The sequence below is a fragment of the Cupressus sempervirens genome, chromosome 11, assembly GCF_028749045.1.
Source record: "Cupressus sempervirens isolate cs-2001-9-10 chromosome 11, ASM2874904v1, whole genome shotgun sequence".
NCBI classification, from domain to species: Eukaryota; Viridiplantae; Streptophyta; class Pinopsida; order Cupressales; family Cupressaceae; genus Cupressus; species Cupressus sempervirens.
In genome coordinates, this window is record NC_143128.1 from 99486098 (window position 1) to 99630276 (window position 144179).

Genomic DNA, 144179 nt, shown 5'->3' on the forward strand with positions numbered 1-144179 from the left:
ATTTATAACAAATAAATTTTTTGTGTTCAAGTATTTGTCCTTTTGTGTTTAATATAAAAGTTATGCATGCGTCCATAAGATTATGCAAGCACTTAAAACTTGTAAGTTACTGTCAAATCAACTTGCAAAAATATAAACATGAAACATAACATATTCATCAATACACTTGACATAATGATTTATGTGAAAACCCAATTTGGGAAAAACCACCAGTAACATGCTACTCTTTTTCACTCTTTTGAAGTGATGCTTTGTGAAAAGCCAACCCTATTAAAGGTTACAATACACACTATTAAATGTGACCCTATTAAAGGATCCTTGTTAGAGGATTTTAGACCATTCACTTGGAATGCCACCTAGTTAAAGGATTTACAAATGACTGATAGGTCAACCTTAATCCAAAGGATTTACCCTAGACTAAAACAATTATTAGAGAATAACAGTGAGGCTTGATTTGATAACAACTTACAACTCTATTTGCAGATTACAGCTCTCTGTCCCAGTCCTCCATTTTGCTTGGCCTTGACACATTTCAACTTTGATAGCTTGTTCACCCTTCAAGCATTCATACCCTTAAGCTTTCTTGCTTAACATGCCAATGCCGACTTTTCTCTTAGGTCACTTGATGAAACAAAACCCTTGACTCCTTGTCTTCCTTAGATTCTCACACATGAAAACCTTTGCTTCTAACCAACCATTCCTATAAATAGGAAATTAAGATCTTTTTCCACTCATTCTCCATTGTCCAATTTAGGGTTAGGACAGATAAGGTAGGATACAATGAATCGACCACTCATTTCATATCTCTTATAGAAATTTCTCCTTAAATTTCTTTTTGAATTCACCTAAAAATGATTCACCTTGAATTCTGTGCTTCCAGCTCATCAACCTTATCTTCCACCTAGTTCACACATTCTAAGAAAATAAACTTGTTGACTTATATTGATCGAATTCATGATCTTTTAAATAATACAACCACTTAGCAGTATCTAGCTTCTGATGCTCAGCACATACTGCATTGCTCGACATCCTCTATAAAATCACTCGGCACAAACTAAAGTTTACTGGTACTCAACATCAACTAAACTTTACTTGGTATCCACTATTTTGCTCGGCATACACTAAAATAAACTTTTACTCTTCTCCAACTAATTTTCTGCTTGGCTTGAGCTGACTTTTCTTGGCACCTACCATCCACTCAGTCAAGCTTGGCAGACAAACTTTGTGTAACTTATTCTTCTAAACTTTCTTAGTGTAACCAACCTTTGCAACCTTAAGTAGATTATCAATGCATCATGTTATCACTGTTTTAACTAATTCTTGTACTCCTTTACATAATCATATCTCAACCTTTCCTCTAAGTGTTATTATTACATCATTTGATCAAATCCTCTTCATCAATCAAATAGGTGATAATACTTAAATCATATAAGTAGTTGTCTTACCAGCAAATGGTAGTTTTGACATCAGTGACAAAACAATGATGGAAACATATTGATCATACTCGTATCAATATGCTCTCAAAAATATCTCTTTAATAGTCTTCTTCAATCTATTTAAAAAAATCTCCCTCTTTGACATTGATGAAAAATCAAACTAATCAACCAAATAGTAAGACAATACCAAAAAGGAAATAATTTCTTGTATTGAAATCTCTCCCTCTATCAGCAACTTCCATCATTTGAGTAGGTTACAAAATTCTTGCTTATAACTCTCTTTAAATTTATTCTTATTATATCTTTCTCTTACTAGGTAGATGTTAGGATTTCTCCCTTCTTTGGTGAATTTTCAATCTCTTGTATATCTATCTCTCTTTCTTTTATTTGACTATCTCCTTCATCATACTTGTACTTTGCTTTGATCACCAATTATCTCCCTTAGCAATTACTTCCTTGATCATTCTCTTGATCAATAACTATCTACCTTTTTGACAACAATGCCAAAGACTTGTCATCTAACATGCAGATATGAACTTCTTCAGTTTCTCCCTTTGTCATCTTGCTTGTGACTGATTTGGAGTGTCAGTTCTTTGATTACTTTAGGTAGCTCCTAAAGTAAGATCCACTGTATCAATGTGTAAAATATAAAAATCAGTTTGTTTGATGTAGGTCACTCCTTTTTTACTTAGATAGCCTTTGATAGGGGTATCACCCCTAATTTACCTCTTAGATACTTATAAGCATCCTTAGGTAATGCTTTTGTGAAGATATCAACAATTTTTTCTTTTGTGTTGACATATTCCATCTTCACCTCTTTATCTTGAACTAATTCTCTCAAGTAGTAATACTTGATTGTAGTGTGCTTAGTCTTTGTGTGTATCGTAGGATTCTTTGATATATTGATAGCACTTATATTATCACAATAAAGTATTATTGATTTTGTAATCTCTTCCTTCATACCTTTGAATAACTGTTTGATCCATACAATGTTTGTACAATTTATAGTAGTAGCAACATATTCAACTTTAGTAGTAGATTGTGAGTTGCAATTTTGTTTCTTGCTAGTTCATGTAACCAGTATTTTGCCTAAGAAAAATGCTTTGTGCTCTTTCTATCATCAATGTTTCCAGCCCAATCAACATTAGTCTAGGCTATTAATTCAATTTTTTTATTTTTCTTATAGTATAGACCATACTCCTCTGTTCCTTTCTGATATCTCATTATTATCTTTATAGTCATCAAATGATTCTCCCTATGATTAACATAGAACCTTGCAACTATCCCTACAAATAATGCAATGTCAGGTCTGCTATGCACTACATATTGTAATTTACCAATCATAGACTTATACAATATTTGATTCACCTCAGCTGAATCATCATTATTTGACAACTTGCGCCCTGTCACCATAGGTGTACTTATTGATTTGGAATCCTCCAATCCAAAAGTTTTCAATATTTCCTTGACATAATTTGATTGAGTGATATATATACCATATTTCATCTGAGGTACTTGCAAACCCACAAAGAATTTGATCTCTCCAAACATAGACATTTTGAATTCTTGCTTTATTTGATTTGCAAAAGCTTTACATAAAGCATCTTGACCTCCAAATATGATATCATCAACAAAAAATTTAGATAACAAAATACCTTTACCTTGCTCTATCTTTATGTATAGATTGTTGTTATCATTAGTCCTTTCAAATCCAATCTTCAAAAGATATTTATGAAGTCTCTCATACCATGCTCTTGGTGTTTGTTTCAAACCACATAGAGCTTTGTGTAATCTACATACCATGTTCTTATTGTTAACATCAAATTTTTTTGTCTAACTATTCTATGTCATTAGTCCTTTCAAATCCAATCTTCAAAAGATATTTATGAAGTCTCTCATACCATGCTCTTGGTGTTTGTTTCAAACCACATAGAGCTTTGTGTAATCTACATACCATGTTCTTATTGTTAACATAAATTTTTTTTTTTCTAACTATTCTATGTAAACTTCTTCCTCTAATATGTCATTCAAAAATGTAGATTTAACATTTATTTGATAAACTTTGAAACCTTTGTATGCAAAATAAGCAAGTAATGTTCTTACTCCTTCCAATCTAGCAACATGGGAAAATGTTTGTCCATATTCAATTCCTTCTTCTTGTGCATAGCTTTTGCAAACTAATCTTGCCCTATTCCTTATGACTTCACCATTTTCATCTAGCTTATTTCTAAATATCCACTTGGTGTCAATCATATTTTTGTCTTCTAGTCTAGGAACTAGAGTCCATGTTTTGTTTTTCTCAATTTGTTCAATCTCTTATTCCATGGCTTTACTCCATTCCACATCTTCTAATGCATATCTCACTAATTCAGGTTCTTTCATTCTCAACAAACATGTATCATTTCTCAATATGTTTCTTGTAATTGGTCTAACATATTTATCTCCAATAATTTGTGTAGCGGGATAATGTCTTTTGACATATTTGGACAATCTTGGTTTAGCTCTAGTTTCTTCAATTTGTTAGGTAGCTCAACATCTCCACTAATCTCTGAATCTAAATGTGTTTCATCTTCATTCTATAACTCGACGTTTGAGTGTAACTTGGTTCTTGAATGCCACTTAGTTCCTAAATTCAACTCGACATTCATAGTGTGTGACTCAGTAGTCATTGAAACTTGCTATTGGTTTGTAGCTTGATTTGCAACATCTTCTTTAGAAGACATACCTTCATAAGAGTATACAAATGATTTGTATTCTTTTGGTTCTTTCATAGGTTCAGCCTCATGTACTTTTGTATATTCATCAAAGTTTACATTTGCACTTTTCACAAATTTGTTAGTGTTAGTATTTAAACACTTATAAGCTTTACTTCTTGTGAAATATCTTAGGAATATACCTTCTTCAATTTTTGCATCTAGTTTACCATTCCTAAGGTCTTCAAGAATGTAACATTTGCTTCCAAATACTTTAAAGTATTTTACATTGGGTGAGTATCCATACCATAGTTCAAAAGGTGTTGAATGAGTACCTTTCTTGACTTGTACACGGTTCAAGGTATAGACAACTGTACTTACAGCTTCTCTCCAATATTTTAAAGCAACATTTTTCTCCATCATGAGTGTTCTAATACAGTCCATTATAGATATGTTCCTTCTTTCAGAAATTCCATTTTGTGGAGGGGTTCTAGGGGCAGATATATGTCTTTTGATTCCTTTATCACTATAGAACATCTCAAACTCATTTGATGTGAATTCTCCTCCTCTAACAGATCTCAAACACTTTAGACTTTTACCTATTTCCTTCTCAACTCTTGCTAAGTACCACTTAAACATTTGGAAAGTATTAGATTTCTATTTTAGAAACATAACTGTCATCATTTTAGAATAATCATCAACAAACAACATAATATACTTATCTCCTTTGTAGCTTTGCACTTCAATTGGTCCACACAAGTCAATATGAACAATCTCTAGTATACTTTTAGAGGTATGAGTTTTACTTGTAAAACTTGACTTTGTCATTTTGCCTAATTGACATTGTTTGCACATTGTATTATCAAACTTCTTTAACTTAGACAAGCCTCTAACTTTTCTCATGTTACTGATATTGAATAGGTTATCAAAATTGACATGACATAACCTTTTGTACTATAGCCACACATCGTCAAATTTTACAACTAGACAAGTAACATCCTCTATATCAAGATAGAATAGATTACTCCTAGTTTGATCACCCTTTCCAATTAGTTTTCCATTTGTGTCATATATCTTAGCAGCCTTGTTTTCAAACTCAACCTTACATCCCAAATTATTCGTTATGATACACTTAAGATATTGTAGTTAAGTCCTTCAACATAGTAAGTATTGTCACATAAAATCTTATCTATGAGTTTGATAGAACCTTTTCCTTTTATCAAACATAGTGAATCATTACCAAATCTTATACTATTTCCATCATAACAATTCAGGGTAATGAACTTACTTTTACCTCTAGTCATGTGATGTGAACACCCACTATCAATAACCCATCTATTATTCTTGTTCACACAAGTCACAAGTGCAATTGCCTTTTCTTCATCAGATTTGCCCTTCAGTACAACATACACCACTTCATCATCATGTTCATCAGATTCATCTTTTGTTTCCTCTTCAGCAATGTAGCATGACTTTTTTTCTTTGTCTTTGTCGTCCTTGTTGTCTTCATCTCTCCTACTTTTGTACTTGTCACCACCTCTGTAGTTCTTCTTCTCTGGACATCTAGTAGCAATATGACCAACCTCATTGCAATTGAAACAAATGATAGATAATTTACCTTTGAACTTGCCTTTACCTTTGTGGAATCTTCTTGTCAGTAATATTTCAAATTGTTCTACATCCTCCTCATTTGTATCACTGTCACTAGATACGTACTTTGTCTTTTTCTTCTTCTTCTTCTTCTCATCAGGCTCCTTCAATGACACCTTACCTTTGAAAGTATATTCAATATTATCAAGTTTTTAATTATCAAAGTTAGATAGCTCTAAAATAGTGAATCTACCTACTAGACCTTCAAGTGATAGAGTATTTTCCTGTTATGCATCTTAGTTCTTGAATCGCAAAAAGTCTAATAGCATATATGGGCAATAGTGTTCTTAAAACTTTGCTTAGTATAGTACCATCATCTATTTTACCATTAGCTCCTCTTATTGCATTGACAATTTCTTTTATCCTTGCAACATATTAAGCAATATTTTCACCTTCTTCCATTCTCATATCATCAAACTTACCTCTGGGAATTTTAGCTTGGGCTCTTAGGACATCCCACACTTTCTTTGCACTGTCAAGACCTTTGATATCATCAAATTTGGCATAACTTAGGGTAGAGGCAATCTCCAACATTGTCTGGTTATGTTCTTTCTTCTTTTTCATATCCTCAGTTGTTGGGGCTTCAATAGGATCAACATGCTTAGTGGTAACATGATAAATTGTGCATGATCTCCAAGTCCTCCAAGGTGTAGCTTTATTAAACTTTTTCATGTAGGAAAGTTATCTCTATTAATCTTGGGTACTTCTCATTTTGACATCTTGATCTTTGTGCTTCTAGTACCTTCAAACTAGTCTTCTTAAGAAGATGGCTCTAATACCAATTGTTAGAATATTTTTAGAATAACTTTTGGGGGGGAGGGGTGGGGAGAGGGCGTGGGGGGTGAATTAGTTATCCAAGGTCCAGATGTATAAATAAAAATTTTCATAGCTTAGTGAACCCATAAAACATTTATCTTCATGCATGCATCCATAAGATTATGCAATCACTTAAAACTTGTAGGTTAATGTCGAATCAACTTATAGAAATGTAAACATGAAACAACAGATTCATCAACACACTTCACACAATGATTTATGTAGAAACCTAATTTGAAAAAAAACCACCAATAACATGCTACTCTTTTTCACTCTTTTGAAGTGATTCTTGTGAAAGGTTACAATACACACTGTTAAATGTGACCCTGTTAAAGGATTTCAATCGCCATGTTAGGAGTGAGCCTTGTTAGAGGACTTTAGACCATTCACTTGGAATGTCACTGGGTTAAAGGATTTACAAATGAATGTTAGGTCAACCTTAATTCAAAAGATTTACCCTAGACTAATACAATTATTAGAGAGTAACTGTAAGACTTGATCTGATAACAACTTACAACTCCATTTGCAGATTACAGATCTATGTTCCAATCCTCCATCTGCTTGGCCTTCACACATTTTAGCTCTGATAGCTTGTTCACCCTTCAAGCATCCATACCCTTAAGCCTTCTTGCTTAACATGCCAATGCAGAGTCTTCTCTTAGGTCACTTGATGAAGCAAAACCCTTGACTCGTTGTCTTCCTTAAGTTCTTGCACATGACAACTTTGCTTCTGACCATCCATTCCTATAAATAGGAAATTAATATCTTTTGCCACTCATTCTTCATCGTCTAATTTATGGTTAGGATAGATTAGGTAGGATACAATGAATCTACCCCTCATTTCATAACTTTTCTAGAAACTTCTCCTTGAATTCTCTTTGAATTTTTCTAAAAATGGTTTACGTTGAATTTTGTGCCACCAACTCATTAACCTTATCTTCCACCTGGTTCACACATTCCAAGAAAACAAATTTATTGGTTAAGATTCATCAAATTCACGATCTCTTAAATAATGTAGCCACTCGACATTATCTAGCTTCTGATGCTCAACACATACTATGTTGCTCGACATCCTCTATAAAATCACTCAGCACAAACTAAAGTTTACTGGTGCTCGGCATTAAGTAAACTTTACTCGACATCCACTGTTTTTCTCGACATACACTAGAATAAACTTTTACTCAGCTCCAACTAATTTTCTGCTCGGCTTGCACTGACTTTGCTTGGCACCTACTATCCACTCGGTTAAGCTTGGCAGACAAACTTTGTGTAACTTGTTCTTCTAAACTTTCTTAGTGTAACCAACCTTCGTAACTTTAAGTAGATTATCAATGCATCATGTTATCACTATCTTAACTGATTATTGTACTCCTTTACATAATCGTATCTCAACCTTTCCTCTAGGTGCTATTGTTACATCTTTTCATCAAATCCTCTTCATCAATCAAATAAGTGATAGTACTTAAAGCATATAAGGAGTTGTCTTACCAGCAAATAGTAGGTTTGACATTAGTGAAAAAACAATGATTGAAGCATATTGATCATACTTGTATAAATCTGTTCTCAACAATCTCCCTCTTTAATAGTCTTCTTCAAGCTATTTTCAATAGGTCCATTTAAGTTGCATATATGTTATATTTCATATAATTATACAATATTCTATTAACAAGTGATATTTTTAAATTCAATTAGCAGTGATTTTTAGATGAAGTTTTGGTCAAATGTTTTAAAAGTTATTTTTTGGACTCATTTCATTAGTTGCGCTATATTAACTATGATGAGTCACACCTTCAAACCTTATTCATAAGTAGTTGAATGTCCATTCTAAATTTCTCTAAAAAATGGTGGTCTTACTACATGTTAATGAAGTTAGCCTCACACTTCTAATTGATAGACGGTCCACAAGACTAAACATAGCCTATAAGACTAATCCTCCTAGACTATCTCATTAAATTTTTTTTTGGTGTAATCCTGTTTACCATAAATTTTCTAATTATAAATAGGTATACTAGTATATCTTCAATTGATTGCATCCAATACACGATACCGTACAATATTTTGACGTGAAATTTGTGAAGCTCTAGAAATGAGAAGTCGTGTTCAAGCACTGTTCAAACGGCTATATTTGTCCATAATGCTTGTTTCAAGGTTTGCACAGGATTACATAATGGTAGCACATACAAAAGCTCCCAAAAGCTGAGGACAAACACCTTGCTAACAATGAGGTTAATGCATTAAAAATTAAATCCTGTTATCCATACAAAATCCGTACTTTGTTCGGTCTAATGTATACAAGAATCGCTCGCCTGCAGAAATAATTTAAAAATATGAATCGGAAATTTGAATATGTTGCCTTGAATTGGTAGCAGAACAAACAAAGCATAAAATGAAAATTTTAATGGCGCAACCGGCGATGGAAAAAATTGTAATATATCCGTAGGGAAAAGTAGGTGAATTTTGTGTATACTGGATGTCAATCCGCAGCAGATGAAAGGTAGAAAATTGCGGAGATATTGATGTAAAGATTTCTAAAATATTAATAATTGGTCGGTAAAACGGTAAAAATAGCACTGTTTATATAATGCAATATCAAGGTGCAGGGGTGGTCTTGAAACTGGGTCTTTGCAAAGGATCTCTCTGAACACAAATATGTGACAAACAAAAACAGAAGCAAAAATTGTTTTGTGAACAAAGTAAAATAAAATCGTGAAAAGATCACGTCAGGGAGTTCAACTCCGGAAAATAATTCTCCTTAGTCCTGGCTAGTCATCCAATTACATTGTTACACCGAGTCTTCGAGACATTCTTCAGATTGGCAGTGATTAATGCTTCTGATTGTACAGGTGAATGATTTTTATGGAGTTGTAATCTTTTAACTCAATTGTTTATCCATTTTTTCTGAAGCAAAGGAGTAGTGATACATTCCTCTATACTGCTCTAAAGATGGTGCTGTAAAGCTCAAATGTCTAACATAAACTTGAAACACACGTGTGTGAATTTTGGAAAAAATAACGGAAGAAAAATATTTATGTATGTAAATTATGTGTAAATTTGTCCTTGGATTTGAACAGATTTCAATGCAAAATGTAGCAACTGTCTGAACGAAGTGAACAGATGGTTAAAATCTCAGCTTTGAAAGCGGAACCTTAGAAGAAATGACATTCACATTTGCTCTACAAGCAAAAACCTACAAGTAGAAATATAACATTAATTAAGAGACTCCAGCAGCTAAATTTTCAAAAATTGAATTAATATGCCGCTGTAAAGATTTATTCTCTAGATGAATTGTTAAAATGGGCACAGGTTCATTCTACTAGCTGTATCATACAAAAACCGTTATATTAGCATAATTAGACAGACATTGAAGCCAGAAATTGTTATCTCAAGAAACGAAAACAAATGAGAAAAGGGGCCTGGAAGCATAATTTCACGTTCACAAGAAAAAAACAATGTATACCCTGCAAACAACAAACCTGCAAAGAGTAGTGAAAAGCTCAAAAATTAGTGAAAGTTTGGTTTAAGTAATTAAATATGTTAACGGACATTGTAGGGAAAACAAAGATACAATAATCCAGACGTAGGACTAAAAAAGAAGCGACTGTAAACCATCAAATAGTTTATATAGAGAAAAACATTTTGGTTGTAAAATTTGTAATAGTGTAAAACTTTGTGTACAGAGCTGATCTGGAGCAGGATTCTGTAAGGAAACATTCACGAGCTCTTACAAACTGAAGATAAACATTCTCTGACCAAGGTGAAATAAATAATGACGCAAAAGATCATCTCATACAGCAGATATTTACAAGATTAAAGCTTCAGGTATGCTCTGCTTGCAAAGACATACAGATAGTAGTGTAAAGCAAACCATTTGATGAAAGACTCTTCATACTAAATATTATAAAGATTAAGAAAATCTTCTTCAATAACCAAAAGAAAATGTTTATGACGCCTTGGCTGCTCCATACTGAGGGAAAACATGACAATAGTAAAAACTTTGAATTATTTTTGTTATCCTATGTTGTTTTTTTGTCCGTTACCTGACTGTAATGAGTTATATGTACAATGCTTGTTTTATTCTGCAGAAAGGAGGAGAGATGCTGAAATAACGAATTTATTGGCTTCATTTGAAATGCCGAGATAAGTCAACCAGAGCCAAGGAAGAGCCTAGATTTTTTCAGAACATTTGGATCGAAATCTGGCATTCAGACATTTATTCTTCAAAATTCAAATCATCGCATACATTGTAGCTAAAATATTGTGCATTAGAGCTGCCTGGAATTTCAGACCCTAGCCAGAACTAAGTGTAGATTATTTGTAGTTGAAATTAGAGGTTGTCAAGTATGCCCCAGAATACAAGAAACAAAAGAAAACTCAATTGGAGCAAGCTATATTCTTTCAAAAATTGTTTAAAAATTCCAAAAGAATCCTATCCTCCTCAACTTCCAGAAGGTCCTGGCTTCTCCCGTGTTGTTTACTGCAATCATCCGGAACTACATAGAAAACAGCCTCTCAAGTACCCTTCAAACTATGTCTCTACCACTAGATATACAGTCATTTCCTTCTTGCCAAAAGCTCTCTTTGAACAGTTTCGGAGAGTTGCAAACCTTTATTTTCTTTTTGTTGGTGTACTGTCAGTCACAAAATTGAGTCCAGTTTCACCTATGAGTACAATTGCTCCTCTGGCATTTGTGGTTGGATTGAGTATGATAAAGGAGGGCATTGAAGACTTGCGCAGGTTTCTACAGGTAATTTAGATTAATAATATTAGCGGATGAATAATGATAGTTTGCAAATACCATGTTTTTTCTTCAAAAATGGGTATTGATTGTTTTGCTACGGCTTGCAGTGATGGTTTATGATGGCTTATAGAGAAGATTTGACATAAATGTTACAAAATTTATGGCTAAGCATGATAGAGCCAGAATAGCCTTTTGATGGGTGACTCCTGAAAGTCATGGTGCGTCAACCCATAAACATCACCTAGATACACTAAAAAAATAAATCCACAAATGATTTGATACAATGTGGTAATTCCATTCCTATGAAAAATACTTATAGAAATGATTTATCATATAAGTTGCGGAGATTATCTTTAAATTCTATTCTATGTCTTATAGATCCTACGAGATCTTCAAAGGAATCATATAGAAAGTTTATATTCCACAAGTCTGTGGGATGCTTATATATCAATATGAAACACTTAGATCAGTTTTTATCCATTCAATTTCCATTTCAGCAGTTTGATTTCCAAACCATCTCTTTGATGCATGCTAATGTCCTTCTCTAGCAATTATTTTTCTATACCAAAATGGACATTTAAAAAAAATTTCTTTGGAAAAAGTTTCTATGCATTCCATAAACATATTCCTCCGACAACCTGTCATTCCGTTGTTCAGTTTGATTCCAATACCCTTTCTCATAATACTAATTTCCAAACTATCCTCTCCTCTTGCATGCTAGGATTTAAGTTTTCTATTTTGAAAAACTAATCCTTTATTCTATAGTTGTGTAGCTCGAGTTCCTTCCACAAACATGCATTAATCGTGTAACTTCATTCCCTACTCTCTTAAACGGACCCAAACTTCGAACCACAATTGATCCCCTACAGGGTCTCACACCATGAGATGCAGGGCGAACTACTGATAGAACCCACCCCTATCCACCGGAAGTGGTTGTCGTGGTTCCTTAGATTTTGCCATTCCTTTCTTTCTTTGGTCCTCCTTCCGATCCAGCAGATTAACCCTCCATCTCTGCTCGGGGAGAGTTGGATAATTATTTACATACGCCTAGGTGCAGGTCACATATTTTTACTGCTCATTTTATTATTGGTTTTATAAATCCTGTATTTCAGAGATGTTTCCCAGATATTTATTTAAGCTTTTTCTTTTGAACACCAAATTTTTATTTTCCAACTTAGTGCCCTATCTAAGAGGACATAACTTTTTACAAACACCAAACAAGTCAGAATTTTACAGTTTGATGGTTTGCATCATTTCTTTTTCGACTGATTGTAATCCCCAAGTTGTTAAGACCACCTCGGACAACATAAATATCCCTTGTAGGAGATTTAATCTGCAATCAAACTTTTGGCTTCTAAGTAGCAGGAGTTAGAATTTAGCCACTCAAAATAAACATAAAAACTAGATTAAAGCATTTGAATTTGAAAATTTTTTTATCCAAAAAATTCCTTTTTTTTTTAATAAAGGGTTGTAAGAGACCCACCATTTAACAATGAGAAAAGCAATACCAACAAAGTAGCCACCCTTGCTACAACTTATCATGAACTTATGGTCTAAAGAAAAATCTTGCAGCAAGTCAATGACATATCAGCAATGTAACAAACTAGCAAGAAGCACTGAAACTAAGAGGAATTAAGGCTGATTGCTACTTGAGATTCTTCTTTATACACAAATTTCATGGCTTTCTCATTAAACACATAACACTAGTTGTCTTTTGGCTGCAAGTCCTGGAACTATGGTCCTCTTGAGTATGACTGTTGTGTTTCCTCAATATAGCATGAAGCGTGCAGATGCTTTGAGCACAACTTTGGATGGTAGTTCTACTAACATTAACTTTTTTCAGATTCTCCTTGATGGCTTTTGTTTACTACTATACCTAGTAAATTACATGCATGAAATAATATTACAGATGGCATTGCGTACCAGATATGTTAATTCCGTAACTTTCAATTATGCTGATCTGATTACTGATCGTACTGATCTGATCTTGCATTAAATTGGTCTGAAGTTGTTGTCTTATCCTCTTAATAGAAATCGGCGCCTATCTTGAAGTACTAGTTTAAGGAGTAACTAATCTCATTGGTTAGTTTAGGTACAAAACTAATTGTTGCATGGAAAGTCGCTGATTTTGAGAGATGAGTCAAAGCAGACTTTGGAAGGGACATGTCCTTTGTAAGGACATGCCCCTTGATCTCTATATTTAATAAGGGTGTGGTTGAAATTTAAGGACACACAAGAAACAAGAACTCTGCTCCCTAGTCAATACTGCCCTAAGACGACTTGCAGAAGTTAAAAGCATTTCCAAAATTATATCTCTCCATTCATTCAAGACTGTATATTGAAAATTATCTACAACAAGCATAAAGAAGGTACAATCTAAGTCTGATTCATAACAAAATTTTGCAGAAACTTTACATGGTATCAGAGCTTTGGTAGCCGAATCTAGGCTCTGCAAATTAAATAAAGAGACTTGATATATATCTAGCATCATTCTCCTATCTTCAATGGTATACACAATCAAACCCGAGGACAAGTTTGATGGGAAAGAGCACTTTGATACTCGAAAATTCAGAATCATGATGGTTCTCAAAGAAAATGATGTAAAACAATTTGTTGATTCAACATCTAGACAAACTACTGTTAAACCTCATAAAACTATCTAGAATAAAGGAAACAAGAAAGCCATACAAATCATATTAGATGGAGTGAAAAATGATATACCCATGCTAACAAAACATCAAACAACATTTGATATGATGAATGCATTACTAAATGCATATGAGGTGAACAATGCAATTGGAGTTCTCGTACTAAAAAGACAACTAAATCATATACAAATAAAGAAGGGAGAATCAATGTATTCTTACTTCCTAAGGGTTGCCAGTCTAAGAGATGAACTTGCAAGTATAGGAGCCATCATTAATGACACGAAACTAATGCTGATGGCTACAAATGGATTACCAAATTTATGGGAAACATTCATACAAGGAGTAAGTGTCAGAGATAATCTTCTTGACTTCAATAGACTTAAGGAAGATTGTCTTTAGGAAGAATCCAAGAAACTTAAGAAAGGGGGAAAATTGAAAACTGAAGACGAAGAACTTCATGTTCTTAATACAAATTCCTATAAAAGGAAGAAGAAGCACTTCAAGAAGAAAAAGGGTAATCAAAAGAATGACAAACTTAAGAAAGATCTATCCAAAATAAAATGCTTTAGATGCCAAAAGTTTGGACACTACAGATCTAATTGTCCTGAGAATTCTAAACAACAAGTGAATTGTACAACCATTACTAGGGAAGAAGATAACTATGATCCTGAGAATCTTGTATTGTATTCAACACTATAAAGTGAAGTCTCAAGTAAGGCATGGGTGATTGATAGTGGATCATCTCGACATATTACAGGATACAAAGAAGCACTAGACACTATATCATAAAAGGTTAATGGTGAAGTCACCATTGGTGATTTCCAACACATTCCATCAAAAGAATTGGAAATTGCACCTTGAAACTAAAGTTGAGTAGTTCTCTTCTTTTCAAAGGAGTACTCTATGTACCAGGAATAAAAAGGAATCTAATCTCGATTACAGTATTTGAAGATGATGGACATAATGTTGTATTCATGGATGGCAAAGTCATAACCTAGGCTAAGAACTCCTCATTTAAAAAAAAAAATCAATTGGTCAAAGAAAAGGGTATTTGTGTGAATTAAATTCAGAACCTTGTCCACCTATTCAAGCCTCAATTCATGAAGTTGCTAATATAAATGAAATATGGCACAAAAGGTTAGGACATCTAAATTTCAAAACCTTATCAACTATGGAGAATGTGGTTACTAGTTTACCTAAACTGAATAAAGATCACTCAAGCATATGCAAAGGATGCACTTTGGGTAAGAACACCAAAAGTCCATTTCATGATAGCACTAGAAAAACTAACAATGTTTTGGAATTAATCCACTCAGATTTATGTGGACCTATGTCTGTTCCTTCTCTTGAAGGATTTTGGTACTATATACTTTTTATAGATGACTTCTCTATGAAAACTTGGATTTACTTCTTAAAATGCAAAAAATCAAAAGAAATCTTGAAGAGATTTAAAGAATTTAAAACCTTAACTGAAAACTTATCAGGACATAAAATTAAAACACTTAGGACTCATAATGGAGGGGAATATACCTTAGATTTGTTTAAAGAGTTTTGTAAAGAAACAAGAATTAAAAAGGAGTATATGGTTCCTTATAACCCAAAACAAAACGGGGTAGCAGAAAGGAAGAATAGAACAATTATAGAAGCTGTAAGAGCTATGATATTTGATCAAAATATAGAATATTGTCTTCAGGCAAAAGCCTCTTGTACTGCTGTTTATATTCAAAAGAAAAGTCCTCACTCCTACCTTAGAGATAAAACTCTTGAAGAAGTCTTTACTAAGGTTAAACCCGATATAAGTCATCTTGGGTGCCCAATATATATACATGTTCCAAAAAAAAATAGAACTAAGTTAGAACCCTCCTGAAGGAAAGGTATTTTTGTAGGGTATAGTGAAACATCTAAAGAATATAGGATTTTCATACCTGGTCAGAAAAATATTGAACTTAGTAGGGATGTAATTTTTAAAAAAGATTTAGCATTCAAAAGAGCCCTAAGTTTTGAAGATCCCTCTCCCTTACCCAGTTATGAAAGAAACACAGTATCTGAGTCTCAAAAGGAGAACATTGAAAAAATTGAAGATAAAATTCAAAATCTCAATCTTGAAGAAACTCAAAATTCTAACAAAATACCACTTTGGGCCATTATGACAGTAGAGGAAGCACAAGACTTCGCTGCACCACCTGGAACAATTAGAGAAAGCAAAAGACCCAAAAGATTTTCTAGTCATACAACAAACATGAATGATTTGTCTAAATCAAAACCAACCAATGTTTCAAATGTTATTAAACATATAGCTTGGAAGGGTGCTATGATGGAAGAATACCAATCCATTATGAAGAATGATGTTTGGAAAATTGTTCCTAGACCTGAAGAAAGATCTATTGTTTCTTCCAAGTGGATATTTAAAATAAAGCATGCTGCTAACAGTAGCATTGAAAATAATAAACCCAAATTTGTAGCCAATAGATTCTCTTAGAAAGAAGGGATTGATTATGAAGAAACCTTTCCTCCTATTGCCAGATACACCTCTCTAAGAGTACTCCTAGCTATTACAACATCGAAGGGATGGAAAGTACATCAGATGGATGTAAAAACAATATTTCTAAATGGAAAGATTACAAAAGAGGTATATTTGGAGCAACCTGAAGGATTTGAAACTCATGATCCTAAAGTTTTTGTTTGCAGGCTTAAGAAAGCTCTCTATGGGCTTAAATAGGCTCCAAGGGCTTGGTATGAAAAAATTGATAAGTATTTCACCGACTTAGGATTCTCCAAAAATGAAGCTGATCCAAATCTATATTGTAAAAGGGATAAGGATGATATGGTAATTTTGATACTGTATGTTGATGATTTACTAATAATAGGTGATGATCATCTCATAGATCAATGTAAGAAATATCTAATCAGAGAATTCGAGATGAAAAATTTGGTATTCCCTCATTACTTCCTAGGACTGGATGTATGACAGAATTCTGACAACATTATACTTAATCAAGGGAAGTATACATTAGATATCTTGAAGAGATTTGGAATGTGGAATTGCAAGTCTATGTCTTCTCCAATGGAGACTAATCTACATAAACTTAAAGAAGCAGCAACAGAATCACCTTCCATAGATTCTACTCTCTACAAACAGATGCTTAGGTCCCTTATGTACTTGGTAAATACAAGACTTAGTATTTGCTATGCTGTTAACGACTTAAGTCAGTTTATGTGTAAGCCAAAGGAGATTCACCTAGTTGTAGTCAAACACATTATGAGATACTTACAAGGCACTCTTAACCTTGGGCTCAAATATGAGAAATTTGACTTGGATTTACATGGACTCACAGACTTAGATTGGGGGGGAAGTGTTAAGAATAGAAAAAGTACTTTAGGACATTTCAGTTTAGGATCAGCAATGATATCATGGATATCCAAAAAATAGTCTTCAGTAGCACAAAGTTCCACAGAAGCTGAATACATTGCAACAACAATGGCCTCTCGGGAAGAAATTTGACTTAGAAATTTACTTGTGGGATTATTTGGTCAAGCCATGAATCCTACGATTATTCATTGTGATGATCAGAGTTCCATCAAGCTTTCTGTGAATCCAATTTTCCATGACATGTCCAAGCATATCAAAATTCCTTACCATTATGTAAGAGATATGGTAGACAAGAATACTGTTAAATTAGAATACATTTGCACTGCAGATCAAAATACAGATATTCTCACCAAACCTCTCTCTCTCTCTCGAGTGAAGATAGATCACTTCAGGAAAGGACTTGGTATGGTTGAATTGTAATTTATTTGTATTCTTTAAATTATTAATAAAATAATTTTACTGTCAGGCTACTGACTGTTATGGGCTCCACCATTGATATTCATTGTTTTAGAGGTGACAATCTCTGAGATAATGAACACTTGTATGAACGACATTATGAGATGATGATCTCTTAGATAATGTGCTAACAATAGAGTTCTACTGTGAGATCTAGATGAGTTAAATATCACATTGTGATGTAGACATTGCTATGCCTATAAATTACAATTTGGATAAAGGAAGAATTTTATTATTCTCTAGAGTTTATCCTGTGTTCTGGTAGATCTTAACTTAGGATCATGTTGTGATATAGGAATACCAGTACCTATGAGTCACAACTTGGATAAATGAAGAATTTAATTATTCTCTAGATTTATCTTGTATATTGTATTCTTTGCAATACTATTATCACTAGTATCAGTGATATGTCATATCATAGATTTAGTAATATGACATTGTATCATGTTTTCAATGATACCACATGCTAAGAAGATTCAGATAGATATAGAGTATTAATCCTTGCTTGTTCATCTTAATTGATGTTGCTAGATATGATATCTCTCAATATGATTATCAAGTTAAGAGGGAGTGTTAATTCCGTCACTTTCAATCATGCTAATCTGATTATAGATCGTACTGATTGGATCTTGCATTAAATTGGTTTGAAGTCATTGTCTTATCCTCCTAATAGATATCAGCACCTATCTTGAAGTACTAGGTTAAGGACTAACTAATCACCTTGGTTAGTTTAGGTAGTAAACTAATTATTGCATGGAAAGTCACTGATTTTGAGAGATGAGTCAAAGCAGACTTTGGAAGGGACATGTCCTTTGTAAGGACATGCCCCTTTATCTCTATATTTAATAAGGGTGTGATTGAAGTTTAAGGACACACAAGAAACAACAAGTTTGCTCCTTAATCAATGCTGCCCTAAGATGACTCGCAAAAGTTAAAAGCATTTCCAAAATTATATCTCTCCATTCATTCAAGACTGTATATTGAAGAGTATCTACAACAAGCATAAAGAAGGTACAATCTAAGTCTGATTCATAATAGAATTTTGGAGAAACCTTACAAGATACAGGACTGAAACATATCTTTATTAGCTCATGAAATTATTACAAAGAAGACGACCAGAGATGGTCAACAAAGGATTACAATTCATCCAACTAAGCAATCCTCCCTTTCTTGGAGGTACACAACATATTTGAATGGCCCAACAATTGCCAAGAGAATCACAACTCTCAACCAATCGACACAACTACTTGAGAGTGAGAACCAACAGACAATTAATGCATTGAAGAGTAACCAATACTATCAAACATAGACAATAGGCATTGTATGCAAACTGCAACTCACTAGATTTTTTATTCTTTAATCCTTCAACTTTTCTTTAAGTCTGTAGATGTCTTTTAGAATGCTCCACTACTCCTTGACTAGATTGTCATTCACATTTGGTTGACAAGTATCACCACTTAAGCTTTGGTCAAGCCAAGATATCTTAAGGTTAAGCATGTTATTCTCCATAAAGAACCATTTGATACTACTATGGTGGGCCAATGTTTCCTTTCCCATCTCACTTATTTGCCAGTTGCTCAAGAAGAGAAGCCAACATTTCGAGGTGGGAGAAATCATACCTAGAGCCATAGTTCAAAATATCATAGATATATCTGCAATAAGTCAACTCATCGTGATATTTTTTGGCTACTAAGAAGTAACATCAAGTTATCACAGAGAACTTGGTAAAATATCACCAATATTTCTTTGTTTTATTGCAATAAATATCGAACTTATCGCCTGCAGGACTGTTATAGGAAAGCATGGCCCAAAAAAGGGTGAAACACATTTTTTATTATTGAAAAAACAGATTTGGAGAGCATAGAAAGAGCAAAGAGGAGAAATCAGATTCCATGAGGATTGGAAAAACAGATTTTAAGTTCCCAAGAAGTTTCCGACTTATCTCCAATATTTCAGATTTCTTGATATCTATTTTTTTGCCCTTGGCAATAAGTTGCCGATGGTGATATTTTGGACTATACCTAGAATATTTGGGAGGAATAGGGTAGATACCAAGGGGAACACCATTACCATCAACAATTCCAACATTCAACAATTCCAACATTCTCAACAATATCCTCCTTTGAAATCAACTTTTCTTTACCCTTCGCATATATACCATTCTCCTCATAATTGACCCACTTAGAAGTCAGTGACCTATTATTGTTAGACACCTTCCTCTTATCATCCAAAACTTCTTCCTCACAACATCCTTACACATGAGATACAACCTCTTTTTCTCTTCTTAGCTTATTCAACCGACTTGGAGGGACCCTAGACCTCCATATTGGGAGTATCAATAACCTTTCAACCCCTAAACATTGAATGGGTTCGGGAAGCATTGCCTATCTCCCTATGATGGGGTCTTAACACTTGCTCAAAATCCATCTCCTCCTCTCTTGTAGTAGGACTTGGGTGGATGGAGGATAGAGATTTTGAGCCTAAAATGTTAGTAAAAAAATGAGGGATTGCTATTGTTGGATTCCAAAATGTTATTCAACTTCCTAGAATAGTCTTAAAAGGTTAGTGTTGTTATTATGTAGGTGAAATTAATTCATCAACAGACTATGGATGAATGGTTGAAGGCCAAATCTACAACAGTGGTTTATATGTCCTACAGTTCAAGTTCAGCTTAGACTTAAGGGGGTGTTCCTAGTAGTATAGCTTAACAAGTATTAAATTCAAACAATATGGATGATTACAAATTATTGACAACCAAACCCAACTTGTTGTCTTGGCCCTAAGGATTGTCACTAAACCAAAAACAATCGGATACCTCGATAACCCCTATATAGTTGATACAACCATAAAAGGATGATCTACATTAAATTTATCTACCAAATGGATGGTTACAAATTATTGACAAGATTCTCCTGCACCACAAGCTCAATGCCCAACCTCAATGGCTTTGTATTCTTTTGTTGGCAGTCGATTATTTTTGCTGGCACATCTTTCAAAGCCCAACTTGGCACAAGATGAATTTTAATGGTTTTTGGTGGCTCAATGGTGCATCGCATCCAGCTGCTCCAGCAACTCGTAGTAATGGTGCCTTTCACCCAGCTACAAGAAATGAATAATAAGGGCCTCCATCAATCTAGAACATCCATTTAGAGTCGAATTTCATCTTCAACCATGGATTTGAATGTGTTAAAGTGCATTAATTTGGGTTAGTGCCCTCGGATGTATGTTTTTCTTTGGGTCTTATTATGAGGAAGTTGATCACAATATAATTTTGTAGATGCTTGTGTGGTTGCCAAAGCTTTCTAGGGCATAGAAATGCAAGTCTATACTATTTTGAGTAGATTTTGTGTTATTCAAGGGCAGATACAAATGTTCTACATGACATGTATGTTAATGTCTCCATGTACAACTAGAGAGAGGGGGACATAGGTTAAAATTACAAATGTTGTATGATGTCGACAAATTTGTCAAAATGCAAATTAAGTTGCAAGTGTGGACAAATTGAGAGTATGAAGAGTCATTAGTTGCTCAAGAGTTGGTTAAGGTAGTAGAAGAGGTTGAGGAAGTTAAAAAGATTTTAAATAAGTCATTTCCCATGTTGTAAAGGCATATTGATGAGCTTGAGAAAGTATTGAATAAAGAGATGCATTATTTTATTTGTTTTTCCAAGTTTATCAGTCATTTATTTGACTTGGTATAATACTGTATGAACCCAAAGCCTATCTCTTTCTTATTTTATTTGAAAGGTGTTTAATCAAGAAAATATTGTAATTGGTTTGAGTTTATTTTCATCAAATATTAACAAAGTTGCAACTGTTTCTGTGACAACAGCCTGCTCAGAAATTGTTTTCCATAGTTTGCACTCGCAGTCAAAGAATATAGTGGTATAAACATATACTGTCTCATACGACCCTATAACTTTGTGACTAATGAGATATTCGTGTTATGAACAAACTTTATTCTTTCCAGAAACATTCAATTCCCAAAAATTGTCCTGCTTTTCCTTTTGTGAGATCCTATCACTGCTGAGACAGGAAGATTGCAGAAGTTTGTTATATGTTTGGTTTGCATTCTTGGTGACCATGTATGGTCTTGTCATGTTTCAATAATCATTTCAGTGATTTTCCATGTGTCTATTGGCAGGGGTTGAGGTATTGATTCATGTTTGTTGTATCAAGATACATTTGCAGTCTTTGTGTGAAGGTTATGGTTGCCTTGTAATATAGGTAAATTCCATTTGAATTGTTATCTAATTATCAGATTGTAGGTTTTGTAATTGGGAAGAGTATGTAATCTTGTCATAAGCCTCTTGAATTAGATATAAGGTTCCTAAATTGGATTTGGGTCAGTGGTACCCTTGAGGTTTTAAGGTTTGTGGTAGACGTTCCACATCAGCTTGTAGCATACCACATGCCAATTGGACATGGAATACAAGTAGAAAAAATCACAAACCACAATTAACTGTTTCACCATTAGGCTTTAGGAATCAAACCTATCATCAGACATTGTGCATTAGGTCTAACTCAATATGCACATTGAGATGGTAGAAGGGGAGAGGGAATTGAGAAAGTTCACCCATTGAAGGACATTGGCACTTTTAACTTCTCTTTATTGGTGATTAGGAACCAAATAGGAACTAGAAACTTGAGTAGAGGTTTTGAAAGAGACTAGAAGCTCTAAAGCCTTATTGCAACCTTCTGATGCAGGAGCATCTTGGATTTACTTGGTGACTACTTTGGAGTTCATGGGAGGAGGCTCAGTAGTTGCTTTAGAGGGTGTTTGGACTGGTACTCGGTCAAAGAAGGATTGGAGCTCAACATGGTCTAGGGAGCTCGGCATGGTCTATGGAGCTCGGCATGGTCTAGGGAGCTTGGCATGGTCTTGAGAGCTCGACATGGTCTATGCAGCTCGGCATGGTCTAGGGAGCTTGGCATGGTCTATGAAGCTCGGCATGGTCTTTGGTTGCTCGGCATGGTTTGAGAATTTGGTGTCTATTTCAGGCTGTATAACTAATTTTCCACAATGAATTAAAGGATGAAACTTTCAGAGATTGAAGAGAGCCTAGACTTCTACCTACGGTTTGAAGCTCGAGTTCTAATTCATTAGGAGCTAGGAGATATCGCAATTTTACTAAGACATCGATTTTGGGAATTTAATTGTTGTAGGAGGCCAACTTTGGCATTTAATTTATGTATTTGCATTTAATTTGTGTTTTGGGCCGACTTGTGGCTTAGATTGGTATAAGTAGGGGTTGTGGGGAAGTCTTTAGTCATTATTCATTCACTCAGAAGAGGAGTGGGTGTGGGAAGTAGCTGAAGAGTGAGTTTTCCTGAGTCTGTGAACAGAGTACCGAATGTGAGGCAGTTTACAGTAGGATTGTGATGGAGTTGTGAAGGTGTGAACAGAGCGCCGAATGTGAGGCAGTTTACAGTAGGATTGTGATGGAGTTGTGAAGGTGTGAATAGAGCGCCGAATGTGAGGCAGTTTACACTTGGATGAAGTTGGAGTAGAGCTAGTAGCTGTGGCTTGGAAAATAAGGAGATAGCTCGGTGGGCTTGCGAGCACAAGTTGAGATCTCCCTTGTGGGTTTCTACCAGAGTGTGGATCTGGACTAGCTAGGGCTTGGGTTTGGATCTTGAGGGATCTTGTAGAACTATTACTTGCTTTGTATTTGGCTGTAACTGAGAAGGTCTTACAGCCCGGCACATTGCATGTGATCTTTTATATTTTATGAATATATTATTGTGATTTGGTATCAACTCTTGTGTTATTACTTCTTGTTATTGTGTTTCCGCTGGGTAGTTTTATAGTAGGGGGCTAGGACATCTCCTTTAGGGATGCTCTTGCCTTGCACTGCATCAGGTGGTATCAGAGCGAAGGTTTTTCCTGAGTGTGTAGACAAATCGCCGAAGTTGAGGCAGTTTACATCAGGACCTTGGGAGGACATGCAAATTGATTGATGGATGTGAAGATGGAAGTTTGATCTTGTTGAGGCATGATCGTAGAGAGTTTTTGGATTACGAGATTTGTGGTCCTAGACTTGTGATGTGGTTCCTAATTGTTCATGCAAGGTGGTAGGTTGCGATCTGACTTGCAAACAATTCAAGGTTGTCACAAGGAGCGTGGGAAGGATTTGTTGCAGAGGGTTTTTGAAGATCTTAGGAGATGGCTCTGAGAGGATTGGACCTTGAGATGCTTGCAAATCTCCGTGATGTGGTGGAGAGGAGGTTTTCTGAGATGACTGCTCGATTTGAAGCCAGCTTGGCTGATCGTGTTAAGGACAGGGTAAGGAAGGAATTCGGTAGCTATTTGTGGAGTTGGAGTCTACTGATCCGAAAGAGAGTCGTTTGGCCAGTTAAGAGACTTTTTTGTGAGAGAAGATGGCATAACAAGGTCGAGGTGGAAGAGTTTGGTTTTGTTGATCAGTTTGTGGAGTCTGATACAGAACCTGCAGAACAGCTAGAAGTTGTTGCTGAAGATATTCCTAACCTTGTTGATGCTAGGATAGAGGTTAGTTTTCATGATCAGTTGGTTGAGTCTAACATGGAAATTACAAAGTGCTTGGTCATGGATGATCTGGTTGTTGTTGGTGGTGAGTTGTGTGTTGCAGAGCATCATGTTGTGAGCAATGAGATGGTTGGTGTTGAGAGTTTGGCATGTGTTGATAGAGATCTTCATATTGTCACTGATGTGGAGTTGGTTGTTGCTGGTATGGATTCACTAGTTGTTGATATGGATGGGGGTTTGTTGATGAAGCATTATGTTCAATTTGTTCCTAGGAGTGAGCATGATGATTGGTTGGATGAGATTCTGGTGTTTGATAGAATGATGTGGATGTGGATGATGTGCAGATTGGTTTTCTTATCCCTGTTGGAGTGGAAGCCTTTGGTGAAGATGAAGTTGGTTGTTGCTCTTTCTTTGGGCATCAAAGTGTGGGACACACTTTTCTATTTACCTGGGGAGTTTGATGCAGGAGCATCTTGGATTTACTTGGTGACTACTTTGGAGTTCATGGGAGGAGGCTCGATAGTTGCTTTGAAGGGTATTTGGACTGGTACTCGGTCAAAGAAGGATTGGAGCTCGACATGGTCTAGGGAGCTCGGCATGGTCTATGGAGCTCGGCATGGTCTAAGAATTTGGTATCTGTTTCAGGCTGTATAACTAATTTTTCACAATAAGTTAAAGGATGAAACTTTCAGAGATTGAAGAGGGCCTAGACTTCTACCTACGGTTTGAAGCTCGAGTTCTAATTCATTCGGAGCTAGGAGATATCGCAATTTTAGTAAGACATCGATTTTGGAAATTTAATTGTTGTAGGAGGCCGACTTTGGCATTTAATTTATGTATTTGCATTTAATTTGTGTTTTGGGCCGACTTGTGGCTTAGATTGGTATAAGTAGGGGTTGTGGGAAAGTCTTTAGTCATTATTCATTCACTCAGAAGAGGAGTGGGTGTGGGAAGTAGCTGAAGAGCGAGTTTTCCTGAGTCTGTGAATAGAGCGCCAAATGTGAGGCAATTTATAGCAGGATTGTGATGGAGTTGTGAAGGTGTGAATAGAGCGCCGAATGTGAGGCAGTTTACACTTGGATGAAGTTGGAGCAGAGCTACTAGTTGTGGCTTGGAAAATAAGGAGATAGCTATGTGGGCTTGCGAGCACAAGTTGAGATCTCCCTTGTGGGTTTCTACCAGAGTGTGGATCTGGACTAGCTAGGGCTTGGATTTGGATCTTGAGGGATCTTGCAGAACTATTACTTGCTTTGTATTTGGCCGTAACTGGGAAGGCCTTACAGCCCGGCACATTGCATGTAATCAGTTATATTTTATGAATATATTATTGTGATTTGGTATCAGATCTTGTGTTATTGCTTCCTGTTATTGTGTTTCCACTGTGTGGTTTCATAGTATGGGGCTAGGACATCTCCTTTGTGGATGCTCTTGCCTTGCACTGCGTCACCTTCCTTGGCCACATTTATCGTCATGTTTCTTCACTCTATTAGGACTCAGACTAGAACATTGGGAACGTTGGAGGTTCCCATGGTTTTGAAGCTCCAACATTTCCTTACCTTCATTACCTTTCTAAATTTAGTCAACAACTGTGGTGCAGGAACACCAAGGGCCCTTTGAGGTCACCAACACCATTTTGGTCAAATCTTTGTTATGAGGCCATTTAGTTCCTTTAAAGGTAAAATGAGGTATATTTAAACCATCTTATATATAATAAGGTCCTAGATGACTATTAAATATCTAGTTTGGGTAAAAGAAATTAATGTTGAGTCATTTTGCAAACATTGTAAAAAGCTACAAAAATATGGAATATGAAGAGTAGGGAAAGTTGAATCATTGGAAGTTAAAGTTAGTATCATTCGAAGTGGTGGTGGTAAAAAGATTGGAAAAGAATAAGATTATGTCGTAAACACGAGTCCATGGGTTGGAGAGGGTTGGAGAAAGTTGCAAAATGAAATAATAAGAAGAAGCCCGTAGTTTGTGTATTTTTCTGGATTCTTCAATGTTGCAGACTGTTCATTTGGTTTATACGGATTTAATATTTCATATAATGATCTGAAATGGTTTAAGAAAGTTAAATATTTGAATCTACTATTAGTTCCAATCAGTCTCATCAGTTTTTATTAAGTTTTGTGGAAGTTGTGGCATCTTCTGTACAGGCTTGTCTCAAATGACTGGCTTTTCCTGTAACTGTCTGAAAGAAATGAATGGTACAGATTCGTACAGTATAATATTGGTCTGAAAATAATTGTAAATGATGGATAAATTAGTCTAGTTTCATTTCCATTTTTGTTTGTCCAATTTCATTACATTTTGAATAAGTTATGCCCACTTTTGTAAGGCCATCTTATTCAGATTTTGATTTCTCAAATCTGCAGTTTAAAGAATATATTGTTACAGATATATATGGTTGACTAAGGACCTGAAAATTGGTGTGTCGTTAGTTTGCTATTTTTTGAGCAACTTTCCATCTTTCCAGAAAAATCCATTTCGTGATTTGAGGGGTCAAACAAATCAATCTCTAACAACTGTTATGTCTATGCGATTTCCTGTCACTATTGCTACAGGAAGGTGGTAGAACTCTATTATATAATAATTTGTGTTCTTGGTAACCATGTATGGTCTTTTCATGTAAAATTTATCATTCATAATGTGTCTTAGGTGTTTTCTCATAGATTTTGAAGATTCAAATCAAGTTTGGGTTTGAAGCCATTAGTTGGGAAAAATGCCATTTGGCATTAAAATGTTTTCAAATTTTCTGTGAACCTTTTCCTCTGCATCAAATTGGAGGTCCACTAGGAACCAAGAATCAAACATCAGTTCCTACGGTTCCTGGAACTACCAAAACTTTTGATTTCATATTACTTATCCAATTTTTTCCCATGACTCCACCAAACTGAAACTACTTGCTTACTTTGCCCTTATCAGTGGTTCTAACCTCACTAGGAGCTAAATTGGTGCCAAAGGAGGTTTTAAAACTAGGAGAAAGTCTAGAAGCCAAGACTTAATCTTCACAGCATTGGTGCTCTTATAGGGAACAAGAATAGAAACTATTAACAATTTTAGTGGTTCTAGGAACTAAGAAAAATCTACACAAGATTTGTACAAAGTTGGCTAAGCACAAAGAAAATCACTAGTTAGTGGGGGACAAGAAGCATGAAACCAATTGGGGATTCCAACAGTTCCAAGAATCTGATTGGGGCCCAACATGTTTCTCAATAAAACAATAGCTATGATCGGCTATAATTTCACCAGTTTAACTTCATATTTCCCCAAATTTAAAAGGGAGATACCCATTTGGGTCTTCCACTAGTTGAAAGATTCAAACAAATCCCATACTACTGAAATTTTTGTATCTTTGAGTTTTGAGTAATTGATTAAGCATGTTGGGGATGGGGGTGGACGCAACCAAAAACACATTCCAACATGATGACACTTGGAATATCTTAGATTAATTATTATTGAAGGATTGGGCTTCACAAGCAAACACAAAAGAGGGGGGCTAAAGAAAAGGACAATGCAAATTTGAGTCCTAATGGATGTGAAGGGCATGTATTCTTTAAAAGAAGAATTCACATTGGATAGCGTCATTCAGAAAAGAAAAAAAGGAAAGTTGACCAATTTTGTAGTCTAACATGATTAAGGGTAAATTAGAAAGAGAAGATGAGGTGAAATTCTTTAGCTTGTACACTTTAAGGTCAACAAACGTGTTTGAAAATGTTTCACTTCTTCATTGATCAAATTGTCATTCACATTTGTCTAAGAAGTATCATCACTAATCATTTGTTGGAACATAGATATCTTAAGGTTAAGCCTTGTATTATCCATGGAGAACCATTTAGAAATATTGTAGTCAACCAAATTTTTTCTGTCTCATTCAAGCTATTTTAAAATTTCTACAGAATAGAGAGTTAATTCTTCAAGATCAAAGACCGCTTGCTTGGACCATTCCAAAGGAATAATGGATGTACCAGGGAGAAAATTGTGATATTGCTATCAAGACTCATCTTTGTAGTTTTGAGTCAAGCTCATTGACCCATGTTTCATGACTAGTGCTTTATAAGAACTCAATCTCTCATGAGAATGAAAGGAACACTTAGCACTCGTTGGATCTCATAGGGGTTAAGCATCAAGCCTTCCTGGGAACTCACCCATCCCAATTTAGCTCCAACTCAAATGTGCTTAACCATGTAGTGTCCACCAAGATTAAACCCACTTAGATTCCTACTTCATTTTACTAATCTTGGAGGAAACTCCATGGTTAAGCATGCTTGAGTTGGAGCAATATTGGCATGGGTCACCATCAAAGATGAGGCTTCACCCCTAAGAGCATGACCTAAATGCAATAATAGTGAAGTGTTCCATTCATTCTCACTAGGAACTCACCCATCCCAATTTAGCTCCAACTCAAATGTGCTTAACCATGTAGTGTCCACCAAAATTAAACCCACTTAGATTCCTACTTCATTTTACTAATCTTGGAGGAAACTCCATGGTTAAGCACACTTGAGTTGGAGCAATATTGGCATGGGTGACCATCAAAGATGAGGCTTCACCCCTAAGAGCATGACCTAAATGCAATAATAGTGAAGTGTTCCATTCATTCTCATGAGAGATATGTTCTTGTATGCCACTACTCATGGAAAATGGATCAATAAGTTTGACCCAAAACTACACGATTGAATCTGATAGTAATATCACAATTTGACTTGGTATGGAGAATGTCTCCTACTTATTAGGAAGAAAGTTCTTACCTTAGTGAGTCCAAAGTTCTCAACAATATCCTACTCTTCAATCACCTTATCTAACCCCTTGTACAAATCAATCTCCTCATCAATGGATCTTTAAGGCAAGTGACATCTTACACTTAGGTGTTGGGAAAAATATTTTGTTGGAGTTCATGTGTGTGTAAGGTAAAGTGAGTTAAAGTAATAAATCACGTAATATTTATGAGGGTTGGGAATATAGAATTATTATTTGGTTCACAGATTGTTAATTTTTTTAAAATATTAGTGGTACATATATTAAGTTGCGAAAACAACACAATATATTAGGAAAGTTGTTTATGTTGTTTCCTTAAAAATAGGATCTAAGAAAGCCTATATATATGTAACAAATATTGAATGGAGAATGGTGAAGCACGATATTTACTTGTTTTTTATTTTTGTTGCTTCTATTTTGCCTCAAATCTCTATTATGGTATCAGAGAAAGGCAACAAAGGAGGCCACAAAAATAAAGGTTACAAGATTTAAAGATTTGCATTGGACATTATTCGGTCCATGGTAGGCATCTACATGTCAGTGCCTATTTTTATTGTAATTGACATATTCAATACTGTGCTTTTATTTCATAATGCATCCACCCTTTCATGGAGGATTTCTTGTAGCTCCTATCAGATGAGGTTCTCCCCTCTGGCCAGCAATGTATTGTGCATGCACCTTTATCTCTCTTGACTTGATCAATTGAAATTGTACCAAGCTATAATAAGCATATGTGGTCAAGTCCATTAAAAATTGGGCACCTTGCAATCATTGGATAGCACATTTACTCTTTAGACAAGGATCAAAATATGTAATGCTAGAGTTTGTATTTGAAGGCATCATCCATTCTCTTCATTGGCCAAGAGGCTTGTTGCATTTTATTTTGTTTTTCTCATTAGCCCGTGTCTTATCAATTTAGCTAGCCTAATAAGACAAAAACCAAGAAATGCCTGACAGATGCTAGGGGTATTTGTATCTTGTTGAAACTTCAGTTGTGATAGTAGGATTTGGTGCTGCATTTCTATCTAGTTTGATCTCCATTGGTTAAGGCCTATGATTATTGGAGCATTGCTTTGTTTTCTCACAGCTATATGGCCAGATATGTGTAGTGATTGGGTCAATAGTATGTTTGAATACAATGGATGGCAATTTTTATATTAGCAGTTCCCTATCTTATCATCGGCTCTCACTCCAGTCAATGCTGAATGGAAAGGAATAACAACACAATAATCCTATTCATTGTGATCGAGCCTAACAATTTGTAGGCTGACAACTTTGTGGTAGAGATTGATCCTTGCTTGGCTTTGGCTCAATTTGCTTTGGTCCTTCGCATGTGGTCTGTGAGACTTTTCCTATTCTTGGCAAGACTTTTAGGTAAGCTTTATTCCGGTGTTGTGCAGTTTTATTTTTAACAAGGGACTTAATTTTTATGAAGATTAATTTTTACTATTGGTGAGACATTTGGTAGATCTTTTAACTGTTGTTATAATTTTTTAGTGGGATTGTTGTTGGAAAATCACTTGTCTTGTGTCCTATAGTCAAGGTACATTACAGTTGATCCTGACACCTCTGATTAAAAGGGCAATCATGGAAAAATTAGCTTTCATTGAGAAATTTGAAGGAAGAGACTTTCATACTTCGCAAATACAGATGTAGTTACACTTATCGAAAAAGAACTTTAGGATGTTGTCAAACCAAATTCAGTCATACCAATTAATGCAAATGAACTTCTAAAATGGAATATTAAAGATCAGAAAGCCTTGGAGACTATTGGCCTCATATTATCGAAAGCATATTTACACTATGTGGATTTTGCAAAACCAACATAAGAGATTTGAGTCACTAAACAAGCTCTTTGGATCTGAAGCAAAAAATGCAAAGACAACATTGAAGCAAAGATTTTATGGATTGAAGATAGAAAAACGTAAAAAATGGTGGGATCATATCAGCAAGTTTCACTCTCCCTTAAATAATCTAGGTGGAATTAATGAGAAAGTAAAAGATGATGTCAAAGCAATTTTATTGAATAGTTTTCCTAAAAGTATGTCAGGGATGGTATTTACACTAAGTAAGGTAACCGTTATCTTGAAGGAGTAATATCTACTCTACTTGATCATAATGAAGAATCAAATTCTAAATAGGTCTTATTTGTACGAAACAAAGCAAGAAAAGGAAAGTACAAATCTTAGACTGTTCCTGCCAAAAGGAAAAATTAAAAGTTTCCATTACAGTGAAATGGGACATGTAATCGTGAATTGCAAGAAGAGAGCATAAGATCTATTAGATGATAAACTAGATCATCATGTTTCCTTAGCTGAAGAAATTGACTGGGAAATCCATGCAGAGGATGAAGAGTTATAATGTCCTAGTGATGAAGAATATGCGCTTTAGATAACTTCAAAATTGGAGGATGGAAGCACTAGAGGTTGGAGGTTAATCAATGACCTCTCGTCAGTCACCAACGACTGGGCTGCTCATTAGCTTTCGTGGTATTTTATTTATTAGTTTGCAACTTGATATGTTTTGTTTTCCAATGTTGGAGATGGTGTGAATAAGTGAAAATTTCACATTGTGGAGGGGAATAATGCACAATGTTTCATTCCCACATTGTGATATGAATGTTGATTCCTATATAATTTCCCTAGTGTAAAATTGTGTAATGAGCAAAAACACTAATGTAATGCAACTCATGGAACTTGAAAGGATTTGTGGGAGAATCTAGAAAACTACATGAGGTGGACAATTGGTGGGTTTCCGTTCATGTCCAAGTTTTGGTAAGCCTATGTGAAAACCATGAAAGGTTGATGGGAGATGTCTTTCATTTTGAATTAAGATCATGAGACACAAGAGTTCAGCATGCTGTAATTGTAGGGTGCGAGTTCTTTATATGTTCACACTAAGGTGGGAAATGTTGGGAAAAATATTATATTAGTGTTCACGTGTGTGTGAGGTAAAGTGAGTTAAAGTAATAACTCACATAATATTTATGAGGGTTAGGAATATAGTACTATTATTAGATTTAGAGTTTGTTAAATGAGATAAACTATCAGTGGTACATATATTGAGCTGTGAAAACAACTCAATGTACTAGGAAAGTTGTTTATGTTGTTTCCTTAAAAATAGAATCTGAGAAATCCTATATAAATGTAATTTGATGAAGCATATTATTTACTTATTTTTTATTTTTGCTGCTTCTATTTTTCCTCGTCTCTGTTATTAGGCACCTTCTCCTTTCACTCACAACTTCTTCCTTACAACATCCTTCCATATAATAGGAAGCCTCTCTTTATCTTTTTAACCTACCAAATCAACTTGGAGGGGCCTTAAACCTCCATACTGGGAGTATTTCAAATTTAAAAGCCCCAACCCTTGAACACGTCTAACCTATTGAGTTTTCACAATCACTACAAATGTACTAAGCACTGCCATAATATTTGGTATGTATGTTCCAAATGGCAGCGACCCTTTATTTATAATGGGAAAAGAATAAGAAGAGAGATGTCCCTTCATGGGACATGTCTATTCCTTAATTTGATAATTATTATAATAAACATTTAATCATTGTCAGTTATATATATATATATATATATAAATTTCTCTCATATAATAATAAAGTTATATATAAAAATTACAATGTAACACTAGTACTGGGGTAGGTTGGGACGAGGGGACGTCGGGATGGGAGGAAAATGGTCCTCATTTTTGGGATGGCGGGGGGACGGCAAGGGGATGACACCAAAGGGAGGAAGGAGCAGGGAGAAGTGTTGTATAGTATACATATAGACCTTGAAATGCTTGTTACGAAATGATGTTTTAGTAGTACATACCAAATTAAAATACTTTAACATAGCAAAATTGCAATATGAACTAGAACTATTAAACATTTAACATAGTAACATATTGAATACCAAATAGTAACATTCAAAAATCAAAATTCAAATAGAAATCCAAGTCCTCATTCTAGCGGTAACATGGTTGCGAAATGGCGGAGGTGGGGGTACTTGTGTATGCGAGTACTTGGTGCGGGGACGTCTTAGGGATGGGTACTCTGAGGTTTGGGAGGGGGCTGCGAGTCCCCATTTAACACTGATAAATTATATCTCACCTATAATTATATACAGGTTTATCCAACAGAAGCTACTAAACATCAACACTCCCTCTTAGCTAGGGAGCTTCGACACATGTATTACTTCAAAGTAATATCAAGTTAGCAAGATTAAGGATATCTTTGATCATAAGATATCCATCATTTTGATATCACATTTGATATCAAGAGCATTGGTCTCCCATAATATCAACATATGATATTCACCAAATACTCAATAAGGTTTGATATCACATCTGATATCATGAGTATTGGCCTCCTAGAATACATGATATTCACCAATTACTCAAAAGTGTTTGATATCACATCTAATATCATGAGTATTGGCCTCCCAGAATATCAATGATATTCACCAAATACTCTTTGAGTAATGGCCTTCTAGAACGTTGAGATGTAAGATATTCACCAAATACTATCGGTAATGGCCTTCTAGAACATCAAGTTGCGTGATATTTGCCAAGTATTCTATGAGTAATGGCCTTCCAAAACATCAAGACTTGTGATATTCACCAAGTACTCTGTGTAATGGCCTTCCAGAATATCAATATGCATAACATTCACCATGTACTTATAAAATGTTTATAAGGTATGTGCACACACATTCTCATAATGCTTACCATATAAACATCCACCATGCAAAGTATAATCTATTATGATCTGCCTAGACATCGTAAGATGTCCATCATAATAGAAAATTAAGTTATTGTAAGATCGTCACCTTTCAATAACTTCTGCAAATACAAATGACATCATTTGGAAGTTGTCACTTCCTCATGATGTACATAGGGGGGTAGGCCCATTACAATCACATAGTCGAGGTATATTTATGAATCATGGTCCTCTTGACTGCTATAATTTATTGATCACTAGAGAATCCATCTCAACATGGTTTACTCCCTCTGAATCAATATGACCGAGGTCGCTGAAGGTTGACTAAGTCACATCCTCTATTTGCTCCCTCTCTTTCAAGGTTGCCTCTAATGAAATGTCAGGCTCCCTTTGAATCTCAATCTCCCTCTTCCTATAATAACATTCTCAGAGGAAAATATCAAGGCATATAGCTTGTATAGTATGTATAGAAATACAAATAATGAGTAAATAAATGCAATACTCAATAATAATAACTACTTATCTCATAAATGTCTCCATATGGTCAAATGCCTAATACTTATCTTATGAGCCCTATTGCCCATTACCTTAGTCTTCACCATATAAATGTAGGTTATGTAGCCCACTGATCCCGTATTCATTAGCATGAACATTTCTTTCCTTGTACCAAGAATTATATCTTCTGCCTGTCTCTCTTACATAGCCAACGGTTGATATCACATTATTAGTATAATATGACCCCTCTTTTTTTTAATACATGTTAGCGGTCCCTTCATTTACATGTTGCTAACTTTGGATAGCAATGGTGGTGATTATTTGGAAGGAGGAATATTCCTATTCGATCTCCCTTTTAAATTATCTTTCTACACGACTGATTGAGTGAGTATTCTTTGAGGATAAATTTATCCCTTATATCTCCCATGTCAATGGCATCCATGGGGCATAGTTTAGCCAGGTTAAGGCAAATACTTTTCTAACACCTTTGCCATATTTAAGGGCCATATGGTTTACATATTCCCATTGTACTTCCATAATCGTCGATTAAAGGGTTGAGCCAGTAAGGGTCGCCCTCTTTTTTTTGTCCTTTTAAAAGTAATTATCATCCTACGATGACATTTTACCATATAAACTGCCATTGATCTATGCGTTTGTCTATAAAAGTTTGCTGTAAATTGCTTCATTATATATAGTTTATAAATTGCAGGATTTCATATCAGTAATGAAGATATGCTCAATTTAAATGATATTCCTTGGTGTTTGGACTTAGATGTTGCGCTTAGCATCGATGGTATATCCTCTGCTCATTAACCAGTGCATATTTTTAATTGCTCCTTAATCACTAAGAATTTGGCTTCAACTTGGAGAGTGTGAACTGATTTACAATAAGGTCAATGTCTTTATTGTTGGTTAACCAAAATAACTTTTTCTTTCAATACTCAAGTTCATGATGCTTTCTCCTCATTGCTGCTAACTCCTCTCTATGATAGGAATGGGTGTTGACCATTTGTTTCTCTTATTCATTGATTCTCTTCCCTGTAACTTGGATGGTACTCTGCTAGGTCAACTATTTTTCTGAGTTCAATCAAATTATTCTTATTGAATTTTTGTGTCCCAAGAAATCGACAATGAACTCCTGACATTGAAAACCATCCTGTGCCTTGCGTCCCTAAATTAATATTTCGGTTTCATGTATAAATCATTTGATCATTATCGTCACTGGCTCACTCAAGGGATTGTATCGAGGCTCTTCCATGTCTATTCCACATCACACTCTTTGGAACAATTCATATATGCATGGGATTGCATTTTTCTATGGATTGCTCCTAGCTGATAATTCTTCCTCTACATTTCTCCTATTATATCTTGCTCCTTAATCTCCATTTCACACTATATGAATTCTCTTAATAATAAACAATAGAATATAGGAAGCCTCAACTGATCAATGTGTCCAGCTACTTCTGTCTACCATATGCATAGGATTGGTTAGTAGGATTCATTATGCAATACTAAGATTTTCGTTCTTGATCAAAACAATATTGCGGCATATATCCTTGTTAGACATCTTCCTTTGTTTCCTACTTGATCCAGACTGATATCCTCTATTGTTTGAAACAAGTAGAAAGGAGAAATTTGATACCATGGCTTTGATACCATGTTGAGTTTCCAGGATCATTGCAAATGTACTAAGCACTGACATAAAATTTGGTATGTATGTTCCAAATGACAGCGACCCTTTATTTATAATGAGAAAAGAATAAGAAGAGACACATCCCTTCATGGGACATGTCTATTCCTTAATTTGATAATTAATATAATAAACATTTAATCATTGTTATATATATATATATATATATATATATATATATATATATATATATATATATATATATATATATATATATATATATATATATATATATATATATATATATATATATATATATATATATATATATATATATATATATATATATATATAATATAAATTTGTCTCATATAATAATAAACTTATATATATATATATATATATATATCTCATATATAATTTTATATAGGTTTATTCGACAGAAGCTACCAAACATCAACATAACCAACATTACCAAATCTTCATATCATGGGGCCTTAACACCTATCTAGAAACCATATCTTCCTTGTGATAGGATTTGGGGTGGGTGGGACCTTATATTTTGAGCATGCATAATCAATAAGAAAATGAGGGATTGGCATTATAAGGGGCATGGAGCCTTTTCAAGAATAACTTCCATTATATAAAGTATTCCAAGGACATCATTAAGAAATTTGTTAACCAATTTTTTTGTCTAAAATGGTTGAGGCTAAAGTAGAGGCACTTGATTCTCCCCTTGGTAGTGACACACCTTATAATCCAAAGAGACACTTCATCTTGAGGTGCAAGGAGGGACTCCCTATATAACTTGCTTGCTACCCCATTAGTTCCTCGCATTTTAGGAAACCATTGGCAATTTCCTCTTTATCTATTCTATTGTTGAAAATCTTTGCTCCCTCCATGGACAACTTTAATATTTGAAATTCTTTTCTCCCTCCCTCTATTGTTGAAATTCTTTAACGCTTTCCTTGAATTAAACCCCTTGGTGAATTTTTTTGAGAAATTAGGTTCATGTCCCTTGATTATCTCAAAAAAATGTTAAACCTTGTCTTTTAATGATCACCACATCATGGAAACCTTTTTAACATCCTCATAGGTCACTAGTTTGGTTTTGATTCTATCTCCTCGCATTAACATTTCATTTGTTGCCTATTCTTTAACAAGACCTCTCTTCTCTAAAAGAATCTCTACTTTCTTGTATTTACCTCAACTAAGCCAAATAATAGGGGAGATAAAATTAAAAATCACATCTTTCTTGAAACCAAAAAAAACCCTTTGAAGTACTTGTTGGAGATAGCTCCTTGCTTGTTACTTATGAACTTGACTACACTCGTTATCAAATCCAAACCCTAAAAATGGAAGTGAGTGGAAAATAATATAAATATAAGAAAATGGGTTATCACCAGTAAGGAGTTTGATTACACTTTTAGACAATTGGTTCAAAACTATCCATTTAATATGTCTTTCCATAGAAAACCCCTAATTAGGCAAACAATGTGCCATGTTGTTCTATTCTTTACAGATTTTTCAATTTAGCTTTCTTGAGGGAATTGATCAAACTTAAAGCGTCTCTGAAAAATATTCTTGATCATCCAAAAAGAAGAGAACTATTTTAATAAGCACTTAATGATGTTAGGAGAATCGGTCTTAATAGCCAGCATAGGAATCTCTGGCTCCTTAATTACATATATCAGCTAGTAATTAGTTGGAGACAATAATTAATGATTCATTTAGAAACCTAGTTTTTAAAAATAGTCATAGAAAAGGTCATTATTGTATTTTTTGACATCCAACATGCTTAATTGGAGTTCCCCTTTGAGGCTATATCAAAGTTCAATTTGAATCATTAAGAGGGGCCAAGACCATTTAATGATACTCGACACTTGTAACCTATTTCTTCTTTTCATGAATATCCTCAATACTAATAGTGATGTTCTAGCTATCAGCCACCTGCTCTTTTTCAAAATGGATGCATTCCTCTTGTGAATAACTTTCCTTGGCTTTGAATCCTTGAAATCTTCCTTGTTAGCCAAAAAGTCAAGGTTGTTGGGAGATAGGGAGACTTGGAGGTCTATGTATTGGTACTGGTACCCGTATGGCTATTTTCAAAAATAGTAGACGGGGGTACTTGGAGATGGCAATTATTTTTTAGTAGTTTATAGTGCCTATTACCAAATACAAAATAGTAAAACTATAAAACTAAAAGACCAAAGTAAATACTAATTTTCGTAGGGTTTTCAGCTTGATGAGATACTATAGGATCCTTTTGAAGTGGTGGCCCAAACAAGATCATCTTCTTTATGTACTTGGTACACATGGAAGCCTTTTAGTAGGCCAAACAAGCCATTGACCTACTATAGGATCTCAACATTGGCAAGCATATGTGTCATATCTCTCCAAACTTTGTCCAATCTCCTACAATAAAAACTACTTGTCTACCTACTCATTCATGGCTCCTTTAAGGGTCTCACATAAGGGGTGAAGGAAAATCCAAGGAGGCAAGAGGGCAGTCCAAAGGCCAAGTGACATACAACAATATCACCTTTTTACCATTACCTATGATCCATTTATTGTCTTTCTACAGTAGCTTTCTTCCCTTGCAAAAGCCATTCCAACAATTAAAACCATGAGGTAAGGTGTCTTGTGTGTGCGTGTGTGTCAGAGAGAGAGAGAGAGAGAGTCATTCTTAGCCAAGTATTTAGCCTTCAAAATGATGATCCATTGAGTCTCTTCCTTGAGATATCTCCATCCAACCTCAGCTAGGAGAGCTAGATTATAAAATCTTAGCTTCCTAAGACACAACACCTTCCAACTTCTTAGGTTGGTACAATTGATACCAAGAAACCAGACTCGTAATTTTCTTCTCTTCTACTCCAAAACAGAAATTTCCTTTGACTTTTCTTAAGCTTCTTGGCTATCATGTTTGGTAAATTGACAATATACATGTGAAAAGCAGTAAGACTTTACAAAGTTGACCTCAATAATTGAAGCTTTCTTGCCTATCTTAGCAAACACTCTTTACATCTTGCTAGTTTCCTTTGAAACCTTAGCAAAATAGAGTTTCATAAATACTTTGACGTCCTGCTTGTGGATCATGGAAGGCCTTAATTTGTGGAAGGGAGTTCTTTATGATAGCACTAAAAGTGTGTACGCAAACTTTCTGTCTCACCAAAAACACATTCAGAAATAATATGCAACTTCTATCAATATTAACCTTTTGCCTAGAGGCCATTTCATACTTAACCAACAAACCTTCTATCTACATTTCCACTACAGAATCCTTAACCAATATTATGTTCATTTACAATAACTTTGCAATTTTTTCAGGTATCCTATCTACATAGTGCCAATTTGTGCTTTCTAGATTTAATAAGCAGTTTTATGATAGAAATTTGTTCCTTTTTGCTGTTAATTTAATTCCTCTCACCTAAATTGATGTATTTTAGTCAAAGTAATTTAGCTTTCTGTATATTTCGGACTTCCCTTCAAAATGATCTCTTCTCTGATATTTAGTTATGTGTTTTGTTTAACAAAGTGTTGTGATGTATTTTCTTTACTGTTTAATTTTTTAAATTTCTGCCAACTAATAATCCTGAGTGGCTCCATGGGATCATTAACCTTGCAGGACAAAAAGGTTAACTCTAGAAAAGTGGAGGTGAGGAAAGAGAATGGATCCTTTGGTTATAAACCATGGGAAAAGGTTCAAGTTGGAGAAGTGGTGAAGATCGAGAAAGATGAATTCTTTCCAGCTGATTTACTGTTGTTGTCGTCTAGCTATGCTGATGGAATCTGTTATGTTGAGACTATGAATCTAGATGGAGAAACAAATTTGAAGGTCAAGCGATGTTTGGAATTGACTCTTGGCCTAAACGAAAAGACTGGATTTGACAGCTTCAATGCAGTTATAAAATGTGAAGATCCTAACCCAAGTCTCTACACTTTTGTGGGAAATTTAGAATTCCAAGATCAGGTTTATGCCCTTGGCCCTGAACAGGTGCTTCTTCGAGATTCAAAACTCAGGAACACTGAATATGTCTATGGTGTTGTGCTTTTCAGTGGTTTTGACACCAAAGTGATGAAAAATTCTACAAAGTCTCCCTCCAAGAGAAGTCACATTGAGCATAAAACTGATCGTATAATATATATCCTCTTCACAGTGCTTCTCTTAATCTCTTTGATCACTGCATTAGGTTTTTCTTTGAAAACAAAATTTAAAATGCTTGATTGGGAGTATCTAGAACCAAAAAATACAACTTCTTTCTTTGATCCAAAGAACTCCATAAGGTCTGGTCTTCTTATGCTGATAAGTTCTCTTATACTTTATGGATATCTTATCCCTATATCACTGTATGTTTCCCTAGAAATTGTAAAAGTGCTGCAGGCAGTGTTCATCAATCAAGACATTCAAATGTATGATGAAGGAACATGCAGCACAGCACAAGCTCGAACGTCAAATTTGAATGATGAGCTTGGTCAAATAGATACTATTCTTTCAGATAAAACAGGAACACTTACCTGTAATCAAATGGATTTCCTCAAATGTTCTATAGCTGGAACTTCATATGGTGATGGAGCTACTGACATTGAAATCGCTGCAGTAAAGCGGATAGCAAGCAAGAGAGAGAAACCTTCAGATATACCAGATTCATCAGGGATTGACCTGAATATTCCAAGTTCTGAGTCAAAGAGTTTCTCAAATGGCACCCCAGACTTTAAATATCCAGATCTTAATGCAACAAGCATAGAAATATCTCAGATCAATGTTAACAGAAAAAGTCCAGATGCTTCTGACTTTAAATATCCAGATCTTAATACAACAGGTATAGAAATATCTCAGATCAATGTTAACAGCAAAAGTTCAGATGCTTCTGACTTTGGAGTGCTGACTGGTGGTACAGACTGGCCCCAAAAGGACAAGCAACATGTTATCAAAGGCTTCAACTTCAACGACCAACATCTCATGAATGGACAATGGATGGATGGGCTTCATGAGGATATAAAATTAATGTTCTTTCGCATGTTAGCAGTATGTCATACAGTTGTTCCAGAGAAAGATGAAGAAAGTGGTCATATCAAATATGAAGCAGAGTCTCCTGATGAGGCAGCTTTTGTGATAGCTGCTAGGGAATTTGGATTTGAATTCTTTCAACGAACACAGTCCACAGTATCTGTAATGGAGTTGGATCCTACTGGAAGAAAGGTGGAAAGGTGAGAAATCAAATCTCTCATTGAGTCATTAATTATGCTTTCTAGTTCATCTATCTTTTAGATTTAGAAATATATTCAATTCAAACCCGGGGAATGGAATGATCTGTAGGGGATACAAATTACTCAATCTTCTGGAATTCAATAGCACTCGTAAACGAATGTCTGTCATAGTTAGTGACGAGGAAGGGCAGATATTTCTTCTGTGCAAAGGTGCAGACAGGTTTGAAATCTACCTTATCATTGTTAGACATGTTGCATTCTGCTATAGTTAAATGTTGCTAAAAAAACAATAGTTAAGACCTTTTGTTCACTAAACAAATTTGTCGTTTCACTAGCCTGCAAAGCTTTTCTTGAGCACCTATAATTAATTTTTAAGTTCTATGCATGAAACTGAAATTTATGTGGGCTCTTGTGTTGGATCACTGCTACTTTATCATTTAAAGTTCACAGTCTTCTTTGGGATGAATCTTGATCTTCTGGCATGTCTTCTTTTGAAATGGGAGATAATATTATGAATGTTGAGCCATTATCCATTAGCTCACTGACAATTAGGTAAGGTGAGTCTTCTTGCAAGCTACCTAAAGGTGGGACTATTTGGTTTTCAATGTTCATAATGCTAGGTTGGTTCCTCCTACAGTGCAGTGTGAGATTACCAGGCAATCTGAATCAGACACCTACTTCTGATGACATTGCATATACCTTTTTGGATAAAGTATCCATGGTTGATGTTAGTAATCTTAAGACCCATGGGCTAGAATCAGAGTCCTGAACCCCAGCAACATCAAAATTTGAACAATGTTAACTAGATGACTCTTTTCCTTATTAACAAGCATATGTTAGTCGTTCTTGACAACACTTATGATCTAATAATATCATTCCTTTTTGGATTCTTGTAGTGTAATCTTTGATCGGTTAGGGGAGAATGGTAGACAGTATGAAAATGCCACTAGAACTCATCTTGCCAAATATGCTGAAGAAGGATTGCGAACACTTGCATTTGCATACCGAAAACTTGAAGCAACTGAATATTTAGAATGGAATACTGTATTTACAAAGGCTAAAACAACAGTTGGGGCTGAAAGAGAGGCCTTATTGGACAGTGCATCTAATTTAATAGAGAAAGATTTGGTTCTTATTGGTGCTACAGCAGTTGAAGACAAGTTGCAGAAAGGGGTGAGGTGTTTCCCTCATTTTGTTTTTTATTCTACTCAATATCAGCTCTAATAGACTAAAGACGTCGCATATTCTAAAGATTGTTCTTAAAATTCAAGGTTCCGGACTGCATAGATAAACTTGCACAAGCAGGCATCAAGATTTGGGTGCTAACTGGTGATAAAGAGGAGACTGCAATTAACATAGGGTAGGGAATTTGAAAGCTTCAATATTATACTAAAAAGTAAAATGGATAAATTTAAGATCATATGTAATGGCAGGTATATAGTGTATTATGTCATTGTCTCTCTCTCTCTAGTGAAATCCAATTCATTACATTTGTTACAGATTTGCATGCAGTTTGCTTCGACAAGGTATGAAACAAATTTCTCTTTGTATTAGAAAGATAGATGAATTCCAAAACCAAGATGATGTTAACAAGGTATGTACCATTACTCTGTAGGGAAGACATACCATGTTTATTATTAATTGGGAGGGACTAATTCTGAACAAATGTCTTCTGTTGAGTATACAGGCTTACAAAGAAGATGTTCTAGGCAAAATTCAAGCTGGTTTCGACATTATAAGGCTGGAATCAAATACTGATGCTGCATTTTCCTTGATAATTGATGGAAACTCACTAGCTTACGCTTTGGAGGATGACATTAAATATAAATTTCAGCAACTGGCCACAAATTGTGCATCTGTCATATGCTGCCGGGTGTCTCCAAAACAAAAGGCTTTGGTAGAGAGTCTTCCCATTATTCAAATTATTGAGCTCTATAAATTGTATTTAGCAATTCATTTATATCTTCCATGAATCCACAAGTTCCAAAAGACTGTTATTATATGGTTTTTGAAACTCGCAGGTTACAAAGCTTGTCAAAGAGAGCACTGGTAAAGTCACACTTGCCATTGGTGATGGTGCAAATGATGTTGGAATGATTCAAGAAGCAGATGTTGGTATTGGTATCAGTGGTGTGGAAGGAATGCAGGTTTGTATACAGACTTTGATAATGATTTGGAATTGATGGATTTGTATTGAAAATGTTTGATCCTTTGTCTCCTAACAAATTTTTTATCACATCTGAATCATGAAATTTGTTCCAAGGTTCTGATTATATTCTCGATCCTGTCAGAACGGATGCTATTCACAAAACCATTCTAGATATTCTTCAAATAAATGTGAAATCTGATGACTGGAACTGAGAACAGCCATATTTTCTTAGTAGGCAAAACAATGTAATCTTTGAAGGAAAATGTTGTAGTTATAATGTGAAAAGTGATAGTTTACATACCTTTCTCTTTTTGGCAGGCAGTCATGGCTAGTGACTTTTCTATTGCACAATTCCGCTTTTTGGAGAGACTGCTGATAGTCCATGGGCACTGGTGCTACAAGAGAATTGCCAAAATGGTATTCCACTCATCTAACCTTTTTCTGGTCAAAGAAATCATAGATGCTTAACATCAACTTGAAAGTATATTTTCTTAGGAATGGCACTTCTGGGTTGTTATGCAGAGTACTTGATGTTGAACTTTCTTAAGTCTTTTAATGGCTTATATGGCAGGTCTGCTATTTCTTCTACAAAAATGTAGCTTTTGGCCTCACTCTTTTCTACTATGAAACTTATACAAGCTTCTCTGGACTTCCTATCTATGATGACTGGTATATGACACTCTTCAATGTTGTACTCACATCTTTGCCAGTCATATCTTTGGGAGTATTTGAGCAGGATGTTCCATCTGAAGTGTGTTTACAGGTATATTATGGGTCCAAAAAAGGGAATTTAGTTTATAAGAAAATTGTAACATTCACATGTGATCTTGGAATGCACTTTCAAACCTAGAGCAACTCCATCCTAGAACCTTCTGTGAAGGGTTTGTAGCAATCATTTTGCTAAGTTATCCCTTAGCTTGCACCACCATGTTCAACAGCACCACATTTAACTACACAATTGAACTTAGAATACCTAAGATTCAGAACCAAACCCTTTTTGGATCAGTGTGTATCTTGCATCCATCATATGTACCATCAAGTTTAGAACACCATTACACTTAGAAGCCATGTTTGAGGGTTTCGGGTTTTTATTTTATTGAATTCATACAAGATTGTAACTAACACATATGCCACTGCCGAACTTTCCTGTGCTATCGATCTTTAGAATACTTTTGAGGCTTAGAAGCCATGTCTGAAAGATTTTTTTAACTATTGAAAGTAGTTTACAAATCTAGCTCAAAGTGAGCATTAAATCACAAATCCCACAAATTGGAACCCAATTTTTTTTAAAAGAAGATAAAGGAGTAGAAAACATATGACATATAGAAACTGCTCCCCTTTTAAAGAAAATAAAAATAGCTATCAAAAGACTTATCCATATCATAACAAAAAGCATAGTTAACTGATAGTGCCAGCCATAAGTCATATAAGTGGCATATCCAGATTGGCAAGTAGCACAAAGAGATCTTGACATAATAGAAAAACTTCTGACAAAAAGGATAAGCAAAAAATATCAATGAAATGAAACCATTAAGCATCCTTAGAACCTTTCTTTTCACCAAGACTGCATACCGAATTTTCGACATTCTTCTTAATAGCACTCGAGTCCACACAATCCTTCAGCCACTCCTTGGATATAAACTAATATGGACAGCAGGATGCAGAGATGAGATGTCCTCATCATTGCTATCCAAGGAGTTAACAGCATCAGTAAGTTCCAGAAAATTATTGCTTAAGAAAGTAAACAGTATCAAAACAGCAGAAGATGGAGAGGAAGTGTAACATCAATTTTGTACCAAGGGAAAAGGCAATGATTCTTTTAACTCATTTCCTGTTTGTGCAATATGTCACTCAACACTAGATACAGAAACAAGTACAACAGATAGTGAAGAGTTGTTGGCTGTAAAAATAAAGACGAACAACACAAACAATTGTATATGCTTTAGTGAAAGGGACAAAAGATCTACTGCAGCAGATAGTCCACATGCAGTGTTTACTGTATGGATTAATTAAGCAATGCACACCGAAAATCGATACGAACACCGAACAGCAAATAGCAGAACTTCTATTATTATTTGCATAGGCCAACAGTACATTATGCTTTCCTCCTATGATATCATCCTTACAATGCTTCCCGAAGGGGTTATAAATACTTTCCGACGAACCTTCCCGAAGGTATCCGTCGGCCAAGTACATTATACCCGTTACAAACTGTTTTACCCGTCGGCTATATAACAATACTTCTACCGAAGGGACCCGTCGGCCGATACACAATTTCTACCGACGACATCATTCCCCCCAAAAAAGAAAAGTCGTCTCCTGACGACTACAAAACAAAACTCAAACAACTAATACAACAATATTGATCTGCCATATTACTTTCACATTCATCCCGTTGCATCTATAGCCTTTGCTAACACAATATTGATTCTTCAAGCTGACCTTGATAGCCACCTGTGCTGCTTTCTCTGCTTCCAACTCCTCGGTACCCTAAGCCAAGTGTCGCTGCACTGCCTCCAACTGGATGATCAGCTCCTCCCGAGCTCTCTACGCATCCACCAAGACAGCCTCACAGCCAATACCTGCTCCCACTGCCTCTGGTACATAGAAGGTCCATGCCTGCAGCAACTTCAATTCTTCTCAATTGGTCAGACTCCCATGACTGATATCTGCAACGACTGGGGGTCCAAGGGGCAACGCCCCCGACGGGGTCGAGGGGCAGCGCCCTCGCGGGGTCCTGGGGCAGCGCGGAACACACCATTTCTGTCATTATCTGTCGATTCTGCACTCTTTCTGGCAACCACGGATGCGTCCTCTTCCCTTTGGCATCATCTGTCACTCATTCTGAACAACTTGATTCTGTCGTTTTTTTTTTTTTTTTTTTTTTTGGAAAACCTCCTGCCATCCTTCTGTGATGAAATCCGTACGGCTTCCAACTTGACACAATCTAGATTCCAATCTACTTAAAAAAACCGTTCTGCAATATCCCACCGTCTTGAAAAATTCGTACAAAAATTTAATAACAAAGCCGTACCTCACAAATCCGTACCAAAACAAATCCGTACGGTGGTTGTTGCCCGCCTGTGAAAAATGCAGAATCCATACAGTATGTCGTATTATTGTTTCAAAATCTGTACATTGCCTCCAGTTCCCCTCTTCTTGAAGTCCGTACACCACAGGCAAGGAGAAACCGTACGGTGATAAATAAGATACCGTACGGTGCTTTTTAGAACCGTACTACACTTGAAGAAATCCGTACGGGGTAAAAAACCGTACCATGTCTCAAAATCCCGTACTAAGAAACCGTACAGTGCATTTTTTAAAACCGTACTACACTTGAAGAAATCCGTACGGTGTAAAAAATCGTACCATGTCTCAAAAATCCCATACGGTGCTTTTTAAAGCCGTACTTTACTTAAAGAAAACCGTACGGTGCATTTAAAACCGTACCACACCTCAACAAAACCGTACTCTTCTTTATGGAAATCCGTACGGTGCATTGCAAAAAACCGTACAACGCCCCTTTTTTTTTTCAAATTTTTTTTTTTCCATTTTTTTTTTTTCCAATTTTTTTTTTTTTTTGAAAATCTCACTTCTGGAACAATTATCTACAATATTTACATATATACAGTACTTACAGTCTTCTCTCAGTTATTCATCCATGGGGGTGCGTTACTTCTTTCATTGCAGACATTCAACTTCGACCTCTTCACTACATCGACTATTTCCTTTCGGTCTAGCATCCACTGTTTTATTGCTCCGTTATTGCTTACTTTCCGCATCTGGTATGGCCCGACCCATTTAATTTTGAACTTGCCTGGTTTGATCTCATTCTGATCGTCGTACAACACCCACTGTCCGAGTGGAAACCTGCTACGCTTGTTCTGTGTCATCTCCATATCGCCTAGTTTGTTCCTGAAGCCCCGTATCATGGACTCCGTCAACTGCCCCTTCTGTCCATCAATAACACTTTCACTCTGTACTGCTACAACTTTTATTGAGCCCTTCCTCTTTGTTGCCTGTACAGACGGTATCGTGTGTCTTCGTGGCTGCCGGTACCTTTTTGCTATATTTGTGGTTCGACGTAATACTTTCTTCTGGCGCAGTCGTACAATAGAATCTTTCCTTCTCTTGGGTTCGTACTGTATGTTCTGTTCTGCAGCTTCAGTCATACCCGCGTTTCTTTCTTCGGCTTCTCTGTGTGCCTTCGGACATTCATTTCCTTCTTTCTTACCTTCGTCAATCCTTAGCATATTACAACTTGGAAAGAGCTCGTAATCCTCTATCTGCCAGTGGTAAAGACCATTTACTAAATCCAGATCATCATCTCCTTCCAATCGTAGGACTCCCTCCTGATTGGGTTCCATACTCTGCCTCCTCTCATCATCTTCTCCTTCGGAATTTGACGATAGAGCTTCTTCTCCAACCATCTGAGTGTGTAGATCGATGACATACTTTCGGCCTTTGCTTTCGAGTGATAAAGTATTTTTCTTCCAATCGTGCTTTGCCTTGGCTTGTATCAGCCACCCCCGGCCCAGAATGGCATCATATCCTCTCCGCTTCAGTGGGATCACGACAAAGTCCAACAGGAACGGTTGTGTTCCAATCGTCACTGGTTGTGCTGTCAGGACTCCCAATGGCTTGATTCCATTTTGATCGGCCGTTTGCAGCTGGAATGTAGGCGGCCATAATGTCGGCTGTCCCAACTTTTTCCAAGTGTCTTCAGGCAACACATTGACACCGGACCCTCCGTCCACAATTGTTTCCATCAATACAGTCCCGAGAATTCCCATTTCGACGACTGCTGGATGGCGTCCGGATGAGAGGGCTAACAACATCGGATCTTCTGCACTTGCGCCACTTTCCTTCTCCTTTTTGTGCACTGTACTTGCTCCACTTTCTTGCTTCGTTCCATGTTCTCCTGGTAGTTGAGCAGCAGGAACAATGTTTGTGAGTGCCGATCGGAGCTGAGGCATAGTGAGCAATAGATCACTTATCCTGACAGGTATCTCGGCTTGCAAAATTAGCAGAACAATGTTCTGTTCTGCGCAGTTCCGTACGAAAGTACTCGACGTGTCCTTCAGGTGTGTCGTTTCTACCTGTGTTGCTTTCTGGATCTTTACCCGTGCTTCTTCCAGTCTCTTCTTTTCTTCCGCCGGGTCGGGGTACACTTTTGCTTGCTTCCGTGTGATGGCCAAAACCTCTTCTTCGTTCGTCTCAACGGTGATCAAGTTTACTCCCGACTTCGGACACCTAGCATCTTCATGATCACCAAGTCCACACCATCTACATAACAACTTCAGTGTGTTCGCTGTTGTACACTCTCGGGCGAAATGACCCCACAGATTGCATGCGCGGCATTGAACTATCGGTCGACCATTCGCATCATACTGAATTCGACTCCTTCCGCTATTATTGTTGTTGTTGGTATTGTTGTTATTTTGACCGTGCCGGTTGTTTCTGTATCCACCCGATGTGGCACCTTCCGTACTGGTGTTCCCGTTCGCTCCGGACGGGGAGGCCTCCTGTGTCAGGAACACTTGCTGTGGTGTTCTTGTTTTCAAATTGAAAGGGCATTCCTTTACTGAGTGTCCCATAATCTGGCAGATCTCGCAAAATTGCTCTTTCGGGCAGGATCCCTTCGTATGGCCTTCTTTCTTACATTCCGTGCACCATAGGTCATTGCCCTTAGGTTCCTTGTTCATGTTCTTGAATTCCTTCATCATCCGAATCATGTCTTTCTGAAGGGCACGAACCTTCTTGTTGCTTCCTTCATCATCGTTGCTATCATTTTCGGAGGATGCATCGTCATCTGAATCGGACGAGCTGGTCTTCTTCTTCTTCTTTGTCTTCTGGTCACTTTCGAGGTTCATTGCTCGGTTGTAAGCTTCATTGTATGTGGATGGCGGCACGATCTTCATCTTCTTCCGCAGCTTCGGGTGAAGGCCTTCAATGAACCATCTTTTCTGTAACCCGTCAGCGGGCTTATTCTCCATCTTACTGATTAAGTCCTTCAACCTCCTGGCAAAGACCCGTACAGTTTCATTCTTCTTTTGCTTGGTATTGAATATCTCTGCGACAATTTCGTTGTCATCCCGCAAAAGTTGAAATTCTGCGATGAACTCCTTCTTAATGTTATCCCAACTATTCAATTTCTGTGGATCGGCATCAGTAAACCAATCAATGGCAACACCCCGTAGGGTTGCGGGAAATTGTCGGATCCATTCGTTTGTATCTGTTATGCCATTCGCTCTCCAAATCGTTTCACATGTTTTACAATGTCGAATGGGATCAGTTGCTTCATCACCATCAAATTTAGGCAACTTTTCCTTCGGACCTGCCATTATTACTGTATGTCGAGGGTTTTGTTGTGTACCTGCGCTGTTTTGCACTCCCACGCTGTTTTGAGCACCCGCGCTGTTTTCTGCTTCCGCGCTGTTTTCAACACCCGCGCTGTTTTCTGCTTCCGCGCTGTTTTCAACACCCGCACTGTTTTCTGCTTCCGCGCTGTTGTCAACACCCGCGCAGTTTTCTGCGTCCGCGCTGTTTGGTGAAGAAGAGGGTTTGTCAACCGTAGCTGTCCGTTTCGAAAGTATATCTCGGACGAAGAGGTCACTCCACGCTCGTGCTCCTTCTGCACTCCGAGCCGTGCGAGTCGATCTGCTTCCGTCAGGATTCTCTTCCCATGGTGTATGCAGGTTCAGAAACTCCTCCCTCGCTTCTTCCACCAAATCAAGCCGTTGTCGAGTCTCCTTCAACAATCCTTCCGCACTCTTGCTTTCGTCGGAAATCTTCTGAAACCTCCTTCGACGCTCTATCTGCTGAGCCAAAATTAAATTTTCCTGCGCAACGCGTATGTCATCTTTTTGCTTTAACTTACTCTTGTCTTTGTTCAACTGATTCGGCATTTAATTCATCTTCGCCTGCCTGCGTGCCAGATCCATCGGGCAACGGCACCAAATGTTTACTGTATGGATTAATTAAGCAACGCACACCGAAAATCGATACGAACACCGAACAGCAAATAGCAGAACTTCTATTATTATTTGCATAGGCCAACAGTACATTATGCTTTCCTCCTATGATATCATCCGTACAATGCTTCCCGAAGGGGTTATAAATACTTTCCGACGAACCTTCCCGAAGGTATCTGTCGGCCAAGTACATTATACCTGTTACAAACTATTTTACCCGTCGGCTATATAACAATACTTCTACCGAAGGGACCCGTCGGCCGATACACAATTTCTACCGACGACATGCAGCACCATTTGTATACTGTTCTAGATCAGAGAATATGAATATTTGTAAACTGTAAAAAACTTTGCCCCCTTTTACAGAGTTTGTGCTGCCTATATACAGCCAAAAGGACGTGGATGAAACAGACTACTAATTTAATTCTTGCAAGTCTAAAAACAGCTTGTGAATGACAACTGTATTGGCCCTATTGCCCAGAATACATCATTTACAAAACAACTAGTATTATCAGTAAAACACTTTTCTTTAAATTCTTAACCAACTCAACAATAAGGGAAGAAATATCTAGCTAGGCCCCAATTCACTAGGTCAGTTTACATCATTCTCCCTTCTTTTGCAAAATTTGAAATTATTGGTGCAAAGCCTAGCTTATTTGACAACAATCTTCAAAAAGAACACAAAGAAGTTTAATAAGAACCCAATAATTACATCTCTCTTTCCTAGTGATGCAGGATTGCCTTTTCTGCAATATGCTATTGCATCAAACATCTGGTAAGAATTAAGACTAGATAGTAGAAATATCTTTTTGACCCAAGGAATAAGACAATGGATTGCACTTCCATCAAATTAGATGCCTCCTTGATTTTCAACACTTTTTCTTCTTTCGCTCCCAACTACTTGTTGGACCATAATTTGTTGTTCTCTTCAACACATCCTCTTTCTCTTTCTCCAACTTCTTATGGTCTTAAACCCATTACTAGTGGTCCTCCTCCACTGAAAGAATCGTGGCTCTTCTCATTCCTTGTCCAACCCTCTATTGCTCTTACACCTAAATATTAGAAACACAAATTTTAGAGAATCGCGGATGCTTCCTCCTTCATATGACAAATGTTTATACCTTTTCTTTTTCCTTATTCTCATTTCTTCACCAAGAAAGAGATGAGCTTCTTCTCTCTTTTCATTGAGTATGAGAATTTTCAAGACATTCCTTAAGCTTCTCTTTGTTAGTTGTGTTCTCTAGGACCATAAAGACTTCATCACCTATGGGGTTCCTCAAGATCTCCATTTCTACTGCAGATTCATCAATAATGTGGATTGCTTCCATTGCTAAAACATCTTTAGCCTCCTATTGCAATAGGCAGCTAGGCTACATATCTCTGTATTGCAGTCTCAAAACTCAATATTTTAGCATTGCAATTTAACATTTTCCCTTTCTTTGGTGAAGCGCAACTTGGCATTGCCATCCCACTCATCCTCTTTTATCTCCATCCCATTTATCTATTCTCTCTCTCTCAAAATCTTCACAAAGCACTTTTAAGGGTCTTCCGTTCACTAACAATTATGCTAACTTGTCAAGGGATTTGATCTCTCCCTTTCTAATAATTCTGTTCGTTGGCTAATCCTAGAATCTATGGATTCCCTTTCTGAAAAACACTCTTGCTCATAATGGAAGCATTTATCCTTGTCATTCTTCTTTGCATTCTCATAGCCCTTCAAGTCGCTAACAAAGACTTCATCACCTATGGGGTTCCTCAAGATCTCCATTTCTACTGCAGATTCATCAATAACGTGGATTGCTTCCATTGCTAAAACATCTTTAGCCTCCTATTGCAATAGGCAGCTAGGCTACATATCTCTGTATTGCAGTCCCAAAACTCTATATTTTTGCATTGCGATTTAACCTTTTCCCTTTCTTTGGTGAAGTGCAACTTGGCATTGCCATCCCACTCATCCTCTTTTATCTCCATCCCATTTATCTATTCTCTCTCTCTCAAAATCTTCACAAAGCACTTTTAAGGGTCTTCCGTTCACTAACAATTATGCTAACTTGTCAAGGGATTTGATCTCTCCCTTTCTAATAATTCTGTTCCTTGGCTAATCCTAGAATCTATGGATTCCCTTTCTGAAAAATGCTCTTGCTCATAATGGAAGCATTTATCCTTGTCATTCTTCTTTGCATTCTCATAGCCCTTCAAGTCGCTAACAAAGACTTCATCACCTATGGGGTTCCTCAAGATCTCCATTTCTACTGCAGATTCATCAATAACGTGGATTGCTTCCATTGCTAAAACATCTTTAGCCTCCTATTGCAATAGGCAGCTAGGCTACATATCTCTGTATTGCAGTCCCAAAACTCTATATTTTTGCATTGCGATTTAACCTTTTCCCTTTCTTTGGTGAAGTGCAACTTGGCATTGCCATCCCACTCATCCTCTTTTATCTCCATCCCATTTATCTATTCTCTCTCTCTCAAAATCTTCACAAAGCACTTTTAAGGGTCTTCCGTTCACTAACAATTATGCTAACTTGTCAAGGGGTTTGATCTCTCCATTTCTAATAATTCTGTTCCTTGGCTAATCCTAGAATCTATGGATTCCCTTTCTGAAAAAAGCTCTTGCTCATAATGGAAGCATTTATCCTTTCCATTCTTCTTTGCATTCTCATAACCCTTCAAGTTGCTACAATTTACATTTTTGTTTTCTTTCCTACTGTTGCATGCCTCATACTAGTACACCATCTACTGTAACTCCTCCAACTCAAATTCTAATTTTTGTAACTCCTCTTTGTTAGTCTGTTGTTTGCTTCTGCCTCTGCCTGTCTTATTTTTTCTTTCATTCTGGTCTTTTTAACACAGTGACACAACTCTATCTTTGCATCCATAACCATATTAGCATCCGCCCTTTAAACTATAGAGAAAATTTCTCAGAAACTCTCCATTCCTTGCATCTTTAGATGCTTTGATACCAAATTGATGCATACACTTCACTGTCCCTGCATGTTGATCTCTACAACAATACTCAGTTCCAGAGAACTATTACTTGAGACAGTAAGCAGTATTGAAACAGAACATGAGAGAGAAGAAAAATTATATTAGTTTCATTCAATAAAATAACACAACAGTTCTTTTAATTCATTTTCTATTCCTGCAGTTTGCACTCAGCTCTAGATACAGAAACAAGCATACCAAATAGTAAAGAACCATGGGAGGGAAATTAAGATAGACAAAACAAATAATACATATATACTCTAGTGAAAGAGCAGAAATCATGAAAAGATCTTCACCAGATAATCCATGTAAAATAACACCATTTGTATTTTATTTTAGACCATAAAGTAGAAATATTTATAAACTGTCAAACAAATTCACTATCGTTTGCAAAGCATGTGCTGCCTGCCTATATACAACCAAAAGGCCATACAAGAAAAAAAAACTAATTTAACTCTCTCAAATCTAAAATTAGCTGGTGGATGATGACAATAAACGTCTTATCCCCCAAAACTAGAGAAGTTACAAACAACTGCTATTATTAGCGAGAGAATTTCCCAATAATCCTTAGGAAACACAACAATAGGGAAAGAAACATCTAGCTAACCCCTAATTCAGGAGAGAATTGATTTATATCATAAACTGACACCTTTTTACTGTTATCCCAAAATGAAAATAGAGTTTACTGAGTAACCTCAGCACTAAGAGGAGAAGAAAGGAACTTTTCAGCACCCACAACTGGAACAGAAGAACCTGTTTTATCTTCTATTTTTAAAGAACTGCCAACTGGGATAGTGACATCTATAGCAGCAGTAGCAACAAATCTTTGTGATATACCAGGAATAGAACCAACACTACCAGCTACTTGAGATAAACTTCCCAGATCAATGAAAAAATTCAAAGAGACCAGCTACATCATTGACACTTGAAGGAACTTGATCCCTTTGAGGACAAAAATGAATAAAAGCCAGATCAAAAGGAATTGAAACATCGTCACTTTCAACTACCACAATTGTCATGCTGCTGCCAACCATCATTGTTAAAAAGAGCTTACCTGCATTGACTCCCCACAAAGAACCCTGATCGTTATAAACATTAGCATTGCCTTCAACAAAATTCCTTATATTCACCATTCTTTTTACGTTCCTGTAAAGCAATTTTATTGACCAACACAGAACTTCTCTTTCTTTGAAAAGCCAAAGAGCACACTAACTAAAAAGCTTCATTATCTCTAGCAATTCATAGAAACCAAAATATCTCTGAAGACATAATAAGTCACAGAATCACAAGAGACTTATCACTTTTAGTCTATAAAAAGAACAGTCAGTTTCCCCAAACAGGATATTGTGCTAGAAAATTGCACTTCCACCTAAAGACTTTTCCAAAGGGAGAAAATAGTTCCGCACCAATTTGACAAATGGGCACTCAATAAGCAAATGATCAATAGACTCATTACCCCCACAAGTTACAACAACGCAAGGACTTAGACCCAGATGAAGCATTATATCCCTCCAACAAGTTTGTTAATTAGAAGCAACCACCTCCAGAAAGATACTTTTGGTACAATGCTACTAGATCAAACTCTTTTTAACCTTTTAAACTGAACACACTCAGGATCATGAAGGCCCCAAATTTCTTATAAAATAAGGAAAATTTAGATGTAACTATTTTGCTAAACACCTGATCTTAGAACCCTTGTTTGAAATTTTTTTTGCAACTATCTCACCAAGTAATCCCGGGCCTTGCACCAGCATGTGCAACAGCATTACATTTGCTTACACCATTTAGCTTAGATACCTTATTTAAAATCTGGATCCAACTATTTTCTGAAGAAGTATGGATCTTGCATCCATTGTATGCACGATCAAGATTAGAACACCATTACACTTTGAAGCCATGTTTGGGGGTTTTTGGTGTCGAATTAACAAAGAAATGCAACTAATACATTATTGCCAAATTTTCTTGTGCCGTCAATCTTAAAGCACTTGAGGCTTATAACCCATGTTCGTAGATCTTCCAAACTCGTGTAGAATTTATACAACATGACATCTTTCAACAAGAACATAATGAAATTATGAAATTTGGTGGCCATATCTACAGAGGTTTTAGTTTCTATTTCTCCAAATCTGAATAGTACTTGCACGAAGCATGCACACTGCTACCAAATTCACCAGTGGCATGTCCTTGTCATCTTGAAATGTGTGCAAAACTTAACATACACCATCAAGTGTAGAATATCTTCCAGCTATTAGCCACAATGATGGAGGGTGAAAATCCCTCTCAAACCACAGACAGTGCAAGCCACACAATTGACTTGACTTAAATCTAAAATAACTTAGAAACCACAAGGAAATTTCAATAGGAAGCTTGAATCTTATGTTCTATTGATAATAGTGAATAGAAATTACAACCAAGTTGCTCTAAATTTACAATGCTTTCAGCCCTATAGGCACATGCACTAATCTGAAATCTGATATGATTCAGAACTTACCTGATGTGAAATCGGTAAAGAGCAAGAGGAAGCTACAAGGAATTCATCCCACACTTGAGCTACAACTGCACTCCAAACTTTGTTGTTCAACTGGCAACTGTTAAACTGAATACTCCTATTCCTGTCTTAAATCTTGTGAAATGTGATGCCATGAATAGCTCCCTCTTTTGCATTGAATTTTGTCATATTGTTGTACAAGTCCACATCAACTTCCACCAATGAAAAAACAACATAAATCATTAAAAAAAATTCAGTTTTTCTCCAATACCACATCCAAATAAGGAGGCCACTATAAAACTATACATAAAATACAAGATGCTCCATAAGTATTATGAAATGTCCCTTTTCTGATTTTATATGATATTTCAAGCCTCTAATTAGATCTTTAAAATCAAACAACCAATATTTCAAAGATCCACCAATTTCTCAATAAACCCCAAATCGGGTATGCCGGAAATAGTGACAAAAACTTCACAGCTTCACATATTATTAATAAATTTGAAAATGGACATCTTTTACAGAAATTTCAGCAGCATAACAGCCTACAAAATGACATTTTCAGATCTGTATAACATTTACACAACAGCTCCCAAACAGAGGACAAAAACAATGCTCATCAAGCTCCCGAAAACAACACAAAATAGTCGGAAACACCACAAGAGCACTGATAATCTATCATAGAAGTATAATCATAACCAAATACATATATTCAGCTCTATTTTAACATCTAAATGTCTGATATACAGCAGCAACCCAAACTGATATGAAATACTCAACCGAAAACACCAAACTCTTACAAAAAACACACCCGAAAATCCACAAATCTGCACTGTTCAGCACAAAGGCAAACTCTGCATGAGCATGCACATGGAATGGCTTTAAACTCCCGTCTTTAGCCTTCCTAGAAATCTGCAAACTCCCGTTCTTGGGTCTCCTTCTCCACAGGTTTGACAGCCTCTGAAGAACAACAATGAAATGAGCAAAAATCAAGTTCTGGCGTGAGCCTAAAATGCCTCCAAACCCCTTAAAAGAGGGCATAACCCTAACTCACGTCCAAGAGGGGTTAAGAAAACATATTTTAATAATAATTTTCATTTATTAGTCCATTCGCTTCCAAAGATTATCCCCTTTTTCTAAAACTTCGCCTTTTTGGGCCTGCTTGCCTTAGCAAAGATTATTATTTTTAATTATTTGAAAAGGGGAAATGACAAGTCCTCCCCTCCCAAATATTGCTTTTCCTCAAGCAATGGCTGAACAATAAACCAATCAATCCACCTGGATCCCAAATGTAGTCATGAACTATACTACTGCCAATTAACACAGGCTCATGCAATATCCTCTGCAATATGACCAAGAGGAATCCATAATCAAACTGACAATTACAGCTCAACCAAACTCCAAAATCACCATTGCCATAGTCAGAAACCCATGAGACACAAACTCTTAGAACATCAGAACCCAAGTAAAGTGGACAAATCAAACTGCCAACACAGTAAATACCATCAACGCATCCCACTAGCCTATACGGAATGTACAATCCAACTCTGCAAGAATGGTGAACGCTCTCGAATGAAATTGTACCAAGTATGGAGAATCCACACACTGTACCAAAGAAACGTGAATCGGAATCGGATCGAAATCGGCAAGGCCGAATCGAATCGTGAATCGGTAATGAATCGGCGATGAATCGGCAAATTTGAAAAAACCCTTTAAATTTAAAGATTTTAACAATTTAAAACTTATTTCATGCACCCTTTATTGAATATAACTTAAGCACACTATAACATCATCAAATAGAAGTTAAAACTTAACATACATAAACATGGAACATAAAATCCATCATATACGTAACTATGTTATCTAAAATGTAAATTGTAGGCTAGCTGAAGTAAATAGAAATCAAATGATCATAATGATTTAAATCATAGAATGTATGTAAGATGATCCATAAGACATCAAATCATAAATTTATGTAAGAATCTAAGATGAAGATCCATGAAAGTTTGAAACATATGTCTATCAATGATTCAGTATCAATATCTGTAAACAAAATATAAAAACAAGGCTCCAGCTCAAGCCTCAGGCTCATAGTCATCATCATCCTCAACATCATCCTCAAGCTCGGCTACAGCCTCAGCCTCAGCCTCTGAGTATCCAGTCTGCCTAGTAGCAAGGCGTCTAATGTAGGTCCTAGAGGACTGTCGAGCCATATCTCCCGCATATAAGATGGGCTCACGAATGTCGCTAGGGCCTGTGTCTGTGCGTGCATGTGTGCGTCTACCAATGCCTGAAGAATGTGCTCTAGCTGCCTCAGCCTCTATATCCATCTGGTCAATCCACGTACGGTCTTTCTCAGTGAAGACTGGATCTACAACCTCTGTGAGCCACTCTGATTCTGGATCAATCTCCTCTAGAATGATCGGAGAGGAGTCAATGCCCAAAATCTATCTGATCCTAAGACGGAGGTTGTAATGAACGAAGACAAGATCATTCAACCTCTGCACTGTCAACTTGTTTCTCCTCTTCGAGTGGATGTGCTCGAACATGGACCAACTACGCTCACATCCAGAAGCGCTGCTTGGCTGACTCAGAATACGAATGACAATTTTTTGAAGTTTTGGGGTTGTGGCCCCAAACATTTGCCACCATCTATCTGAAATAAGGGAAAATAAAAATAATTAGTCTCATTTACAAATTACAAATTACAAGTTAACTCTAAAATTACATAATCAACTTTAAGTTTAGAATCTAGATTCATGAACATTGAATATATTATTTAATTTTTACCTGGCTGTATTGTTTCCCAAGCATCTATGGCTACCCTGCTAGAGAAAAGTGGCCCTTCTTTATTATTGAACTTATCAAGCTCAATAATTGCAACACTGCTATCCTCATTAGTACTCAACCTCTGGATCATTGTATATAATCTGGTGAGAACCTCCTCATCCGCCTTGAAGTCAGGACGGAAACAAAATGCTGAATTCAAAAAGTAAGCTGCTGCATGGATGGGTCTGTGGAGCTGATTCTGCCATCTCCTATCAATGATGTCCCAAATAGGGGCATACTTCTCCTGCACTCCTGCATACTGAGCTCTAATGGCCTCCTTGGCCCTATCCATGCCCTCATATATGTAGCCCATAGAGGGCTTCTCCCCATCAACAGTTCGTAGGAGAGATACAAGGGGCTCAGTGGCCTACATATAAAGTAAAACAAAAATTTGAGTCAAAACTTAAACATAGAATAATTCAATAATATAACTTAAGGTAAAACTAAATCATTAAACAATTAGCATAGTAAACTGTAAAATATTAAATGTTAAATTGCAATAAAATTACCTTAAGGATTTCTCTAGCAGGTTTCCAAAAACCATCATCATCAAATATGCAATCCACCACATCTATCCCTGCAGTGGTCGTAGCATAGGAAGATGAAATCCATTCCCGCCCAACAAACATGCTCCTCAAATCATCCCTTGATGTCAACAAGGACTGCAAGGTGATGAAATTCGAGGCAAACCTCGTGATCCCTGGACGAGCTAACTCTTTGTCTCCTGTGTACTTCCTCATTGTGCTAAGGACAAATGAATGATTATAAATAAACTTGCATATGTTTTTTGCCCTTTCCACACATGACTTGACCCACTCAAATTTGCCAATTTCCTCCAACATGAGGTCAAGGCAGTGTGCTGCACAAGGGGACCAAAATATAGTGGGGTGCCTCTCCATCAAAAGTTTGCCTACAACAATTTTAAGATAATTAGAAATTCAAATTTCAAACATGTTAGAACTTAGGAAACTTAGAAATTCTAAGTTAGAATTAGAAAAAGTTCAAAATTCAAATAAATTTATTTTCAAAACTTAAAAAGTTAAAAGTTTACCTGCAGCAACATAACTTGTTGCATTATCCATCACCACTTGCACCACATGTTGTTCCCCCACCTCTGCTATAACTTCCTCAATAACCTCGCATAAGTATGTGGTGTTTTTTACATGAGCAGAAGCATCAATGGATTTGAGGAACATGGTATATCCTACAAGTAACAAAACAACGAATTATAATTACTATTAGCAATCAACAAATCAAAATTTGAAATAGTCAATCACGATTCAAAATTATGTATGTAGGAAAGTAGAATGATCAATCACCTCCACAAGATACAAGAAAATTGAGGAGTGTTCTTCCCCTCCTATCTGTCCAACCATCAGTCATGATGGTGCAACCTTTTTCGATCCACTCCTTTCGATTGTCCTCAAGCTCATGCCTCATATCCTCAACCATTTCCTCTAGGAGGTATCCACTCAACTCAGCCTCAGTTGGGGCTTTAAACCCCGAACCACAAATGGTAATTGCATCTATCATGTTCTGCCAATAAGGAGTCCTGTCAAAAATAGATAATGATATTGATTAGAAATTTAGATGTCAAAAACTAAAATCATAAAACAAGTAGATATAATTAAAGTTTTACTTTTACTTTTAACTTTAACTTTGAAGATAACAAAGAAAAAAGAATCAATTACCTAGCTGCAATAAATGGAATGTTGCAAAAGTACCATAATTTGCAAATCTCTTTTCTGGCAGCATCATGAATCTCCTTGTTCAAACCCATGCCCTCAAGCGTGAGTTGGGAGCCAGGAGTAGTGCGGGGCACAAAGTAACTATCCATTCTATTTTTTCGCACTCTAGGCCGCAATAGGTTGGTGTTGGACTCTGTCTCAGTATGAGATTGACTACCACTAACACTCACATGAGCACTAGCACTAGGATGAAAAGGAGGCCTAGAAGAACCCTCTCCAACACAACCTACGGATGCGGAAGCTGATGCAGATGCACTTGCAGATGTAGATGCGGTTGCGGATGTGGGAGCACGGGAGCCAATACCTCTTAACCCTTCAAGTTGCATTTTCTTAGTCAACTTGTCTTGTTCAATTTTTTCTAATGCCACTAAACAAGAGCGTTTTGCCTCAGCGGTTTGATGAGTGCAAACTGTGACATCATGGCCAGGTATGCTGGCAATGTGGTATTTCAATCTATGGATACCTCCCGAATTTATTTTTTCTTTGCAAAATATACATTTTGTTTGATATTTGGTTCTCCCAGGAAACTCTTCATTATATTTCCAACATTCATCTTTTTTACCCATTGTGGAAATTGGAAAATGAAAGCAAAGGGCTGCTGCAATAAAAAAATTCATGTAAAAAATCAAAGTTTGCAACTAATAAACAAAAACTACAAAACAACAAACCCTAGTTTGCAATTTAGTAAAAATAAAAAACATTCAAGATTTGCAAATGAACACTAAAAAAATTTAACAAAAAATGCATACTACACTAACATGCAAAAAAAAACCAACACTTACCTCTTGCAAATGAGTTGAGGAGTGTTGATATTGACTCCTTAATGCTCCCAATGCAATTTATGGCCTCCCCAAATGGACTTCTGATCTCTTTGGTGCTCTTCCTTCTTGCCAGTTGGAAACCTATGGATTCTCTTTTCTCTTCTTCTGTCTCACTCTTCCTCTCTTCTACTCATACTAAGCAAATAGAAGGCTCTTTAGGGTTATAACAAAGAGGAAAGTCAACTTAGAAAGCAAATAAAACATGTGTTTTTTTTTTAAAATTGAACTTTCTATCCTTGCTGCCGCGGCCGATTTTTGGAGATTCACGATGGCGATTTTGGCAATTTTTGCCATGAATCGCCGATTTTGGCGATTCAGGCGATTCACAGGAAAAAATCGCCACCAGCGATTTCTGATTCCAAAAAAATCAGGAGCCATGAATCTTATCGCGATTTCGGCGATTTCATGGCGATTTTTGGAACTATGCACTGTACAACTCCTGCAGTCAACACAACTCTGCAAATCACCAGCCACAGTCTCATAACCATAACTTCCATGCACTACTGATGGTGAAAAGACATGACTAGATAAAGAGCGAGAAATGGAACCCAAACCAAATTTGCCATGAACAAGTGATATAGCCCACTGTGACTGACCACCAGCTAAGTCAGGAGATGTCATAGCCAAAGGAGTAGAATCAGTAACAACAACTGCTGAAGCATCACTCCCAAACTCCTGCTCTAAGTCATGTATTATCAAGCTGTCAACTATAGAACCTATTGCCATGTCATGCCCATCACAACTCTCATCTCGAGGCGTCAAACCGTCCCATAACTGATGACAAGCACTAGGAACCAAAGTACATCTCTGTATCATCATCTCATCAACATGGTCATCAAAGGTAAATTGATGAGCATACCTCACAGTGTAGTGCTGATAGAATGCGCCAATCTCAGTCGGTGGCTGAGACTGCAATCCAGATGAAACTAACTGCAATCGATCACTAACCAAGTTGGAATTGACTACTACCTCCGAAGACATTGCCAAGGGAGTAATATTAAAAGCAGGAACCATGCCAACTGTCGGCTCACCAACATCACACATGATCTTTGATACAACATCTCTAGTCTCTGTGCCATTAGTACTAGAGGCCACCACCATGTCAGGCATACCACAACAATTTGTTGCAGCACCCAACTCAACTAAACTTGACTCTAGTGGGAACGAACCCGATATGCCAATGTTAGTATCAAGGATGGATGCATCCCCATCTCCACTGTCTCTGACAATCTCAACCATGGACATCCTCAGATCACTAGACACCACAGCTTGTGACTGTACAGAATCTGGTAAAGATTGCAGTCGCTCCAACTCCACGGTCTCCTTAGTCAAATGAAACTGTGACTCCTCGAAAGCCAACTGTGTACTCTCAAGAATCTCAGAAGTCACCTCGAGTTGCTAAGTAAGCTCACTCACCTCATCTTCCTTGGCCAATAATGCATCATATGCTGTACTCCCCCACTCCGTAAGATAATCTCTGTCGGCTACCAACTGCATATAATTCTGTCTCAAAATCCAAATAGCCTCCCATAAAGAGTGGATCTCTGTCAAGGAAAGATAACTGCCTTCCTACTCATCACTAGTAGGAGAACCCCATCCATAAACTGCTAACAACTGACGAGTAGCATAGAAATGGTGGCAAGTGATAGCAATGTCTCGCTCACTAACTCTCAACTGATTAGACACATGATGGCACTGGCTAGATTGTCTCCTACAAACCTCCTCTGATGCACTCTCTAAAGGAGTATCCTCAAAGTTACTAGTCTCTAGAGTATTACCATCCATATCTTGTGAATCAACTCCAAAGCTCATATCAACATACGGAGTATCAAAAATTGTAACACTGCTGTCCAACTCCTTTGTACCAAAAGAAACTGCCAAGGAAACTAAGTCTTCAAAACTGCCCACTACATCCTCCTGGATGTCATCAATGCCAATATGATCCTGGGACTCATCTATACACACTGCCAAATATGAAAGATCATCAACACATTCCAACAAGTATGGTCGACTAGATATATGAACAAAGCCCAACACCGATGTATAAAAACTAATACCAACATCAGACAAGCTGCTAGCACAAGAAAAGACAACACTGTGCAATCTGCTAATCAAATCCATGATAGCACCCAAACAAACACTGCTACCAAAAAGTGTTAAAGATCTCCAATCAACTGAATCCCAAATGCCAATATAACAATCTCGAGTCCATATCCGTAAACTAGAATCATTTGGTAACTCAAGCAAACTCCTCACCTGAGTAATATGACCAATACCAACTAACTCCACATACTTGTCATGATGGGATAATGAAGTCACAATACTGTCTTTGTTCACTTTCAGTTGGCTAGACAAATCATGTGAAGTACTACCAGCCTCAACCTCATGTGATGAAGCATCTAACTGTGCCTGGTACTCTTTCTCAGCAAATTCATGAATGCTCAATGTCTGCTCATCTCTACCAGGTATCTCACCATCATGCACAACAACATCCTCATAATCATCATCTGAACCCACTACGCTGTAGTTACTGCCTGTTGTAACTATACCATCCTGAATACCTATGACATCACCCTTTGATGACCTGTATACAATTGTCTCAATTTGAGTATCAAGTTGACCATTACTATCAATCTGCGTAATATCCTTTCTCACTACCTCCTGTGGTGGAGTAGAATCTGAGACCTCTACCTGGCTACAAGCTAGTTTCTCAAACTCCTCATGCAAGTTCTTGGTAATTGTGTCATCTGCCCTATGAGAAAAACTGCCAAATAGAAATCCAGTCAACTTATCCACCTTAGCTGGGTCAGATAGCATGTCATTCATCATACGGTGGTGCTTAACCAACTGTTCAGACATGTCATGGCTTATTTTCCTAAGTTTATTTCGAATGTCTAAATAACCATCCTTTCTACTGTTCTGACTCTAGATATCAATTGTCCAAGATCGTGTCCTCTGAGACTCTGTACTATACCTGTCCATTCTAGATAAAGTAGAGAGTAACTCCAATATGTTATAACTTCTTCAAACACCAAGAATCTTTATACTTCAGTTGTTTGACATTTTGTCAAACACTTTGCAAACAAGGGGTCGTATGACTGATATAATTTTTTAGATTGCTGCAAGGACTCTTGTTTCGATTTGCATCAAAGAGAATGCTTACAAAAAGACTCCAGATTGTCTAAACAATAACTTAACATGAATGTGCAACTAATTTGGCAATATTCAATACAAATATGAGACTTAAACTACTTGCAATATGCAGCTACAACTAGTAATTATGACAAATACCTTGGATGTCTTAGAAGAATTTCTTTGCCATCTCATCTGGATCAGCCATACTTTTTCCTTCCTTGGATTTTGTACTTTTACTTTCAACTGGAGGTTTGATCAAACTTTCTTTATTCTTTTCTCATTGCAAATATCCCTTTTCTCTTTCACTTAGTTGCATGCAACCATAAATTTTGTCATGCAGCTGATTAGAAGCAACATGCAACCACCAAATTCACCAAGAACTAACATGCAAATGATTAGAAGTAGCATGCAACCATAGATTTTGACATACAGCTGATTAGAAGCAATATGCAACCACCAAATTCATCAAGAACTAACATGCAAATGATTAGAAGTAGCATGCAACCATAAATTTTGACATGCAACTGATTAGAAGCAACATGCAACCATAAATTATGACATGCAAAATTTGGGTGGTTGTCAAAACTAACATGCAAACTTCTACAAACCCTCAGGCTGGCAAGATCATAGCTCTGATACCACTGAAATGTCCCTTTTCTGATTTTTTATGATATTTCAAGCCTCTAATTAGATCTTTAAAATCAAACAACCAATATTTCAAAAATCCACCAATTTCTCAATAAACCCCAAATTGGGTATGCCGAAAATAGTGCCAAAAACTTCACAGCTTCACATATTATTAATAAATATAAAAATGGACATCTTTTACAGAAATTTTAGTAGCATAACAGCCTACAAAATGACATTTCCATATCTATATAACATTTACACAATAGCTCCCAAACAGAGGACAAAAACAATGCTCATCGAGCTCCCGAAAACAACACAAAATAGCCGAAAACACCACAAAAGCACTGATAATCTATCATAGAAGTATAATCATGACCAAATACATATATTCAAATCTATTTTAACATTTAAATGTCTAATATACAGTAGCAACCCAAACTGATATGAAATACTTAACCGAAAACACCAAACTCTTACAAAAAACACACCCAAAAATCCACAAATCTGCACTGTTCAGCACAAAGGAAAACTTTGCATGAGCATGCACATGGAATGGCTTTAAACTCCCGTCTTTAGCCTTCTTGGAAACCTGCAAACTCTCGTTCTTAGGTCTCCTTCTCCACAGGTTTGGCAGCCTCTGAAGAACAACAAAGAAATGAGCAAAAATCAAGTTCTGGCATGAGCTCAAAATGCCTCCAAACCCCTTAAAAGAGGGCATAACCCTAACTCACATCCAAAAGGGGTTAATAAAACATATTTTAATAATAATTTTTATTTATTAGTCCATTCGCTTCCAAAGATTATCCCCTTTTTCTGAAACTTCGCCTTTTTGGGCCTGCTTGCCTTAGCAAAGATTATTATTTTTAATTATTTGAAAAGGGGACATGACAAGTCACCAACCACCTCCTCTATAGCCAATCAAACTGGTCAACTATGACAGCTCCATAACTCCACAAGAATCTGTAGTAAGACATGCATTGCCTTTTTCCACCTAGGCACCCACTTGAAAAGAGATTCTTTTTAAAAATTAAAAAATGTAACATTTTAAAATGTTTATTATCCAAAAACAACCACCATTAATAGCCAAAATGGAAGATTTTCAAAATATCAATATACCAAGATTCAACGTGTGCCAAACTCTTATGTTGGGTTAAACCTTAGGACTTGGCCAAGTGATTAATCAAATATTTTAGGCCTTATTACATCAAATTTATTCACTAAAACATTTCAAACTAAAATATTGCAAAAGTTAAACATTTTTGGTTGATGCAAGATTGCTCTCACATCCTAGGATGCTCCTACATCACACAGAAATGGTAGGGAAAATTTTGTGAATGTGGATTCAAAAAATGGAGTTGAGTGTACCACCCTTTCAGATTGCAAGCAATCCTCAGAAAAATCTGTCACTGAAATTGGTATCTCTGATAATTTTTTCTTTCTCCTCTTCCAGCATCTAATTGAAATAAGCATCCTTCTCTGACAACTTTGTTCTACACTCAACCTCCTCAATGTAGAGTCAACTTCACCACAAACCAACCACCTCCTCCAAATGTATCTCACATTCTCCTCTAATCTTGTGGGACTCAACTCATCATAGTCTAACCAACCTCACCAATATATACCTAATTAAACTTTGCAACAACATACAAATCGTTCTTTACATACCAAACAAAATCGTTCTGAACTAACTCATCCATAACATGCAAATCATTGTTCCAAGTCTAATAAAATATGTATGAATTTTCTCTCTTGTTACAATCCCATCATACTCACATCCTTCTTCACAATGATATTCAGAAAAGTTAAAATTTCCCTTAGTTCCATTCACTGCTACAATTTCAAACTTTTCTTCAACATAATGTCACCATTTTTAATGTGTTCTAAAAGATTTTGCTTCTGCAAACTAATCTTCCACATTCAAAACAACATTGGAACATTAATCTTGAGATTCATGATCCACGTTCTCCAACAAGTATTCGATCTCTCTAGCTAGTGAATCTTCATCTTCACTACTTTAAAACAAAGAATCACTAAAAAATTCCTCTTTGACCTTCACATCTCATTCCTCAGTTTCAACTTTCTCAAAATGATTTATTTCTGCAACAACTTTCTCCATTCATACATTCTTTCCCAATCAAATGAAACAATAAAATTGGATTTTACCTCTATCTGTGAGACCCCACAGCAGTGCAGCAGTTTATTACAATAGTGACACTCCTCCAGTAGCTCACAAAGACAGTGCAAGGCTCATTTGCAGACATATCCTTCTGTGACCAAATTCTTCATGTATACAAAGGATTCCTAATCCTTTCCTTGGCACTTCTTTTTTCTTTTCTTCTTGTTTCTTGCTTGCTTTTCTTGGATACCATTTGATACTCCCACTTTTCTCTGTTATCTTGTTGTAAGCTCTCAGTCCCATAGACCCTTTTGTGGTCTTTTATTGGACACTAATATTATTATCTTATCTTATCTTATCTTATCCATACCTTTTGCTGCAACTTCTACTCCACCTGCAATAAGTTTATTCCATTCTTCTTCAATCTAAACTAGTAAATTGTCTTTCTCAACTTCATTTGTATCCTTTAAATAACTCTCTTTTGCTGCTGCAATCTTTTTGACCTCATTCTCTATGCCTTCTAATAGACATTCCTTAGCTTCAAGTTCATAAATTTCTTCAAATCCATCATTTTTCTCTTCTTCAATTTTGCATGCATGACACTGCTATATCTTCTTTCTTTCCTGCATTTATAATATTATCAGAATAAACAAATTCGCTATTACCTCTTTTATCCTCTAACTCCACTGCTAGTTCATTCACCTGCTACTTCAACTTTATAAATTATTCTCTTATCAATCTCTTGTTCTCTAATTTTCTCAAGGCCAGTAAGTTCTATTCCTCTCTCTTTTCCATACTGAAGGCCTCACAAAGTCTCAACAAAAATCCTCCTATCAAAACTTACAATTTAGTTGCAAATTGTCTCACATTCGGCGATCTATTTACAACATCAAGAACCTCTGCTCAACAAATACTTTAAGTAGTTCCTCTTGCAAGTTGCACATACATATGCAACAAACTCAAAGGCACACTCCGCCCTCAAGTCCTAATGCAAACTGCCTCACATTCAGTGCTTTGCCTGCACACTTAGGAACATTAGCTCCAATAGCACTTAGTGCAGGGGGAAAATCCCTCTCAAACTACATAAATTGCAAACCACTCAATTGAATTGACTTAAATTTGAAGTAACTTAGAAAGCACAAAGAGATTTCAACAGAAATTGAATCTTATGTTCTATTAATAATCTTGAAAAGAAATTACAACCAAGTTGCTCCAAATTTACAATGCTTTTTGCCTTATGGGCATATACACTAATATGAAAAATATCTGATGTAAAATCAGCAAAGAGCAAGAGGAAACTACAAGGAATCCATCCACCACTTGAGCCACAGCTGCACTCAAACTTTGTCCTTCAACTAGCAGCTGTTAAATGAATCCTCCAACTCCAATCTTATTAAATGTGATGTTGTTAATAACTCCCTTTTTTGCATTGAATGCTTTCATAATGCTGCACAAGTCCACCTCAACTTCCACCAATGAAAAATAGCATAAATCATTAATGCAAAATCAGATTTTCTCCGAATACCACATCCAAATAAGAAGGCTGCAAATACAAGATGTTCCATAAGTATTGTCACAAACCAGCTCTTCTAACAGCCAATCAATCTGTCAACTACGACAATTTCAGAAGTCCACAAGTATTTGCATTAAGGCATGCATTGCCACTTGTCACCTAGACTCCTTGTTGCAAAAAGATGCTTTGTAAACATATCAAATGTAATATTTTAAAATTTTACCATCACCAATAGCTAAAGTGAAAGATTTCAAGAATATGTCAAGAAGATGTTTTCAACATGTGTCCAAGTCCTATGCTAGATTAAACCTTAGGACTTGAGAAAATAATTCATCCAATATTTCAAGCCTTATAACATCAAATTTATTCACTAAAACATTTAAAACTAAAGTATCGTAAAAATCAAATAAATAAATTTGATTGATGCAAAATTGATCTGACATCCTAGGATGCTCTTGCATCACACATACACCATGTTGATGCAAGTTTTGTATCACTTACGTTAGTAATTGAATATTTGATAGGGAGTATCAAACATACAATTCCTCTCTTGAAAAGTTATTGCTCATGGGATATGAGAATAACTCCAATGTTCCTTACACTTGTGGATACTTACTCAGTTTTATTGAAGTGATTTTCTGGTAATCACGTAGGTGGCCTTACGTAAATTGTTGAGGATGACTTGGACTTTGGTGGGATGATGGAGATGGTGGTTCGGTGTGAATGCTAGATGATTTTGATGGGAAAGTGATGGTAGTGGAGGGTGAAAGGTTCTTACGATTGGTGTTCCTCTAACTCTCTTCTCCTAAATTCTAAGTCCTAAATTACTTGCTATCCTACTCCTACTGCTATGGATGGAAGACTAGCAAATGGATTGGGATCGAACCTAATGAAAGTTAACTAGTGGCTTCACTTTGATAGGTGCAATGATTCAAAAGAAAAGTAAACTAGTTTGCCATATAAGGCTTCTCAACAAGCCGCTAGGATGCTAGTGGTCTAGTATTGATCCCTATCAAACACCTACTATTGCTACCACACAACTACCCATCTACTTTACTTTTACTTAGCAACTTGAAATAGAATTTGTTTCAACAACTTGAAAAGAAATTTATTCTAACTATTTGGAAGTAGAAACCATGCAATAATACCAAAGGCCCTTAATCACCATACAAGTCACAACAATGAGAAAGAAATAACAAATTTTGGTATTATCTTATGCAACAATTTTCTCTGACCATTACAAATGAGAGCAAATAGCCTTTTATAGGGGCCGAAATTACAACTGACGATAGAGATCAAAAGAAAAACCAATGATCCAAATTGAATCCTAGAAACCCTAATTAGGGTTGCAACCCCATCGGCCAATGAGAAGATGCCACCTTGTCAATGGACCAATGAAAAAAGTGAAAAAGTGGCAACCAATGAGAAGGCACCACAATGGCAGCCAATCAGAAATAGACACTTAGTCCTATCCTAGAAGAAAGAGAAATTGCCACTTGGGCTTACATTAAATGATCTTCTAATATAACTCTCCCTTTTTCTTTCATTCTTTTAGCCAAGGCAATGAACCTAGCTAGCCTTTCATTAATTTCTTCCATGGGAGGACAAGATGTATGCTTTATCTTGAGCTCCACTGATTTCATCATGCTATTTGTTACTTGTAGTGTCTTCTCATGTTCCTTCTCATATTCTTTTGCATATCCAATAAAGGTGTTGAGAGAGGAAAGGGCGCCCAAATGTTTCTTCTTGATAGTAGCCTTTCCTAGCTCATCCAATCTTGATCCAAGTCTTGTCTCATTGATATCCTCTTCTCTGATGTCTCCAAAATCAAGTGTTGTTTCATTTTCACTCATCATGGTTGTAATGGAAGTGTCGATGCCTGGGCTGTGATGTGCAACCGCCTTCTGTATATCTTTCCTGCCAAGGGGGATTGTCCTTCCTTTAGTCTGTCTTTTAACTATATTATGTTTACTGTACCGATATTGGTATCGATTATTTGCCTCATTTTCGAAAAAAAAGTTGGTTTGGGCATCATATCCTCTTTCTCTTTCTTAGTGTCTGTTCCCTTAGGATTCTTGCTTGCACTACCATCCTCCATCTCGTCACCCTATTATGGGATGGTAAAGTGGTGGACAATGAATGTGAGAAGAACCAAGGGAGACAATGTCTAGACAAGAACAAGAGAGAGAAATCCGCTTAAGGACCTCTTTCAACTCTAAATAATTTGAAATTACTTTTACCAATAGCCAAGGGGGATTGTCCTTCCTTTAGTCTGTCTTTTACTTATATCATGTTTATTGTACCGACATTGGTATCGGTATTCATTTCATTTTTGAGAAGAAAGTTGTTTTGGGCATCATATCCTCTTTGTCTTTCTTAGTGTTTGTTCCCTTAGGATCCTTGCTTGCACTACCATCCTCCATCTCGTCGCCCTATTACGGGATGGTAAAGTGGTGGACAATGAATGCAAGAAGAACCAAGGGAAATAATGTCTATACAAGAACAAAAGAGAGAAATTAGCTTAAGGACCCCTTTCAACTCTAAATGATTTAAAGTTACCTCTACCAATAGCCGGATCGTCCTTTTAGAATTTAGGATCAGACTTTGAGAATTTCAAACCCCTTGCAAAACTTGAGGCTCTAATTGAAAAAAATCAGAATTTAGTGTTCTCGGAATTGTCCACCATTTGCCCAAAAAAAATCAGACCTTAGGTCACAATAATCTCCTCCAAACAAAATCGTTCAAATTAGGGCAAAAATTGTAGCCCCTTGCATAAAATCAATATTTTATCTTTCAAAAATTTTGGTTCCCACAAAATTTGCCAAGTAAGAAGACTGCAGATCTGCTCTTGCAAAAAAATCATCCAAGGAAAAATACCAATCCACCCTTGCAAAAATTGTCTAAGGAAGAAGAAATCAGCCCTTGCAAAAATTGTCCAAGGAAGAAGAAATCTGCCCTTAGCCAAAAATCGCCTAAACACCAAAGAAGAGTGAGGAAAATGAGGAGAAAAGGAGAAAGAGTTTCCTCTTATACCCAATTCCTATACTCTCCTTAGTTGGCCGACTGGGACACTCGGGGCAAGAAAAATATTAATTAGCACACAAGACATGGCCCCCAATTAAATGCTTAGCCCAAAATTAACTTTGCCAAGATGAAATTTACTTTTCTAAATTGCTAATTAGATCGAAATTGCAAAAATAAAGTAAATAATGCCTTGGAGATGCTAAATGTTTTCATTTAATAATGATTTAGTAATTAACACGTCATTAAAATTGGATTTTGGCTAGCCAAAAGCCATTTTTGCATATTAAATTACCAATTTCATTAAGTCTTAAAAAATTTCAAAGCAATTTTAATCCATTAAAGCCAATTTTTTGCAATTCAATTGAAATCGATTTTGCTAAGCAATTTTAGTTGTTAACACAAATAAATTTTTTTTCTAAAGTTTTAAAATTGATTTTGCAATTTGATTTCATCTTGACAAAATTAATTTTTTCACCAAAGAAATTCAAGAATTTCCAAAAAGTTCAAATCTAACAAAATTTTATTTTTTGAAAATTATCCAAATTTACACAATTATATCCAAATTTTCAAAAAAAATCATCTAAGTACGAAATTTACAATTTTATCCCACCAAGTGTTGTTCTTTGAAATTTGTTCGGCTTAAAGATGAAATTGGTTGTTTTGAAAAATCAAGTTGAAACCGGGTGAAAATAAACCTAGCCCTCTCCCTTCTGGGCTGAAGGTGTCCAAGATGTAAAATTTTCTAAATCGAAATTTTTTGGACAAGGTCAAAAAATTTGTTAAGGTGGTCCAGAAAAAAGGTCTCCAAAATTTTTTAGGCGATGGTGTGAGAACCTCACAACACACCATCATATTAAAATGTTCACTTTCATACTTGAAACACCTTTGGTTCATGTCACACAAAACTTTCCAAGGAATTCTAGGAAACATGTGACTGTCTAATTTGTGTGTGCCCTCAAAGTTTACAGTACCAATTGTAAGATTAGAAGCCATGTCCTCCACCCATCAATACAGGCATCGCCATCAAATTTGTATGTGCCGTAAAAGCTTACGATACCAAGTCTAAGATGAGATGCCATGTCCTAAAGCCAACACATTTACCATTAATACAATGGTACGTAAAGGATGATCACGTACTCAATACAGCTACCACTAACAATTTTACCACCATCAAGCTTTGAACACCGTTATGTTTATAAGTAAGAGGTCATGTTTTGAGAGTTTTAGATATCTATCAAGTCTTAAATCACGTTTAGTTATAAGCCCCGTGAGGGAGCTTCCAAAACTCTAATTCTTAGCATGTTAATCTTAAAGCATGTTTAGATTCACAATCATAGAGCATGGCTCCTACAGCAATATCAGGTATCATCAGACAGTAGTTCATGACCAGCAGATAGTACAAATAGATAGTGTTTAATTATTTTCTTGAATTGAATCTTAACCTCATTGATGTTTTCTTTTGTCTGTAGTTTCCTGCTCTGTATCAGCAGGGCCCTCGCAACGTATTCTTCAACTGGTCTCGTATCATTGGTTGGATGGCAAATGGAGTATACACGTCTCTCATAACATTTTTTCTCAATATATACATCTACAACGCTCAGGCATTCCGCGCTCAAGGTGCCACATCGGATCCCTCAAACATTGGAACCACCATGTACACATGTATCATATGGGCTGTCAACTGCCAGATTGCACTGGTCATAGCCCACTTCACATGGATCCAACACCTATTCATCTGGGGTAGCATATTTACCTGGTATGCATTTTTATACGTATATGGAGCTCTACCACCCACCATCTCAAATAACGCATTCCACGCCCTGACTGATATACTGGGACCTGCACCAATTTATTGGTTCATTACACTACTTGTAGCCATAACCTCTGTGCTTCCATACTTCACGCACATTACTTTACAAAGGATGCTTAACCCTTTGGATGATTGTGTTATTCAAGAGATTAAGCATTTTAAAAAGGATATCGAAGATACAGAGATGTGGTCTAGAGAACAAGAAAAGGCCAAGCAAGAGACTAGGGTTGGATTTTCAGTCAGAGTAGATGCTAAGATCAAACAATGGAAGGGACAGATACATCACAAACGGAAGACAATTTGTAATTCTGTTACAGGTAGCCCTTTGTTTTTTGGTGGTAGTACACTTCGGACTAGGTTTTGTGGCAATACAGATTCTGGGTCATAGCTACAAGATTGGCTTGTAATGCATTGCCACATTGGGCTCCATGCTTTGGAGAATGTTTTTGACGCCAGATCAGCTCCACATTATTTGATGATTAGCATCAATTCATTTTAGATTATTCTTTATCTAGTAGAAGTGCAACTGTTATTACCAAGGGCAGCGGCATTGCAATAAATTAGTTGGGGTTCTCAATGCAGAATTGTGTGCATGAGAACTCTTGTAATAATAAGATTAATTGGTGAAAGGGTTCTGTCGTTTTCATAGACGATATGAAAAAAAGGTACACCAGGCCAATTCATGCGAAAGAGAAACTCATGAAATAAAAATGAATAGTGAAAGAATTGAATACCCTGTTTTCAAACTGGTCTGTACCTATGTTACCAGAAACGACCACAACTATACGTTACAAACGACAATTTGAAAGGTTGCATGACAATTTTTGAGTATTTTTCCACCATAAATCTCAAATTTCTCATAATATTCTTGAGTAATAAATAACAAGGATTCATATCATTCTTTCTTGATTTATTAGATGGAAGCATACTTCCTAATCACTAGGAACTTTCATTCATTTTGAATTACATTATTTCAAAGTAAAAACATATGCAACACTTAAGCATTAACCAAAATATAGTCATAGAAGTTCACTATTCATCAACTTAAACTTAATACAATAGGATACAATATACCCAAAATTAAGTTATCAGATAAATGCATCTTTATCCTGATGACATCTTACTAATTTGGTATAGTATATGTTTGAAAATTCACAAATACACAATCAAGTATTGGTTCAAAATTATGCAATAACAGAGTAACCACTCAAGAAAAGGAATTTTTGGAAGAATAGTTATTACGTTTCAAGACAAAACTAAATTTAGTCCAATAAAGTAGTCAAAAACATCACATGATCAATAATGTACATATTTTTATGGTAGGTAAGTTTCGTTTCAATTTATGATCAATCATAGATATTTTACTTGACTTTGTTAATGAGGAAGGATCAATTTTTAAATAAATAACAACTTGACACTCAAATCCCCTGAGGAAATGGTGAAATAAAATCTCCTATATTTGCAGTTAAAGGAAGTCAATGATTTGTATGAGATCTAAGTTTCAAGTATTTGCCATCAAGATCTAAGTAAATATGGTGATTGTAAGTTAGTAACTAATACATGGAATAAAACTATTGCTAAATGTCACCTGTAGCATCCGCTCACCAATAGAAACCATCTTTATCTGGCACCACTGAGACGACAACTATTCAATGGTCCAATTCTTACATTGTGACATTAACACGCAACCAATATGTCCACAAATTGATCACGATTATTACAACTATCAGAGAATAGATCAGTCTAGTTATGTCAAAGCTCAATGAAGCATGGCCACTAATAAAAGAAGCATAGAAAATGACATAGCATTTTTGTCAAGAAAGGTTGTCAGCAATAACTCAGTAATAAACCAAAGATGTGATTTGATGTGTTTTTCAACTCAAATATCCATTGTGTACAAAAACTAAGTATAGAAAATGCTACTTATGGTCTAGCTCAATGAGCTTTGATGGAATGAAGAGTGGAAGTGGGTCTAGTCTAGCAGACAATGCTAGTTATGAATCTTGGTCCCATTTTGGCAAAAAGATTGTTTTGCACTAGATATCAGTAAAATAAAGATTTAGAGTGGTCTCCTTTTCGAGCAAACACTAACTCAAGTCCAAAGGGAGAACATGGTAGGGTTGTTACTTCCACCACGAAACACCCCAATTTCAAAAACAAATTGCATCTCACACAAAATTAGATACTAATGGTCTCACAAATCAAATATGAGATTCGATGTGCTATTCTAATTTAACTTCACCTTGCCAAATGATACTAAACTAATGTAAATGGACATGCAACATGCCTGGTAATAGATTTTAGAATCATAGCACAGCCTAACATTGTTCCATAATAAGCTCTCTACATGATCTATAACAACAGAAACTTGAAAATGTCTAATATCAATCAAAAGGTAAAACTGAGTTCACGGCTATAAGTAACTCATAATCGCTGAGCTCAAAGCCCAAAAGGAAATACGCAATTGCACATCAAGAACTTGTTTGCTTCTATGTCAAAACATTCATTTGAAGGTAAAGCTAAGCTCTTGGCTATATGAAAGTAATACACAAAATTTCTGAGCTGACAACCAAAAAGGAAGTAATACCCAATTTAAAGATCAAATCCCATCATGGTAATGCCTTACCTGCTTCTTCTGCATTTCTTCTGCTGACATCATACATGGTATTAGCATTTGAAGAATAACGTTCTGCAAGAAAAGGGCCATCTGGTGTTGAGGCAGCCATTGCATTATCATCTGAAGAAAAGTTCAATTTATATGCAGAGCATCTACTCCTATTCTTTCCCAAGCACTCGACACCTCTAGTCTACCCGTGCCTTCAAACCTCTGCTTGTGTCTATGAACTGCCAGTCTTTTCTTCCCTTGCAATCCTTGTTGTTGTTCCTCCTAATCAGATACACAACCATACATTAATGACCCCACTCTTTGTATATGTTCGTTCCCAACACCTGTTTTTCTCGCACTAAATTTATAATCCCCTTTTTTGGTGTTAAAAACGAGGAATATATTGTTGCACCCTCGATTTCAATGTATTTTGAACAATATCATGCTCTTTGTTTTATTTCTGAGCAGAAGAACTAGATACATGGGATTGAAAAACTGACTGCTCCCCCATTGCATGGTCTGAAGGTTATATAAATATGTATCGCGGAAGAGAATTAGGAGAAGGCATCATGTTCCAATAACCGTCATCCTCCCATTCTTTTTAGCGCCACATAATTTGCATGGGGTACCCAAGATGACCTCTCCCAACTGAATGGTAACTGACCCAATTCACCATATCCAGAATTAATGATAACCAATTCTAATTTTTTATTATAATAATAAAATTGGTTCATTTTCCATCCACGTGGAAATGTGATGCTAATTATTCAGCGAGAAGAAGTTGGTTGTGACACCTTCATACAAATTTGAAGATAATTTTAAAATTATTTTTAAAAATTATTCAACTTGAAGTATGATATCGAAAATCGATACCTGAAAGCAAGATAGAATAATTGATCATACGTTTGGCTTGAGACATGATACAGAAAATCATGACCAGCAAGCACAACAGAACAATTGATCATACATTTGCTTACAGAGTTGGCTAAAGTAAATATGCAGAGGCTGCCTGATTTATGTGAGCAACCTTATCATGGTTTTTGAAAGGTCAGAATTTATAACTAAATGTTCTAGATTTATATTTTTTAATTTCCCATAGTATGCATTTTTTAATTTAATTTTAAATTTTAATTCTTATAATGCTTATTTGTGAAATTTTTTATTTCTTAAATTTGTAATTATTTTACTTGAACTTTATTGGTTTCATATATATTTAAGGCATTATAGGAGTGGATTTTGAAGAAGCATTATCATATTTTAGAAATTAAAATTTATCAAAGACTAAAGTTTCTACATTTTAACTTTATAGAAATAAATATATTTCAGTTTTAAATATTTATTTTAACATATGTACTATAATATTTCATCATATTAAATTTTATAATACTTATGTTTTTCTTGTTAATACACTGATTAAATTTGTATTAGTTAGATATTTTAAAAAATCATATTTTTCTAATGTTTAAGTTTTTAAAATAGAATGAGGTTTTTTTATCTTTCTATTACTATACCTAATTAAACTATATTATAACTTAGTAGTTTAATTAAGTATTTACTACTCTACTCTACTCTACTACTTATACAATTTCAAAATTAGATAATTAACTTTACTACTAAATTGTTGATTTTATTTCATTAAATATATGTACTATCTCTAGTTATTATAAATAATATATTTTATTTCTAATTAATTTAATTTAATTTATAATTATAAATTTTGTTGATGAAGCATTTTTCAACTAGCCCTTCTCTGATCATCATTATTCAATGTGTTTTTTTAAAAGTGTAATTCAATTTAATTATTAATTATTAATTATGATGATCAAGCATTTTTCAAACTAGTCCTATCATCATCATTATAATCACAATTTTAAAACATTATATACATGCTTACAATGAATGTGCCTATATAGTACCCGAATCAAGGATTTCAACCCAAATAGTAAGTTTATAATGATTACTAACCAATTTTATTTTTTCCTCATGATATTCATAATTTATGAAACTATTTAAAATTAAATCTAATATTATCATCCCTACGTGGGGACATTGGAAATCTCCAAGAGTGGTTGGTGTTTATTTAAATTTAATGAAGCACATTTTATAATAGTTGTCATTCATTTTGTTTGGTCTAGTTAAGGGGTGGTCTTGGGATATTATTTTCAATTTTAACTCTTAATCCAAAATTAGGTATCAAATTTTAGACACCCAAGCAACATAAAACTTTGTAAAATATTTCATTGAGGGCCATTATCTTATATCAATCTAATTTTTGAAGCACTTTAAGTTCAAATTTCTTTTGTGGACAAAACTCATAAGAGATTGTAATAAGTGGAGTTGGAATTCAAGAATGAAAATATTTTAGTTCATGAGGGCCTTCTCATTCAAATTTTACATTCATTTTTCAAGATTTGCAAGATATATATATTTTATATTGAAAAAGCATAGTCAACAACATAGAGTACTTTTAGTATGAACTTAGACCAGCCCTCACCAAGATACAAAAATAGAGGGAGGTGCCTTAACCATCTAGGGACTTAACCCATAAGGAACTGGACATAATTGTTTTACATGAGCCTTCAAAACAACAATGGATTCAAAAGACCAACATAGACAAAAAGGAGTAAAGTGATAACCATGATCTGACTAAAAAGTAGTATCAACAAAGTGTTGTTGCAAAGACAAAAAAAGTGTTTGCCCCTCTTTCACTTATGATCTCTTTGCAATGATGTCTGTATTTAGTATTATTACCATAAGGACCCAGATGACAATTCTCCAAAAGACTGTTAAGCTCATCAACCTCAGCTTGTGAAAGAAAACTTTGAAATTTCTCAATGCACTACATTGCCTTGACTTCATCTTTGTAAATAAGTGAAACTCCATCGTGTATCAATTTCATGAATCTGGACTTTGGAATCTCCAAGCAAAAGGAAACCTATGACATAATGTAGAAGTGTATGAGTTTAAGATTAAACTTAGTAGGGCACCTTCTGACATTTTGAAGTATCTCTGTATTCCTTTCCTTCCAAAGAAACCATGATACTTCACCAATAAGAGAAAACCAAAATCTGTTAAAAAATAAGTCAAAAGATCTAACATAACCAATCAAAATTTCACACCAAGAAAAGTCACTACTAATATTTCAATCAATTGGAGACCCAAAGAAAATGGCCTAGAATTTTTTTGCATAAATGCACTCAAAGAAAATATGCTCAAAACTCTCAGGCTTATTACACAATTTGCAAATCATAGACTCAACATTAATGTAAGACAATGCTGACCTCCCAACAAGCTTCTTAATCAATAGCAACCATCTAAAATGAATAACCTTAGGCTCACAAGGACCCTTCTAAAAATAATCAAAGAAAAAATGCCAGTTTGAGAAAGGACACTCAAGACCCCAACATTTAACTATACACAAGAATACAAAGTGATCATTTTTAAACATTCTATAAATTTGCTTAGAAGAAGTATTATCAATAACAATACCATCCTTTTTTTTTTGTTTTTTCAAGATAAAAGTATCACCATTCATGATTTTCCCAACTTTCTCCTTGCTAATCACTTTGGATAGAGGAGTATAAGTCTTCTTTTGAGATTTGGGATACCATACTTACTGGAGATCTCATCCCATGACTCAAGCTTGTTATGTGCTAGTAAATCGCTAATAAGAGAAATGCCTTTATTATTCCAATTTTTTGCATAACAACTTTGAGTAAGAGTAAGAGGTTTATTATTCAAACACAATCCCCACCAAATTGATCTATCAACAACAATATATTTAGGAGGCCCTCCAGTGGCACTCCTATAGGAGATGAACTCCCTCACTTGTGACCATGTAGACTATAGGGAGTTGAACACTTTAGACCCAAAAATATTCATCTTAAAATCCCCCATAATAATATCCCAAAATAGAATGTTAGCCCAATGCTTACCTTTCTTAATCACTGATTGTTTAACATTGCTTCTCACAAGAATCTTCCAAGGCTCATTCCCCCAAAAAGCTTTATATATCCATTTAGCTTCAAGCGAAGTCCCCTAGACTCTAATGTCTTTTAGTCACAGGCCCCTAAGTTGTTTGGGAAGGCAACACCACTCCCATTTAACACAATGTCTTTTTTTTTGATCCCATAACATCCGACCATAAGAAAATCTTTGAGAATTTTTTCAAGCATACCAAACTGAGACTTAGTAAACATCCAAGTCGAAGAAAAATATATATGATGAGAGAAAGGACTTTTTGTACAACCTAAACTCTCCCAGCCAACAAAAGGGAGTGAGCTTGCCACCTGATATGTTTTCCATTAATCTTGTTGAACATCCACTCCCACATATAAGAAAAAGAAGGTTTCAAAGAGAATGAAATACCCAAATATCTAATAATGGTTTTAGGCCTAATCCATTTCCAACCCATCTTGAGTAACCAATTAGGAGGTATCTCCATCCATCCTATAACAGATGACTTATGGGGGGTCACATTGGCTCTAGATACTACACAGAAGAAATTAAGTCTATTGAGAGCCAAAGAGAAGTTATCCTCAAGAAATTCCAAATAGAGAGTAGTATCATCTACAAACTGAGCATTAATCAATTCCTCTGAATTGGGGAGAGTAATGCCCTTAATAGGAGGCCCCAAAGAGGAGTCCCTCAGTATATAAAAGAGAGCATCAACAACAATCACAAATAAGGAGAGTGCAATAGGGAAACCTTGTCTGATAGGCCTCTAAAGAACAATAAGGTTTGATAATTCCCCATTCACATCAATAATAGTAGAAGAATCCTGAAATAGTATTTCAATCCATTTGCAAAAGTAAGGAGGAAACCCAAAAGCTTTTAACATTCCAATGACAAAGGGCCACTCAACTCTGTCATATGCTTTCTCAAAATCTAGAAGAATCATAGCCACATTTTCCCCATCAACCTTTGACCAATTCATAGCTTCTCAACTAGTGATGAGGTTCTCCAAAATAAATCTCCCCTTTGTGAAACTAGTTTGAGTGACTGAAACAATGTTCTTTGTAATATCTGCAATTCTTCTACCCAACACTTTAGCTATAATTTTATAAGATAAATTAAGTATGGTGATAGGCCTCCAATTCTTAACTAGGGATCTATCCCTAACTTTAGGAAGCAATTTAATAACCCCTCTATTCACTTTGTTGCTCAGAGAACCATACCCAAAGGAATCATTATAAAACAACAAAAGTTCTTTCCCAATCCAATCTATATTATATTTATAAAATTCAATAGGCAATCCATCTAGTCCTAGGTACTTGTCATTAGCCATAGCTTTAATGGCATCTTGCATCTCTTTTGATGAGATGCTTCTATTAAGCTTATCACTTTCCATTTCATAAATCTTCTTAGGGATCATCTTCAAGTAGTTTTTCAACTCATTTCACTGATCTTGACCAAACTCTGAAGAAAACAATTTAGAATAGAAATTGAAAAAAGACTCCCTAATTGCCTTTGGGTCATTCATTCTACCACCCTCCACCTGAATATCTTCTATCATTTCTGCCTTTTTTTTAGCCCTAACAATGTTTAAAAAAAAATCTAGATCCTATATCTCCTACTCTTAACCAATTAATCTTTGCCCGAATCCTCTACCCTTGGATTTTATATCTTTGTAGAAATCCTAATTGATGCTTGATAGAGACTAACTTATGAAGGAGAAATGGGTCATCTAGATTATTTTGAAGTGCATATTCTACTTCATTTAATTTGATTTGAAGATCATTCTCTTCCTCATTTATATCCTCAGCCACTTTTTTTCCCAATAATCTAATACATTTTCCTTTAGGTTTCCACATTGTTTAACTAGGCTTTGAGATTGGTTACACATTTTTGATAAGAATGTCACCATTCTAATAGCCTCTTTATTGTTAGGATCCTTGAGTAATGAATTATTTAACTTAAATACTTTGCATCTATTACTCTCACTACTTACATTTTCATCCTTATTTATCAGGATCCTAGCAGAAATAGGAGAGTGATCCTACATTGCAATAGGTGAAAAAGTTATTGGAGAGTGACCTTCCTTAGTTTGAAAGGAGAAAAAAGAAGATTCATAGAATATCCTATCCAGTTTGCAAAAAAATCTATTATTAGCTCCTTGATTATTGTGCCAAGTGAACCAAATGTCTTTGAAGTTCTCCCTATTATTTTCCAGAGGATCTATCAAATTGAAACACCTTTTGAATTTTAACCAAAAGTATTGTTCATTACCTTTCCATGAGTGTTTCGATCCAACTTTTTTATCACAATCGAAATCCACCATATTAAAGTCTCTATAAAAATCTAGTATTCTTTAGGCAACTCAGATGGGCACCAATCCCATAACCTAGCTCTTTCTCTATAATCATTTGGAGCATATATATTGCATACCCCAATTAACTCTTCATCATGCTTGAAATTCACCCAAAGTTCTCTTTGACATGGTGAGCAACCATACTATAAGATATAATCAGTCCACTTGGGCCCTATCAAAATAGCCACTCCACCTTTTCCTTTTTCATGCTCGGAATAAAACCATGTGGCTTTGTCCCATAGAATTTTTCTCATACAAGATGCTTGAAAATCGACAACTTTAATTTCTTGTAGACATATGATGTCCTTGTCCTTAAACTTATTACACCATTTTCTAACAATATATTTTATGTCTATCATTTCAAGTCCTGTAACATTCCAACTATGGATATTAATCATCCTGAGGGGGATTATTTAGAGGGAGGCTTTGGAGCCTTATAGAGTCTATTAAAATAGTTCAGGATAACATTCTTGTTACCATCACTAGTAGAGATAGATCTCTTCTCATATGTCTTTCTTTTTTTCTTAACAACTTCAGTGAATTACCCCCCACCCCCTCGAGTTTGCATTCAAAGTCTTATGCATCACAAGTGACGGAGTATTGACCTCCTTAGGTTTAACAACAAAAATTCTAATAACTCGTACCTTCTCATTAATGGACCTAATGGCAAGATTTTGAGCACTCAATCTAGTAGGGATCTCACTAGGGCTAGTCTCGATAGAAACAACTAGAGAGGCCACAATGAGGGTCATGGGATGAACTTCACTAGAAATATGTCTGACATGAATAGTTAGTATCACCTCAAAATATCTATCATAGAGAGGATTATCCAAAGAAACAAACCTACCACACTCAATTGAATCAGCCTTTGAAAAAATCTTTAAGGGCAGAGAATGATTAGTTACAACTATCCATGTTCTCTCTCTGGGTAGGTGGTAAACCATCCTTAGCCACAACCTCATAATTGTTAACAATATCCAAAACTAGTTCTTTAACACTATTAACATTAACTTTAGCTCTATCAAAATGAACTTTAAAAGTCAAACAATTTTTCTTGATATGCCTGTTAAGCTTACAATGAAAATAAGCATGAAGATTACCTAACAAAGAGACTTCCCATGAGAAGTTTTTTCCTTCTAAGTCAAGGGAAATAATATCAATAAAAACCACATTGGGATCAAAGGCACAAAGAATACAAGCATTCAAATGGGGGAGAGTAACTCTAGATTCTTCAATCTACAAAATAGAACCTAAAGGACTCAAGATATGCGAAATAAAAGGCCAAAACTATGCTTGAAGATTCTTAATCTCCACCCAATTCAGTGTGGATATTTTTATAAATTTATCAAAATTACCATTTATTGACCATGAATATTCTCTAACTAAAGAATGACCAACATTCCAAAACCCTTTTTTAAGGACTCTCTCTTGCATATTATAATTTTTTAAGAAAATAACAAAAAGCCCTTTTTGAAGCATTTTGCAAAAACTAACATGTAAGCCAAATTTCTTTCCCCAAACTATATTCAACCATTCATCAAGAAATTTACATGAAGGTAAAGCATTAATATCCAAGAAAACAAATAATATAGCCATATTTCTTAATCAACTCTCCTCTATGCTAATTACTTTAACCATATCCTCATTGGGAGACAAGGTTAGGGTTTTCAAACCATCAGAAGGATTCCTACCATCTTCTGTTCTAGGAGTAGCTTCACCACCATCTCTAGCATCCTATCTATCTCCATGGGCTAGGGTTCTTCCCACTACATTAGAACACTCTACAACTAATTTCTTTTCAAACTTTCAAAACAAGTCAAAGCGGGACATACTTGAATTGACATATTAGCAAGAACTGCCTAATAAGAAGGCTTCCCATTCTTCTTCTCAGGGCCTATATTGCCAATGATACCCTCATTGAGGCTTTTCTTTCCATCATTTCTAGAATCCTCTGGCTTATCATTGCTTGAAGTGTTTGCCTCTACCTCTTTATCATCATTTAAACACATTGCATCCTCACCTATCATCTCACTTGGCACAACATCATTATTTTTGTCCATCTTCTTTGATTCACATGTACAAGCCAATGAAAGAGCCAAACAACCTAATAAAATTGGCGTAGAAGAAAAACAAAACAAAAACTAATGGCAAGGGAAAATGCCACAAAAATAAGTTTAAGACACACACCCATAGAATGACATGACAAGCAAAAACAAAGGAAAGGAAAAAACCTAGCAAGGACACGCAAGACCATTGATGCCAGTTGGCAACGTCGAATGAACTCAGATGTAGTATCCATATAAAATTACAGACCACCTCCAGAGCTTTTTTTCCACTTTTTTGTCGACTTCAAATTTGCAAGATATTTAAAATATTCAATGTATTTTTATGCAATCATCCCAATTAGGATTTGAAAATAGATCTTTGCTAAGAGATAAAATAAATTATTAAAAACTCCCCTTGAAATATGCAAGATAATATGTCTTTTCACTCCAAAAATCATGGATTTAAGACTAATTGAATTGTTTATTGCAAGTCTACAATCATAGTGGAAAACCCTATTTTTCTCACACCTACAAGAATAGGTCGACCTAGTGGGAAAGTGTTTAGATAATTTAAAAGAAGATGGACATGTTCTTTGGACACTATAGAAAAATTAACCCAACTTCTCTGAAAATGTCTTGGAGCGTAGTTTTCAAATCTATGGTCACAATTCAAATACCTTGCATGCTCATGTGCACAAGAAAAATGGTTTTGTTTTTTGGGGGAGGACTTGCATTGGCCAAGCCCTAGATTGAAGAATCAACCTTGAAATAAAATTTAATGTAAAAAATGAAATAAAGCAAGAATATTCACCTTTCTTGATGAAACCCTTTCTAATAAGGATTTTGCAATGCTCGTGTGTTGTAGATGTTGAATTTGCAATGAAGGAAGTAGGAAATCTCCACAAATACAATGGATCTACCAAAACCACACCATGGATCCATGGATGAAAATGTACATCAATAAATAATATGAAAAATGTCACAATGTAGATCTCCTCCCTTGATGGCCAAAAAAATGCTAGATCTTAAAGAGGAAAAGTTAACAAAGAATCTTTGAATATTGAATGCTTTGAATGCTTGATGAATGCTTGAAATGACTTAGGAAATCTATTAGCTTGAGATCTCAAGTTATTGTAATTGTACATTCATATGATCATGATTGTGAAAATGAGGTTCCTAGGCTTCCTTTTATACTAGTTTTTTAGTGCAAAAATAAAGCAACCCAACTAGATCACCCAATTTCTGCATTTAGAATCCTAAGACAAACCTAGCCTTAGAATTAAAGTCTATGAGAAATAGGTCAACTCGGGTCATCCTATTTTAGAATAGGTTGACCTAGATCAACTTATTCTAGGTTTAACCCAAAAAGAGCTAACCTTGAGGTCTAAAAAACTATGCAGATGAAAATGTAAGAAGCGGGATAGAATGGGAGAAAGAGTTGATTAAGCATGAAATGATGGGTGTTTCCATTTAAAGATAGTACTTGATGATAAATTTCTTTCAAAATATTCCAAGATGGACTCAAAGAACATCAAAACCCCATTAGAGAGCTAGGGTATTAAATCACATTTTTAATGGCTATAACGGTGTAAAAATCTAAGTTTCCTAACTCAAGTCATGACGAAATGATTGAACATGATTATCAATACATGGATATATAAAAGTTAATATCAATAAAAATTCAAAAATTAACCTAATCTAAAAAGGAAACATAAGGAAAATTATCCTTTTAAAAGAGTCATTAGTGACTTACATTGTTGTAAAAGAAACTAAAGAAGCAAGAAGAAGATGTCAAGGAGAGAATAGTTGGAGCCAATAACAATGGGGGTTCTAAAGTTTGTACTTGAGATGAGGAGGCTCTTAAATGAGTTATGCCTCAATTTTCATGCTCATTTTCTTGTTTGTTTACATTTTCATGTTTTTGCAATAGACATGGAATGCTACTTGTAGATGCAGTAGGGTTTTGCTAGTGTCAAAGAATCTAGAAGTCAACCTAGATCTAGACACAAGAAGTCAACTTGGACCTACGTACTTTTAGTTTCTAAATTTTTTATTGATTTGATTTCTTAGATTGATATATTAATGAAATTGGTTTATCTTTATGTTGACACTAAGGATTATTACATGATGAAGATCATGGCCTAAATGTGTGAACAACTTCCTTCCTTAGAGCCACCAAATGTCCATCTCTTGAGAGATGTGGGATTCTTCTAGTATGTTGCATGCCATACAACTACTTATATTGAGTCATTCTACTGATACTAATAGAAAGATGGGGTGTGGATACATGTACCTTTAATCTTGTACCAAAGGAGACGATTGTCACTTTAGAGGATGATTATTGGATCTTACATCTGTTGATCTAAGGATTAATAGTGAGATCATAGGTAAATATGAGAGATGAAGAGATAAATAGTTGTTAGAGATACTGTAATTGTTGAGGATAACTTTACACTTAAAGAGGTCATATATATTTGAGGGTCATACTACATGGCAATATACCTTTGGTCAAGAAGATCATGCTTTACATGATTGTTAATGTGGTGAGCCCTAACACAAAGACTAAAATGTTTTCAATGCTATTGACATGTATAGTAAAAAGGATGGAGACACATCAAGTAATATACTCATATGCTAGGTGCATGCTACCCCATATATATTATAACCTTGGTATTGTGAGATACCAGAGATAGAGCCTAGTAGTGTGCATTTTTTTACAAGTTTATATGTTTAAGCATATTGTCTACATAAAATTGGTAGGATTCCTAGTGGAAATAGATGCATTCGTACCATGATCAAATGCATATATGTTCAGTGAGATATGGTAGTTTGGGGATGCCATCTACTAGAGGATCACCTTAGATCGACTACTAGGTACATATGTGGTATGGAGACCATACTAACATATTCCAACATAGATAAATTTAAATGTACAACTAATATGCATGAAAAGATGAAGATTCCTATAGTATAAGCATAAGTATAGAGTGATTTCATACTATCATGAAAAGTCCTCAATAAGTTTGGTCTTCAATAAATTGTTCCCCCACATGTGCCTCTATATTCTTGTGGTCAAAAATAAAAAGAGAGACCCATGACCGTACTGCAACCTACACTTGATGACATAGAGTTGATAGCTACCAAGAGAGGACAAGATATTTGAGTGCTATCCATACTAGAGGATGAAATCATATCAAGGGACTACCTTATATATGTGAGTGTCCAAGGATTCAAACCCATCTTCTTGAAAGACTACACTAATGGAGATTTGGGGCCCTTTTTATAGGACACAATATAAAGCATGTAGCAAGGGTGATGATGATGATAATGGAGGTAGAGATAATGGTGATTATGATGATGATGATGGTGATCCACCAATAGAAATATATGCCACAAAGAAGGATGAGTAGCCATGAGATAGAGAGGATGAGGAAGGTACAATGGATGACACAACAAACCAAAGGGATGCCCCTTTATAGATACAACCATTGAGGCATTATACAGAGATACCACCCTTGAGGCCCACGAAGAACTGACAGAGAAACCAATCCATGACCCTAAGATCACCTCAAGGAGAGGATCTTGTATTCATAACTGCTAGCTATCTTGAATACTAAGAGGGAGAGATAGGTATGCGAAAGATATGTTAAATTATTTGAATATAGATGTATATGAAATAGATTAAAGTAATGAATATTGTAGTTGACACTAAGTTATGTTTTGGAAATTTGTTCAAAACTCACCTCAAGATTTGTGACAAGGGCTAGTACTATAAGTTGAGTGGTTGTATCAGGCATTGATAGATCAGTCTTTTGGTACAACAACAACCCCACTCTAACAAGTGGTATCAGAGCTTGGTCATAGGTTCAAATCCTCAGAGCCTCAAGTAATGCTGAGGGGGAGATTGTTAGAAATTTGTTCAGTGCTCCCCTCAGGATTCATGAAAAGGGCTTAACCACCTCCTGTGTACTATAAGTTGAGTGGTTGTATTGGGCATTGATAGATTGGTCTTTTGGAGCAACAACCCCACTCTAAGAGTATGTAGATGTTTCATGAGTGATGTCCCAAGGGACATGACTATAACATCAAGGGTACCATCATCATCATAACATAGATACGAGGGACATTGAGATCCCAAAAAAAATGGGGATAACATTTTATTTTGGCCCTAGAGTTGTAGTTGAGGAGAGAGAACAAGGAGAAACTCAAGAGACAATTAGAAAAGGTAGAGTGTGAGCTAATGGAGCTATAAGGTAGTTTATAGGGTGACTCATAGTGGATCTCATCAAGGATCCATTCACGATCTACTACAACACACAAACCATCTAACTCTCATCGTGGACCTAAAACATCAAGGAGTCACCACCCCATGGAGGAGCATTGATTTGATATGCAAATTTGATTCATATTTTGGTTTATAGGAAACTTTTTCATAATTCCTCTCATGTACCCAAAATTTATTTTTATATCTATCTATATATGATGGTGTTCCACGTTTATTGTGTCTTACAAAATTTCTATGATTGTTAAGTAACTAATAACATAAATATCAGAATGATAAACATGAAAATGAATGGAAAAGGAGGAAACTTATGAAAAAGAGATTAGGCAACCTATTCAAACATGATAATGTCACTAATAGTAGAAGGAAGATAAAAAAATTCAACCTATTTAGTAAGATAATCATTATCTATAAGAATGTAAGTATGTCCTTGAAAAGAAGGGGGCATATGCATCGAGTTGTGGTGCCAAAAAGATGACAAGTTTTTTTTTTTCCTAATTTTCAATAGTGCGTATGCGCTATAGCGCATACATGCTATTGAAAATTAGAAAAAGTTATATGATGGGCTGCCCATCATTTTCATTTTGTTTGTTGGCTCTCCAACAGCACGTACGTGGGTTTGACAGCAAAAATTCACCACCATTTGCCAAACTTTTTCATAATTCCTCTCATGTACCCAAAATTTATTTTTATATATATATCTATATATGATGGTGTTCCACGCTTATTGTGTCTTACAACATTTCTATGATTGTTAAGTAACTAATAACATAAATATCAGAATGATAAACATGAAAATGAATGGAAAAGGAGGAAACTTATGAAAAAGAGATTAGGCAACCTATTCAAACATGATAATGCCACTAATAGTAGAAGGAAGATAAAAAAATTCAACCTATTTAGTAAGATAATCATTATCTATAAGAATGTAAGTATGTCCTTGAAAAGAAGGGGGCATATGCACCGAGTTGTGGTGCCAAAAAGATGACAAGTTTTTTTTTCCCCCTAATTTTCAATAGTGCGTACACGCTATAGTGCATACATGCTATTGAAAATTAGAAAAATTTATATGATGGGCTGCCCATCATTTTCATTTTGTTTGTTGGCTCTCCAATAGCGCGTACGTGGGTTTGACAGCAAAAATTCACCACCATTTGCCAAAATGCCTCCTCACCGACGAAATCCAAGACAACGAGCACACCCACGATGACGAGGTAAGTGATGTAAACTTAACTTTGCATTGTTTAATATGTTTTCAATAATGTTTTATTGGTTTTTGATCTTCTTTTGTAGGGATTTTACAAATTTCATTTAGATTTGTTTATTTAGTTGGATTTCAATTGATTTTTTATCAAGAAATGTCCATAATCAACCGAAAAATCCACAAAACCCTCAAGAACCTCAAAATCAAAACCCTCCTCAAGAAGAATAACAAATTCCACAACCCGAACCAATTGCAAGACCTCCACCAGGCACACAAGAAAATATAAGAAATGAAATACAGAGAGGCAAAACTGAATTAGAAAGACTCATTGCTTGGTTGAAAGAATCCGGACAAACCAATCCAATGAGGGCTCAATTGGCATCATCCCTCGAATCCATTAACACTCAGATAGCCTCAGTTAGATATTTGGCGGGCTAAGAGGGATGAACAAAAAAGATTTTATGCAAATAAATTGTCATATGAAGATGTTAAAAAAAAAGAAATATCAAAAGGTAGTATATGTGCATTATTTAGAAAACCCGGTGAGCCAAATACTATTAGAGAGGGTACTAAATGATTCCCCATCCATTGGTGCATACACGATGCTATTAGAAATAATTTTTGGGATAGATGGTGAATGGTTTTTGATGCCCCTCCTTGCAACAATCACAAGGTCCCCATGTATTTTTTGAAGAAATTATATTGTGAGTTTGTCCTTGGGGAGATCCCCAATTATTTTGATATGTTAGACTCCTAGGGTAGAGGTGGGGGGTCATCATTTGAGAGGCCAGGAACATGTCGTGACCCTAATGTAGTTAGGGCACCTGTGGTCCATCCACAGCATGAGCATGTGATTATTCCTTCAGTTGTGAAGGAAAATGTAGAGGCCAACACTCTAGGGACCATTAATGCTGTGACACAGACCCTTATCCATTCCACGAGCCCATTAGTTAAGGCGGAGCCTTCTATGCGTCGTGGTCACATGTGCACTTCATGCGGATCCCTATGCACATTTGGCACTCATGCTGGAGATGGTGCGGATGATGGGCTTGTCACCGATGAGTTCCTGAACAAGACATTTGGAATTGACACACAAGTAAATTACTAATTTGATCACATTATATATGTATAGTGAATGATTAATTAATTAGCATTTATTGACATTGTTCAAAATTTAGGGTCAAAGTGTTGCTGGGCCTAGCAGCGATCCTCCAGGCCATTTTTTGTCCCTTCGACGAGTCCTAAGGTATGTATCAATTTAATCATTTTAATTAATACATATATTTATTATGTAATCATATTAAGGATTGACAAAAAAAATTATGCATGTGCATTAGTTCTCCATAGGACCCTCAACCTTTACCACAGACACAGGGCAGAGACATCATACGAGCTTCACACAAGTACAGTTGTTTCATGTTAATTTAATTTATTTGATTATATTTATTCCATGTTTCATGTTAGATATAATGTGTATTGTATGACATGCAGCTCATGATGTCAGACACACCTCCTCATCTGCGACAGTTTGTTGATAGTGGAGTGGCCGCAACTGTGGCTAGCTCACAGCCACTAACGGAGGTATGAAAGAATTTTCTTCATTTTAGTTGTTGTTTATAATAGTTAATATCAAAATTTCTAATGTTATTTATAGGTGATTATATTTATTGAATTGTTGTAGGGTCTTGTCATGCCTGATCATCCACGAGCATTTAAGGTGGACTTACAGAGTGACTATTTGTTGGCGGTAAGAAAATAATTGATTTTGTGTGTACATATATTTGATTTCAACGTATAATAAATATTGATTCATATCTACTTTCTTTGTATCAGTTGGACCTGGAGAAGAGCCTCAACAAGAGGTCAAGTGAGCGTGTCAGGAGGGCCCTGTCATCTCCACTGTCTCCCTCCACACGACGACAGAGGACATCGAGAGACTTGTTTCCTTCCCCTCGTGGGAAGGAAAATATGTTATGTGTTTGTTAATGTATATGACATTATTGGTTATCATTTTATATTATATGTTTGTTCATGTATGATGTTAAATTAGATATGTTCGTGTATGACATTAAATTAGATATGTGCATGTATGAAATTAAATTCAATTGCTAGAGAGTTGCCATTATGTCTACCAACTAGTAGATGTTCTTTTTTACTTTATTAGTATTTCTCAAAAACTGCAAAGAAGTTGTTTCTAGTGAATAGTTGTAAACAATTGTGATCATTGACTTTATGTACTCATGGCTTTGGCTGTGAACACTCATAACTTTGGCTATAAGCATCCATGGCTTTGGCTATGTGCACTAGTGGCTTTGGCTGTGAGCATTTATGGCTTTGGTTGTAGGCACAATATAGCCTTGGCTGTAGGTTGTCTTTCTTGCTGCATGTCAAAGTTACCTTCAAGAATATCATTAGTCTAAGATCATTACAATTAAAATACTATGACATAATACCTTGGAAATAATAGTCTTTAACACATTACTTTATTTGTTAAAACATCATGTAGTATCTACTATAGTGCTTCTACTCAAATATGTTTTCAAAAATACTTAGTATGGCAAAGAAATGTCTATGGAAAGCTTGTCAAATAGGATATTGAAGAACTAAATGTGGACAGTCATTAGTACCCATCAATAAGAACACAGACATCTTTCTCAAGCAAGCCATATGACATTAGCTTAATTTATAAATTTCCTTTGCAAATAACTAGAAGATGCTATGAATCTTAATACAGAGTTAATCACGAACTCATTATTCCATCCAAGAAGCATATATCACCCTAAGCCAATTAACTGACAGGATAAAAATTAATTCAATTTCAACAAAATTTTGAGTATAACAAGCATCTTAGGGATTCTTACAGGAATTAACATGATGTTCACAAGAGCATTACAAGTTCTCATAATGCTATTTCACATATTGTAATCATATTCAATTTTGAATGGCCATTTGTGTTACAAGCATAAATTTTCTTTAAGGTCTTTTAATTCTAGACATGAATTTTATTCTAAAGCTTTTCTATGACAACCCACTCAATGCATATATTGTTGTTCCACATTATGCTGATTTGACTTTCATTGGTTGATTTGGGTCTAGACATGATGTTATTCACTACCTTTTTTATATATTATTTTTTTGTAGTGAGGTTCTAGCTTGAATGAATGTATTAATCATCGAAGTTGTGAACCTTGGTTGAGATCCTTACAAATATATTTTCAAATTGGACCTCAAGTAGTTTTCTCAGTCACCCCCTGTACACAGATACTGAAATTGTAGTTAATTACAAAATTAATACTGAATTAACACAAGTTTAATTGAGAAGTATTATGTACCTCAATAGGCTAGATTATTATTGATCGGGAAGCTTTATCTTAGAGCAGTTGGTTTCCTAAATCTTTAGCGCAATGACACTCTTATGGAATGTGGAATTAGGTATGCTAGCTAAGGAACGTTCTTTAAAAGGCAGAGGAAACTCAAGACTCACATGTTTCCAATCAATATAAATGTTTAAATTGCTTCTCTAATTTTTTCTATTTCTGATCTTCTTAAAACTTAACTTTCTAAATGCATTGATGGGGAAATAAAGATCTTCTAGGAACTAAAGGCTAATCATGTTTAATACTTACAATTCTTTATTTTTATCTAATAATTTAAAAAAGATTGTACAAGTTTTTTCAAAGAGCAACACTTGTCACTAACATCATAAGAAGGAATATCCAAGGAGAATTACCACTGATCCCCCACCACCAAATTCAATAGAAAACAAAAATCCACTACTAAAGAGATAGTAACAATGATCATCCCTAGTCTCTCCCTTATCACAAAATGATTACCATCAAAATTTGCATTTCCAATTGTGTCATGTGCATTGAAGCGATAGTAACATTTTCACTCTCTTACCTAATGTCTCCCATTTCTGGAACTCCTAGGGAAGGGCAAGGCCATCGTCTTAGTACTTCAAAATACAATGAGTTCCATTTTTTCCCATATTGATAATCGTTGACTTAAAGTATAGTCAAAGTATTGATAGCTCAAAAGAACTTAACCTTTGAACATCCCATCTATAAATGACTTCATAAAGAAATTTCAATAAAATTGCATGAAATAGTGAAACAAAAGGTGCATACTTGTGAAGATGATTAGACTACAGGTGATCAATATGTCTCAAATCTATATTCAGTTCTTTTACTATGCATATAAATGGTTTGTTATATAAAAGACTTATATCCACTAGATAAATAATCATTTTCTTACTATGCTATCCTTATCCTTGGCTGATCTCTGGTAGACCATTTCTTAACCATCCTCCTTCGATCTATAGGTCACTGTATTAATCTGGTTCATCTTGTCTCTACTCGAATTAATAAGAATTGGCAATCTTAGGGATTGCCAAAAGTGGAATGGGTCCAAGTGGAAGATAGGATTTAGAAGTGAGTTTAATTAAAACATAATAAATAGTGTATTACAAAAAGGAGAATGGTATGTTCTTCGCAATCTACTCCCTTATACATTCTATCAATGTTTCACATTGAACCTGATAGAGAACATCACAACACATAACTAGCAACATAGAACATACCTCCTAGCCACCTCAAGAACATAAAATTTTAAAAACCAAAGTGCACAAGTTTAAATTCAAAGCCTCAAAGGTCATGAGCACAAAAAATAAAAATAAATAAATAAATACGAACAAAATCCGCATTTGATGGAATCACAGAAAATCTGGTGGCTAGATAGTTACAAGCTAATTCAAGCTAATCCTTCATCACCATTAAGGTTGAAAATAACATACCCAATTGAAAACCAATTTACAAATACAAAGTGACTAACATTACTCACAAAGAGGGAGTAGAAGCTACACACTACCTTGCGTCCAAGGTGCGCTAAAAAACATAACCAAACTCTTGGAGATCATATAATCCTAAGTTTACATAATATGGCAGTAACACATTTCATTAACTTATGAAACATTTACCAAGTTCCATGATTTGTCTTTCCAAAAATGACATGCTAGATACGCTTTCCAACAATATAATTAATATATGCATCACCCAAGATGGCATTGTAGAATGAAAATGGAATGGGATCTCCAAAAAGTGAGAGAGGTTATTGTAGGCCTTTGCAACACGGTCCTGTAGGAACTAGAATCTCATCCATATCTCACACGAGCTCTGAGATATGCCCCATCAAAGATTGCAGCCTTGTGGCATTTAGTGACCCTTAGGGACATTCCGGTTCAGCGTGCCTGAGAACATTCGAGCACTGAAGGGGACAAGATGAGGTTGGGGATAGGGTTTACCTAGCCACCTAGAGCTAATGGAGCAGACAGTTTGATCCCACGATGAAAGATGAGAGAGATTTGGCAGTTGGCAACTTTTTACTGGCCAACACTGCAAGTTTCAGCATCACCCGAGATGGCATTGTAGAATGAAAATAGAATGTGATCTCCAAAAAGTGAGAGAGATTATTTTAGGTCTCTACAACACGATCCTATAGGAACTAGAATCTCATCCATATCTTGCACGAGCTCTGAGATATGCCCTGTCAAAGATTGCAGCCCTGTGGCATTTAGTGACCCTTAGGGACATTCCGGTTCAGTGTGACTGAGAACATTCGAGCACTGAAGGGGACAAGATGAGGTTGGGGATAGGGTTTACCTGGCCACCCAGAGCTAATGGAGCAGACAGTTTGATCCCACGATGAAAGATGAGAGAGATTTGGCACTTGGTAACTTTGTACTGGCCAACACTGCAAGTTTCAGCATCACCCGAGATGGCATTGTAGAATGAAAATGGAATGCAATCTCCAAAAAGTGAGAGAGGTTATTATAGGTCTCTGCAACATGGTCCTGTAGGAACTAGAATCTCATCCATATCTTGCATGAGCTTTGAGATATGCCCCATCAAAGATTGCAGCCCTGTGGCATTTAGTGACCCTTAGGGACATTCCGGTTGAGCATGCCTGAGAATGTTCGAGCACTGAAGGGGACAAGATGAGGTTGGGGATAGGGTTTGCCCAACCACCCGGAGCTAATGGAGTAGACAGTTTGATCCCACGATGAAATATGAGAGAGATTTGGCAGTTGGCAACTTTGTATTGGCCAACACTGCAAGTTTCAGCATCACCCGAGATGGCGTTGTAGAATGAAAATGGAATGCGATCTCTAAAAAGTGAGAGAGGTTATTATAGATCTCTACAACATGGTCCTGTAGGAACTATAATCTCATCCATATCTCATATGAGCTCTGAGATATGCCCCGTCAAAGATTGCAGCCCTGTGGCATTTAGTGACCCTTAGGGACATTTCGGTTTAGCGTGCCTGAGAACGTTCAAGCACTGAAGGGGATAAGATGAGATTGGGATAGGGTTTACCTGGCCACTCAAAGCTTATGGAGTAGAAAATTTGATCCCACAATGAAAGATGAGAGAGATTTGGCAGTTGGCAACTTTGTACTGGCCAACACTGCAAGTTTCAACATCACCCGAGATGGCATTGTAGAATGAAAATGAAATGCAATCTCCAAAAAGAGAGAAAGGTTATTTTAGGTCTCTAAAACATGGTCCTGTTGGAACTAAAATCTCATCCATATCTTGCATGAGCTCCGAGATATGCCCCGTCAAAGATTGCAGCCCTGTGGCATTTAGTGACCCTTAGGGACATTCTGGATGAGCGTGCCTGAGAATGTTTGAGCACTGAAGGGGACAAGATGAGGTTGGGGATAGGGTTTACCTAGCCACTCAGAGCTAATGGAGTAGACAGTTTGATCCCATGATGAAAGATGAGAGAGATTTGGCAGTTGGCAACTTTGTACTGGCCAACACTGCAAGTTTCAGCATCACCCGAGATGGCATTGTAGAATGAAAATGGAATGCGATCTCCAAAAAGTGAGAGAGGTTATTGTAGGTCTCTGCAACACGGTCCTGTAGGAACTAGAATCTCATCCATATCTTGCACGAGCTCTGAGATATGCCCCATCAAAGATATTTGAATTCACGGTGTTTAATGAGAATATAGTTGAGGCTTGCTTTACTTTTCTATGTTAAGTTTGGCTTTCTATTTTGGTTTCCCTACTTATCTATGTGAAAGTTCCACTTTCATAAGTAACATGGATGCAATAATACTAAATTAAGTATAGGTCCATGGTTCTAGAAGCTTCACATAGCTTCTCTTCAACTATGGATCTTGTAAGCATTGTACCATGACTATTGGTGTTGTGAGAATATACAAAGCATATATATTGTTTGACCAAATGTCTTCAATGAACATGAACTCTATGGAAGAAGAGAAGACATGTTGTAAAGTCTTTGAAAATTTTCTTCAAGAAATGTAAGGAGCCATGGGTGATTCATCCAAATTATTTGGTAAAATAAGAGGAGGAATGAATCAACCTTGATGATAGAGGTAAATGCTAAATAATATTTATTTAATCACATTGTTTGAAAAAACTTTAATGACCTTTAAATACAATTGAAAGAAATGGAATTGATCTCCCTTACTCATGTAGATGAATAAAATTGGAATTTTAAAAAGAGAGGGACATCCACCATAAAACCATGCAATCATGCACTTCTTGATGGGAGTATCATAAGTTCATTGTTAGATGGATATGCCAAATGTGGAAGAATTAAAAGGAAAATATGTTGATTGATTGAATATAAAACCAAACATGTGGAATATTTAAAAATATATCATGGGGCTATTAATAAAATAAAACTAATAGAATGAAACTCTACAAACATGGGTATTCAAACTATGAACAAAAAAAACATCATTATTGAGGTTTTAGCATGTTGTGCAAGATAGGGTCTTATTGAAGCTAACAAGAAGCATCATTGTATATAGTGTTTTATAGGCATAAAATTAAAGTGGCATAAAACCATTCACATGCAAAAACATCTAGAACATGTGATAAAATCATACGTTCAAACCATTCATGTAGCCATAGTCACAAATTTCAACAAAGAATTCAACCAACATAAAGGTGCTAAAATTTGTAAGCTATGGATAACTATTGATCTTTAAATATAAAAACATTTGTATGGGTCTAAGGTAATATGCATTATGAAATTTCTTGATTTTCCAAAATATTATATCTTAAAATTCACAATCATCAAATCTTAGCATCCAATCAACTAATCCAGTAATACAAGCATCAAACCAATGCGATAACAAAAAATCAAAGTTGATTCCATAAGGTCTAACAATATCATATAATTCATTTATCAATAATTTCAAACATCATAAGCATATGTCTAATAATGTCATACATGAAATATATGTAAAAAATGACATACATAGAAAAAATTATACAAAACATATGCCCAATAATGCCATATAGGTGTAAAATGTACATCATTAGATATATACTCTTTCCAACTAGGGGAACAAAATAAATCCCTAATTGTCTTTAATTGCCAACAAGTGGGAGATGGTGTATATAACGAGGTCTTCCTAACATGCTCACTAGTCCATTAGTCTAGAATCTTCTGTAACTCGACATGTTACAATCAAAATTATATATGAATTTTATATTTAATTTCAGTACTAATAAAATTTTAATGTAAACTCTTTCATACCTTAGTCATTGGCTTAGAACTAGTGAGTGCAATAAGGACTCGTTGATCAATACAATGATGAAGATGTAAAGGAATCTCTGATGTCAATAGCTGAAAATGATAATACATGAGACTCAAATGTAGTTATGAAGAATACACATTTTCTTTTTTTTCCATATCAAATAAAATATTTTGGTACCTCTGTGAATGTAGTATGACATCCTTCATTTTATAGTGTTGATCCCAAAGCTACAACACTTATTATTTATTACACATGTATGTAAATCTATTAAGCATCAAATTCAACACCTTTGTGTGCAAAATAATGTACTATATGTTAGAGTAATAAATTGATTTTCTTAGTAATTAAATTATATTGATATAATTACTAAGTTACTTATTATATTGATATAGTTTACTTATAATTCCTTTCAATTTACAACTAATTGAAATGATTTCCCCAATTTTACATCTAGTCACTAGAAATTTGGATTTGTTGTCTCTTTCTCTTAAAGAACCGGATCTACTAGTTCCTTTGGTCTAGAAGCCTTCCATTGAGATTGGGGTTTTGAAAGGTTCAAGGGTTGAGGAACTTTTTATAGAATATCTTGAAGAAGGAGAGGTCATGTATAATGGTTTTGAGGAAGGCTAGAGTTTCATCCAGATGGTGTTGCAAAATAGCCAAGCGGAGGAGGAGGTAGAAGAATAAATAGAATAAATTCATGAGAAGGAGGGTCATGGGGGCAATGGAAAATTTGGGGAGGGAAGAAATTAGGAGAATGGATCAAATATGCTTCTCAACTAGAAGGAGAGTATTGCATTGGACACTGATACTAGTCCGCCTCATAGCAAGATCACCTTGTTAAGGAGATCACTACCAATCAGAATTTTACCTATAAGCCTACAAGACTTCATCCCTTGGTAGTGGTAATGGTGGTAATTATGGTTGAATGTGTTTGAAATAGAAAAAGAAACGAAGGGAGTTTTGCATGACACTATTCACTCATCATAGGTTGTATGGATTCAAACCCACAACCTAGCTTTTATACCATTATACAAATTACAAATTATAAGACTATGCCTTTCATGATGGTCGCATTTTCATATTGGCAAATGAAGAATGACTTTTGGAACAAACATAATAAATACTTCCAAATACAAATGAAGCCAATGTATTGTATTATAAGCTCGAATGGTAAAGACCAAGCCCAAACATTTATTAAGGTGTAGCATTTATAATTGTCAAGTTCATGTTAAGAAGTCATCATTCATATTCTCATTGTTGTGTAATTTGATGATAAGAAGAATACAATGATATAGAGGTTGATAGTGACTTAAAACTTTACAAAATGCAATCAATGAGAATTTTACATTGAGGGAGGAAGTAATAATCAATGTTTCATTCTCATTGTTTGACAAACTCTTATATAAAGAGGGAGTAGACAGATGATATGGTTTAGTGTTCTTCCGAGAATCTTAGTCATATTGGTTCAGAAGGATTCATGATACAAGTACTATACTTAGTGTGACCAATTGATGCTAAAAACCTTAGTATTGATGCTACAAACCTTAGTATTGACATAATTTAACCTCTGCAATTCCAGTCATAAGATGATTAGCATACAATGGTACTTGAACAAAGAACACTAATAAATATTGAGGATGTGAATTGATAATACCATTTCGCAGATGATTTTGGCATCTCACCCTTTATCACTTGTGCATCAACTTTATTAGCCATCTTCTTTGGTGACCTACAAATGGAGAATTAGCACAGTATAAAATCTAAGATAAGATTAAAAAAAAGGGTCCTATTAAAGAATCTAATATAAATTCAAATAATGTATCTAGATTCTAAAAAAATCAAAACTAAATCTCATCACTTACATATCATAACAATACGGTCCACCTTAGTCATGTGATAGTCTTGGGGAAGAGGTTGTAACATTGTATTTGGATCCAATTGATCACTTTTTCTCTCTCTCCCAATTCAATCTAATGAGCCAACTGGATCTACTCAAAATTTTAATGTCTCAAGTATTGCCTCATGGTCTGACTCGCGAACTTTCCAAAGAATCTTATTATGTGGTTTTCCACCATATTTTATCAGGTGGACATTTGATGCGACAAAAAGGTTTGAATAATGAAGAATCTTCCTCTCTGTTTGCCAATCCTCGAATAACCACAAGTTAGGATTCTTCATAGGATATCATCTAAGCCATGTGATTGTTACAACCACCACACCGACATGGTCCTCTAAACCTTCACCATCTATAACCGAGTGATCCAATTTTTATTTGGCTTCAACACAACAACACAAATAATAATCTGTCCCTTCTTCATTGTCTTCAGGTGCAATAACAACAAAAACATGGCCTACAGTGATAAATGTACAAAATGCGGTCATTAATTTAGAAAATACTTGGGTAAAAGTTATAAAGTTATATATTGAAATTACAAAGATATATATATATATATATATATATATATATATATATATATATATATATATATATATATATATATATATATATATATATATATATATATATATATATAAAACTAGGTTGCACTAGATTTGACAAGTGGTCAAAGTCAATAGATGAATCCATCTCTACCATTTCTAGTGCTTGTGGGGGATGATAAGTGTCAGTTGGGTCCAAAACCCGTATATCCCATTTGTCCATCCATTCAATTGATTCACAGTCATCCCAATTTTCCTTTGCACATGATGGACAATAGCATGCCATTTTTTGTGTGTGGATACTCCATGAACCTGCATCAGAGCTTCTAAAAGAGTGTAACTCACTAGATCCTGTTAGTGTGCAACAATCTTGATATGGTGCAATGTTAGTATTATCTATCAACCAAAAAAATCTACGAACTGTAGACTCACCTTCCTTACTTGGACCCATTGTACCGTTACACCAGTGGACGATGGATTTTGCATCTATCAATATTGCTCCATCTTTGTACTTTAGTTCTTCACAAGCCAAGGCTCTTTTAATGCATGCGCCTGCACCATCGTGCTCTCCCTTACCATGACCAGCCTCTATGAAATTCTACATATACTGAATTCTACACAACCTGTGCATCCTACTCAACCAATACAACATCCGTGCATTCTTGAATTGAGATGCACAATTGTCTGACCAAATAATGTGTTGATGATATAATATGCCCTTGTTAGCCAAATCTCCATAGAATAGTTGAAAACAACCATGTACAAACTCCATAGAATGTGATCGATCATCGCTGATGTAAAAATGGTACTCCCTCAAAATCTTCTTGTCATCCTTTGTACTTGTAGGTGAATGCATGAATGTTATGTGAACAAATACGAAAACTTATTGAGATGTATAATACTTTGCTTGCACCTCATTTTGTGGTTGTAGTGTGTAGTTCTCTGCAAAATCTACAACTAAAACAATGGTATCCAATGGAAACATATCCTTGCACAACTTGAATTGCAAATCCAACCATCAAGCTCTATGGGTATGCCTTGCATACTCGTACATAATCTTTTCACGAAAAATCTTCATGAACTCATACATTGGAATCTTTTCAATAACTAGATCAAATCTTTTACCATGTTTCCCATCTTTTAGAGCATATGTCACTGTCTTGAATTTTTTGTAATCTACTATTTCATTTCCAATTGCATGTGTACTATCCATATGTTGACAAGTTGATAAAAGTTGCAAAGAACCACAAAATAAGCACGTACCATCCCAGCATGATGTCTTGTAAATTTTTTGGCCGTCCCCTATTTCACATAAAATGTTGGATATGAATTCCCTTGAAGATCTTGGTGGCTCTTTTATGTCACAATCCTGCAAAACAAACTGAGAATGCAAAACTATGCGTATGTACCTAAAAACATCAAAATGGTTAGAAAATTCAATATGTATCCTACAACAACAAGTTGTGCATGTGTGATTTATTTTCACATAAAAAGGTTTACCCATCTCAAAAAATCTTTGACTTATTCGAATTTGAGGATATATACCAATAAATTTTGCAAAAAATTGTGTCTGAGTTGAGTCCAAAAAATGTTTCGCATGTGGCTCGCGATTTCGGCTACCAATCCTCCTGCTTACAATATCTCTTTGATTAGGAGAAACACGTGTGTTATTTTTCCAAAAATCTTCGAACAATGATTTCAAGGATTCACTAATTTCTTTATCCTTTTGCGGTAGTCTACCGCTAAATGTCCATAACTCATTTTTTGTTGGATCTTCTAATCTCTCACGCCTTAACATGGCTCTCCTTAAGGTACCTCTACCAATTTTTAATGTTTTGCTTGTCTTTCTCATGAGTCAAGCTTTCTTCATTTGGCTACTTACTGTTGTCGATGTGAGTACTCGTCTTGTGATATTACTATCTTTTGTGCGTGATTTAGAACCCACTTTTTCATAAGCACTCATTAGATTCTTTACAATATTTTTTTCATTTGAATCATCCATCGTTCTTAGCCCAAGAATCTTCATGATAGGCCTAAATTTCAAATTCCTCATCCTTTCAACAAATAATTGGCATTGACTTGTAATATTTAATTTTTCAAAAAATAATCTCCACATATGATTAACTTTTCTTTGACAAGTACGCTTGCTAATCTTGTCAGGCATTGATTCAAAATGTTAGTATCAATATCAATCAAATATTTTGGTTTTCTAAAATGAATTCTAGAAGGTGTTCTAATCTCTTCAATTCTCTCAACATTTTGAACATCAATATAAGGTTGAGTATATTGTGTACCTTGAACCAAAGATGATGTGCCTTGGCAATAAGATGTAAAAGATGGAATATCACCTACTTGATGTGTTGATGTTGTGCTTTCAACATGACATGATGGAGTGTGTATATCGTCGGATCTATAAATTAGTGTCTCTTCAACATGAGAGGATGATATGACTTCAACATTGGAAGATGGTGTAGCGGACGATATAACTCCAACATTGGAGGATGGTGTAGCTTCACAATTCAATTGTCTTCTTGAGCGTAACAATCTCATTCGTTCTCTTTGTCTCTCTAATTCTTCCTCCTTGTTTCTTTGTACTAGTGGTTCTTGATCCTCTTCGAAAGTTAATTCTTCATCATTGCTTTGCAATTTTCTTTGTTCATGTAGTAATTTCATTTTATCTCTTTTAATTGTCAAATCTCTCTCCCTATTTGCATTTGTTTGAATCTTTGGTTTCTTCCTTGGCATGATGATGATTTCTACATGTCAAATTATTCAAACATCTGAATTACTTAAAATGTGTAAATTACAAATTATTCAATTACATATAAAAATTATAATTATTTGAATGAATACACAATATATATCAAACGACTTGTCAAATTTCTAACCATTTCAAAACAACATTTCATTCAAACATACAATTTTCAATGAATTCACTATATATTACATAACATAACAAATTATAATCAAATTTGTATCTATATATCGACAAACAATATTTAAAATGGATTGCACTAACCTTTTCTATTAAAAGAATATTCAAAAATTCTTCAAATCATGTATCCAATGATTGAATTTGGTGTTTGCTAGCTTCCAAAAGTGTTGAAATAGTGTTTGCTAGATGTTGAAACTCGCATTTTCTGTCGGAATAACAGAGAGTATAACAAACCAAAAGTTAAAAATGGATGAAATGGGCCCCAAGGTTGGTTTTTGACCATTTTTTGGTGATTTGAGATAGTGCGTACACACTATAAAGCGTGTACGCACTATCTCAAAACACATCACTCCCCATCCTCCCTACTCTCTCTCCCATCCCCTCCCTCTCTCTCTTCCTACTCTCTCCCATCCTTTACTCTCTCTCACTCTCCCTCTCCCACCACCTACTCTCTCTACCTCTCTCACCCCCTCTCCTCTCCCATCCCTGGCTCTTTAGATCTCTCACACACACTCTTATCCCCCCTATCTCTCTCCCTCTCCCTCTCCTACCACCTAATTTCTCTCCCCCATCCCCTACTCTCTCTCTTCTCTTTCATCCCCTACTTTGTCTCTCTTGCAAACATTCCCATTCCCCCTCTCTCTCCCTCTCCCACCGCCTACTTTCTCTCCCCCATCGTCGTACTCTCTCTACCACCCCCTACTCTCTCTAACACTCACACTACTACTACCTACTATCTCTCTCTCTCTCTCAAGTTCTCTCTCCCCCTCTCTACTCTCTCTCTCCCCCATCTTGTACAAGCTCTCTCTGCCTCTCCCACTCTCTCTCCCATCACCTACTTTCTCTCCCTCATCCCCTGCTCTCTCTCTCGTCTCCCATCCCCTACTCTCTCACACTCTCACACTCTCCCCCATCCCCTACTCTCTCTCTCCTCTCCCATCCCTTACTATCTCACACTCTCACTCTCTCCCATCCCCTACTCTATCTCTCTTACACATACACCCCCATTCCCCCCTCTCTCTTTCCCTCTCCCACCACCTACTTTCTCTCCCCCATCGTTGTACTCTCTCTCTGCCACCCCCTACTTTCTCAAAACACATCACTCCCCATCCTCCCTACTCTCTATCCTCCCTACTCTCTCTCTCCCATCCCCTCCCTCTCTCTCTTCCTATTCTCTCCCATCCTTTACTCTCTCTCACTCTCCCTCTCCCACCACCTACTCTCTCTACCTCTCTCACCCCCTCTACTCTCCCATCCCTGACTCTTTAGATCTCTCACACACACTCTTATCCCCCCTATCTCTCTCCCTCTCCCTCTCCTACCACCTAATTTCTCTCCCCCATCCCATACTCTCTCTCTTCTCTCCCATCCCCTACTTTGTCTCTCTTACACACATTCCCATTCCCCCTCTCTCTCCCTCTCCCACTGCCTACTTTCTCTCCCCCATCATCGTACTCTCTCTACCACCCCCTACTCTCTCTCACACTGACACTACTACTACTTACTATCTCTCTCTCTCAAGTTCTCTCTCTCCCTCTCTACTCTCTCTCTCCCCCATCTTGTACAAGCTCTCTTTGCCTCTCCCACTCTCTCTCCCATCGCCTACTTTCTCTCCCCCATCCCCTGCTCTCTCTCTCGTCTCCCATCCCCTACTCTCTCACACTCTCACACTCTCCCCCATCCCCTACTCTCTCTCTCCTCTCCCATCCCCTACTCTCTCACACTCTCACTCTCTCCCATCCCCTACTCTATCTCTCTTACACATACACCCCCATCTCCCCCTCTCTCTTTCCCTCTCCCACCGCCTACTTTCTCTCCCCCATCATTGTACTCTCTCTCTCTCTGCCACCCCCTAGTCTCACACTCTCACACTCTCTCCCACCCTCTGCTCTGTCTCTCTTACACACACGCTCCCATCCCCCCTCTCTCTTTTCCTCTCTCACCGCCTACTTTCTCTCCCCTATCATCGTACTCTCTCTCTGCCACCCCCTACTTTCACAGTTTCACACTCTCTCCCATCCCTTACTCTCTCACTTTCATAGATACACACACTCTTATCCCCCCACTCTTCTTCTTCTCTCCCATCCCCTACTCTCTACATCTGTCACACACACTCCCATCCCCCCTATCTCTCTCCCTCTCCCTCTCCCTCTCCTACCGCCTACTGTCTATCCCTCTCAAATTCTCTTTCTTCCTCTCTCTCTCTCTCTCTCTCTCTCTCTCTCTCTCTCTCCCATCCCTTACTCTCACTCTCTCTCCCATCCCCTACTGCTTTCTCTCAAACTCTCACACTCTCTCCCATCCTTTACTCTATCTCTCTTATAAATAAATACACATTTCCATTCCCCCCTCTCTCTAACTCTCTTGCAGTCCTTGTCCCACTGCGTACTCTCTCCCATCCCCTACTCTATCTCTCTTAAATGCTTCCATTCCACCTCTCTCTCCCTCCCACTCCCTCTCCCACCACCTACTATCTCTCTCTCTCTCTCTCTCTCTCTCACTCTCCCTCTCCCTCTCTCTCCCATCCCTCTACCATTGCCTACTCTCTCTATCTCTCTCTCCCCTCTCTCATTCTTGACTCTCTCTCTCTCACACACACACACACCCATCCCCCCTCTCTCCTCTTCCATCCCGTACTTTTTCTCTCACTTGCTCTCCCTCTCCCACTGCCTACTCTCTCTCTCACTCTCACTCTCACTCTCTCCCTCTCCACTCTCTCTCTCTCTCTGCTACCCTTTGGTCTCTCTTAAATTTTCACACTCTCTCCTATCCCCTACTCTCTCTCTCTCTCTCTCTCACACACACACACACACACACACACACACACATTTCTATTCCCCCCTGTCTCCCCCTCTCCCACTCCCTCTCACATTGCCTACTCTCTCTTCCATCCCCTACTCTCTCTTGAGCTACTTTGTCTTCCCCCTCTCCCATTCCATACTCTCTCTCTTTCACACACATGCACTCCCATCATCCTCTCTCTCGAGTTCTTCCTCTCCCACTTCATCTCCCATTGCCTACTCTCTCTCTCCCCCATCCCCTACTCTTAATCTCTCTCTCCCAACCTGTACTCTCTCTCACACTTCCTCTCTCTCCCATCCCCTACTTTAAATCTCTTTCCCCCATCCCGCACTCTCTCTTTTCCACCCCTACTCTCTCTCACACTTCCTCTCTTTGCCACCCCTACTCTCTCTCCCACCCTGTACTCTCTCCCCTCTCCTATCCTCTACTTTCTCTCTCTATCTCTTTCATGCACACACATAGCCATTCCCCTATCCCTCCCCCCACCTAGTTCTCTTTTGCAACTTACATCTTAATAGTGTGCGTGCACTATAGTGTGTACACCCTATAGCGCGCACACGCTATTTAGAACTGAGGTTTAAATAGTGCGCGCGCTATAGGGTGCACACGCTATTTAAACCTTAATCAAACTCAAGCCTAAGGCTTGGTTTTGCCTTGGAGATCCAATCCAAAGGTTTGGATTTGATGAACAGGTTTGAGACGTGTTTTCCAGCAAACATACAAAAAATGATTTTTTTTTCTTCTGTGCTCCCCTTCAAGATTGCTCGTGGTTGGGTATTGATAAGATCAGGTTACATAGCACTATAGGTCTCTATCTTAGCTATCTAACCATATAATTTATTTTTAATTTGAACTATTTCAAGCCTTTCATCTATAATTTCTTTTAAATGTATGTTCATTTTTTGTCAAAAACCACCACATACTAATTGGACTCTAGATTTTAGCTCATTCATCGAATTTTGTAACAACTTAGTTTTTTAGAAACTAGACTCCATTCTACACACTTTGAATTTTTTTTTTTTGATTTTAGATTAGTTTTCAATTATTTGTAGGGGGAGCACACAGATATTTCATGTTTTTGGGATGTGTCTAGTTAAAAAATTCATTAAAAAAAAATACACATTATAAAATTACTCGAAAAATCTGGGATAAACTACATAGTGTTAAGTAAATTTTGACCAGAGTGATTAAAAAATTTCAAAAAAAAAGTTAAAATTTTAGGGGGGCCACACTTTGTACTGTGTTATATTTTTTTGGAATAAACAGTACCACTTTTTGTGGCCCCCTTTTTTGAGGACCTAAAAATAAACCATTTTGAAAAAAAATTAGTAGTTTAGAAACTAGATTCAAAGGACTACAACTTTTTTTTTTGTCATATCTAAAAATTTTGAGCGTAACTATCTTCAAATTCTTGTTGAAGTTCAAAATTTGCAGATTTCAGGAAAAAGGTGTCCACTTATACCCCCCTTTTGGCACCACAACTTTGTGCACTTACCCAAGGAGGTAAAATTTTGCCAATGTAATCCAAATCCAATATGATAAAAGGCAATGAAGCTAACTGAGATAAGAGTTCTTGTGTAGGAGTATGAATGAGATAATTGTGATATTGACATGGAGGACATCTTTTGGTAAAAGATAAAGTATCTTGCTCCATATCTTTCCAATAATATCCCATGCAAAGGAGCTTGTTAACTAATGGCTTTCCTTGAAAATGTCTACCACAAGTTCCAAAATAAGCTTCTTGTAAAGAAATAAAAATATTATTTTTATTTAGAAGTATAAACAAAAGACCATCGTAAGAAAATTTATATAGAATCTCAGTGAAAATGATGTATCTAGCAGCTAATTTCTAAATTCAAGTTCAAGTATTCTATTTTACTAATTTAGGAAAACTATCATCTCTCAAGTAGTGAAAAATATTTGAATAACACTCATCCATATGAAAAATAAGGTAACAAGTGTTAAGAGAAGAGGTGATAAAGATAACATGAGTATTAAGAGTATCTATAGTAAATTAATAGCTTTCCATATTGTCATGTAAAGAGACAAGAGATTCAACACTCTCCATGGAATCTACATGTTGATTATACTTCTGAGGAAGTGATGAAATAGAATCTTAAGTGAATTTACCAAACTTAAGGCCAAATTACAATACTATGTCAATTTTTTATTCTTATCTTGATCAATATCATTAATCTATTGCGCAACCCATTGTGAGTCAACAAAGACATGGATTTTTTTATGCTTAAGGATAAAGCCACCTCTACTACATTGATAAGGGCTTCATATTCCTCTATGTTATTAATGAAAGTGAAAATGAGCCAATAAGATAATGAAATAGGTTCCGTTGAAGGAGATATAAGGATGACATCAAGACCACAACCAATTTTATATCTAGACCTATCAAAGTATAATTCACATGTAACACTAGTGTCAATTGGCAACACATAATTGTCGAGAAAGGTGAAAGAATTAGAGGTTGGTGAAGATAAAGGAGCCACAACTAAACAATTGGTCATATCTTGTCCCTTGATTTATTTGTGAGAGAAAAACCTTAAGCCAAATTCACTAAGGAGAATAACTCATTTAGTGATACATCCTAATAAGTCAATTTTTGAGAAGAGATGTTTAGAGGATTATTTAATAGTGGCATTAATTTACGCATTAAGAAGATAATGTACAAGCTTCTGACAAAAAAAAAAAATCAAGATGTTATCTTTTGATTGTAGTGTATCTCCTTTATAATCAACCAAGGTAGAAATAATATAATACAATAGTCATTCTTTTCCATTGTTATCAAGTTGAGTTTAAACAACACTTTAACACATTTGAAGAGCTTGAAGTGTAAAGGAATAATGGTTGGTTAGGTTGAATAGGTTGTAAAATTGAAGGATTAGCAAGATACTCTTTGAATTATTCAAATGAGTGTTTACATTCTTAATTCCAAGATAAAGTTGTATCTTTCCTCAATAAGGAAGTGAAGGGAATTTATGATCTTCAAGGTTTGATACAAACCTATGAATAGCTTGTATTATTCCTTGTAAATTGTAAAGTTGTAAAATATTTCAGGGAGGTGGCATATTAACAATAGCATCATTTTTCTTAGTGTCTACCTCAATTCCACAATTAGACATAATAAATCCAAGAACTTTTCTATTATCACTACCAAAAGTACACTTTTGTGAGTTTAGGTGCATATTATATTTATGTGTTATTTTGAAGATATTTTTAAGAATAGGCACATGAATACCATGTTAAACAATGTTAGCAAGAATCATAGCCACAATCTTCAAGGATTTTATGAATGTAATTATGAAATATTAGTATCATATTGCGATGATATGTAGTACCCACATTCTTTAACCCAAAAGACATAAAAACCTAAAAAAAAATTCTCCAAGATGTAATAAAAGTGGTTTTATATTGATCTTGAGGAGGAATGGATATTTGATTATATCCTTGAAAAACCTTCCATGAAAGAAAATGAGGCATGTCCTGCTATATGATCCACTATCATGTCAATTTTGAAAGAGGAAAATCATCTTTCAAGGAAGCTTTTTCAAATCACAAACAAGGTAGACATCCTAATTTATTCTTACCCTTGGATACAACTATAATATTTGAGATCGAAGGAGAGTAATCGATAGGACGTATAAAACCACCATCAAGAAGATTTTCTATTTTAGAATTAACAAAAAGAGAAATGGTAGGATTCATGTTGCATGTCTTTTTCTTAACACTTTAGTATTAGGAGTAAGAATGATGTTATGAGTGAAAATTATGGTATCAAGGCTACGCATATCAGAATAAACCCAAGAATATATTGGGGAATTCAAGAGGAGAATTGAGTTTTGTAAATTCTTCATCATTTATGCATTTACCAATTTTGATAAACTTATTAGTGTCAATAAGATCCATTTGCACATCAATGGTGTTAGTAATCAAAAGGTTACTTTTTTGAAAAAATATCTACGAGCAAGGGAGAATTAGGATGATGTTCAAAGTCAACCTCTTTTTGAATAGTTATTTAGCATTAAAGAAATATGACATTCTCCTATTATGATGAAAAAAAGGAAGATTTGTGTATACCCTCGAGCAGTTAGCTAAAGCATCAATGATAGAAAAGGTTTCAACAGAATATTTTTGATAAAATCAATGGGAATAGGATTCAAAAGTTTTAGAGGTCTACCAAAAATGTGATTGACATTTAAAGTAATCAGTTGTGGTTATTTATAAGGGTTATATCCCAATCCATAGAAATGTTCATGTACATCATTTTCCTATGGCACTTGAATTCCTTGTTCATGGTTTCCACACTTATTTCTATTTAAATCTATATTTTTCAAGAAATTTAACAAGGAATGTAATGAGAAGCCATATCCAAAAGATTTATTAGAGCTTCATAGGTCACAATGTGTTAACAACCAAGCTTAATGGTCTCTATTGTCTCATTAGATGAAGTATTAACAAAAATATTACTTATCTCACCAGAAACATGAGTTGGGGTAATAGTTGCATTTGTGATTTTAGTTTGAAGTTTCATAAATGAAAGATTTGAGATATGAATTATCTAATGAGTGTTAGTGTAAAGTCCAAAGAGACCCAATCATCATTTGAAAGAGAAGTGGAAGAAGAAGGTTCCTCTTCATATTAAATAGTATGTTGAGCCTCAAATTCCTTTTTTTGTCAATAGAGTTAGTTACCTTAGTGGATTCTGTGTTTAAACAATTGATCCATCTATCATGTGCATGAAGATTTCACATCACATTATGATAAATAAGCTTAACCTTGCAATGGGTATTTGAAAAAATAGCATGCATGTCATGTAACGATGGCATTCCCAAGAGAAGATTGTAATTAAGGGGTCCAAACATCACACAAATAGGTGTATGTAGAATAAATGGACCAACCTTAATAGGAAAAGTTATAATACCCAACATATTTTTAGAAATGCTATCAAAGAAAAAAATAGAAATATTGCTAGCTTAAAGAGTTGTCAAATCAAATTTTATTACTTTCAACATATTCATGCTATAAATATTTAAGAAAAGTCTATTATAGATTTATTTCCTTTGAATGAGGTTCTCAATAATAAGAACATCAAACATTAGATCATCATATTGGAAGTTTTTAACTTCTTTGGAAGGTAAATCGTCTTCATTGAAAATAATTTCAGGAGTGAGAGGTATACTATGCATACACTCCAAGAATTATTTGATATTTTCTTGATTAGGTGGAGCTATAGGAAGTTTAGTTAAAGCTTTTTGCAAGGCTTCATGATATGTAGAATATGTTTGAAGAAGTTCTCATAAGGAAATATTAGCAGGAGTAACATGTAATTGTTCAATCAAATCATACTCCTTTCCAAGATTAGGAGATAAATGTGGTGTTAGAGGAAGCACTAGTTGCGAAGGTGGTAAATAAGTAGGAAGAACTAGATTAGTGGGTTAAGAATTAATCTATGTATGGTAGGTATGGGCTATCACACCATCATCATTGAAAAACTCTAAAGGACTCCTAGGATTTTCTTTGATAGATATGATAGGATTATTAAGCATTTGAGGAAAAAATTTAATAGTGATAAGAGGTTGATTGTTTGGTTAAGAAGGGAAACCCTTGATAGTTATCAATGGTTTGGTATGGATATATGATTTAGGTGTTTTAATTTTGAACATGGAATCATTCAAAGGAAGCCAAGAAAGAAGTTCATGGAAAGGTTTGGTTGATGAGATGTAAAGGAAGATGAAATAGAGATGGGATCATGAGAGATATCATCTAAAATAACCACATCTTCAATTCTAGACACTTGATTTGGGTTCTTATAATCACGTCTAATGAAGGAATCATCAAATTATTCATGAAATAAATCATACATATTAAAAGAAAACTAAGTAACCAATTAAAATGTAAATATTTTTGTATTTTTCATAAATGTAGATGATGTGCAAGAACATAAAAGACAACAATTATTATTATTATTATTTTTAGATGCAAGAAAGAGTATGGTCTAGCTACCCAACACAAAGAAAATAAATGCATGAAAGGTTCAAGTTCACCAAAATATGTCATGTAAAATGAGGTACATACACACATAAGGTAATTAAGGGGAGTCATCACTCAGAGAGTAGATCTAGCTAATTCTACTCAAAAGGATGGGGTGAAAGCATGAGACATCAACTTAGACAATCTTAGGAACTTTGTATTGATTCTAAATGTAAAAGAAAAAGGTACTCTCTAAACTAAAGATATATGTAAATTAGGTCTAGAAAAGTAAATACAAGTCCAATAGGAATATAAATATGTGTGTACCCATTAACAAAAGTTGAGGAAAGATTTCAAGGACTAATTTTCCATTGATTCAATCCCAAAAGTGACCTAATTATCAAGTTGAGCCACTAGAAAATTGAAAATTTATATTGGGTACCTTTTTGTTTTGTAGCTTGAACATGTCAAATTAAAGGGTCCTTATGAACCTTAACCTTGGCCTTGGGTTAAGAGTGATCTTAAACTCAAACTAAGATAAGGAATTAGTGAAAAATTTGCAAACAAGTATCTTTCTTTTTGTATCTGTCACAAAAATAGCTACTCTAATATTAGGGTCCAATTTGACCTCAACATGAACCTATCAATATTGGAACTCATTATCAAATATGGATATGGAAAGTAATAAAAAAGGGTTCTTGGATTTGTGTTCAAATCTATCCTCTGCATCTTGAAAATCTAGAAAAAGTGTGTGTGTGGGTGGCTATATAGGTTTTTTCCTTAGTCAACTCGTTATTTGGGTTATTTCCACCTCCATGAATAGTCATTTGGTGAAATGTAATGTGTGTAGTGTTTGTGAATCTAGAAAGTGGGTCTAGAATACAAGGAGCTATGTAAATATAATGTAAAATACCAAGATCTAACCCTAGAGAGTGAAACCCTAGCATGACAATACAATCAATATGTTCTCGAGTATGTGCTGATATGAAAATATAAAGAAACAAATCATAGATCTGAAAATAATATGGAAATTATACCAAGTCTCAAAGGGATAAAGTACTCCTATCCATCTTCACAATCTATTTACAACTCCATGATAATGTCTTGAATGCTTGATTGTACTTTTATATGCTTGATTGAAAGATTGTAGATGATGAAATCATTCCTTCAATGGATAATTCCATGTTTTTGGTTTCTAGATTGCAATTTTTCTATGTCAAATTGGGATGTACACCAAAGTTTTCTTGTGTCTTATTTTCAAATGAAAAAAATGAGGATTCTTTTATAATGATTTTGATATTGAATCCTACAAGAAATGAGTATATTAAGTGAGAAAATATTTTAATTTGAAATGGGCCTAAGGTTTCCTAAAATTAATGTCTCAAGCTGAGGTCAACCTCAACCTCAACCCTGAGATGCACCGATCATAATTTAGATTCCTCAAGATCTTAAATGTGCAATTAATTTGGGTTCAAAATGGTAGTGAAGCAAGAAACTATGATCAAATACAAATATAGGGTTAAAATAAGCGATGGAAGAGAGGATGCATAGGAGTTAGATTCTACCTTAATTTTGGCACAAGAAAGAGAGGTAAATTAAGAAGGATGTATTAGTTCCTACCCAAATTTCACCTACGAAAGAGAGATAGAAATTGAATCAAGTGTACAAAGTTCAAGTGTATAATGAAATTTTTTTAGAGAGGAGCTAAATAATCACTAAATTTAAGTGCTTCTAATAGGGAAATTAAGGATGGAGTATTAGGTCCTACCAAATTTCACTTGTGAAAGAGAGATGGAAATTGAATAAAGTGTACAAAGTGCAATTGTATAATGTAAACACATTAAAGAGGAGTTAAATGATCACTAAATTGAAGTGCTTCTAATTTAGGATACTACAACTTGATATTGATGTCAAAGCATTTTCATTGCTATTTTTAAAAAATACATTAAGTATAAGATCCTATTTTCTGAACACTTTCTTTCACTTAAGTCATATTTATCAACTTCACATTTTTTCTCTTGAGAAAACTACTCCAATGGTTCCTAATGATAAGAGTGATGAAACATCAAATAGTTTTAAAAAAATTCAAAAACTGAAAACCTTCACCAAAATAAATAACTTATCCAGCAATGTTGATTAACAAGTGGTAGCATCATCTAAGGTTGTGACTCCTTTGGCATCTATCTTTAGCTCTACCACTCAAATTTATGAATCTTTTCATAATGTGATGTTGAATTTGGTTAATACTAAAATTTTCACACTTTTTCCTATCAAATCCATCAATACATTAAGTCTATACCCAAAAACTTTGATCACAAATCTTTATGTCAATACAATCATCAACCTAGTCATGATACCAAAATATGTTATCATTTGAAAACTATTATTCAAGACCTTATTGATTGTAATGTAACATCTTTTGATTGTTGTAATTATCAAGGGAAAAAACTCATCACACCTCCTGATTAAAACTAGTAAATCTTTACCAACCCTTTTCCATATTATTCAATCTATACCACTGAATCTACATAATCTTTGTCTTATTCTCAATGGATTTACTATAATAAAAAGAAATAATGAAGTTGATCATGTTTTCAATCTTATTTATCAAGTCATACATAACCCTAAGACTGAGACTTTCATTACCTTTGACTCTATTGAGATAATTAAAGCACCTAATGGCCCCATTTATATTGTCACAACGATTAGTGACATTCACTCTTGTAGTGTCCTTATTGATCCTACTTTCATGATGTTATGATCCAAAATTTCAATGGTTTCCTTTATCATTCCCATGGTTCTATTTCATGTCTTATTGAATTTGGTGGTAAATCCTTAGATTTTATCTTCATTGTCTCTATAACTTCCAACTAAGTTTAGGTCAGCCTTGGTCTTCCTTGGCTTACCTCCACAAAGTTCGTGGCCTCTCTTATCATAAATGTCTCAAATTTCCTCATAATAGATAAATCATGACTATTAACTATAGTATTTATCAACCTTCAGTGCCTCAAGACTTAGTCGGCGTTGATTTATTTTGGTCTTGTATGCCTCATCCAACACAAACACATTTTGACCATCTCTATCAATCATATCAAGTCTATAAGATCCAAAATATTTGTGAACTTAGCAAGCCCAAGGCTATTCCATCTTCTTTACATGGATCTAGACTTATTTCCACACCTCCTATATATGCTTCTATTCCACCTTATATAGATTTTGAATATTCTCATGATTTCATCTCTCAATCTAATGTGGTTCCTTATGTTTAACCTTATCAAGAAGAAAAGGGCCTAATGTGGATTGATCCTAACCCAAACCAAATTTAATTATACAAAACCCCACTATTATAAGTGTCATTCTAGATAGATCATTAATGTTCTTCTTAAAATATTGTTTCACCTCACACACCCACTAATGGTTTTATTCTCTTTAATCAAACCATGCTTTAAAAAAAGGATAAAGTTATTTTGAAAAAAGTGGAATTAAACAAACATGATAATTATATTAATATCTTGGATTCTATTACAATTAATTTGGATAAAGGAGATACGCTTGATGATGCTGAAAAAGTGATTAAAGAAACATGAAAATTATATTCATATCTTGGATGTTGTTAGAATTAATTTGGACAAAGAAGATTCTCTTGATGAAGATTCTTTTTATGCTAACAATGATATTTGTGCTAGTGACTTTACTGACATATATGAGAAAGTATTGATGTTAATCATGGTTTTCTAGCTATTTTTCATAATATATTTATCTATTACTCATAGTGAAAAACAGAATGACCCATCTTCACAACATGGTCCTTGTTTGGCATTATTGTTGTTTCGTCTGTTTTGTTTGATATTGATTCTTTGATGAGTTTTCCACCTTCCATAAATACTACAAAATGAGATGGGGGGCAGGTGATACTCTTGAATTAATCCTTTATAAAGTGGATTGTATGTGTTTTATTGTTAATGTACTCCTTTTTTTATGTTTTTCTTGTTATCTAGTTTGTTTAGATTTCTTTAAATGACCTATGTTTATCTATTTGCGAAAGGTGATAAAGGAATAAAATATACTATAGATTCATTATCTGCATCTCACTTCTTCTATATGTTGTGATATGTTATGTTGTGCATGTGTCACTATTCCTCAATATGATTTTGTGTTGTCTGATTAGGAATAATGTAAAATAGTAGTTTCTCATTCTTTTTGGTCTCTATGATGGAGGCTCAAAAAGAATCTTCTTTGCAATGCATGTGACATTATTCCATTGTACTTGTAGTTCTACCACCTTTGGGGATGATGACTTTTTGTTTTGATATAATATATTTTTATGATATTTAATGTTGATATAATATCTTATGTATTATATGACAACATTGAGCCCAAAATTAGTAGATTACTTTTGTGTTCTCCTTTTTCATGTTCTTATTTCCCTTGATTTGTCCTTTCTCGAGAGAATTTAATAGTGGAAAAATTTCTTATGGATTTCTTTGTTCTTTGTTAAATATTTCTCTCATGTTAAGGAATTTGTAATTACTTTAACATGAGGCATACACTCCTCTCTATGTTTCACATTTTGTACAAAAATACACAATTATTTGATGCAATTTCTCTTACGAATGAACAAGAAGACAATGATTTCCTTGTTCATTGGAACCCTTTAACAAAAATAAGGATTTTCTTAAGGAATGAGCATTTCCTCTTTACAATCTAGCACTTTTGTTGATCATCAAGGAAGGAGATCTACATTATAGCATTCTTTATTCTTCCTTTGTGCACATCTAAATCCATGGCTCCATGATTTGGTACTAGTAAGATCCATTTCATTTGCATTTCCTACATGCTTCATGAAAGACTCAACATTCAAGCATTGGAAAATCCTTATTCACAAGAGTTTCATAAAGTAAGGTCAATATTTACATTTTTATTACTTCTTTAAATGATTTTACGTAATTTTATCATTAAAGGTTAATTCTTGAATGGGGGCTTGACCAAGACAAGCCCCTCCTCCCCATCACAAAATTATTTTCTCTTGTGTGCAAGAACATGATATCAGAATTATGAATTTGGATATAGAAAATATCAATGATTAGATTTTAATAAAATATAGGCTGACTTGGTTTCTTGACTTCAGAAACATCTTTTTCATCCTATAAACCTACTGATAGATGTCACCCAAATTGACCTATACCTAGAAATTTGATGTTTTTAGGATTTCTAGTATGATCATAGATCCATAGTAAGATTCTTAGTCATATTTTTATATCCATGACTTTCAAAGTGAAAAACTAATTTCTCTTGCATACTTTAAGGTCTGATTTCTATCCTTCCTTTTATCTCTCATCAAAGACCTATTTTCAAATTATAATTGGGTCGATTGCATACATATTGCTCTTAGATCTATCTTACCTTTATCATTTAATTAATTAGTTCAATTTACATTCACATTGTGTAACTTAAATTTAATTAACATTGCATGAAAGAGGACTTTCTTGTATACTTTCTTAGTATAATTTGAGTTCAGTATTGATATCCCTTAATCCTATTTTGGTTTTGCTAATCTAACTTGAGTTATATTTGGAAGCCCCTCTTTCTCTTGTATTTGAACGTTGTGGCAAGTGGAAGTCTTATATTTCATGCCTTATTTAAACTCTCCCATTTTAAAACTAAAGTTTTAGGTTAATCCAACACATTCTCTCCTTTGTGTGATTTTTTAAGTTAGATTTTTCAATCTTGTGAAGTTAGATCTCTCTATCTTCTTGTTGCATTTAGATCTACCTTTTTATTCTCATTATTACATTTATATTCATTAGATATTTATTGTGGTTAGATCTCAATTGAGTCTCCTTTTGTGTTCTCCCATTTTATGAGATTTATCACATTAATTCCAACCTATAGCATTCCCATTAGAATGATTGGTAGACTTGTGCGTTCTTTTGATAATGATTCCTCTTTATTGTCTATGACACATGAAGATACCAATATTTTCATTCATAATCTCAACCCTATCATGATGAATAACTCTTCTCACTCTTCACATGATGAAGATGAAGCCTCAAGATTTCCTCCTTCCCAATTTAACAAGTTCAATTATTAATTTGATAAATTCAAAAATTGGGTTGTGAAAGAGAATCAAAATTGCAATAGTGTTGCCACTATTGAGGCTATTAAGAAACTTATTACTCATGATTATTGTTAGTGAACATATTTGTCCTTTGGAAAGAAATGTAAATAATGACTCAATATGCTCAAAAAGAAGAACAAAGCGTACTAACCGTTCGACGAGTTATCATAGATTGATAACTCTTCTTAGAATTGAGAGGTACAACTCCCTCTTAAAAAGATTTACAATGAATTAAATGGCTAGTTATATCTTTTACCTGAAGATACAAAGGTTTTCTAACATTCACTTATCACCATGGGACGAATGTGACTATGAAGATTATAACTAGAATAAAGAGAGAAGGAACAACTAATAGCCATAAGACCATTTATTCAATCCCCTTTAGTCATCAAGAAAATAGGGAAAAAAGATTTTTTAATTATCCTACAATTATAAATGATGACAAGATTGAATTCCAAACATTACATTTCTAGACCACAAAACCTGATAAACATAACCTATCTTTATTATGAACACACAACATAAAACCATAAGGCAATATGTCCCCGCAATTACAATTGAAAAACAAAATTATCTCCTTTTACAATCCAACTATCATTCTTCTTCCCTGGTAGCCCTTTGACTTGCGGGAGTAGCTCAGTAGGAACCTTTGACTCTGTCCTCTTCTTCATAATATCGATGAATTTTCTCTAAGATGATGTGTTATGGTTTTCCCCCAACCGTTTCTTGGAAATCCTCCCCTCAGTATAAGACTCCACAAAGGCTTGATTTAGTTACATAACTGAGTCCTGAGATTACATTTTCTCCTTTACTCTTAATACTTCTCATCACGCAACAATGCTACGTTTAAATCAACCATGATAAGGTAGAATGAGCATTGTTCACTCATCACTCTCGGATCTCACCATGATTTCTACATCTGATCATAGCGACGCAAATTGAGTCGTTTCTTACTTCTCGAGCCCATTACCTTAAACCATCTTTGATCTTTATTTAAAACTGTTACTCAGCACACCCGAACTGTAATTTTGTCGCATGATTTGTGTGGATTGCTTGTGAGCTTAACTGTGGTTTGATATTTGTTGGATCATCAGTTCTAAAAATGGAAAGGGATATGTGTTGAGGTCTTTGGTATTCTGACAAACAGTTGGTGCTTTCAAAAAATCAAATTATCAAATTATCATTGTTGGTGGTTGAAACAATTTATATTATCGTTTTCAATGATTTTAAATTTCTTTTCTTATTTTACAATAATATATTGTAATTTATTTTACAATGTTCATTTATCAATTTAAAACAATAATAATAATGTATAATATAGTAAAAGTCTAGTTGTAAATATTAGTTTAAAATTGTTCATAAATATGTATTATGAATATTAAGGAGATAACATTCTTTGTAATATAGTTTATATTAATAATAAGAATAAAAAGTTAAATATAAACTTATATTTTCTCTTAAAAAATTAATAAGATATAAATATTTTTAAATCAAACCATTTCATTTATTTCATAGAAAATCAGAAAATTTATTATTTAGTATTATAAATATAAATATAAAATGTTTAAATATATTTACTTTTAGCAAACTTCAAACCACCTTGATTTTCTTTGGTTCTTTTAGTGAGTAACATTCTTTCTCTACTTTATATCTTTAAATACTCATATATTTTGTTACAAAATTTCGACTCATTTCATTTGCTTGATACTAAAAAAAATTATAACATAAATATCATAAATATAAATATAAATTTCTTTAATTTAATATTAAAAATACTTTAATTTTTTCATCAAAAATCATAAAATCTTCTTCCAACAATATATTTAAAATTTGTAATATATTTATGATTAAAGACATTTGAAAATTCTAAAAAAAAATTAGTTTATTTTCTCATTATATTTATTTTATGGACAAAAAGTAATAATATTTCATTATCTATAAAGTAGATTTTATATATTTTTTGGTGTAAATAAGTATTTACTTATTACACTTACTTAAGTTTACTTAGGTTAAATGCATTATTTAATTATTTTGCATTATTTTATTTGTGAGACACTTAGGAGCTTGTGCACTCTTGTGAGTTGTCTTGATGACATCACAGGGGCTCGCATCTCTTTTAAGCACATGTTGTCTACAACACATGAATCTTCTACACACATATGACACTTTGTCATTCTTATCCATTCATCTAGAATGTTGGATAATGTGCTTAGTTGTCTTATTTTTTGGTTGTTTATAGAGACATTCTAGGTGCTTCCTAAGAGGCCTTTATATACAGGCACTCCTAGTGTGTTGTACATCACATTTTGAACAGAGCAATGTATTCGAACATACTCTAATTAATTGATCATATCCATTTTTGGTCTACTATGTGCTTGTGTTTGAGTTCTTAGTTCCTGGGTGAATTTTAACCTTAGGCAAATTCTTACATGGTATCAGAGCAACTTGGAGATTTTCTCATCACATAGCCGTTCAAGACCATCATCTTGCTTCATCACCACAACCTGACTCTGGAGTATCGTAGAAATTGGGAGTGTCCAGCATCAGATCTGACCTCACCATTGCATCCAGAATGCTAATTTGATGAAAATCGGCTACAAAGCTGCCTACCCTAGGCCAAAGTCGATTGTGAGGCAAATTTTTTTTGCAAACTGGCACTTGAAGGACTGATTTGCAAAATTGGTATGATCATTTCAGATTTGTACATTTAATTTTTAGATCTACATTTTTTTTCATCTGCATCTTTGCTATTTTTTTTCGGATCTGCATTATTTTCTGGAAATTTTTTGGCCATAGGGCCATAGGAGAGATTTTTTGCAGGTGAAGATTGAAGCTTGTTGGTGCAAATTTGATATTTGCATCACATTCAAAAGGTCCAAAAACCCCCAGATCAGATTTTGTTTCATCCAAATCGGACATCTGAGGCAAAATCTAGAGTGATTTATTTTTTTGGAGGCACGGTGGCAATTCAGAAAAAATAACAGCAGCAACGATTTTCAAACAGCAATATCTTCCTCATAAGGACTTCTTTTTGCGAGCAATTTTTTTTGTTTTGGGGTAGGATTTCGTGATCTACACATTGGTGCAAGTGTTTTGAGATCTCTTTTTTTGAATTTTTCTGCAACTCCAAAATCTTGAATTTTGCCACTTAAAATGCTTGGTACGAGCTCATCTCGACTCCAAATTAGGTTCTATTTTTTTTGAAAGTGCATTTTTTTGTGTACTTTCTAGATCTGCAATCATATTATAGGTTTTTTAGATAGAAATACTACTTTCAAAAATAGGCCCTAAATTGGTAAGTGGCTTTCAAGTGCCAACAACATCTTTTTCAGGTGGGGTTCTTGATTTTTTTGGAGGTTTCATTGATTGGTCCATCATGGAAGAGTCATATTTGATCTACTTGAAATCAGATAACTATAAGGAATGGTGTCAACTTATGGTCAGATATCTCTCTCAGCACAATGTACTGCCATATGCGCCAGATCTTGAGTATATTGTTGATCAAGTTGACTTCCTTATTCCTACTCTTTATCGCTATATGGAGTATAAAGTTCTAAAAAAGATGTTCAAAATTAAGTCATTTGATCCATATGTTTTATGGATGTATCTTTGGGAGCATTATGGAGATCCAACTATTCCTCCATTCCTAGAAGATCTTCTTCCACCGGTTGCAACTGACTCCTCTTCAGATGAGATCACACCTCCAGCTCTTGTTGCTCCTACTAATCCTATTTCAGCCATAGATGCTTCCAAATTAGTGCAGTAGGATACTTTATGTCTTCCTACACTACCTTCATGTGAAGACTTCCTTTCAGACATTGCACAGTTGTTCTAGGAGTCTCACATTGAAGATACGGGAGACATTATTGATGACAACCATCTTCTATTTGAGGTGGATACTCTATCTTTTTTCGTAGTGATAGATTCATGTACTTTAGCATTGTAGGGTACTCATGGTCTTCTAGGTGATGATTTCATGCCAGACATTTTAGTTCTATTCTTAGAGTCACACACAACAGACATGGGAGACTTTTATGATGATTTCTCGCTTCTCTTTGCTAAGGAGTCTTCTATAGTTGTTGCAAGGGCCCACTTTGACCCTTAACTCCATGCTCTACATGATCAATCCTTCCAGACTAGTGTGATTGTGGATTCTTCTTTACAATATCTGTAGGAGATCTCTTTCACATTTGAGAAGACTGTTGGTTTCCTAAAGAAGGTTCTACCTCCTTCCTTGTTCGATTTTCTCTTCTCTTTAGCAATTTTGGAGGAAGCCATCATCAGTATCAACATAGGGATTTATGAACAGGTTTTAGAGATACCAGTCATCATAGAGATTCCTTCTCCATTCAGGGGACACATCTCATAGGTACCCTTGCCTTTGTTTCTTCCAAAGGGGAGGAACATCATACAGAGGTCATGGATCAGCTTTTACATAGGAGCATTCTTCACTGATTGGCACACTACTTTTAAGGGGGGGACTACTTCATCTCCTTCTTCTCCTTTTTGGGGGGGACTTTTTCCTCATAGGAGGTTTTGTCCTTCTCCATTCTTTCTTGTATATACATGGATGTATGTCGTGATGGGGGGGTCTTGATTACTCCATCCATCGATGCATCCTTACTTATCTCTCTTTTTGGGGGAGGGTTTTTCCCATGAGATTTTCCCTCTTTCCCCACTTTATGGGAGATTGCATTTTCATTATGTACATGGGTACCTAACATGGCCTAGTAGCCGGGACCCATTATGCATCTTCATCCTAGTTTGTAAGCTTAAGGGCATTCCCCTAAGTTTCATTTAAGGGGGGATGTTGGTTTAAATAATTATTTACTTATTACACTTACTTAAGTTTACTTAGGTTAAATGCATTATTTAATTATTTTGCATTATTTTATTTGTGAGACACTTAGGAGTTTGTGCACTCTTGTGAGTTGTCTTGATGACATCACAGGGGTTTGCATCTCTTTTAAGTACATGTTGTCTACAACATAGGAATCTTCTACACACATATGACACTCTGTCATTCTTATCCATTCATCTAGAATGTTGGATAAGGTGCTTAGTTGTCTTATCTTCTAGTTGTTTCTAGAGACATTCTAAGTGCTTCCTGAGAGGCCTTTATATATAGGCACTCCTAGTGTGTTGCACATCACATTCTTAATAGAGCAATGTATTCAGACATACTTTGATTAATTGATCATATCCATTTTTGGTCTATTGTGTGCTTGTGTTTGAGTTCTTAGTTCCTGGGTGAATTTTTCCCTTAGGAAAATTCTTACAATATTAAAATGTGAATATACAATAATTTGACATCAAAATAGAAGAACACTTTGCTATTTTAAATTATTAACTATATACATATAACTTGATCATATTAAATATTTGCTAAAAATATCATATTTTAACAGTGTTGTATCAAATTTGATTAGATAGAGTGATTGGACAGAATCGTGTTGAAAAGGAGGACTGAATTGTCAGAACGGATGGGTAGCATAGGGCAAATTGGGGGCACTCATCGAGGTGAAAATCTTTGACTATTTAGCCAGTGTCAGTTATTTATGCTTGGATTCCAAGATTGTGCCATATTGTGAACTATGTGAGGATAGTGTGTTCATCGTGGAATCTTTTAGTTCCTTGATATACAACACAAACATGCATAGGAATGGTCAAAAGAGGATTTTATCATGCCTACGAGGATCATCATGGGATTAAGTACTAAACAAAATGATGGGATTAAAAAAGAAATCAATTCCCCAAAGATATTGAAATTGAGGTAAACGGTTTAAGTTCTGGTTACAGATTATCAATATTTTCTTCGCAAACCCAAATAGGTTGTAGCCCTGTTCCATTAATTCTATCTTCAATCAACTATTGCTAAATTGACAGAATCAACAACTTCATAGGAATCTCCTTTATTCTTCATATACCCAACTTTGAATTAAATATTTTTAACTACAATCTTGGATTTTGAACTCTTGATTGTGGTCCTTGAATCCACATTTTAGAACTTGGATTAATCCTTGAAATTGAATATGAACTTCAAACCTTGAATCATTACTTCTGCATTGAACCTTTGAATTGCATACTTTTGAATCACTGAATCTACATCTCAAGCTTGAACCACTGATGTTTCACATCGAACCTGAACTCCTAAGCATATGAATCTACATTTCAAACTTTGAACCTTGAACTATTACTGCTGCATTGAAACTTTGAATTGCATACTTTTGAATCACCAATTCTACATCTCAGGCTTGAAACATTGATGTTGCACCTTGAACCTAACCTCCTAAACATATGAATCTGTATTTTGAACTTTGAACCTTGAATCATTTTTAGGTTCAAGTTCAAGTTCAATACAATCATAGAATATTGCATCTTCATAGATCAAACTTTATAAAAGATATCATTAGTAACAAAACCAATGAGAAACTTAAACAATTTTAGAATCTTTTGCCACCAGGTTGATTTTCCAAGTTTAAAATCTTGGGTGTTCAAAGCATGCTTACAATTATAATAACATTAACATATTGCATGACATATCTTACCTTATTAATACCAATGCTAAGCCTTTGATGTATTATTCTCAAGAGATAGGATGCACTCGTCCTATAACCATTGAACCTTCCATTCTCATGTTCATATACATCTCTGATCCAAAAATGATGATATCTATGCTTGAGATCTATCTGTTAGAAATTCTTTAGAATAACTGAGATGGGGGGTGAATTAGTTATTCAAGGTCCAAATGTCCTAATAAAACTTTTTCACCAAGTACAGTGAACCCGTTTGACTAATCATGCATCCAAGCTAAAAATTCTACTTAGCAAGTTACTAAAAATCAAAATGTGAGAATAAAACATGAAAGATCAATACATAACACAGTGATTTATGTGGAAATCCAATTTGGGAAAAGCCACCAATAACATGCTACTCAATTCTCACTCTTCTGAAGTGATGCCTTGTGAAAGGCCTACCCTGTTAAAAGCTACAAAACACCATTAAATGTGACCTAGTTAAATGATTTACAAATGGCTATTAAACTACCCTAAGTCCATAAGATTTTACCCTAATTGATATAATTATTAGAGAGTAACAACAAGGGCTTTTGATCTAATACAACTCACAACATAACTTGTAGATTTCATATCTTGTTTCATCTCTCAAATTTGCCTGGCTTTTAGTCTCTATAGCACTGACAACTTGTCCTCCTTTTAAGCTTCATCTCCTTGAGTCTTCATGCTCGATGTACCAATGCAATCTCCTCTATGGTTACCTATTGAAGCAAAGCCTCTATAGTCTATTCCTTCCTCTCAATGCCTTCACCTTGACATCCAACCAACCACTCAACAACAACTCCTTCTTCTTGACCTGTAACTCCTTAAATAGAAGTCTGGAATACTTTTCCTGCTCTAATCTTCCCACTTTTTTATTTCAATTTGAATGAATTAGGAAAGATTCAATGAATCTACCAATAATCTTGTTTCTTCCAGAAACATCATGAAGAATCCACCTATATTTTCCCAAAAATGATTTACCTAAAATTTTGTATCACCAACTCATCATCCTTATCTTCCATCTGGTTCACAAAATTCAAGGTAGCAAACTGGTTGGCTCAAATCTAGAAAATATTTGACTATTCAAATAATGCAAGAGCTTGACACTATTGAAATTTTGATGCTCGACACATATTGTATTACTTGACACCTACTATGTTTTACTAATTCTCGACACCTATTGTGGATTCACTTAGCATCAACTAAGTTTTTACTGATGCTCGACATCTATTACTTGCTTGACACTTGAAGTTGCTTGACCCCTTCTATTTCACTTGGCATACACTAGATTTTTCATTTTCTCGGCACTTACTGATAATTTTCTCAACATGAATGAGCTTGCTTGGCACCCACTAATGAACTTAGTCAAGCTTTGCAGATAGCTTTGTTACAACTTATTCTTCCAGAGTTTCTAAGTGTAGCCAACCTCTGTATCTTCAAGCGTATTATCAATACATCATTTTACCATTTTCTTAACTAATCCTTATACTTCATTACAAAACCATAACACAACCTTTCCCTTACGTGCTTTTTTTACATCTTATCGATTAAATCCTCTCCATCAATCAACTAATTGGTAGTACTTGGATCTTATAAGCAATTGTCATTCCAAAAAATAGTAGATTTGACATCAGTGACAAAACAATGATCGAAAACATTCTTTATCAACAATCTCCCTCTTTGCAAACAATCTCTCTTCTTCAATAATGATCTTTTCAATTAGATCTCAACACTATCTTTGTGAAATACATAGCTCCGATCAAAGAATCCATAATATATTCCATCCTTGACAAAGAAAATATGTACTTGATCATGATTTTATTGATAGACCTAGAATCTATACACATCCTCGATTCTCCAATCTTCTTTTGTGCTAATACTACTAGTATAACACATGCACCTAAACTCTCTTGAATCAACCCCTTCTTCAATAACTCATGTACTTGTTTGTTTAATTCTTCACTTTTTTTTGGTGTTTTTTAGTGTGCTATCTTATTTGGAAAATTGGTTGGAAGCAAGTCCATCTATTGACTGATATTTCTTACTAGTGGTATATATTAGGCACATTATCTTATACAATATCCTAAAACTCATCCAACAAATTTGCAACTTTTGCAGGTATATATTATTCTTCTTATTTACCACCTTTTGGAATTATAGCATAACAGACATGCTCATTTCACATACCTATAGTAATTTTCTTCCATCGAGAAAACATATTTTGGCATTAACATACCTTTTCTTTTATGTCCTTGAATGGATTTAGCTTATGTCATACTCCATCCTTTGTCAAGGAATAGGCATTCACTCGAATCATCATGTACAACATGCCTATCAAACCACCATGACCTACCCAAAGACATATGAAATGCATCCATAGGTATGATATCACATGACACCTCATCATGACAGCTCCCAATATTGAAATTTACTATGCTTTGTTCATTAGGCATGACCTTGTAGTCATCCTGGAACTAAGCAATCTAGTATGGATGTGGGTGTTTATACCTCTTGAGCTTTAACTTTGTGACCATCTCCTATGACACCAAGCTTAGCCACTAACTCACCCACCCTCATGAATGCCATCCACTTGCATATCTCTAACAAGCCTAATCTAATCCTAAATCACCTCTAAGCCCCCCCTAACCTTGTCACATTCCCTAAGTAAGCTTAAGACTTTCCTAAACCAAGCAAAGCCAACAATCTCAACTCCCTCCAAAATATCCCAACCACCCAACAATGAATGCTCTTACAAGGCCATAAAGACTCTTGCAAGCCCATTCATTGCTCTTATAAGCCATTTATGAGGGTCTTTAAGGCCTTGAGCCTCCTTTGTTGACTCATCCTTCCCCTTTCCTCCATCCACTCACCCTGTGACATGTGTCACTCCCTAGTTGGTGCTAAACAAGCACAATCCATGTGCTCCCCTTTGAGTGCATCCTAGCCCTCCTTAAGCTTTCATCTCTCCTTGCACCTTAGCCCTCCATCCCTCAAGCCCTTATCCTATAAATTGAATCCCCTCCCAAGACATATAATCAAAACCTTTGAGCTAAAGTTATAATGCTAGTTTGAGAAACAAAGCCTTTAACTATACCCTTATAATGCCAAATTGAGAGCTCACAAAGCTACCAATTTGCCATTACCCATCCATCTCCATTGAAGCATAGTTTGAGAACCTTGAGCATACATCCCAAATCCTATCAAATAGACTCATCCCTAAATCAAGTGACCATCCTCATTGGGAGAGCCACTCCATGGCTCATATTCTCATTTGAGGGTTTCACTTTGTCTATCTCATATGTTATGTTAATCTTTGTTAGTTAATGCTTTGTTCTCTTGATATATTAGTGTTTCTTGCTAGCATTTTCTCATATACATTTCCCACTATCAATAATTACATCACAATATTTACCTAACACTTACATGTGGTGTAAAACAAGCTCCTCATTTATTGAGGTTCATTCTCACCACTTAGCTGGACTCTTTTGTTAAATAGGCCTTCTCCTCTTTCAACATCTTTAGAATGTGATGACTTGATATCTTCATATACATGTATCACTCTAGCTTGGTATTTATTTCTTCTAACTATCCTTCCTTGGCATTAAGAATTTTCATAATCGCTATAACCTTTTGTTCTTTAGTGAAAACTTGTTCCATGAAAACCTCCTCTTCCAGGTACTTGTCCTCTTCCTCTTCCTCTTCCTCTTTGATCTCTATTATTTTGATCATAGAAATGATTGAATGTATTTACCTTATGATTCTTATTTCTACTAACCTTATCCTTGTTCTTTCGATCTTTATTTTGGCCTCCATAAGACCATTCATTGGACTCCCACCAGGACCTCTTCTGCTTTGCTTGCTCTCAAGGTTCTTGTTTAGTTTAATCTCTACTTTAGGGAAAACTAGTATGCCTATTTAATAATGTTCATTTTGACTAGACCCAACTCCTATTGACTACTCATCGTCAACCCATTAAGACAATGAGAAAATTTCTCCTTATCAACTTCCATTTGTTTTGATGAGGACTCAATAGAAATCCTCCATATACTCCTCAATAGATCTTCTTGCTTTCTTCAACCCTTGCATTTTCTTTAACGAATCAAGCTCATAATCAATGAGAATTAATTTTTGCTTCAATTTATCCACCATCTAATCCAATCTTGTTATTTTCTCCTTTTTGCTTCTATTTTTCTCCAATTAATTCTCTTGCCACCAAATATTTGCACGACCCTTGATTTTAGACTTTGCAAACTTGATTGTATTAAGATCCTCATTATCTTCATACTCAAATTATTCTTCTAATTCATTAATCTAGTCAATCAATTTCTCCAGGTTAAGATTTCCCAAAAATGTGAGGACCTTAATCTTAGGTCATTTTCCAATCTTTGAAATGACCCTAAAAAACCTTTCTTCCCCTTGGTTCATAACTTTGCCTTCTCCTTCTTGATTAACATTCCCTTCTTTGAATTTATCCTCACTTGCATTGCTTACTGCAAGAATTATTCTTCTACAAATCTCTTATTATAATGATCACACTTATCTCTAGAGGGTTCTAACTTTAGGTGTCATACATCTAGCTCTTTTTTCATGTTCCCTTTGATCATCACTATCTAGAAAGTTAATATCATTGATCTCAATCTCTTCATTACTAAAATATTAATATTATTTAGTAATCTTTGATTTGTAAGGTCCATGTTTCACTTTAGATTCTCTTTTAGATTGTTTAAAAGAAAATTGGCCAATCTATTTATAATGCCAACAAACAAAATATGCTTTATTCTTAGAATTACCCTCACCTTTGGTTCTCTTTTGTAATCAACAAAAAAAATTCATCTATCTTCTTCTTGAATATATATCAAGTCACTAGCATAGTCTCTAAAGATTCCATTAGTGCTTGCACTTTTTGGTAGTACTCTCTTATTTTTATTTGGATCAATTCTAAAAGAAGTTTCAACTTTAGATAAAGCATCTCTCAATCTACTACTTTCAAAACCTTGCAACCTCTTAGTCAACATTTCTCTATTAAAATATTCAATAAGAAGAATAACCTCTTCAATTAAATTTACCCTTTTGTCATAAGATGATGTCAAGGATCTTAGGATCTTTAGGAAAACTTCATATTTTGATATAGGTTCCTTTGGAGCTCGTTATGCCTATAGTAATTTCAGTAATTGTGTGCACATATGATCTAACCATTTCATCTTCTCGCATTCTAGCATTCTCTAGCTTAGTGTTCCAATTTTACAACCTCACTTTCTTTATATACATATCACCTTCATATAACCTTTCTAATATAATCCAAATATCATGTGCAAGATCAAGACCTTTTACCTCAATGAATTCACCCTCTAATTGTGCGTTGATCAATGCTTTCCTTGCAATCATGTTACAACTTTTTGCTTGAAGATATCTCAGTTTATGTCTTTACATCTATGACTATCCTTGTAATTAAACCATCAAACTTAGGATTTTTCTTTTTGCAAGTCATAGATCTCCTCAAGTTGTAAAATTTTCTTCTCAAAGAGGACTTAATGCTCTAATACCAATTGTTATTAATTAAGGTCTTGATGAAATACAAGGTAGGAGAATACCCAAATGAGATGTCTTAGCCCCCAAAAAATAATCACACACTAGAATATACAAAATAATATAGTGATTTAGATCTAGAATAACACCAAGAATCATAAGATTTTTCATCCAACATGCCCGACTACAAATCCTTCCAAGTTATAGCCAAATGCAAAGAAATTACATTACTAATTCTACAAGATCTCAAAAGATCCAATCTCCTAGCTATTCCAAATCCACACTTTGGTATAAATTCCAAGAAGAATCTAAATTTTTTTTTGCAAGACACCAAGCCACCTTCTTATTTCCCAAGCTCACACTTAGCTACTAGCTCTACACAAAATTCGCTCCTTTCAACTACTCTTCTTCTACATGTTGGATGACAATGACTCCAGGCTCTAGACTCCACAAGACCCTCTACTGATATCCAACTAAGCCACAATTCAGCCAAACAAGTTAAAAATTAAATAAACCCTTATATTAAATGCATATTTAAGCTGCAAGTTGGCCTACAATAAATATTAAATACCAAATACCTTAGAAGGCTTACACAACCCATTAAATACACATAGGATAAATAAAAAAGACCCAAATAGGCCCACACAAACTCTCACAATCACTTTACATCATCACCAAACTCCTTAGAAATTAAATGCACCAAGTCAAATGATCAAATCTGTAAGAACTCTGCCTAAAAAGTTCATACTATTGAGTGTTACTAACCACCAACCAAGCATGAAAAACCTCCCACAAGCATTGGCGAGTTCCTCGGGTGTTGATCAACCAACACACATCGAGCAATGCAATGAATTTTGAGTAATATAGTATATGTTGAGCTCCTTCAGTAACTGAGCTTCTCAGCCAATACTACACTCAATAAAGACTGAGCATCAACCCCTTCTATGATTCAGCTCTCCAAATCCAAGGTCAAAGTACACCACCCTATGTTGAAAATAATTGATTAATTGTGTATTGTCTTTGATGTTACACAAAGTGTCATATCATTGTGAGTTAATGTATGCCGATCTCACTCAGGTGATGAAGATAGTTTCCTATGTCTGCTAAGCATTCCATAGTTTTCCTAGTTCATAAGTCAATGTCCACTGAGTTCACTTAGTCATCAAAGGAAAGTTTATAGAAGTTGAGTGATAACTGATCTCACTTGGTTAATGAAGGAAATTTTGGATGGAACTAGTATTAACCGAGCTCACTTGGTTACCAAAGGAACTTTGTGAATATGCAGTGTTAACTAAGTTCACTTGGTTAACACAGGAAAATCATCTATGAGTTAGTGTCTACCAAGCATGGTCGACTGATGAAGGTTTTTCTTGTTTTGGCATATTGAATTCAATTGATTTAATTGTTGGTTCTAGTCGACTGAGGAGATGAATATTAAGTATTCTAAGTTGTATTTAAGTTGACTTGACAATCTGTAAGATATAAATATTAGGTCAAGTTGAGGATTGAATGTGTGGAACATAATAGAAGATTTGATGATGTTTAGAGGAAGCAAAGTAGAAGGATAAGAAAAATATCCTTGTTGAGCTGCAAAGATACATTTGATTAGGAAGGATCAAGTATTCAAGCCAAAATTGAGATCTGTAATCAGAAATTTAGTTGCATCAGAAATTAGTTAATCTCATTGTTACTTTCTAACCATTGTAGTAGTGAGCTAAATCTCTTAACCAAGTTGGCTTAACAACTATTTGTAAATTCTCTAATAAGGTGGCAATTCTAGATTGAAGTATCTAAAGACTTCTACGAAGGCCACTCCTAATAGGTGATTAAGGCCCCTAACAGGGTCAAATCTAACATTGTATTTTGTAGTCTTTAATAGGGTTGGCTCCTAATAGGGCTCACTTCAAAAGAGTAAGTAGCTAGTTGCAATTGGTGATTTTTCCCAAATTGGGTTACCACATTAAATCTTGGTATCAATTGTGTTCATGCTATTTATTTTATGTGCATGCAAAAAAGTTAATCTTAAGGCTAATCACATAAAATATCTTAATTTTGCATTTTCTGAGTTACAGTTGTTATTTTAGTTATTGTCAATTTATAGTATTTGCTAGAGTAAACTGAGTGCAAGTGTGTTTGCCAAGTTACAATAGAATAAAATTTAAGGTATCTAGGATTTTTTTTTATAGTAATTGATTCACCCCTCCCCTCTCAGTTACTCCTCTTATATTTCCAACAATTGGTATAAGAGCTTCTTGGTGCTTGCAGAAAAGGTTTTGAGGACCTAAGCTAAAGATCAGGATGTCTTACAAAAGGGATATCCCAAAGCTAAACAAAGATAACTTCAAGGAATGGCAAGAACTCATGAGGCTATACTTGGTAACCAATTGAGATATAGGGCTAAAGAATCTAGACGCCAAATATAAGGTTCCTACTATAATTATGACTATTAAAGAAATTGTAGAAAAGAAGAGTCAAAATATCATGATGATTGATATTGCTTCATCTCTCAACTATGCCAAATTTGATGAGGTTAGAGATTGTGGAGCTATTTACAAAATGTGGAGATATAGGGCTAAAGAATCTAGACTCATGAGGCTACACTTAGTAACCATTGGAGATATAGGGCTAAAGAATCTAGATGCCAAATACAAGGTTCCTACTGGAACTATGACTATTGAAGAAATTGTACAGAAGAAGAACTTCATAATATCATGATGATTAATATTGCTTCATCTCTTAACTATGTCAAATTTGATGAGGTCAAAGATTATGGAACGTCTTATGAAATGTGGATCAAGGTTAAAGCCATCTATGGAGGAGATAACAATGTAAGGAGAGCCAAAGCTGAAAGTCTTGGAGGACATTTTGATTAGATAAAAATGAGAGAGGATGAAAACATTGAAAAATATGTTGAAAGAATCAAAGCTAGTGCTAGTGCTATCAAAGGCTCTGGAGGAATAATTGAAGATGTAACAGTGGTAAGAAAGGTACTTAAAAGCCTTCTTCCTATCTATGCAATTAGAGTGTCTATTATTCAAGAAATGAGATGTGATCCTAATAACAATATAACTTTGGATACTCTAGTGGGAAGATTGATAACTTTTGAACTAGATAACTATGATAATTATTTTCCCAATTCTAGCAATCTTGAGTTTGCATTTGAAGCCAACGTTTCACTCAAGAAAAAGCTAAAAGATCTAAAATAAAAAAATTTGAAAGTGAAGAGGAAGAGAGTTCTGATAGTTATCTTGAAGCCATTGAAGCATTTCTTGTAAGAAGGTATCCCAAAGGCACAGGAAGTATAAAGGTAATATTCCTCTAATTTGTTTCTCTTATCAAGAAGTTGGACACATTGCTGCAAGGTTTCCAAATAGAGAAGACAGAGATGAAAAGAAACACAAAAAGTTCAAAGGCAAGAAGGATTTCAAAAACTACAAAGACTACAAGGAAAAAGGTAAGAAATCTTTTTTATAGCTAAAGATTCAAATAGCAGTGAGGATGATGAAATGGTTTATATTTTTGTAAAAGATGAATCTGATGATTAAGGAGATAAAATGGCACTTGTCTCTCATGTTAGCAAAAATGATGCATGGATTATTGATAGTGGCTTCTTACATCATATGATTGGTGATAAAAAATAAATGAACACATGGAACATTATGATGGTGGTAGTGTGAGATTTGGAAATAATGAACCTTGTTGCATAAAGGGAAAATGTCGTATCTCACTAACCAATGAACTTAGATGTGACAATGCCTATTGGGTTGAAGGACTAAAGCATAATCTACTAAGTGTGGAATAGTTGAATAACATTGGATTCAAGATAGAATTCATGAATGGGAAGGCCAAACTACTAGATGGAAAAGGAAATCTGGTTAGGTTTGGCAAACAGACAAAAGGTAACCTATTCTACCTAGATCTCAGTGAAAGTTCATGTTTTATTGCTCAAGTAGAAGAAAGTTGTTTATGGAATAAAATGTTGTGTCATGTGAACTTTGATAATCTAGTCAAGATAAACAAAAATAGAAGAGTAAGAGGTATTCCTAGTCTGAGGAAACTTGATACAAGTCTATGCAAAAATTGTCAAATTGGTAAGATGAGAAAGACAAGTTTCAAAAGCAAAGACTATCATTTAGAAGAATTCTTGGAGCTATTTCATTTAGACTTATGTGGACCTATTGGAATAGAGAGTTACAGTGGAGATAATTATTTTATTCTTTTTGTTGATGGTTATTCTAGAATGATGACTGTAATGTATCTAAAAGAAAAGTATGAAGCTTTTCAAAAGTTTAAGTGGTATCTGGCAAGAGTAGAGAAAGAAACTAGAAAGAAGCTGAAATGTTTGAGACTAGTCAAAGAAGGTGAATTAATTTGTAATGAATTCAATTAATTCTACATTGAAAAAGGAATTAAGAGACAAGTATCATCCCCTGATACACCTTAGTAGAATGGTATAGTTGAAAGAAGGAACTGATCCATCATGGATCATGCAAGAACCTTAATGATAGAAAAGAGTGCTGCAATCAAATATTGGAAGGAAGCAATTAGTACTCTAATGCATACTTTGAACAAAGCATAGTTGAAGAAAGACTCAAATCAAACTCCTTATGAAATATGGTATGGCTACAAACCTAATGTAAGTTACTTGAAAGTATTTAGTAGTGAATATATATCTTGAAGGAATTCAGGAAAGGTAAATTTTGTGTCAAAGGTGATGAAGGCATATTCCTAGAATACTCCTACAGAAGTAAAGCATACATGTGTTTGAATCTAACTACTCATAAGATCATAGAAAGTGCACATGTGAGAATTGATGAATTTGTAGAAAAGAGTGAGGAAGAAAGCAACAAGGTACTTGAGGATTACATAAAGTGTATTTATTATGAACCTAATACATTGCTAAATCTATTTGGAAGTTAGGAGGCCTCACCTCCCAAGTCCCCAAAATCTCCAAAAGCTATCGAGTTGCAACTAGTGCAACCCAAGTCATAGTCTAAAGGACCGAGTCATAGTCAGAAGCTACTGAGTTGTTGCTAGAGCAAACCGAGTCTAATGGACTCGAGCCACAAATAGTGGGACCCAAGCTTGATGTAGAAGATCATGAAGAGGTTAATGGAGCACATTCTAAATCCAAAGTACCTATGTTATCAAGATATGTCAGAAGGCACCATGCACCTGATTAGATCATTGGAAACAAGTCAGATGGAACAATGACAAGAAACAAATTGAAAGGTACATGTTTACTTGTTGAACTTGAACTTAGAAATATTAAAGATGCATTGGATAATGAAAGTTGGATTGAAGCTATAAATGGAGAAATAGAACAAATAGAGAAGAATAAGACTTGGAATCTTGTTCCTAGACCCAAAGGTAAAAATGTAATTGGCACAAAGTAGGTATTCAAAAATAAATTGAATGAAGATGGAAAAGTTTCAAGAAACAAAGAAAGGTTAGTTTGTAAAGGTTATTCGCAAGAAGAAGGTATTGATTATGGTGAAAATTTTTCTCCTATTGCAAGATTAGAAGGTGTTATAACTTTACTACCATATGCAACACATAGAGGTTTTAAATTTTATCAAATGGATGTAAAATGTGCATTCTTGAATGTAATTCTTCATGAGGAAGTCTATATAGAACAACTTGAAGGTTTTGTAGATCCTAGCAAAAGAGATATGGTCTACAAATTACAAAAAGTGTTGTATGGTCTCAAGAAAGCTCCTAGAGCTTGGTATGAAAGACTTCATAACTACTTGATAAAGATTTATTTTCAAAGAACAAATGATTACAACAGTCTGTATATCAAAGGACCAGACAAGAAGATTGTGTTGGTAGAAATCTTTGGTGATGACACTTTGTTTATAGGAAATGATGACTTATGAAAGGAATTTTGGTATAGATGAGTAAAGAATTTGAGATGTCCCTGTTTGGAGAGATAAAATTCTTTGTTGGATTACAAATTTAGTAGAAGAAAGATGGTATCTACATTACTCAATCCAAATATATCAAGGAGTTACTCAAGAAGTTTGGAATGGAAGATTCAAAACTTGTTGGAACACCTATGTCTACTAGACATAAGATTTTCAAAAAATGACAATTTCATAGGGATAGATCAAACCACATACAAATTAGTGATTGGAAAATTATAGTATGTAGTGCATAGAAGGTGTGATATTGCATTAGCAGTTGGTATGGTGGCAAGATTCTCAACAAATCCCAAAGAAAATCACATGATGGTAATCAAGAGAATCATGAGATATTTGAAAGGAACTGAAGACTATGGATTATAGTACAAAAAAGGAGGCAATTTGGATTTGAAAGCATTCACAAATGCTGATTGGGAAAGAAACATTGATGACAGAAAGAGCACAAGTGGTGGAGTATTATTTCTCGATAAAAGAATAGTGCCGTGGACAAGCAAGAAGCATAATTGTATTTCTTAGTCCATAGTAGAGGCATAATATGTGACATCAATAGTTAATTTTTCCAATGTTGTTTGGTTCAAGCAACTGTTGGCAAGTATGAAGATAGAGATCAAGGATCCAGTGGTTATCTTCTGTGATAACACCGGTGCAATTAATATATCCAAAATCTAGTGATGCATACCAAAACCAAGCACATTTCTATAAAATATCATTTTTTGAGAGAATTTGTACAAGATAAAGAGGTAAAATTAGAATATGTGAATTTACTAAAGAAAAAATTGTAGATATATTCACTAAGCCATTACCTACAGATGCATTTTTTTTATCTAAAAGGTAAGTTAGGGGTCATTTCCCTATTTGAAGCTCACTAAATGAAGTTTAGTGATGCATCAACTAGAACATGTTGAAGATTAAATAGTTGATGCAGTATTGTGAAGGCACATTGGAAATGAATTAATACATAAGGTACATTGATATTCACAATACATTGTCTTTGGCATGAGATTTCAAAGAGGGAGAAGTAAGCTATCATTTCTCATAGAAATTTTATTACTTCAAAGATATCTGATATCAAAGAAGGAAAATTTGTTACTAGAAGATGATGTTGAAGATAGAGTTTGCTGACAAAGGGAGAAACTAAAGGCAGAGGGAGTTCACACTAATAGAGGGAGTTCTAATGGATGAGAATAAGAATGAAACTAAGAATATGTTCCTTACTTTATTCTTGCTCTAAAATTTTATTGTATTATGACATGTTGTGTTGTCATCAATGCCAAAGAGGGAGATTGTTGAAAACAATTGACTAATTGTGTATTGTCTTTGATGCTTATACACAAAATGTCATATCATTGCCAGTCAATGTATGTTGAGCTCACTCGTGTGATAAATATAGTTTCTTGTGTCTACTGAGTATTCTAGAGTTTTCCTAGTTTAGAAGTCAGTGTCTACCGAGCTCACTCGGTCATCAATGAAAAATTTGTAGAAGTTGAGTGTTTACCAAGCTCACTTGGTTAATGAAGGAAATGTTAGATGGAACTAGTGTTAATCAAGCTCACTTGGTTACCAAAAGAACTTTGTGAATATAAAATGTTAACTGATTTCACTTGATTAACACAAGAAAATCATTTTTGAGTTTGCGTCTATCGAGCATGATTGGCTAAGGAAGGATTTTCTTATTTTGGTATATTGAGTTCAATTGATTTAATTGTTTGTTCTAGCTAACTGAGGAGATGAATATTAAGTATTCTAACTTGTATTCAAGATGACTTGAAAATGGGTAAGATATAGATATAAGGTCAAGTTGAGGATTAAATGTGTGGAACATAATAGAAGATTTGATGATGCTTAGAGGAACCAAAGTAGAAGGATAAGCAGAATATCCTTGTTGAGCTACAAAGATACATTTGATTAGGAAAGATCAAGTATTCAAGCCAAAATTGAGATCTATAATTAGCAACTCAGTTGCATTAGAAATTAGGTCATCTCATTGTTACTTTCTAACCATTGTAGTAGTGATCTAAATCTCTTAATTGAGTTGGCTTAACAACTATTTGTAAATCCTCTAACAAGGTGATATTTCTATATTGAAGTATCTACTTCTTACAAGGCCACTCCTAATAGGGTGATTAAATCCTCTAACAGGGTCACACCTAACAGTGTGTTTTGTAACTTTTAACATGGTTGGCTCCTAACAAGGCTCACTTTAGAAGAGTGAAAACCAGTAACTAGCTACAATTGGTGGTTTTTCTCAAATTGGGTTTCCACATTAAATCTTGGTGTCATTTGTGTTCATGATATTTATTTTATGTGTATGCAAAAATTTTAATCTTAAGGCTAATCACATAAAATATCTTAATTTTTTCATTTGTCGAGTTACAACTATTATTTTTGTTATTGTTAAGTTATAGGATTTGCTAGAGTAAACCGTGTGCATGTGTGTTTATGAAGTTACATTAGAATATAATTTAATCAAAGTTTGTATTGACATCTGAGGGATTTGAGATCTATTTTTGTAGTAACTAATTCACCCCTCTCCTCTCAATTACTCCTCTTATATTTCCAACACCATGTAGGATTTTTAACAAGCCTAGGATGCTCTTGCATCAAATCCGCACATAAATTAGGGGGAGGAATTAGTCATGGCAATATACTTTCAAATCTAACTATATAAGTAAGATAAACAACTAATAAAACAAAGATGCACAAAAATAAGAAACCATACACCATAACACAAAGACTTGTTGACTAAGTAAACCCTTGATGGAAGAGAAGACCCTAGTGGGGATGGCACCCACAAGATAGTGTACTAATATATAAGCTCAGATAGTGTACTAATATATAAGCTCCTTATGAAAGGATGTGACCCTTTTAAGAGCCAATTAAAATGTCTTTAGTAATATAGTCCTTATTAGAGGATAGATCCCTATTAGGAAAACTTGAACCCTTGTTAGAAGTTTCCAACCTTTTTAAAGGTTGCTAGAAAACAAATAGACACATTACCTAAATGCTCTAACAAATATGAATGATTGGTCTTCATGATAACATATTAAAAAAAATGAACTAATTTATATGAAACTTACTTGCCATAATAGTTCATTTGATGCTCAACACAATCAACCAAATTAGGGTAAAAGTACAAACCTATGTCACTGTTTAGTAAAGGAAAAGGCCAACAAAAGTATAGTTGTTCACCTTCAATGATATAAAATTGATAGTATTATTTTGAATTTGAAAATGAAGTAAACTAATGAAATGTGTAGAAATGGATGAAGTTTAGGATTATAATTTTTAATAATTATTTGGAACAAGAATTGATATATTTTCCTATTTTATATTTTAAAAAATTTAGCTGCTGAAAAATATTGAAAATTAGGGGTCTAGTTCCCCCAACAAAACTATATGGAAATAAACTTTTCCCTTTGATCTCAAACTATGTTATAGATAACATATATAGCTAGAACAATAAAAAATAAAAATCATCTTTAGACCTATATTTTCTCTTTTATAATGATTCAAATTTCAACTCACCTAAAATTGTCAGTTTTCATTTCATACCACATTATTCAAAATAAATCTATTCTAACCAGGAGAAAAATTATACATTTTTAAAGCGGACTCTCTCCTCTAGAACATCATATAATTTTTAAATTTTTTTGATATGATTTAATATTTTTTCTTCAAAATCGAAAACTTTTTGAGTACTAAAATATGTGTTTGTAGAATTTTTAAATTACAGTATACAATATCTAATTAAAATACTATAAACTCTATAAGATAATATTCTTGACTCTGAGCTCTATAAAATGGTATTCATATGTTAATAAAAAAAATCTTTAAAAATAGTAAGAATTATTGAAATGCCACTTTTCTGAAATAATTTTATTTATTTAGTAATTGGATACAAACTAGTACAAAACATGCATTTAATAGATATTTCCAATTGGAAAAGTGTGAGACCATATATAACTTAGCTAGAATGAATTTATCTATATCATATGTTTGAACAAAATTGATTTTTAGATAGAAATATTCAAAATTTGTCTTTCTAATAAGTCAACCTGAAAGGTGACATAGCTTTGTACTTTACCCATTAATCTCATCTTTTCTTTAATCATCTAGTACTCAATCTCATATCCACTTACCACATACACAATACATGTGATGATTTACAACCAAGGAAAATGTCTTTCCTTTATTCCATATACAATTAACTAATTAAGTCATATTGTTAAATCTTCCCCAAAGTACATTTAATAGTAGAGGACCTCATTAAGGCATGCATGCCTTCATAAGCATCTTGAAAATACAATCATTAGATTTTGTAATGATATATCCTCAATCCAGATGGCTACTTGTAAAACATATTGCATGTTTCACAACAAAGACCATTCTAAAAAAAATCTAAGAATTGTTATCATAAACATTATTGTAGGGGCATGTCTTCTACCATGATCCAAGCTTGCTGACATTAACTCCACCTCGCTCATAAGATAAGGAAATATGCCACCAATTATTTCATGCACATTGGTTTACTGCTAGTCTTTATCAAATGAATAATGACTCATCCATAACTGAATGTAACATCCAATGAACATAGATATGATATCTATGCACATTATTCAACACAAATCTAAGCTCTCATAGCTTAACCTATCATGTGCCAACTTCTTTGTGCTAATATTCACCTTGTAATATATAGAATCTCTATCTATCATTGATCATATAAATATATGTTATCATCAATGAAAAAATTGTCATCAATGCAACACAAAAATAGTGCATTCAAGTGCCAACCAAACCTCTATTTCTAATTAGACCAAGATGGGGGTGGGTGGGAGGGGTGAGGGGCAGACTAAATGCTAAATGCTTGAAGTGGAATTCTCTTGCATGGTAGTCTTTATGTTTTTTGCCTTGTGTTTCCCCATAGCATGTTTCACATTTTATATTTTTTCTACATTTATTTAAATTATCCATGCTTCTTAATTGGTTTAAGGTGAAAAAGTAATTGAACATGTTATACATATTCTTCTATTTTTATCTATCTTCTTCTCTTTGTCATTATATGTTATGTCATATATATTCTATTGTTAATACATGTGCCCTTGTATAGTCTTCTTGGGTGCTTGCGACATGGTACCACTGATTCTTTTTGGTCTTGTAATGCTGACCCAAACACACTCTTCTGTGTATTACTTATGTACTTTTCCTCCATTTTGTTTTAATTCTAATTCCTTCGGGGAATGATAAAATTTCATATTTTATATAATATTACATATGATCATATTAACTCCAAATTTAGTAGATCCCCCTTGTACTCTCTCTTTTTGTCATGTGTTTATTTCACTTGAAGTGTTCTCTCTTGGGGGCATTTCATAGTGGAAACATTTATAGTGGATGCATGTATGCTTATATTAAAGTTATTTCTCCTATTGAGGTGTGTGCAATCACTTTAACATGAAGGTGTTGTAATGTCCCCAAATTGTACTATGATCTTTTTGGTATAGTAATTGTTAAAGCTATCAAATATATTTGTTTTTGTGTTTGATATTTCCCTTTTTAATTTTTTTAGAAGAAAGGTCACACCCCTTTATAATCAATCATTTACAATATTAATTGTTTTTTTTTTTTGTTAATTATCAATTCTAAATATAATATGATTATGTTTTGTCAATAACATGATAATAGATCATGAAATTATCTCTTATTAAATATCATTGAAATATATTTTATTATTATTATTAATAATTTAGTAAATTATTCTATTCATTTATTATTATTAATATGTTCTTTTATATCTTATGTATGTTAGCATGAATTTTGATGGTATTCCATTGGGGGAGTATCCTAAGAATTTATAGAACACTTTGGCAAGTTTGTTAGCATGATTGACATGTTGCATTCATGACTGTGTTTGTCATTGATATTAACATATTATTATTTCTAAAAAGACTGGCAAAGTAGCAGGCAACAAATGAGGTCATACAAACTGTATATTAATGATGAGGTCAAGTGCAGTTAAGGATTTTTTTGCATTGAATCCTGATGAAATGGACAAGTGCATGTGTAGAGAGATGAACACATGTGATAATTATTCAAGAATTACAAAGGACAGTGTGTAAACACAGTACCTAAGAAGTGGTTTCTAATGATTGGATTGTATCTCTTAACAAGAATGGAATCATAATGAGAAATGTTAGACAGTGACTGTAGATAGCTTGTTGATTCTTTCAACAAGTGTGCAAGGTCATATGTTGCATGTGTGAGAAGTTGTTGTTGGCCAAATTTGCCTTCCTCCCAAAATTTTCATATTTGAATTCAAATGTAGTAACATTCACATATATAAATTCAAATAAATGGGGCACAAAATATTTTATATTAAACCCTTATGTTATATTATTTAGCTACGCTTTTCTATCTTATGGGCTTGTATTTTTCTATCTTCAAATCGAAGATGATCTACAGTGAGCACTCTCCTACTTCTTCAAAGTGAATGACCTTTACATAATACAAGTGAGCACCTCATTGCCATGTGGTATGTGGGTCTATTTTCTCTTGTGGGCCATAGAAAAGGAAGCTATCAATCGAGTTGGTGTTTTGATTGGTAGACGCTTTCCCACATTTTATGTTTTGTCAGACCTTTTGGCAATGCGAGCAAGTGACATCATGCCAGGTGGATTGGTGGGGTCAGATTTTATTTTGTAGGCTATAGTGTGATTGTACTAATGTGTTTGCTGAGCTGGCATATGAGTGGTTCTTGGTTGGTTGCAAGTACTGACAAGGACCACTCATTTTCAATTCTATCTATGCCATTAGATCTTCTTAGATAAACAATTATCACATCCCCACTTTATGAGGATGCAAGGGTGTTAAAGAATGTAAGGACGTAGATGGTTGATGTGTGTTCATTCTTTTGTGTGGGCCACCAGGGTTGAAAAGGCAGTACTTGACAGTTGGTAGATAAGTGTTGAGGTAGAATTTTGTTCCAATTGCTTCATTCTAATTTGTTGAGGGTTGATGTGTTGGTGAGTTGGATGTTGGGTGTCTAGTGGGCCCAAAATTTTTAAAGGCAAGCACAATATAACTGGGATCTTCCACAATCCTTGATCTTGTAGAGATTGATGATTAGCACTTTCCCTCATTCTGAAGTTGTGAGGAAATTAAACAATATAAGAATATGCTTAATCGCCATGTGTCCTTGTTGATATATCCTATGACCATTGCGGTTAGGTTGGAAAGGTGTCCCAATTAGTTGGTTAATGTGGTCAAACACGTGAAGACCTTGTGAGGTGGCAAAATGAAATAATAATATTGGCCCACATGGCCCATCTTGGTTGTAGGACTTAGTTGACCTACTAACTTTTGCTAATTTGTCGAGCTAGGAATGGGATAAGGACGATTTTCTCTATAGAATCTAGTCTTTTAAATTGATTCCAACCACTTCCAAATAAATGTAGGGCTAGAAAAAATGAAAGAACACTCCACCATCTCTAATTTTATCCATCTACTAGATAGAGTGTTAATGGTA

The 144179-nt window shown here is 35.1% G+C and overlaps 1 protein-coding gene across 2 annotated transcripts; it reads left to right on the top strand.

Moving 5' to 3' along the window:
- Window positions 1–10935: 10935 nt before the first annotated feature.
- LOC149528398 (putative phospholipid-transporting ATPase 4) lies at window positions 10936–80001 on the top strand. 2 transcript variants are annotated; one of them, XM_089808499.1, is made up of 13 exons: window positions 10936–11340; window positions 39538–40585; window positions 40718–41120; window positions 41230–41340; window positions 42017–42293; window positions 42392–42480; window positions 42621–42714; window positions 42808–43017; window positions 43142–43267; window positions 43588–43686; window positions 43841–44032; window positions 73007–73664; window positions 79982–80001. In XM_089808499.1, the coding sequence occupies exons 1-13, from the start codon at window positions 10936–10938 to the stop codon at window positions 79999–80001; spliced, it is 3732 nt and encodes a 1243-aa protein (XP_089664625.1). The 2 variants fall into 2 exon arrangements, with proteins under 2 accessions (XP_089664625.1, XP_089664624.1); XM_089808498.1 differs by lacking the exon at window positions 79982–80001 and having other exon boundaries at window positions 39538–40651; window positions 40733–41120; window positions 73007–73808.
- Window positions 80002–144179: the final 64178 nt, after the last annotated feature.

Excerpts from the sequence above, each read along its gene's own strand:
- LOC149528398 (XM_089808498.1), top strand. The coding sequence starts at position 10,936 with ATGCCCCAGAATACAAGAAACAAAAGAAAACTCAATTGGAGCAAGCTA. Across the intron at positions 42,481-42,620 it reads GAGACTGCAATTAACATAGG|ATTTGCATGCAGTTTGCTTC; the intron begins GTAGGGAATTTG and ends CATTTGTTACAG. Across the intron at positions 42,715-42,807 it reads ACCAAGATGATGTTAACAAG|GCTTACAAAGAAGATGTTCT; the intron begins GTATGTACCATT and ends TTGAGTATACAG.